Raw genomic sequence first — 144179 nt, 5'->3', positions numbered from 1 at the left:
AACCCTAGAAGAAAATCTAGGCAATACCATTCAGGACATAGGCGTGGGCAAGGACTTCATGTCTAAAACACCAAAAGCATTGGCAACAAAAGCCAAAATTGACAAATGGGATCTAATTAAACTAAAGAGCTTCTGCACAGCAAAAGAAACTACCATCAGAGTGAACAGGCAACCTACAAAATGGGAGAAAATTTTTGCAACCTACTCATCTGACAAAGGGCTAATATCCAGAATCTACAATGAACTCAAACAAATTTACAAGAAAAAAACAAACAACCCCATCAAAAAGTGGGCAAAGGACATGAACAGACACTTTTCAAAAGAAGACATTTACGCAGCCAAGAAACACATGAAAAAATGCTCATCATCACTGGCCATCAGAGAAATGCAAATCGAAACCACAATGAGATACCATCTCACACTAGTTAGAATGGCCATCATTAAAAAGTCAGGAAACAACAGGTGCTGGAGAGGATGTGGAGAAATAGGAACACTTTTACACTGTTGGTGGGACTGTAAACTAGTTCAACCATTGTGGAAGTCAGTGTGGCGATTCCTCAGGGATCTAGAACTAGAAATACCATTTGACCCAGCCATCCCATTACTGGGTATATACCCAAAGGATTATAAATCATGCTGCTATAAAGACACATGCACACATATGTTTATTGCGGCACTATTCGCAATAGCAAAGAGTTGGAACCAACCCAAATGTCCAACAATGGTAGACTGGATTAAGAAAATGTGGCACATATACACCATGGAATACTACACAGCCATAAAAAATGATGAGTTCATGTCCTTTGTAGGGACATGGATGAAACTGGAAAACATCATTCTCAGTAAACTATCACAAGTACAAAAAACCAAACACCGCATGTTCTCACTCATAGATGGGAAGTGAACAATGAGAACTCATGGACACAGCAAGGGAAACATCACACTCCAGGGACTGTTGTGGGGTGGGGGGAGGGGGGAGGGACAGCATTAGGAGATATACCTAATGCTAAATGACGAGTTAATGGGTGCAGCAAAACAACATGGCACATGGGTACATATGTAACAAACCTGCACATTGTGCACATGTACCCTAAAACTTAAAGTATAATAATAAAATAAAATAAAATAAAAAAGAAAGGTGTCCACACACACCAAGAGTCACACAGAATAACGTTCATAGCACTATTAATTATTATAATCCAAGACTAGAAAAATATGTCTTTTAATCAACATTTAAAAAATAAATTGTTGGTACAGTCACACAACAGAATACAATATAGCAAGAACAATGAATGAAATGTAACTAAATGCAGCATCAGAGTGGACATCATAAATATAATGATGAGTTAAAAAACGTGGAACATATAACGGCATTCTAGTAATATAAAATTTTAAAACAAGCAAAAGTTAGTTACAAAACTTAGAGATAAATGTTTTGGTAGTAAAAAATAAAAATGTAGCAAGAAAATGGTAGAAACAAGACAGTGTTTTACCTTTGAAGAGGATGAAGGATGGAGGATATATGGATTATGCAGGGCCATCAGAGGGCTTTGAAAATGTCACATATGACACCATTTCTTAACTTTGGTATTATTTGCATAAGTATTCTTAAATAATAAATAATGAAGCTCTTTATTCACTTCTATAAAGCTACTATATTTCAATGAAAAATATAATAGGCCAATGTCCCTCTTGGAAGCATCCAACTGAACAAAACCATGTCCTAGGTTCATACTCTAAACTGAACAAACCAAAATAAGGGATGAGAACTTTCTAGCCCTTTCCTGATACAATGACAGATGCCTCATAATTACAAAGGATCTGGAGATGCTAGATTATAGGCAATGAAATCAATGTAGTGGTCCACAAATATTATTTTAAAAAATAGATATAAGATGCAGTACATACAATAAAAGTAATTTTATGAAACAAGTTTTAATTTTTATTTGTACATGTGTACATATAGACGTGCTGAGTAACAAGGGACTATATATTTCTCAGCATAGCATAGGGGAAAATATTGATAAATACTACTATACTGGGTGAGAAGAGCACTATCAATTAAGCTCACATTCCCTTTGCATAGTAACTTTTAATTAACTTTTTTTTTTTTTTTTTTTTTTTTTTTGAGATGGAGTCTCGCTCTGTCACCCAGGCTGGAGTGCAGTGGCGCAATCTCGGCTCACTGCAAGCTCCGCCTCCCGGGTTCACGCCATTCTCCTGCCTCAGCCTCTCTGAGGAGCTGGGGCTACAGGCGCCCGCCACCACACCCGGATAATTTTTTGTATTTTTAGTAGAGACGGGGTTTCACCGTGGTCTCGATCTCCTGACCTCGTGATCCGCCCACCTCGGCCTTCCAAAGTGCTGGGCTTACAAGCGTGAGCCACCGCGCCCGGCAATTAATTTTTTTAGACAAAGAGAATATAAAGTATTCCGTAAAAGATAATATATATCTAAAAATAGTAGAGCATGGTGGTGTGTGCCTGTAGTCCTAGCTACTGGGAGGATTATTTGAGTCCAGGAAGTTGAGGCTGCAGTGAGCTGTGATCATTCCACTGCACTCTGGCCTGGATGACAGAGTGAGACCTTGTCTAAAAAAAAAATAAAAATAAAGGATATGTACATATTATTTCTTGTATTTATTTATACATGTAAACATGTTTTATTTATATGTATGTATACATATAATGGATATTTGAGGGGAGAAAACATGAAACTTGCAGGATGGAAGCTTATTAATAATTACCATTTATAACTGTCTAAGCTTGAAAATGTTCAAAAGCCATATGAGGGGGGAGTTGACAATTTTGAAACACATGATAATGAGCAAGAATCTTAAGGATGATATAGAAATAACACTATTTCTGGCAATTAATTACAACACAGCAAAGGCATACATGCTTGAAAATAATGAGTTCACAGGTTATCAGAAATTATCACTTCCAACATAAATTCTGGGTTAAGAATCTGTAATTTCACAAGCCATTATATAACACTAAAAAATCCTCACTACTAGTGAAATAAGTTGCTTAACTCACTTTTAAAATATAACCCAAATCCAGAATCTAATTTCATGTAGAATGTTTCAAAACTCACTGAATTCTTAACCCAGAATTTATGTTGGAAGTGATAATTTCTGATAACCTGTGAACTCATTATTTTCAAGCATGTATGCCTTTGCTGTGTTGTAATTAATTGCCAGAAATAATGTTATTTCTATATCATCCTTAAGATTCTTGCTCATTATCATGTGTTTCAAAATTGTCAACTGCCCCCCATATGGCTTTTGAACATTTTCAAGCTTAGACAGTTATAAATGGTAATTATTAATAAGCTTCCATCCTGCAAGTTTCATGTTTTCTCCCCTCAAATATCCATTATATGTATACATACATATAAATAAAACATGTTTACATGTATAAATAAATATAATAAATAATATGTACATATCCTTTTTTTTTCTTTACCTACTCAAGTGAAAGAGTGACTGATTTAAAGAGTGAATTATTTTTCTTAGAGACTAAGCTATCTTTTAAATAGAGAGGAATTTTTAAATAGACAGAAACTCCCCAATTCTCAAATTTCTAGGGAGAGGTATCTTTGTCAGGTCTATTTGAAAATATTGCCAAAAATTATTTAATCACATTCATGAGAACATTAAGAAGCAGAAAGGAGTGGAGCCTTCCCAGAATCTCCATTAAAGCAGTCCATCATTTATTAATGAATACCTGAAGTGATTCTGTCAATTGACATGGATTAAAGGACAGGCTATACTATTCATTACCTGTGTGAGGTTGCACAAGACACCATCCAAACTAAATTAGCCCGAGCCTAAAAAATTTGATACATAGCAATGAAAGACAAAGTACATGACAATGAATGTTATACTATACAAAACTCATAAATGTATCATGTTTTTAATTTGTTTATTTTTCTCTTCCTCTTCTAAAATTTGTGCTTAATGGAAACATTATATCCAAATATTTGACTCAATTGTCTACAAATACCAAATACTTTCCAGTATGTATACATACTGGAAGACACGATGTATACATCGTGTGTTTAGATTTATTCTCAAACAATGCTGCAAGAAAGACGTGTTTTATTCACATCGTGTAGAAGAGAAAGCAAAGAAGTTTTAAAATGCAAAATATATCGTAAAAAAAATCCTCAGGCAACTATACCAGAGAGAAGATTGAGAATATATGTTTTACTTCTATCCCTGCTAAATCCTCATAAAATGAAAATGAAGAGACATAAAATACAATAAATTAATAAATCTATAGCAATATTAAGAATGAGAAAGGAAACTTCAATAGACCAAAGATTCTAAAATTTCCCTAGAATACATAGAGAACATGGAGGAATTTTAGCCTACAACAAAAGAAAGCTTTTTATTGAACTTGGGAGCCATTCATTTTAGTGATAAAAAAATGGGAGTCTCTAAACTCAAAGCTATCAAGATTACAGAATAGGAATGGTGGTTGTGTAGAAATCAAGAGGAAGAATTGATTTTTTTTCTAACAGGATAGCTGCTTAAATTACCCTCCTATCTCTTCTCAATTTTGAGTCAGCAGAGTGTTTTTCCTCAGGCCAAAACATAAGTACTGTTCCCTAAAGAAACGGGGGGAAAAAAAAAGGAAGAAAGAAAGAAAAAAATCTGCTTTGGAAAAACTAGAGCTGCTGATGTGAATCTTGTTGCAGAAAAATGCTCTTTTTAGTTATAGTGTGAATGTCATTTAAAAGTAGTCTTATTTCCAAATTTCTGCTTATATAACATCAGGGAAGTGCAGCCATCATACTTAAAAAGTCCACTGAAGAAATAGGTCTGAACGAGCAATAAGCTCTAATAGCCACTTATATTAAGTATGCTATTGTTTTTAAAGACAAATCAGAGTTTTGAAAAACAAAACAAAAAAAGTTAAGGATTTAAAAAAAGAATGACTGTGCATTAAAAAACATCTATAAATGTGGAGATAATAAGGAAACAATAATTCAAGAAAGAAATTTTAAAAGATTAGTCATATTTTATGAAAATATGTGGCTTATACAGTTCTACTTCTGGAAACAAATAACTGATAGAGAGTTGCCCTCTTGCCATAAATAATGAGATGCTGAATAAAATAAATTAAATGACATGCTTTATACTTTTGGACATCAAGCAGAACAGAACTATGACCTTTGCAAGAAGAAAAATAAATGGCAATTTAAGTTTATTAGAGCTTTTTGCCTAGAGACAATTTATTGACCAAGGCATGGAGAGGTTGTCCAAACACAGTATGGTGGGCTCATTGAGTTGAGACACTGAACGAAGTTCAGGATGGACAAGATATCTAGAGCTTAAAGAAAGGAGTAGGAGATAAAAATGGATACATAGAGAAAGAACTCCATAAATCTGCAAAGGAATGTTATTGAATGTTTATCTGAATTGTCACCTATGTTTCATGGGGTGAAACTCTGCAGGACAAGGCCAAGAACAGCCAGGAGCTGTAATATGGACAAATCCCACACTGATCTAAAAGACATCTGAAATCTGACAAAAAGTGTGCTCAGAATTAAGACCTAAACACTAAGATGGATTGTAGACACTCCAAAAGTGTGAAGCACTTGCAGTATGGTTAAATTTGTCCTAAAGTAAAAATGACACTGGACCTATCCTAACAAGCTTAAAAAAAAAAAAAAAAAGACTTGACATCCAAATAGGAAGAGAGGAAGTCAAACTATCTTTCCTTGTAGATGAGAAAATTCTCTACCTAGAAAAACCCATAGTCTCTGCACAAAGGCTCCTAGATCTGATAAATCAATTCAGCAAAGTTTTAGGATACAAAATCAATGTACAAAAATCAGTAGCATCTCTATACACCAATAACATTCAGGCTGAGAATCAAATCAATAACACAATCACATTCACAGTAGACACAAAACTAATAAGATATCTAAGAATACAGCTAATGCAGGAAGTGAAAGATCTCTACAAGGAGAATTTAAAAACACTGCTGAAAGAAATCAGGGACAATACAAACAAAATAGAAAAAATATTCTATGCTCATGGGTAGGAAGAACCAATGCTGTTTAAAATGAACATACTGCCCAAAGCAATCTACAGATTCAACGCTATTACTATCAAACTCCCAATGACATTTTTCACAAAATTAGAAAAAACTATTCTAAAATTCATTTGCAACCAAAAAGAGTTCAAATAATGAAAGCAATCCTAAGCAAAAAGAATAAAGCCAGAGGCATCACCCTACCTCATTTCAAACAATACTACAAGGCTATAGATAGACACATAGACCAATAGAACGGGTCAGAAAACCCAGAAGTAAAGCCGCAAACCTGCAACCATCTAATCTTCTAAAAAGCTAACAATAAGAAGCAAGAAAAGGATTCCCTATTCAATAAATGGTGCTAGGATAACTGGCTACCCATATGCAGAAGATTGAAACTGGACTGCTTTCTTTCACCATATACAAAAATCAACTCAGGACAAATTAAGCACTTAAAAGCAAAACCTAAAACTACAAAAGCCTAGATTCAGCCAGATGTAAGAGATTATAGGGGGAAATAGTAAAAACTCTAGAAGTAAAACTAGGAAATAGCATTCTGGACATCGACTCCAGCAAAGATTTCATAATGAAGACTCCAAAAGCCTTTGTAACAAAAACAAAACTTGACAAGTGGGTTCTAATTAAACTAGAACTTCTGCACAGCAACAGAAACAACAGAGTAAACAGACAAACTACATAATGGGATGAAATTTTTGCAAACTATGCATCTGACAAAGTTCTAATATCCAGAATCTATAACAAATGTAAAAAAAAAAAGGAAAAGACAAAAAACTTCAATTTAATATCCAGAATCTATAAGAAACTTAAAAAAAGGAAAAAAACAACTCTATTAAAAAAATAAATGTGCAATGGACATGAACAGACACTTCTCAAGATAAGACATACATTGGCCAAGAAGCATATGAAACATTGCTCAACATCACTAATCATTAGTGAAATGCAAATCAAAACCACCATGAGATGCCATCCCACACCAATCAGAATGGCTGTTATTAAAAAAAAAAAAATAGGCCAGGCATGGTGGCTCACGCCTGTAGTCCCAGCATGTTGGGAAGCCAAGACAGGCGAATAACTTGAGGTCAGGAGTTCAAGACCAGCCTGGCTACCATGGTGAAACCCTATCTCTAATAAAAATACAAAAATTAGCCAGGTGTGGTATGCATGCCTGTAATCCCAGCTACCTGGGAGGCTGAGGCACAAGAATCGCTTGAACCTGGGAGGTGGAGGTTGCAGTGAACAGAGATCCTGCCACTGCACTCCAGGCTGGGTGACAGAGTGAGACTCTGTCTCAAAAATAATAATAGTAATAAAAGTAAAAAAATAACACATGCTGGCAAGGTTGTGGAGAAAAGGACACATTTATACACTGCTGGTGGGAATGTAAATTAGTTCAGCCTCTGTGGAAAGCACTTTCTTCGAGATTTCTCAAAGAACTTAAAATACAACTACCATTCAAATCTGCAATCCCATTACTGAGTATAAGCCCAAAGAAATATAAATTGTTCTACTACAAAGACATATACATGTTTATGTTCATCACTGCACCGTTCCTAATAGGAAAGACATGAAATCAACCTAGATGCCTATCAATGGTGGACTGGATAAAGAAAATGTGGTACACACAACATGGAATTCACAGCCATTAAAAAAAAAATTATGTCCTTTGCAGCAACATGGATAGAGTGGAGGCCATTATCTTAAGCGAATTAATACAAGAACAGAAAACCACATACCACATGTTCTCACTTGTAAGTGGGACCCAAACACTGAGTACACGTGGATACAAAGAAGGCAACAATAGACAGCAGGGCCTACTGAGGGTGGAGGATGGGAGGAAGATGAGGATAGAAAAACGACCTACCCAGAACTATACTCATTATCTGGGTGACAAAATAATCTATACACCAGATCTCTGCAACATGTAATTTACCCATGTAGCAAACCTGAACTTGTAACCCCTGAACCTAAAATAAAAGTTGGAAAGAAAAAAACAAGCCTTGAAAGAATCAACATGATCAACTAGTGTCACTAAATTCTAGCTGTCAAAACTTCTTTTAAAAGAAGAAAAAGGAGTCCAAACATTTAAAAATGTAACATTAAAACATGCTGTATAGAATGAAAATTTACCAGATTTGTGAAAAAGTGATACAAAAGGATACATAATTAGAAAGAAAAAAATAGTTAATAGAAAATTAAAGAACCATAAATGAGAGACAAGATGGAAATAGTAGACAATCACTTCATAAAGCTCTTATACATATGCCCAAGGATTTAAATAAATACATAAAGAAAATAGCATAGACATGGAAGGTACAAATGAGGCAAAAAAACGAAAATGTATAGCTGAAAAATACAATATCTGTAGTAAAAAATTCAATGAATATAATCAAAAGTAGATTAGACATCAGCAAAAAAGTATCAGTGAGCTCTTAAATGGCATTAGAACTTATCAAAAATAAAGCCCAAAGAGAAAAAAATGATAAATATTAACAAAATCAGTAAATTGTAAGACAATATCTTGTCATCTAACATAAGGTGACAGAAAAAGTTTGGAAGAAATGATAGCCTAGCTTGTTCCAAATATGAATTTAAAAACCTATAAAGCAAAATAAATATAAAGAAAACCAAGAAACCCATAGAAGAATACATATAAATAAAAACCACCTCCACAAAAAACACAGAATTGTTGAAAAATAGCAATATAAAAATTATCAAAGCTAATAGAAAAAAAGAAAGATATAGCAGATTCAAAGGAATAAAGGTAACACTGAAAACAGACTTATCATAAAACAAATATAAGATAGAGGCATTAAAACAAAACATTTACCCAGTGAAAATAGTCTTCAAAAAGAAATTGAGATAAAGAAGCCTCTAGAAAAACAAAAGTTGAGAGAGTGTATCACCAGCAGACCTATACTTTCGTAAATATTAAGACAAATTTTCAGGCATAAGAAAACTATACTGAGTAGAAAAGAATAAATAAGGTCAGAAATAGTAAATATGTAGATAAATATTAAAGATCTTTTTACTTTTATAAATTTATTTAAAAGTTAATTGTTCAAAGTGAAAGCAGGCCAGGAACAGTGGCTCATGCCTGTAATGTCAGCCCTTTGGAAGGCTGACGTGGGAAAATTGTTTGAGCTCAGGCATCTGAGAGCAGCCTGGGCAACATGGCGAGGTCCCATCCATACAAAAAAATTTAAAAATCAGCCAAGTGTGGTGGTGTTGTGCACCTGTTGAACTAGCTACTTTGGAGGCTGAAGTGGGAGGATTGCTTGAGCCCAGGTAGTAGAGGCCACAGTAAGCCAAATCTTGCCAGTGCACTCTAACCTCAGTGACGGAGAGAGAGAGAAAGAGAGAGAGAGCCTGTCTCAAAGAAAAAAAAAGAAAAAAAGACAAAGAAAAACAGTGAAAGCAGTAACAATGTAATTAGGTGTTTAATACACCCATAGAAATAACATTTATGACATAAAAAGACAAAAGGTGAAAGGAAGAAGATAAAATAACTGTTTCAAAGTGCTATCATTATATACAAAATGGTAGAATATTAACTGAAATTAGATTGTGATAAGTTAAAGATGCATAGAGTAAATCATAGAACTCTGAGTTATAAAGTAATGCACTTTCAGAAAGATGGAATAGACATACTTTTTCTTATTCTTTCCACTAAGTAAAGCTAGAAACCCTTATCATTATTAATTAAAAAAAAACATAAGAAAACTGGCAAAAGTGAAGAGAAGTCAGGGCAGCTCATAACTTGGGGGATAACATGGTAGTGAGCTCTTTGGCTCCCTGGGTTTTCTTTTTTCCTTCTATATCCTAGACTGAAAATCAAAGAAGCTGGCCACCCAGAAACACCAATGGGCACAGACAAATTAAAAAGATGGAGAAGGCAAGAAAAGTCGGCTTTTCTTAGCCAAGGGATCAGAAAAGAGGCAGGCTAGACTGTCACAAATCTTTAGATGAAAACCACTCTTATCCACAGAATGAAATAAAATGTGGCTGTAACCCAAAACCCACCAATAAAGGCCAAGTGGAGAGCACAGATTCCACCCTTCCCAGGCATTAGTGAAGCATTCCAAAGCCGCCACCAGTGTGATGTTGGAGAAGAATGAGTGAGAAGCTAAAATGCTCAACGCTGTTGGGTAGTGACAAAGCTCCCACACCCCATGATATCTGTGGAGACCACAAGAGGAGCCTGACTTCAACTCCCACTCAGTGGTACTTAGGCACTCCTCCGCTTCTTTGCTGGGGTGGTTTCAGCAGAGTTTTAGTGGAGAGCCTAAAATTCCACCTTCGCCAGTAGTAAAAGAGGCTCCCTCTCTCGTCCTAGTTAGGGTATTAATCATGGACGCCAACCGGAGAACCTGGATCTCCAGCCCTACCTGGCAGTAGCAAGGAAATGACCCCATTTATCCATCAGAGAAGCGTCAGAGTTGGCCATCTATGAAGTGTGCAAGTAGTACACAAGGCTACGCCCTCAGTTCTGACAACAAATGCAAGTTTAGAGATGGTCTTGAAGACCATCCTCTTATAAGACCAGTTGAAAGTTCAAATGTTCACACGACCACCCTCAGGTTCTATAATTCATTTGAAAAGCTAAAAAATTCACTGAAAGCTATCACACTCTTTAGTAAAGTGTATTACTGACAGATAATAAACTATATAGATAGATATTATGGATTATATTATTGAAATCAACCATGGGAAGAGATGCATGAGCCTGAGCCCAGAAAAATGCCAAGTGTGATGCTTCCAATTATGTTCTCCCAGTGTAGTTATGAATAGAACTCACTTTTCCCAGCAATGATGTGTGACTATATACACAAAGTATTGCCAGCCAAGGAAGTTCACCTGCACTTTGGTGTCCAGAGTTTTTATTGGCACTCAGTCATGTAGACATTATTGGCCACTGGCACAACTGACTTTAGTTTCCAGCTCCTCTGGAGACCGAGCTGATATTGCCTAACCCAAAGCCCCCACCAGAAATGTGAAAAATTCCAAATATTTAAAAACAATATACTTCCAGATGACTCATAGATAAAAAAGAAATTAAAAGAGAAATTAGAAATTATTTTATCTGAATTAAAAGGAAAACAAAGCATATCAAGAATTGTGAAATGCAGCTAAGGTGGAATAAAGCTAAATACACACAAACACACATATATATACATATATATGCATATCTATGAAATATCTACATATATATGAAGTATTTAGGTATTCTTGGAATTAATAAGCATATCTATACGTGTATGTTTATGCTTTTCCAAATTTTTCTATGTTTGTCATCATGTTGCATACATTTAATCAAATCAGATTATATTGCTTCCTGTATGAATCCAATTATCCTACAGCATTATGTCTTAAATAATATTGCATAATAAAATGTATACTAGAAACTAAATTTTAATTTTTAAAATAAAATTGTAGACAAGTCATAAACTATTCTTTTTTATATTTTATTTTACAATGTTAATGCTCTAAACTTTGACACATTATAAAAGCTGAAGTTTGGATGATGGAGTATGGTGAGAGAGAGATGGAAGAAAGTGAGTAAGCAAGAATAAATGTTTCTCTGTTAAAATTATTAAAGTGTTTGATAAAAAAATTAAAAGAAAGAGAGAAAATTATGTGGTTATTTGGCATAGACTAAAACAGAAAAGACAGATGGAGCAGTTTAAGCTAAATTCTCATTCTCTTAAATAAGTCAATACATAATAAATAAAGATATAAATGAATAAAACTATAAATATATTATCTACAGTTATGGAAGTACCTACAGAACAAAAAAAATGCTTAAAATAATTGCCTCTGGAAAGTGGAATTGGATTTTAGGTAAAGGAAGGTAAACTTTTTTCCTTTTTTATGTTTCTATACCATATGGGGAAAAAATCTGTATCTATCTATATATCTACCTCTTAAAGACAACATCCTGGTAGTTTAGTGGTAGCTATTCCTTAGAATAAGATAAGGGTTTTCATGTATGTAAACTATGAGGTCATACTACCTGTATCTAATCATATTAAAACAACAAAAAGAAAGAGAAAAGAAAAGAAAAACTTGTCATTGGATATGCATCTCAAGTATTTTTGTTGTTGTTCTTATTTTATCTTACTGTTGATTTTATCCTTATCTGTTTGACCAGCCATGTGACTGAATTTTTTATGGAAAATCAATATTAACTACCTACTTCCAAATGACAGGCAAATACACCAAAAGTCCTATAAAAGCCATATTCCTGTGTCAAGAGAAGCAGCCTGTATATTGCAACATATTTCTACATACAGAAATAGGTGTGTGTGTGTGTGTGTGTGGACATATGTGTTTATACAGTTCTTTAAGCAGTCCTGTTATACATTTAAAAATTCCAGGTATAAATTTACTTTTCAGAACTTGATCCAATTATCAGTGATGTAAATTTAGCTTAATCAAAAGTATAAAGATGTAATAGATGCTATCAGATAACCAAAGACTCAACTGTTGCAAATGGAAAACAGATCTTTCTATGGTATGTGGCATATTTCACCTTTCTTCCAGCTAGTTTTAGACTGTGTAATAAGACTGTTGTATATAGGTTTAGAAACCAGTAAAACACAGATAAATTCTATTGGGGCATGTTTTGTATGAGTACTTTTAATTTTCTTTTTTCTTTCTATTTTATAGTTGTGTATTTTTCCTTGAGTCTTATCGCCATTATCAATAGTGTCAATAGGCTCTTAATATTACAGTGTTATAAGAAAGAAAAATCAAGCAGAAGAGTGGGAAGCAGGAACACATAAGCTGTTATATAACTCCTCCATTGTTCAATTTAAAGAGCATTTTTTGAGTAAATAGCACGTTGTCTTTTGCTTCCGTAACTGTACATTTGAGAATGACTGATGACTTCACAAATTTCTTTGTGTTCAGCAGCCCACAGAGTGAAATGCACTGTGTGCTGCTATGACTGGCCTGGAGGTGTACAATTCGTCTCACTTGATAAGAGTTTGTGATCAGTTTTCCAGTCAGTTTTCTTCTTGGTGCTTCTTATCTAATTTCTCATCTCTTAATTGCTTTATATCTTGTTTGCAGCATGCATTATCAGCCATGCTTGTTCCTAAAAGTGTTGTAACACAGTTTCACTATCTAGGAGAGCTTAAAATGACAGAAATGTATTCTCTCACCGCCCTGGAGTCTAGAAATCCAAAAACAAGGTGTTGGCAGCATCGTGCTGTCTCTGAAAAGTCTAGGGGAGAATCTGTTCCATGTCTTTCCCTTAGATTTTGGTGTTGTCAGCACTCCCTGAAAATCTTAGTTTGAAGAGGCTTCACTCCAATGTCTATGTCTCATTAATGGCCACCTTCTCCTTCAGTCTCTGTTTCTATGTCTCTTTTACTCTTCTTAAAAGGGTACCACTCATATTGGATTCCTTAATCCAGTATGAAATAGGACCCACCCGACTGTTATATGGTCTAATTTTAACTAATTACCTGTGTAGTGACCTTATTTTCAAATAAAATTATATTTTGAACTACTAGGTATTAGTAATTTAGCATAATTTTTAGGGGACAAAATTCAGCATGCAACACATTCCCAGGAGGAACATGTCTGAGAATATCCTACTAATATGGTTTGGCTGTGTCCCCACCCAAATCTCATCTTGAATTGTAGCTCAGGGACCCAGTGGGAGGTAACTGAATCAAGATTTTTCTTGCTATTCTCCTGAGAGTGAGTAAGTCTCATGTGATATGATTGTTTTATAAAGGGGAGTATCCCTGAACAAGCTCTATTTTCTTGTTGATTCCATGTGAGATGTGGCTTTCACCTTCTACCATGATTGTGAGGCCTCCCCACTCATGTGAAACTGTGAGTTCATTAAACATCATTGTTTTGTATGTCGTCTTTATCAGCAGTGTGAAAATGGACTAATACAGTAAATTAGTAACAGTAGAGTGGGGCACTGCTGAAAAGATATCCAAGAATGTGGAAGCAACTTTGGAACTGGGTAACAGGCAGAGGTTGGAGGGCTCGCAAGAGTTTGGAGGGCTCACAAGAAGACAGAAAAATGTGGGAAAGTTTGGAACTCCCTAGAGACTTGTTGAACAGCTTTGACCAAAATGCTGATAATGAAATTGACAACAAAATCCAAGCTGAGGTGGTCTCAGATGAAGATGAGGAAGTTATCGGGAACTGAAGCAAAGTTGACTCTTGTTATGTTTCAGCAAAGAAACTGGAAGCATTTTGCCCTTGCCCTAGAGATCTGTGGAACTTTGAACTTGAGAGAGATGATTTAGGGTATCTGGTGGAAGAAATGTCTAAGCAGCAAAGCATTTAAAAGGTGACTTAGTTGCTGTTCAAGGCATTCAGTTTTAAAAGGGAAACAGTATAAACGTTTGGAAAATTTGCAGCCTGACAATATGATAGAAAAGAAAATCCCATTTTCTGATGAGAATTTCAAGCTGGCTGCAGAAATTTGCATAAGTAAGGTGTACATGAATGTTAATCACCAAGACAATGGGAAAAATGTCTCCAGGATATGTCAGAGACCTTTGCAGCAGCTCCTCTCATCAGAGTCCTGGAGGCTTCGGAGGAACAAATGGTTTCCTAGACCAGGTCCAGGGTCCCTCTGCTGTGTTCAGTCTAGGGACTTGGTGTACTGCTTCCCAGCCATTCCAGCCTTGACTAAAAGGGGCCAAGGTACAGCTCAGGCCATGGCTTCAGAGGGTGCAATCCCCAGGCCATGGGAGCTTTCATGTAGTGTCAAGCCTGTGGGTCCACAGAAGTCAAGAAGTAAGGGTTAGAAACCTCCATCTAGATTTCAGGGGATATACTGAAAATGTCTAGGCAGAGGTTTGCTTCAGGGGCAGGGCACTCATGGAAAACCTCTGTTATGGCAGTACAGAAGGGAAATGTGGGGCAGGCACCCCCTTACCAAGTCCCCACTGGGGTGCTGCCTAGTAGAGCTGTGAGAAGAGGGTCACCGTCCTACATACCCTGGAATAGTAGATCCACTGACAACTGGCACCATGCACCTGGAAAAGCTGAAGACACTCAATGCTAGCCTGTGAAAGCAGCTGGGAGGGAGGCTGTACCCTCCAAAGCCACAGGGCTAGAGCTGCCCAAGACCATAGGAACCCACCTCTTGCATCAGTATGGCCTGTATGTGAGACACGGAGTCAAAGGAGATCATTTTGGAGGTTTAAGATGTGACTGCCCTGCTTGATTTCGGACTTGCATGGGGCCTTTATCCCCTTTGTTTTGGACAATTTCCCTTGTTTAGAATGGGTGTATTTATCCCATGCCTGTACCCCCATTGTATTTAGGAAGTAACTAATTTGCTTTTGATTTTACTGGCTCATAGGCAGAAGGGACTTCCTTGTCTCAGATGAGACTTTGGACTGTGGGCTTTGGGGTTAATGCTGAAATGAGTTAAGATTTGGGGGGACTGTTGGGAAGGCATGATTGGCTTCAAAATGTGAGGATGAGATTTGGAAGGGACCAAGGGTGAGATGATATGGTTTGGCTGTGTCCCTACCCAAGTGTCAACTCGAATTGTAGCTCCCACAATTCCCACATGTGGGAGGCACTGGGTGGGAGGTAATTGAACCATGGGGGAGGGCCTTTCCTGTGCTATCATCCTGATAGCAAATAAGTCCCAGGAGATCTGATGGGTTTATAAAGGGAATTTTCCCTGCACAAAGGTGCCTTCCCCTTCCACCATGATTGTGAGGCCTCCCCAGCCACATGGAACTGTGAGTCCATTAAACTTATTTCTTTTGTAAATTGTCCAGCCTCAGGTATGTCTTTATAAGTGGCATGAAAATGTACTAATACACCTACCAAAAGCCCTATATCAGAATTCCTACTTGGTGGCTGGGCACAGTGGCTCATGCCTGTAATCCAGCACTTTGGGAGGCCAAAGTGGGAGGATTGCTTGAGCTCAGTAGTTTGAGACCAGCTTGGCAATATGGCAAAATCCTGTCTCTACTAAAAATGCAAAAGTTAGCCAGGTGTAGTGGCATGCACCTGGAGTCTTAGCTACTTAGGAGGCTGAGGTGGGAGGATCACTTGAGCCCGAGAGGTGGAGGTTGCAGTGAGCAGTAATTATGCCACTGCATTCCAGCCTGGGCAACAGAGTCAGATGCTGTTACAAAAATAAAAAAAAAAAAAGGCTTGTCTATATCTTTTTTGACCTCATCGAGATAACCAATACTTTTCATGACCACTGACTGATTAAAAACAGGCAAGTATATTTCATTAGTGTTTGAGGATATCACTAATCCTTCTTTTTCAGATTTATTACTTGTTCTATATTTGATGTGATTCCCATCTTATTCTTGGCTCCATGTCTCATTTATACAAACTAGGTCATATTATTTTTTATACTATGGCTAGGGATACCATTGCCTAGGCTGTGTTTGCTATTTCTCTCATCTTTCCTATTTTATGTCACCTCTATTCAAGCCTCTCCAGTTACAAGTAGCAGATCCTCAAGAGGGTTCACACATATTTAGCTGTCTCTTCAAGGTCAGCTATATGCAAGCCACTGGGGAGATGTCTTTTTACTGTCATCATTGCCAGTTCCTTCTATGAGTAGTTTGCTCTTCTCTGTACTGCATCATTCCTCCAGCACTGAGTGGCACAGCAATTCCACATGGGAAGTTATGTAACCAAACTCAGGTGTGGCTGCTCACTGCCTGTCAAGCTGAATACACTAGAGGCAAAGTCTAGTGAAAGGAAAGGAATTTTTATTTCCAATGCCAAAAGTTGGAACAATGGCCAGACTCAAGTCACAAAGAAACCGTCTCAAATTCTGGGGCTGATTGTGGGATTTAACAAAGAAAAATTTATATGGGAAACATGTGAAGTTTATGCAGGATGCAGGTCTGCATGTCTTGTTTTAATAGCTAATTTGAGTATCCAGAGGTCTGGTTGGCATTATCCTGACTCTGGCCCAGTGGTAGTAGACTGATTGTTCATCACTCCCCCTAAGTGGGAGGAGTCCATAATGGGGGCTCTGTGCCTGAATTGTTTCTAATTTAGCCCCTGGAATTTCTGAGCAAGCATATAGTTAGATAAGTGTGCAGGGTGCCAGACAGTGGCTGGTGGGAAAGGCAGAGAAACAAAGAGTTTCAAAGTACATTCTAAGGCCTGTTACGGGAAGTCAGGGACCCCGAATGGAGGGACTGGCTGGAGCCATGGCAGAGGAAAATAAATTGCGAAGATTTTATCTTAATGTGGACATTTGTCAGTTCTCAAATAATACTTTTATAATTTCTTATGCCTGTCTTTACTTTAATTTCTTAATCCTGTTATCTTTGTAAGCTGAGGATATACGTCACCTCAGGCCCACTGTGATAATTGTATTAACTGCACAAATTGATTGTAAAACATGTGTGTTTGGACAATATGAAATCAGTGCACCTTGAAAAAGAACAGAATAATAGCGATTTTTATGGAACAAGGGAAGACAACCATAAGGTCTGACTGCCTGCAGGGTTGGGCAAAAACAGCCATATTTTTCTTCTTGCAGAAAGCCTATAAATGGATGTGTAAGTAGGAAACATATTGCTAAATTCTTTTCCTAGCAAGGAATATTAATATTAATACCTGGGAAAAGAATGCATTCCTGGGGGGAAGTCTATAAATGGCCACTCTGGGAATGTGTGTCTTGTGCATTTGAGATAAGGACTGAGATAAGCCCTGGTCTCCTGCAGAACCCTCAGGCTTACTAGGGTTGGGAAAACTCAACCCTGGTAAATTTGTGTTCAGACTGTTTCTCTGCTCTTGAACCCTGTTTTCTGTTGTTTAAGATGTTTATCAAGACAATATATGCACTGCTGAACATAGACCCTTATCAGTGGTTCTGCTTTGTTGGACCCTTATCAGTGGTTCTGCTTTTGCCCTTTGTCCTGTTCCCTCAGAAGCATGTGATCTTTGTTAGACCCTTATTAGTGGTTCTGCTTTTTGCCCTTTGAAGCATGTGATCTTTGTACCTACTCCCTGTTCTCACACCCCCTCCCTTTTGAAACCCTCAATAAAAACTTGCTGGTCTGAGACTCAGGCAGGCATCATGGTTCTACCAATATGTGATGTCACCCCTGGCGGCCCAGCTGTAAAATTCCTCTCTTTCTACTGTCTCTTTATTTCTCAGCTGGCTGACACTTATGAAAAATAGAAAGAACCTACACTGAAATATTGGGGGTGGGTTCCCCCAATAAAGGCCACATTTTGTGATTAGAGAAAAACGTTTTAAAATGTTTTAAAGCTAAGATACATGTTACAGTTATAATGAGTCTTCTGGGCAAAACCTCCACAATTGTCTATGGGAGAGTAAGAAGTTTGTACTCTTTATGCAATCATAATTATTATATCACTAGTGACCCAATAGTGGATATTTTTTGATGTTTCTACTCAATCCACAATGATTCCCCTTCTTTTGAAATATCTTCATATTATGTAGGCCTATGCCACCAGAAACCATGTTTGTTTAACATGTCATAACCCTAGCTATGACATCATTCTTGGGTTCTATGTAAGATTCTATAATCATGTAATAAAACCTCTGTTTGCTTAAACTTACTGAATTTTTTTCTATTACTTACAGCTTGCAGTAATATATCCATTAAATGATACTGCTTATATCTCAAACCTCACAAACATTTCTTAAAACTTCTTTTATCATCTAGATCTGGCACCCCTCCTCACAGAGGACTAAACCAGTCCAGGGAACCAGGATGACATATACCATGTCATCAGTTGCATTTTCCCATAATTTTATTTTATTTTCTACCTGCCTTGTATCCAAATGTATTTTCCTCATTTGCCCAAAAGCAGAGCCCACAAGCATATTAAGTCAAATAAATAAATATCCCATAGGGGAGCAGTGCAGTGGTGGGAGGTCTGTCAGGGAGACACCAGAAGAGGAAACCTCAAAACAAATTAAAACCTCAATAACAAGTTAAGCCAAGAGGTAGCAGAAGAGTGAACATAATACAGATTACAGTTGAAATAAATAGAACAGATAATAGAAAAATGATAGAAATAAATAAAACTAGGAGTTATTCATTGAAAATATCAACAAAATGGACAAAATAGAACTGGACTAAGAGAAAATTCAAATAAATAAAAACAGAAGTGAAAAATAGACATATTTGCTGATTCCACAGAAATATAAATGATTATAAGAGACTACTATAAACAATTATATACCAACAAATTGGATACCTTAGAAGAAATGGAAATACTCCTAGCAACACACAACTTACCAAGATTAAATGATAATGAAATAAAAAGAAAAAACAAAACTTATAACTAGTAATAAGATTGAGACAAAATCAGAAAAACCCAGGGCCAGATGGCTTCAATAGTGAATTCTACCAGACATTTAAAGAATTAACACAATCATTCTCAAACTAAACCAAAAAACTGAAGCAGAGAGAATACTTCCAAACTGGGGTTCTGTGTCAGCATTCCTCTGACACCAAAGCCAAAGGCACTATAAGAAAAGAAAAATATATGACAATATCTATGATGAATATAGATGGAAAAATTCTTAATGAAGTATTAGCAAACAAAACATTAAAATAATTACACACCATGATCAAGTAAAATTTATCCCTGGATGCAAAGAAAATCCATCACACAAATAACCATCTATGTGACACTCCACATTTGATGGTGAATTTTATGTGTCAACTTGGCTGGGCTAAAAGGATGCCCAAGTAGCTGATAAAACATTACATCTAGGCTGGGCACAATGTCTCACGCCTGTAATCCCAGCACTTTGGGAGGCCGAGGTGGGTGGATCACTTGAAGTCAGGAGTTTGAGACCAGCCTCGCCAACATGGCAAAACCCCATCTCTACTAAAAATATAAAAATTAGCCAGGCATGGTGGAGCATGCCTGTAGTCCCATCTATGGGGGAGACTGAGGCAAAATAATGGCTTGAACCTGAGAGGCAGAGGTTGCAGTGAGCCAAGATCGCACCATTGCATTCTAGGAGCCTGGGCAACAGAGCAAGACTCCGTCAAAAAAAAAAAAAAATTCTATCTGTGTGTGTCTGTGACTTTTTTTCTGGAAGAGATTAGCATTTGAATCAGTAGACCGAGTTATGTGCAGGAGGGCATCATTCAATCCCTCAAATGCCTGAATAGAACAAAATGTCATAGGAAGAGGAAATTTGCTTCTGTTTGAGCTAGGACATCTGCCTTCTCCTGATCTGGAACATCAGCACTCCTGGTTCTTAGGCTTTCAGACTCAGACTGAAACTTACATCATTCTAACCCCTGCTCCTCACCACTGCAATTAATTTTATGCAGTTATGATTTAATACTGCATGTTTACATTTGTTTACATTTCTCTTGAGTACATATGATGCCATGCGTGGTCTATAAGTGTCTGTATGTGTAAGTTTTGATAACTTTTAACTCATGACTTCAGTCTCAAACTGAATTACACCACTGGCTTTCTACGTTCTCTGGCTTGGAGACGCAGACTGTGTGACTTCTCAGCTTTCATAATTGCATCAGCCAATCCCTATTACATGGGTTTGTATGTGTATATACACACAGTCATGTATTGCTTAACAATGGGGATATGGCCTGAGAAATCTGTTATTAGGCAATTTCATTGTTTTGTTGATATCATAGAGTGTATTTACACAATCCTAAATGGTATAGCCTGTTATATACATAGGCTATGTGGTAATACCTATTCTTCCTAGGCTATACATCTGTACTGCATGTTACTGTATTGAATACTGTAGAAAACTGCAACACAATGGTAAGTGTTTATATATCTAAAAACAATATATAGAGTTGGTCGTTGAGTGAAATGTCATTATTCAGCACACGACTGTGTGTGTGTATGTGTGTGTGTGTGTGTGGTGTGTATATATACACACATATACTGTTGACTCGAATAACATGAGTTTAAACTGCACAGTTCTAAGTATACATGGATTTTTAAAATAAATATATTGGCAAATCGGCAAATTTCTTGGAGGTTTGCAACAATTTGAAAGAAAACCCACTGATGGACAATGTAGTCTAGAAATAGCAAATAATAGTGAAGTTAGATATGCAATAACTACATAAAATACATGTGAATACTAGTCTATTTTATCATTTATAACTATAAAATAAATACAAGTCTATGATAAAAAGTTAAAAGTTATCAAAACTTATGCATACAAACACTTATAGACCATGCATGGCATCATATGCACTCAAGAGAAATGTAAACAAATGTAAATATGCAGTATTAAATCATAACTGCATAAAATTAGTTGCAGTGCATATTGTATTACTGTAGTAATTTTGTAGCCACCTCCTGCTGCTATTGCAGTGAGCTTAAGTGTCGTGAGTATCTACGTAAAACCCCACATGACTTTAGTCAACTCCTCATGAGCAGTTTGTCTCTCCAGAAAATTGTGTATCACAGTGAAAAGTGACCTCTTATAGTCCTTGTGTATTTTTCATCATGTTTAGTCCAATATGGTAAACCTCAAATAACACCATGGTACACATATGAAGCACCTCTAGTGATGCTGGAAGTGCTACAAGAAGCAGAGAAAAGTCATGACAGTACCCCCAAAAAGTTAAATTTCTTGGTATGTACCTTAGATTGAGGTCTGCAGCTGCAGTTGCCTATAATTTCAGACATATGATTTATTTTGTAAACCAATGATGTAAACTTATAGTATCAATCATTACAGCTCTGTACATGTATTTTCTCTTCTTTATAATTTTCTTAGTATTTTCTTTTCTCTAGCTTATTTTATTTTAAGAATACAGTATATAATACATATAACATACAAAATATGTGTTAATTGACTGTTTATGTTATTGGTAAAGCTTCCAGTCAACAGTAGCATATTAGTAGTTAAGTTTTGGAGGATTCAAAAGTAGTATGTGGATTTTTGACTCTGTAAGAGGGCCAGCACCCCACATTGTTCAAGGGCTGACTGTATAAATTATTGGTCTATTTTTCTGGAGAACCCTGAGCAATATAGCACATTAACAGAAAAAAAAATCTATAAATATCTCATGATTAACTCAAGAGATGCAAAAAATTTTCATCTGACAAAATTTAACAGCCTTTCATGATAAAAATGCTTAAAAAACTAGGAAGAGAGAAACTGTCTCAACATAATGAAGGTTATATAAATAAAAGTCTACAGTTAACATCATACTCAACAGTGAAAATCTGAAAGCTTTTCCTATAAGATCAGAAATAAGGCAATAATGCCCACTCTCACCACTTCCATTCAATATAGTGCTGGAAGTCCTAGCTGGAGCAGCTAGATAAAAAAAGAAAGAAAAGACACCTAAATCAGAAAAAAGTAAAATTTTCCCTATTCACAGCGACTTAAACTTATACAGAAAAATCTAAAGATTCAACACAAAACTGTGAAAATAATTGAAATGAACAAAGTTGTAGGATCCAAAATCAATGAAATTAGTTGCATTTCTGTACAGTAACAATGAACAATACAAAAAGAAAATTAAAAAAAATCCCATTTATAACAGCAGTAAAAAAAATATAAAAAATAAACTCATCAAGAAGGCAAAAGTCTTCTACACTGAAAACTACAAAACACTGCTAAAAGAGATTAAATAATACATAAATAAATAGAAAGATATCTGGTGTTCTTGGACTGGAAGACAATATTGTTAAAATGTCAGTACTACCTATCTTAGTTGATTAAGGATGTTATGACAAAATAACACAACTAGGTGGTTTATAAACAACAGAAATTTATTTCTTACAGTTCTTGAGGATGGGAAGTCTAAGTTCAATGTGCCAGCAGATTCGATGATTGATGAGAGCTCACTTCCTAGTTCACAAAGGCACAGGTTACCAAAGGAAAAATAGATAAGTGAGACTACATCAAACTAGAAAGCTTCTATGCAATAAAAGAGGCAATCAAAAAAGTGAAAAGGCATCCTACATATTGGGAGAAGATTTGAAAACCATGTGTATTAGTCTGTTCTCAAGCTGCTAATAAAGACATACCTGAGACTGGGTAATTCATAAAGGAAAGAGGTTCAATTGACTCACAGTTCAGCAGGGCTGGGTAGGCCTCAGGAAATTTACAATCATGGCAGAAGTGGAGCAAACACATCCTTCACATGGTGGCAGCAAGGAGAAGTGACAAGCAAAAGGGGGAAAAGCCCCTTATAAAATCATCAGATCTTGTGAGAACTCACTAACACAAAAATAGTAGCATGGGTGTATCCAATTACCTCTCACCCAGTCCGTTGCACACATGCGGATTATGGAGACTACAATTCAAGATGAGATTTGGGTGGGGACGCAGCCAAACCATATCACCATGCATCTGATAAGGACTTAGTATTCAAAATATATAAAGAACTCCTAAAAATTAATAGCAAAAAACTAACATAATTTAAAAATGGACAAAGAACTTGAATCAATGTTTCTCCAAAGAAGACCTACATATGACCAAAAGGTATATGAAAAGATACTCAACATTGCTATTGATCAGGGAAATGCAAACCAAACTACAATGAGGTATCTTCTGACACCTGTTAGGGTGGCCATTATCAATAAAACTGAAAATAACAAGAGTTGGTGAGGTTGCAAAGAAATTTGAATCCTTATACACTGTTGAAGGGACTGTAAAATGGGTCAGACACTATGAAAATTCATCTGGTGGTATCTCAAAATATTTAAAATAGTACTGCCATGTGATCCAGCAATTCCACTTTTGGATATTTATCCAAAAGAATCTAAAGCAGTATCTTGAAGAAATATTTGCACTTCCATGTTCCTTGTAGCCAATGAGGTACAATAAACACTACACCCAAAATACGGCACTTTGAAAATTGAAAAAACAACAGAAACTCAATGGTTTCTCTGACCTCTTCCCCCTTTCTCCCATGAAGCAAGCCATAAAACCTAGGAAGGTGATCTCTAACCTTCTCTCTTTCTTCTTCCATGAAGATCCTCATGTGACTCATGTCTTCCTCTATCCTCAGAGGGAAGGAATGTCACACAGGGGCCCTAAGAAGAAACCAAACTTGCCTACTATTCACCCTCTCCCCTCCTGACCCTCTAATAATTACCATCAGATCCCACCTTTTTGTCCCCTAATCATACTTCTGCATGACTGTCCATAAAAATACGCAGATTTGTTAGGGAAATGCACATCAAAACAATGAGATACCATCTCACTCCAGTCAAATGGTGATTGTCAAAAAGTCAAGAAACAACAGATGCTGTTGTGGTTGCAGAGAAAAAGGAATGCCTTTACACTGTTGGTGGGAATGTAAATTAGTTCAACCATCATGAAAGATAGTGTGGCAATTCTTCAAAGATCTAGAAGCAGAAATATCATTTGACCCAGCAATCTCATTATTGGGTATACATCCAAAGGAATAGAAATCATTCTATTATAAAGATATATGTACACATATGTTCATTGAAGCACTATTCACAATAGAAAAGACATGGAATTAACCCAAATGCCCATCAATGATAGACTGGATAAAGAAAATGTGGTACATATATTCCATGGAATGCTATGCAGCCATAAAAAGGAATGAGATCATGTCCTTTGAAGGGACATGGACAGAGCTGGAAGTCATTATCCTCAGCAAACTAACACAGGAACAGAAAAACAAACACTGCATGTTCTCACTCATAAGTAGGAGCTCAACAATAAGAACAAATAGTGGGGAACAACACACACTAGGGCATGCTGGGGGTGGGGAAGGAGAGCATCCGGAAGAATAGCTAATGGATGCTGGGCTTCATATCTAGGTGATATGTTGATCTGTGCAGCAAACCACCATGGAACATGTTTACTAATGTAACAAACCTGCACATCCTGCACGTATGCCCCAGAACTTAAAATAGAAGTTGAAGAAAAAAAAATTCAGTTCTCCCTGTTTCTTTGGGCCTTCGTTTATTAAGGCTCCTGTGTCACGTAAAACGTTAAATAAACTTGCTATGCTTTCCTCATGTTAATCTGTCTTTTGTCATAAGATCTCAGCCACAAATTTTGCCATGGCTACAGAAAATATATTTCTTTTTCACCCCTACACAACATTAATCATAATAGTAAGAATAAGTAAGAGGTGGAAACAACCTAAACGTCCATCAACAGAACAAATAAAGAAAATTTGGCCTATACACACAACAAAATATTAGCCTTTTGAAAGAAAAAAATCATATCATATGCTGCAACATGGTAAACCTGGAAGACATTATGCTAAGTTAAATAAGCAATCACAGAAAGACAAATACTGCATTATTCCATGTATATGACGTACTTAAAATCATAGAAAGTAAGAAGGTGGTCATCAGGGGATGGGGCAGGGGAAAATGTGCAGTTGCATTTCAATGGGTGTAGAGTGTCCGTCATCCAAAATGAAAAAGTTCTAGAGATCTGTTGTATAACAATGTGCACACAGTTAATAATACTATAATGTGTTGTTCTGGCTTCTTGGGCTGTAAAGTGCAAGGTGATAACACTCCAAAGTAGAGTGTTGTTCACAGACTAGAAAGGAAACTGACATAGTGTATACTAAAATGTATGTCTCAGTCATGGTTGTAAAGCTTCAATGTTTTCTATCTGTTTGCATTGCTTGTCATTTATTTATTCACTCAAGCATTAGCTTGAGCACCTCTTTCATGAACATCACTAAACTCGGTGCTTTGAGGGATAAATATACTGAAAAATTTATCATTTAGTGAAAACACACACACTTATTAAGCAAACCTAAATGGTAGTTTTAAAGTGCTCTTGACATATAAACATGAAAAAATGCTGGAGTGGAAGGGAGACACAAGGAAAATAATAGTATTTGAACTGGGTTTGTGGAAGTAAATAAGGACTTTCTTAAGCACAGAAAGAGACTGGCAGAAAGGACATTCTAAGCAAAGTATGAATAATGCTGCAAAAGCATGGATAAGGATGGAGGTTTAGGTAACTTCTAGTAATGTTCTCTTATGACTGCACTTTGGGTGTAGGTCTTGAAGGCCAATGACACTGAAGAAACAGGTGGGAGCCAAAGCCAAAGAATCTAAATTTTACACCAGGGGAAGGTCAGCGGGAATGAGCATAAAGTATGCACCAAAGAACATGCAATTTTTGAGGAGTCTACAAAATTAAACTGGTAATACATTTCATGTGAGGGTGAGGGGAAAAAAATCAAATCTGAGTTTGAATGCTTGAAGGAATCTTAAACTGGAAGGACACTCCAACTTAGCTTCTTCATTTTGTAGATAAATATTTTGATGTCCCAAAATAATGAGATCTTATCAAATTCCCCACAAGTAGTTAATAATAGGTCTGAATTAAATCAGGAAACTAAATTCTCTAATTCCAAGCTTCATAAAAAGTTAAGACCAAATGTCTAAACTACAAAGTAAAGTCATTTATCATTCCACCTTTAGCTCTCTTGCAGACTTTCTCCAAAATTCTTCTTCATGTACTCTGAGGTCCAGCCAAAGTGAACTTATATAATCCTATAAGTGTACAATGATTTTTTGCCTCCATGATTTTCTTTATAATACTCTCATCAGTTGCTCTGTGCCTTTTCCATTAATGCTTGTCTACACTATTTATCCCTCAAAACTTAGCTCTAATGATGCCTTTTCTAAGATCATATAAATTTTACTCACCACTCTACCCCAGTCAGAAGTAATCTCTCTTTCTGAATTCCCACAGGACTGTGTGACTTTCTTGATGTTTACTATATTACATATTATATTGAAGTTATAGAAAGATATTGTTTCAGGCAATAACCTAAGAGGCTGTCAAATGTAGCAAATATAGAATATTCACATTCAATATCTCCCATAGCATCAGCCCCAAACTTATCAAATAGGTAGAGGCTAAATAAGTATCTCTCAGATACACAAATAAATACTTTGGCTTAAAGTGTGGGGGTGGTGGGGGCAGAAGAGAACGATCTTTGTTTTTTTGCTATGTTAATACTTGTTTAGTTTGGACATAATTAATATTGAATTCAATTTTCTCTATTACACAATTTTAATCAGAATGGTAGTTTTCATTTCTAGCATAGCCATCCCTTTTGGGACACAACTCCTCATTTCAAAAAGACATTGCAAAGGTAGATTTATCATAAAAGCTTTACTACATCAGTCCTCACCCTTTTCAAACTTTTATTGCTAAGCAATTTCTTTTCTTGACATGCCGATGGAGGAAGCCATAATACATCTCCCAGGCAACCAGACATGTACACAGCTGAGATTATTAAAATAAACCTAGAGTTTATCCTAAGTATTAAATAAAGGTTTAAATTGTCCTGCAGATTGATATAATCACGTGGATGGTGGATAGGTCTTTATTTCTATAATTATTTTATCCACCTGCATGTTCCAGTTTGGAATTCTTGGGGTTGAGGGTCTATTCATTGGGCAACTGAAAATGAGGCTAAACATGCTATTCATCTCTCTGAAATTAATCAGGATGGACCCAGAGTTGATCCTCTATGTTAAACAAAGGTTTAAATAGTCATTCAATAATTATAACACCCTATGTAACAGATGGGCTTCTATCCCTGTAGTGATCTCACCTATCTACTTACTCTTGCTTGAAATCTTTCTGGGTAGAAACAGGGGTAGAGAATTGTATTATGTAGTCAGAAATGAGGCTAATAATGTTTCATTGACTTAAATTCACAGTATGGTGTAAGTTTTTTTTTTAGATGTATTCTTTTTTTTATTATTATACTTTAGCTTTTACGGTACATGTGCACAATGTGCAGGTTTGTTACATATGTATCCATGTGCCGTGTTGGTTTGCTGCACCCATTAACTCGTCATTTAGCATTAGGTATATCTCCTAATGCTGTCCCTGCCCCCTGAAGGAAATAAAGGGTATTCAATTAGGAAAAGAGGAAGTCAAATTGTCCCTGTTTGCAGATGACATGATTGTATATCTAGAAAACCCCATTGTCTCAGCCCCAAATCTCCTTAAGCTGATAAGCAACTTCAGCAAAGTCTCAGGATACAAAATCAATGTACAAAAATCACAAGCATTCTTGTACACCAATCACAGACAAACAGAGAGCAAAATCATGAATGAACTCCCATTCACAATTGCTTCAAAGAGAATAAAATACCTAGGAATCCAACTTACAAGGGATGTGAAGGACCTCTTCAAGGAGAACTACAAACTACTGCTCAATGAAATAAAAGAGGATACAAACAAATGGAAGAACATTCCATGCTCATGGGTTGGAAGAATCAATATCGTGAAAATGGCTATACTGCCCAAGGTAATTTATAAATTCAATGCCATCCCCATCAAGCTACCAATGATTTTCTTCACAGAATTGGAAAAACTACTTTAAAGTTCATATGGAGCCAAAAAAGAGCCCGCATCGCCAAGTCAATCCTAAGCCAAAATAACAAAGCGGGAAGCATCACGCTACCTGACTTCAAACTATGCTACAAGGCTAAAGTAACCAAAACAGCATGGTATTGGTACCACAACAGAGACATAGATCAGTGGAACAGAACAGAGCCCTCAGAAATGATGCCGCATATCTACAACTATCTGATCTTTGACAAACCTGACAAAAACAAGCCATGGGGAAAGGATTCCCTATTTAATAAATGGTGCTGGGAAAACTGGCTAGATGTATTCTTAAAGCTGACTTTGAGAGAGGAAAGAGTCTTGGGTGTGTTAGAAGAAGAAAAACAGATTCTGTAATCAAGAGTAAGAAGGATGCCTCTAGTAGTTCTTTCTAATTTTGCCAAGAACTCTAGAAACCAACAACAAAAATAGCTTCCTCATTATCAGTGTTTTGAAATTAATCTAGGGGTGTGAAGTATTTAGGTAATCGTTCCCTATGTGTAGAGGTTGAGTCTGGATACACAAAGTTAAAATTAAACATGTAAAACTGAAATGATGACTGTTCCTTTAAAATGTGTTTCCCTTTCATTCCTTTTTTTAAGAAAAATACATAATTATTAATCTAGCTGCAGAAGCCAGAAATCTAGGTGGCATCCTTAACATTGCACTCTTCCTTGCCACTTACATTCAACTGACCACCAAATGTTTGCCCATGATGTTATAAATACCTCTTGAAAACATATACCTCCTTCCTTCCACCACCTAGTTCAAGCAAACATCATGCATCACTAACTTCTTATTTCAAGATGCACCCATTCTGTAATCCCTCCAAATTAATGCATCCTTCATACCGCACTCATTCACTCATATATTTATTCATTCAAGTACATACAGCTATACTTCATTTAATTCCAGTTTGCTTTATTGTGATCTGCAGACAACGTGTTTTTTAAAAATTGAAGGTTTGTGTCAACCCTGCATTGCGCAAGTCTATCAGCACCATTTTTCTGATAATGTGCTCACTTTAATTATCTGTGTTACATTTTTTGTAATTTTTGCAATATTCGAAACATTTTCATTTTCATTATTATTATATCTGTTATGGTGATCTGTAATCAGTGATCTTGAATGTTACTATTGTAATTGCTTTGAGGTGCCACAGACTGCACCCATATAAGATGGCAAAATTAATCAATAAACGGGTGTGTTCTGACTGCTCCACCAACTGGTCATTCCCCCAACTCTCTCTCTTTCTTTGTGCCTCCCCATTTCCTAAGATAAAACAATATAGAAATCAGGCTAATTTATTACCTGATAAATGTCCTCTAAGTGTTCAAGTGAAAGGAAGAAGTACACATCTCTCCATTTAAATTCAAATTAATAAGCTTGGTGAGGAAGGCATATCAAAAACTGAGACAGGCTGAAGGCTAGGCCTCTTGTGCCAAACAGTTAGCCAAGTTGTGAATGCAAAGGAATAGTTCTTCAAGAAAATTAAACGTGCTACTCTAGTGAACACACAAATGATGAGCAAGAAAAATAGTCTTATTGCTGATATGGAGAATGTTGTAGATCAACCCAGCCATAACATCCCCTTAAGGCAAAGCCTAATCCAGAGCAAATCCTTAACTCTCTTCAATTTTATGAAGGCTAAGAGAGGTGGGGAAGCTGCAGAAGAAAAGTTGGAGGTAAACAAAGGTTGGTTTGTGAGGTTTAAGGAAAGAAACCCACCTCTATAACATCAAAGTGCAAGGTGAACAGCAAGTGCTGACGTAGAAGCTGCAACAAGTTATTCAGTCCTTGCTAAGATAATTGATGAAAGGGGATACACTAAACCACAAATTTTCAGTGTTGATGAAACAGCCTTCTCTTGGGAGAAGATGCCATCTAGGACTTCTATAGCTAGCAAAAGTCCATGCTTGGCTTCAAAGACTCAAAAAACAGGCTGAGCTCTCTCATTAGAAGCCTATTCATGTAGTGACTTTGAGTTGAAGCTAATGCTCATTTACTTTTCTGAAAATCCTAGGGCCCTTAAGAATTATGCTAAATCTTCTCTCCCTGTGCTCTATAAACAGGAAAACAAAGAGCCTGGATAACAGTATATATGTTTATAGCATAGATTACTGGCTATTTTAAGCCCACTGTTGAGAAAGAAAAAGAAGATTCCTTTCAAAATATCACTGTTCATTGACAATGCATCTGGTGACTGACCCAAGAGAGCTCTGATGGAGATATACTAGGAGGTCAATGTTATTTTCATGCCTGCTAAGACAATATCCATTCTGCAGCCCATGGATTAAGGAGACGTTTCGACTTTCGAGACTTCTTATTTAAAAAATGCATTTTGTAAGGCTATATAGCTGCCATCGATAGCAGTTTTCCTGATGGATCTGGGCAAAATAAGTTGAAAATATTCTGAAAAAGATTCACAATTCTAGATTCCATTAAGAACATTTGTGATTCATGGCGGGGATATCAGAACAGGAGCTTGGAAAATGCTGATTTCAACCCTCATGGATGACTTTGAGAAATTCAAGACTTCAGTGGAAGAAGTATTCACACATGTGGTGGAAATAGCAAGAGATCTAGAATTAGAAGTGGACCCTGAAGATGTGACTGAATTGCTGGAATCTCATGATAAAACTTTAATAGATGAGAAATTGCTTCTTATGTATGAGTAAAGAAAGTGGCTTCTTGAGAAGGAATCTAATCTTGATAAAGATGCTATGGACATTTTTCATATAACAACAAAAACTTGAAAATGTTGGCTGGGCATAGTGGCTCATGCCTATAATCCCAGCACTTTGGGAGGCTGATGTGGACAGATCACTTGAGGTCAGGAGTTCAAGACCAGCCTGGCCAACATGGTGAAACCCCATGTCTACTAAGAATACGAAAAAAAAAAAATTGTTGAATGTGGTGGTGCTCACTTGTAATCCCAGCTACTCAGGAGGCTGAGGCAGGACAATCACTTGAACTTGGGGGGCAGAGGTTGCAGTGAGCCAAGATTGTGCCACTGCACTCCAGCTTGGGTGACAGAGCAAGACTGCATCTCAAAAAAAAATGAGAATATTCTATAAACTTAGTTGATAAAGCAGTGGCAAGATTCGACAAGATTGAATCTAATTTCTAAAATGTTCTACTTTGGGTAAAATGCTATCAAACAGCATCACATGCTGCACAGAGATCTTTCTTGAAAGAGTCAATCGATGCAGCAAACTTCAATGTTCTATGATTTTAAGAAACTCCCACAGTCACCTCAACCTTCAGCACCCACCTCCATGATCAGTCGCAGCCATCAACATAGAGGGAAGACCCTCTACCAACAAAAAAGGATTAAGCACAACTCACTGAAGGCTCTGATGATCATTAGCATTTTTTAGCAAGAAAGTATTTGTAATTAAGGTGTGTGCATTGTTGTTTTAGATGTAATCCTATTGCACTTGTAATAGACTACAGTGTAGTATAAACATAACTTTTATAAACACTGGGAAACCAAAAAATTTGTGACTTGCTTTATTGCGATGGTCTGGAACCAAACCCACAATATCCTCAAGGTGTGCTTGCATTGAGCACCTACTCAGGGCCAGGCATTATTCTAGACAGTGGAAAATATTAATAAATAAACCAAATTTCTACACTTACATAGCTAGCACTCTGGTTTGGGGATATGAACAATAAACAAAGAATTATGCAGAGTTATATAAACAGAGATACATAAACAAAAGTCAAGAGGGGTAATTGCTGTGAACAAAGGGGAAGAAAACAGAGCATATAGGGAAAGCCTTTTTTAATACAATAGTCAAGAAAAGCTTCTTTAATAAGGTGATATTTGAGCTGAAACCTAAAGAAATAATGGAACAAGACTTATAAAGAACAGGGGAAAGAACATTCCAGGGACAAAGAAGAGCAATTGCAAGAGCCCTAAATATTATGTTGAGGAACAGCAAGAAAGTAGCGTGACTGGAATATCATCAGTGATTAAGATAGCAGTAAAACGTTAAATCAGAGAAGTAATGGTGGCAGGGGAGCAGAAGACAGAGGACTTTATAGGCCATGTTAAGGTCTTAGAAATTTATTTTGAGTGAGATAGGAATCCATTAAAGGAACTTGAGCAGAAAAGTCACTGAACCACTTCAAATTTTGAGAAGGACTCTCTGGCCGTTGCATAGAGCAGAACTTGTAGGTACTATTAAGAGTGAAAAAAGAGAAACTCAGTATGAGTCTTTTGAAACAGCCCCGACAAAAGGTGTGTGCAGCTTGAACTATAGGGTCATTGTGGAGTGTTGAAAGAGGATAGACCTCCATGACTTTAGCTCTATCTTGAAGGTGGAGCAGACAGGGTGTGTTGACATATGACATGTACATTGCACACTGTGAGGAAAATAGAGGGATCAGAAATGACCACAAGGTATTCAGCCTCAGCAGCTGGGAGGATAACACTACTAGCCTTTTTGACTCCATAAAACTGGAGGAGGATCAGAGTCGTTTGCTCTGTGTTTTTGTTGTTACTGGTGCTTGTAATCAGGGTGGTTTGTGGAGGAAAGGAAAGTCAAGAGATCTGTTTTGTTATATGTCAGGTTTTAAGTACTAATTAGTCTGCCATTAGGGTGTTCAAGTAGCTGATAGGATGTAGAAGTGTGCAGTTTTGCAGGAGTGCTTGGAACTAAAGATCTAAACATTTAAATTTACAAATCATATTTATCACCAGGAGACTGGAGAAGATACCCTCAAGTACAGGTGTAGAAAGAATGTAGTTCTGAAGTCTGAGTGCTAGGGAACTACCATATTTGAAAGTCAGAATAAAGATAAGGAACCAGCCAAGAGAACCAAGGAGGAACAGTTAATGAGGTATGAGAAAAATCAAAAGAGTAATGATTTCCACCAAAATGTGACGTGATCACAATACCTTTTTGTCCAGTAGTTCTCACTGGCTTAAGTTTTACATTCTCCTTCCTATGCGTTTTTGTACCACCAGAGTTGAAGGCCTGCAAAGTACATACCAGACCCCCAAGGCCATCTGAGTATTTGTCGGCTTCTCCCAGTGAGAAACACTGAAAGGATAATTGTAGATGATAGAAAAGGAGTAACCATTTAATTTTGATTCTGTAAGCAATTAAAGCAGTGGGGAAATTGACAATGGCACATGATGGTAGCTCCAACTGAGTCAGTGGAAGTTTCAGAAAATTTAGCAATAGGACAGGCATTGTATCCTAGTGTCTGGGACATAATAAGTAGTAAATACTTCTTAAATAAATGAGTGGATGCACCAGAAAAAAAAACAAAAAAAAAAAAACTGTTTTCTCTCCCCTGTCTCTTACCTCCAATTAAGGATTGTCAAGCCCTGTATGAGATATCATTTCTCTCACATCTGTCTTCTCTCTGTTACCACTGTCATCACTGGGTTCTTATAGCCCACATCATTATAGTGACCTAAATGTTCTCTGCTTTATACAACTCATTGTGCATCTACAGCCATATTACCATCAAGGGTGCTACTCAAAGACCTGAAAGGGTGATTAAAAATTAGCTAAAGATAATGTCTTATTTTCTAAAACTACCTCCATTTTGTGTATTTTAACTTGCCAGCCAAAAATAAAAAAAAAATGCCGCTATTTTGATGTCAGGAACACCCAGGAGCTACCCTTCACTAGAACAGATGATCTTAAGCATATGGAATCAGAATCTCAAATAAAAATTCTCTGCACCACCAGGCCTTACCTGACATTCATAAAACATGCACATTTTCATTCCTCTGCTCAGAATGTAGTTGTCTTTTTCATGCATTGGGAATGAAGAACTATTCAATATTTCCCTGTGGTGGATTAACCTAAACCAATCTAGAACAAACTTTTTCTTCTTGAAGGCTTACATTACTTCTTAATCACTTTATTCCACCAAGGGGTTACTGGTTTTTCTATCCCAAATAAATAGCTCTCTTTAGTTACCCTCGGTGGTATGGATAGGGGGCTTGACTGCCAAAGACAAAACAAGCTGAAAGAGTCAGTCTGAAAGCAGGGAGATCACCTCCCCAGCATTCCCTAATGCAATGAAATGATTGCATTGCTTTGTTGGTTATGCTAGCAGAGTGCATTTCTAATGCCTCTTCATTCATGAGTGTTTAAACATTTTAATGAATATGTTATTTACCGTAATAAAGTCAGAGTTTGCTATTAAATTAATAGAGCAGTGTAACCAAGAATCCCATAACAGCAATTTATTCCTGCTCAGTGTTACTGAGTTCTCAACACAGGATTCCTGGCCATTTGCATTCTCTGCTAGTCATAGATGTTGCATAAATAGTCTTTAGCTGCAAATAGTTACCAAATTCAGGTTAATATATATATTTGTGTGTGCATGTTTGTGTACATCATGCTTTAGCATGGTGAATAAAATCAATGAGTCTAAAAACAAAAAGCCTGGCTTCAAATTTGGTTCTAGTAGCTGGGTATGCTTAAGCAAATTACATTCTCTCTGAGGTACAGTTTTCTCATCTGTCAAATGGGGATAACAGTATCTCCCTTTTTAGATTGTTCAGATAAAATAAATGAGATATTATACACAAAACATAATTCCCGACACATGTTAAAACCCTATAAATACTAGATATGAATACTATCAAATGTAAGGGCTGAACAGGGTCATCATTAACCCATAGGAGCTTTTTGAAAATTAGAAAAAGTCACCCCTTTTGGCAGGGGAAACAATGCTGTATAGAGCTTCATGAGTGAAACATGAACTGTATTTTAGCCCACAATCACCCTCTTAGCTGAGCATGCTTGAACAGAGTTCTGTTGGTCCTAGAGCTGACCTTGCTTTCTTCTTCTCTACTTCAATCACGCTGATTCCTTTCCTTTTCCCTTCCTTCATCATTTTAAGGATTTCAGAAGGAGTTGGGCTTCCCAAGATCAATTAAAAATGCTCTCAAAACAAGGAGGTGGTCTCCCAAAGTAAAGATTTTGTCTTTTTAAATGTTTGATTCCTGAGCACTAGCCATGGACTTATTCTGTAATGGAAACTTAATAAATGAATGAATAAGTGAATTAATGACAAAAAAGGCATGCATTTTATTGACTTAAAATTCAAGTCAGGCTTCAACTGATAAACTCTGTCAGCTGGAATTCATTTTAAATATTCATAATACCATAACAAAACAAATATTTAAAATACATCCATAGAATCATGTTGTATCACAAAAATAACCATCTGATAAGTGTATGTAATTGGTGAAGAAAAGCCAAATGATATGGACAATGAAATTCTTAACCAAACATTGCCCTCACTATAGGAATTGATCTTAATTTAGGAAAGTAGTTTAAAATTTTCTGCAGAACAGTCTTGCTGTTTCTTAATCAGACCTGAATTCATGATTACACAACCAATATTCAGTAATAAAACATACTAAAATGTTTAAGCAATTGACTCTCTTCTGCTGTTATTTACTGAATTAGCCAATTTTTTGAGATCTGATTGGTGACTTGGGTAATCCATTGAGTATAATAACAAAACTATTTTTTCTACCATATAATCAAAAGCATATATTTCTAAACTATCTTACATTCAGACAGTGTGGCAAGAACCAAATGCAAGCACAAAACAATAGCGCTCACTCAGTCAATTAATCACAGCCAGGCAAAACCCAACAGGACGCTTAATGTCGATGAAACAATGGTCACAGTTACAAAAAATCACACTTATATGCAATCTTGATATAAACACAGAGTTTGTTTTATATTAAAGGAGAGAAAAAAGCATTTTCATTGTCTCAGTTTCACAGTCTAAAGAAAACCCAAATATCTAAAACAGAGTTCTTTATGATCCATAATTTAATAAATAAGGCTACTCTGACTGCTTTACTTAAAATTGCAGGTTATCTTCACATCCCATTCCTGACATTCCTGACTTTTCTTCTCTAGTTCTGTGTTTTGTTTCATCTAGAGGTTCATCACTTCCTGATACTATAAAGTTTAATTATTCACAATTCCTACTGTCTGTTGTCTGACTCCATCCCCTGTACACAAGTAGGATACAAACTCACGTCCAAAACAGGCTAGAATGTGTTTGTGTGTTATCTCACTAATATATACCAAAAACCGAAAAACAGTTCCAGGCACACCTTAAGGATCTCAATAAATATTTTTGAATGAAAAGAATTTATGTCACTCTTTTGTTTAAAATAATTTTATTGGTTTTTGTTACAATAGAGTATAAAACTTATACTCTTAACCAGGGCCTAAAATAGCTATGTGTCCCAACTCTCCCTCTCCCTCCTTTTCATTTTATCCCTCTCCTCTTTTGTTACAGTAGACTATAAAACTTATACTCTTAACCAGGCACTACAATACTCTTAAAACTTATACTCTTAACCAGGGCCTACAATAGCTATGTGTCCTAACTCTTCCTCTCCCTCCTTTTCATTTTATCCCTCTCTCCTATTGCCTATGTTACTGCAAACCTAATGGACTCCTTTTAAAGGGTAAATATGCTAAGTTCTATTCTGTATCAGGGCATTCTCACATGGTATTCCTTCTGCCTGGAATATTCTCCTCCCTACCTCCTTTTCTGCCTTGGATTTTCATTGGCCAACTTCTTAATGTTTAAGCATTTATTGAAGGGTTATTTTTCTAGAGGTGTTTTCCCTCATCACCCTAAATAAGCATCCCCCACCACCACACATGTACCTTATGTACTTCATTATTTCCTCCAGCCTAGTACTAAATACAGTTTACAACTGCACATTTGTGTACTTGGTTTATTCTCTGTTCCTCCATTATCCTCTGTGTTTCATGAGGATAAGAACTTCAAATTTCACAAGTGCTTTGCTAGGTCTAGCACATAACAGACACTCAATAAATGGTTGATGAGTAAATGAGTACACAACATAATTATCTTAGAACAAAGCTCTTAATTCCTATTTGCAGAAGATTTTTCTTAAAGAGAACAAAATAAATACCATCAGTGGGCTTGACCCCATATTTCCAGGAGTTAGACTTCTAATTCTAATTCAAAGTCAAAATGAATTAAATCATATGTTCATTCTTCATTAAGTTTCACCATGGCCATGTGATGCTACACCTGCAGCTGTTCAGGAGTGTCCAGATGGCTACTGTCATAACTGAAACTGACAAGATGTTTAGGCAGCTTTTGAATATATTCTTTGTGAGTATGTGTTTTGAGAGAGAACACTCAACATCTGATTAATATGCAATGCAGATTGACCCTAAATCCTACCCACTTTTATTTTATATAAGTTTATTACTCTTCACTCAGTGCTATAAAGTTTAAAGTCAGTGGCTGCATCTTGATTACTCTAATTACTTGACATGTAGCTCATGAGCACTTATAATCCTAAATACTAAGCAGGCATCAGTTTCTCTATTTTATTCTATGAGACAATTTTTTTCTTACCATCAATTATAGAAAAGACATTTTGCTGGATATTGGAAAGAGGGTGACCTACTGTCACTGCTTTCAGTTAGGGATATAATGGGACATGATCTAATCCTTATTTAGTAGTTGTGTTTGTTTTTGTTATTTTTATTTATCTGTTTGTCTCAGGGAACTTCAAATATCCTCACCAATATATACTGATTATTAAATTTGCACAATAAAACTCTGCGTGTTTATTTAAAAGTAACTACGTTGGCAGAGCACGGTGGCTCACGCCTGTAATCCCAGCACTTTGGGAAGCCGAGATGAGCAGATCACAAGGTCAGGAGATCGAGACCATCCTGGCTAACATGGTGAAACCCCGTCACTACTAGAAATACAAAAAAATTAGCTGGGCGCAGTGGCGGGCGCCTGTAGTCCCAGCTACTCAGGAGGCTGAGACAGGAGAATGGCGTGAACCCGGGAGGCGGAGCTTGCTGTGAGCCGAGATCGTGCCACTGCACTCCAGCCTGGGTGACAGAGCAAGACCCCATCTCAAAAAAAAAAGTAACTACATCACCAACCCATTTTACCCCCATCTAGGTACCATACTCATGTAACCTGCTAATCTGGACTGTCTGCCCATGTCAATTTCTCTTAAAAACATGTCTTAAATCTCACTCCTACTGAAAGTGTAGGGGTGAGATTCCTTCTATCTCAAATTACCACAAATTCCTTCCATCTCAGCTCCATGGTGTTTATAAAAATCACGTTACTATATCTTTTTTGTTCTTTTATATATTACCTAACATTATTTTAGAACTTTTAAGTATACATATCTTGTTTTCATGAACTCTTTATTACATATTCATGACAAAGACTAAATTATATAATGGTATTCCCCACAATGATTATTGTGGTACTAGAAAAAATGATTTCATTTATATTTGTAAAATAATGGAAATAGCAAATAACATTAAATCTACTATAAATTTCCTCAAGATTTATTTAATATAAAGTATTAAGGTTACTTATAATTTTATCCCCATTCCTGCTATCTCACCTATTACAGCTATTACAAAGTGTTTGATGCCATGATTTCCTTACTTTTTTTCTCCACTTTTGAAGTTGGTAAGCCCCTTCAGCAAAGAGTAAACATTATATACAATCCTCCTCAGTCAAAGGGAAGAACAAAGACATGTATCAGGAAGTTCACTCGTTGTGATTCCGTCAGTATTTTCAGAGGGGTTCCTTTTCCTGAACTTAAGGTCAATCATAGCAGCCATTTCTCTAAAAATCATATTTATCAATCACAAAGGATATCAGGTATAGACTTTTGTATTTGTTTCCAATTAAGGTATATATGTATATCTAGCTATCTGTCATTGGCGTATGTAGGTCTGTATCTAATCAATCATCTATTCATGTGTATGTGCGTGTGTGTCCATGTAGTCATAGAAATATGTGGGTACAAAAGGGGAGAGGTGAAGATACAGAAGACAGAAGGAATCTCGAGGTTTCTGGATCACTGTAAGGGCCTTCTTGAAAATGGAAAAGAGGCCCTTAACTTTATTTTCTTCATGAGTTTCTCTGTCTAGTCCTGAACTCTAAAGAAAGGTTAAAAAATTAAAATGACGATAAAATCCTCACCTAAAGTTCATGCTTATAAAGTTTACCCATCTGGTATATTAAATATTTTAAGTTCTATTTTTATGTCTATAATTTTCCATTTCCCCAGTAAGAACTCTTTTATGTGAAGTTGTTAATAGCTGCTTCCTTAAAAAACTTCTTAAGAGGGTTTCTATTAATATATTTCACCAAGAGAACAGGGTGTGTTGGGCTATTTCATAAATCTCTTGCAGACACAAGGGAACAGCCTGCAGAGAGAACTGTGAACAACTGTTCTATTTTCACTGCGGACAGACTAGAAAGATTCTTCCCATGGGTCTCAAGGAATAAGAGTTAAAACGGCAGACTGAGTATACCCATTTAACTTGCTTCCTCCTGAATCTTTATTAAACACACACCGAAGAGGTTTTGTTGTTGTTGTTGTTTTTGTGATGGAGTCTCACTCTGTCGCCCAGGCTCGAGTACAGTGGCACAATCTGGGCTCACTGCAACATCTGCCTCCCGGGTTCAAGTGATTCTCCTGTCTTGTCCTCCTGAGTAGCTGGGATTACAGGTGTGCATCACCACACCCAGCTAATTTTTTGTCTTTTTAGTGGAGACGGATTTTACCATGTTGGTCAGGCTGGTCTTGAACTCCTGACCTCAGATGATCCGCCCGCCTCGGCCTCTCAAAGTGCTGGGATTACAGGCGTGAGCCACCATGCCCAGCCTGTTATTGTGTTTTAAAAGGCACATGGCTGGAAGAAAAAGAAAGGATAATACAGTAAAACCTGCCAGCCAGAAGGTGGATGGATGTGTCCTAACTTATCTTTCAGCCTGAAAGCCAAACCCTGGATTTTTGGTGAGAAAAGTCAATAAGCAAATCAATTTTTATCAAATTCTCCAAAGCCACAATCACTATCAGCACCAGGTATGATGGAAATGGGAGGGAGAGCAGCTGGGACACTAACACAGACAGCACTGAATGAATGCTGTTTGGGAGGCAATTTGTTGCCAGATTATTTCTATCACCCCACACATTTGGAAGGCTGCCCCTCCCCCAGTTTTCCGATCTGGTAAGTCGGGAGCTTAGAAGTCACCATCTCCTCCCAACAAGTAAAAAGCTGAACAAACTGAGAAATCAACTCTTCTCAGATCTGTCAGAGAAATGAGATCGCAAGTCAAACCACTACCCTAAAAGCTGGAGAGTCAGACAGGCAAGTACAAATAGTCGCAACTTAACGGAGCAGAAACCCAGCTCTGCAGGAACCATTACTGGGGTAGGAAACCCTTAATTGTAATTGATGGATTCCTAGAGATTGAGTGTGGCCAAGTCTGAGAGTTAAAAACTCCCAAGGGACCAAATAATAGGGGAGTTCCCATACTTTTGTGAGTTTTACCTCCAGGAGCTCAACCAGGTTCTCACAGTGAATACTTAAGAAAAATCCCTCATGCTTCTAGCAAGGGGAGAAGAAAAGTAGGCTTTTGAAATAGACCAGAGCATTCGGTTTTTCTTCATAAGTCCTGCCCTCAAAAGAAATTATTTTACTAGAGCCTAAACTATTAGAAAGTTTCAGTGCTTAACTGACCTGGGGGAAGGAAAATACCACATTCTAGCTCACTTTAGCCATTTTGTCCCATCCAAGTGGGGTGAAGGGTAATTGACAAGCACTTGTGAGGTTGAGAGTTCCGACGCACAGGCTCACTGAAAGACTCAGAGTTAATCTCAGCAGCACAGAATGCTTTCTCTATCCCACACCTCACCACATTTTACTGAAGACTTACATACAGCAGTTCCTTCTACCTGGTACATCACGTCTGGCTACCAAGAAAAAATTACAAGGCACAGTAAAGGCAAAATACACCGTTTAGAGAGACAAAGCAAGCATCAAAACTAAACTTAGATATGGAACGGATATAGGAGTTATCCAACTTGAAGTTGAAAACAACTGTGATTACTATGCTAACAGCTTTAATGGATAAAGTAAGCAGCATTAAATATCATATGGCCATGTAAGTAGACAGACAAAAATCCTAAGAAAGAATCAAAAAGAAATATCGAGATCAAAAACAGTGTAACATAAATGACAAATGGCTGTGGTGGGCTCAGCCACGGACATGGCTGAGAAAAGAATCTCTGAGCTTGAGTAGGGTATCTAAATAAAAATGTCCAAAACTGAAAAAAAAGAGAAAAGTGACTGAGAAAATAGACCAGAATATCCAAAAACTTTGGAACAAACAAAAAAACGTGTAACATACATATTAGGTTGGTGCAAAAGGAATTACGATTTTTGTCATTGAAGGTAATGATAAAAACCACAATTACTTTTGCTCCAACCTAGTATAATAGGGATATAAGAAGGAGAAGAAAGAAAGAGAGAAAGAGAGGAAGGAAGGAAGGAAGGAAGGAAGGAAGGAAGGAAGGAAGGAAGAAGGTTTGAAGCAATAATTACCGATAATTTTTCCCAAATTAAGGCAAGACACAAAACCACAGATTCAGGAAGCTCAGAGAAAAACAAGCAGGATAAATGTAAAATACATGTGCACACACACACACACACACACACACATCCTATTCAAACTGTAGAAAATCAAATCCTGAAAAAACGCAGGGGATAAAAAAACAAACAAAAAAAATGCCTTATCTATAGAGAAGCAAAGATAAGAATTATATCCAAGTTATCCTCAGAAATCAAGCAAGCAAGAACAAAGTGGAGTGAATAAAAGTGTTGAGAGAAAAACAAAAAGCAAAACACTAACTAGAATACTATACCCTAATTCTTCACAAATTGAAGGAGAAATAGTTTCTCAGACAAATAAATGGCGTTTATTGCCAGTAAACCTGCCTTGTCAGAAATTTTAAAATAAGTTATTTAAAGAGAAGGCAAATAACCTATGTGAGAAACTCAAATCTACATAAAGAAAGAAAAAATATCAGAGATGCAATAAGTAAATAAAAACTTTTAAAAAATTCTTAATTGATGTAACAGATAACAATTTATTTTAAAAAAGCAGCAATGTATTTAACTATGTATGTGTGTGTATGTACATATAAATACACACATAGGTATATAGCATATAGGGGTGTCTGTGTGTGTGAATGTATATATGTATGCATGCTTATACATGCTGTAAACAAAAAAAAAGTATCTGAGAAAAGTCTCAGTCAATTTAAATGTTTATTTTGCCAAAGTTGAGGATGCAACTGGGAAAAAGAGACAGGAGCCAAAGTAGGATCAGTGGCTTATGCATTTTTGGAAGAGGATTTTTAAACTTTCAACATTTAAAGGGAAAAATAAGGAAGAAGGGGAAACGAGAAAGTGAAAAAAGAGGAAAGGTATGGTTACCTCTCATGAATCCACATCTTGCATGTGAAAAGGAGGGGTGATGGAAATATAGTCAATTATGTATTCATCTTGCACTCAGCAAATCTGCAGTTTACATACAATAAATCTCCCTTGTCTCATGCCATGAAGATAAGCCATTAATTTACATTGTCAAGGTGAGGAGGGCCCCCTGTGAAGACATGTGGCCTTCTACCTGTAGCTATCAGTTTAGGAACAAAAGGCAAGACAGATGTGTGTGTGTGTGTGTGTGTACGTGTGTGTGTGTGTGTGTGTGTGTGAGAGAGAGAGAGAGAGACAGACTTGGCTTCCAAGTTTAACTTTTCCCTTTTGGCACAGGAAACTTGGGGTCTCAAGATTTTATCTTTCTTTCACAGTCCTTATGAATAAGTGAAATAAAGGACAGCAACAATTCAAAGGATAGAATGAATAAATTAGAATTATTTTGTTATTATAAGACAGTTGCATCACCCATGAAGTGGTACAGTGTTATTTGAAAATAGACTAATTATTTGTAAATGTATATTGCAAATTTTAGGGTAACCATGAAAAAGAAGAAGTATTAGAGTTATGCTGAGAAATCAGAGAAAATGAAATCATATAAAATGTTCAACTGAAATCACGAAAGGCAGAAAAAAGTGTAAAACAAAATAGGAACAAAGAACAAAGGCAACAAATAGAATAACAAGTATGGTAGTCTGAAGAGATTGGAAAAATTAACCTATTTTTCCCACTCTTGCACAGTCAACACAGAATACTTCACCTCTAATCACCAAAAGGTATAGGGATTTCTCCTCAACAGCAACCACTTAATTCTCCAGTGAACACTAATAGGATATCCTTTAATTCAATTCAATTCTAAGACTACCTGGAGGTAGTGTCAGATCCAATAGGCAAAAGGCTCAGTCCCAGAAGACTTACCCCCCACTTCGGATGGCAGTCACAAGCCCCAAGTTGTGACCTGTGCTTCTGATTGACTTAACTATCAATTAGAGTCCACGCAACACCCTCTTCAGTTTTAATTAATTTGCTAGAGTGATTCAGAGAACTCAGAGAAATACTGTACTTACATTTATGCATTTATTATAAAAGATATTACAAAGGATATAGATAAACACCAGATTGAAGAAATACATAGGGCAAGCTTTGGGAGGAAAAGTAAGTGGAGTTTCTATGCCCTCACTAGGTATATTAGTCTGTTCTCACATTACTATAAGGAAATACCAGAGACTCGGTAGTTTATAAAAGGAAGAGGTTTGACTGACTTCCAGTTCCACATGGCTGTAAAGGCCTCAGGAAACTTATAATCACAGTGGAAGGCAAAGGGAAAGAAGGCACCTTCTTCACAGAGTGGTAGGAAGGAGAACTGCTGAGCAAAGAGAGAAGAGCCCCTTATAAAACCATCAGATCTCATGAGAACACACTCACAATCAAGAGAACAGCATGGGGGAAACCGCGCCCCATGATTCAATTACCTCCACCTGGTCTCTCCAGTGACAGGTGGGGATTATGGGGATTATAATTCAAGATGTGATTAGAGTGGGAACACAGAGCCTAACCATCTCACCACACATGCCACCTTCTAGGCACCTTCACATAGTCAATTATTCAGAAGCTCTCTAAACTGTTCTTGTTGGGTTTGTGGCAGTTTCATTACATAGGTATGATTAATTAAATCACTAGCCATTGATGATCACCTCAACTTTTACTCTTTCTCTCCATTCTGGAGGTTGAGGGTTAGGATAGGAAGCTTTAACCTTCTAATCACATGTTTGCTTCCCCAGGCAACCAGTCCCCCATCCTGAGGCTATGCAAGAGCCCCTGGCCATCAGTCATCTCATTACTATACAAAAAGCCACTTATCACTTAAGAGATTCCAACAGTTTTAACTGTGTTCCATAAAACAGGGACAAAGTCCAAATATGTATTTTACAATATTGGAGGTAGCTATTAATCTAACGATATCATTAATCACTTTAAATATTAACGATCTCAATACACCAGTTAAAAGACACAGACTGTTACATAGATAAAAAAAAAAAAGAAGGATTCAATTATACGTTGTTTATGAGAAACCTACTTTACATTGTAAAAGTGCATATAGGTTAAAAGTAAAGAAATGAAGACAGATATACCATTTCAACACTAATGAAAAGAAAGTGGAAGTAGCTATATTAATTTCAGGCAGAGCAAGGAAAGTTATCGCAATAAAGAGGGGCATTACATAATGATAAAGGGGTCAATTCTATAAGAAGATATAACAGTCCTTCCTGTTGTATATACCTGACAACAAAGTGTCAAAATAAATGAGGCAAAACATGATAGAACAACAAGTAGAAATATATGAACTCACTATTATGGTTGGGGATGTTAACACATTTCTATCAGAAAAAAATCAAATCCATCAGGTAGAAAATAAGTAAGGACCTAGTTTAAACCAATAGCACCATCAATCAACGGAATATAATCGACATCTACCAACTACTTCATCCAACAACAATAGAATACACATTATTCTCAAACTGCCTAATACGTTTTCCAAAGTAGACCGTTTTCCAGGCTATAAAATACACCTTAAAAACTCAAAATAATTAAAATCATACAATGTCTCTTCTCAGACCACCATAGAATTAAACTAAAAATCAATAACACAAAGATAGCTGCAAAAACGCAAAAAATCAGAGATTAAACAGCACACTTCTAAATAAAATATGGGTCAAAGAAGAAATCTCAAGAAAAATTAAAAGTATTTCAAACTAAATGAAAATGAAAACACAACTTGTCAAAATTTGTGAAATGCAATGGAAGCAGTGCTTATGGGGACATTTATACCATTGAACAAATGTATTAGAAAAGTAGAAAGACCTAAAAATTAATAATCTAAGATTTAATATTTAGAAAATAGAAAAAGAAGAGAAAATTAAATTCAAAGTAAAAAAAAGAAAAAATATAACAAATACTAGAATGTAAGTCAATGAAATTAATATAGAAAATCAATAAAACCAAAGGCTAGTTTTTTGGAAAGATTAATAAAATTGATAATCCTCTAGATAGGTTAACAGAAAAAATAGAGATGACACAAATCCTAATATAAGAAATGAAAAAGTGAGCATCACTACAGATTCCAAGGACATTTAAAAAAATATTATTAACAAACCTACACCCACAAATTTGAAAACCTAGAATGGACTGAATCTGTGAAAAACAAAATCTGCTAAGCTCACAAAAGAAGACACAAACGATCTGAATAAACCTATATCTTTTAAGGAAATTATCAATAATTAATACATTTCAAAAACAGAAAGCACCAGTTTGGTTCACTGGTGAATTATATCAAACAGTTAAGAAAGAAATTATGCCAATTCTCTACAACTTTTTCAGATGATAAAAGCAAAGAGAATATTTCTGAACTCATTCTACGAGACTAGCATTACTCTAATACAAAAACATAAACAAAAAAAGACAGAGACTCTACAAGAAAAGAAAACTACAGATTACTATGTCTCATGAACACAGATGTAAAAATTCTCCACAAAATATTAGAAAATCAAATCCAACAGTTTATAAAAAGAATTATACTCCACAACCAAGTATAATTTAATCCAGATATGCAAGGTTGCTTTAAAATTTGTAAACTAATTAATGTCACTGATCATATCAACAAGCTAAAAAAGAAAAATGACATAATCATATCAATAGATGCAGAAAAATCATTAGAAAAAAATACAACATCTATTCATGATTAACTCTTTTCCCATTTAGAAAAAAAAAGTGCAGGTCCCTGATATTGCTCATTTAATTTTACATAAACAGGCTCTTTGAGGCTAAAGCAAATCTGATTTTCAATGTGAAAATAAAATATTAAAACTGTTCTTGGAATTATTTCTAAAAAGGACTAACATCAGAATTATCTGAATCATCAGAATTGTCTCTTTTGGAAAAATGGGATTCATCAAATGAATCCTTAGCTAATAAATGTTTGAGAATGATGTAAACATCACACATAGGAATGCTACATTTTCTAGGATTTGACATTTTCAGTGATTGAGAATTAGCACATTTTGTAAATGGAAACACTACTATTTATAAATGCCACTACTAAAACCAGAATGCTATAAATAGAATGATGTCTTTTATTTTCAAAGTCGATATAAGTATTTATATCATATATTCTTATTGCCCCAAGGGTTAAAAAAGAAAAAAACTTCAGCAAACTAAGAATAAAGGGGAACTCCCTCAACTTGATAAAAACCCATCTACAGAAAGCCTATAGTTAACATTACACTTAATGGTGAGAAATGAGAAGATTTCCCACTAAGACTGGGAACAAGGCAAGGATGTCTCCTCTCACCACTCCTTTTCAACATCATTTTGGAAGTCTTCGCAAATGCAATAAGACAAGAAAAGTAAATAAAGATACACATATTGGGAAGTAAAACTGTCTCTGTTTGCAGATGATTTGTTGTTTATATAGTAAATCTGAAAAAATGAACAAAAAACTAATAATCAATTACAGTCATCCCGATAGTCATGGGTGATTTTTTCCAAAATTCCCTGCAAATACCAAAATCAAAGGGTGACAATTTCTTCAGAAAGAGAATATATGAGAGAGAGCAAGCTAGAGAGTCTGATACCAAGACAGAAGTTACAATCTTGTGTAATGTAATCACAGAAGTAAAATCTTATCAGTCTCTATAGTGTATGGGTTAGAAGCAAGTCACAGGCCCTACCCACATTCAAGAGGATGGGATTACACAGGTCATGAATACCAGTCTGTGGAAGTAATTGGGGGTCCATTGTAAAGTGTGTTCACAATTGCTGAACATAAATTTTCATCATGAGGAAAATGTTTTACATCTAAATTTAGGTGGATAAAATTATAAAGTCTATCTTTTGAATAAATCTAACTCAGGTGTTTTATTTTGCCACACCTATCCCCCTCCCACACATATCTGTGTCAGTTTTCTTATATTAAAATCTCTCTATACAACCCTTACTGGGCAAGTATTTATTGTCAAGGTCAGGAATGCTTTTCTTAAAGAGAAAAAAACCTAACTGTTGAACTAGATCACATTGGTACAAATCAATGAAGAAGATAGACAAGCCTCTTCACTGGAGTTCTTAGGGTCACACTGCTGCCTACTGACATGAGTTGATTCCCACCTCTTGAATAGATGGAGATTAATAGGCCACTGGCAAACCTAGGGTTTTTACTCAGCTGAAACTCCAGCACTGAGGTTTCATTGAATTGGTTATGCTAGTTTAGAACTGTCCTTTTAGAAAAATACTGTAATTTATTCTTTTGAAAAAGGTCTGTTTATGTCCTTTGGCCACTTTTTAATGAGCTTACTTTTTTTTTTTCTTGTTAGATGTTTGAGTTCCTTGTAGAGAATGAATATTAGCCCTTTGTAGGATGCATAGCTTACAATTATTTCCTCACATTTTGTAGGCTGTCTGTTCACTGTGTTATTTCTTTAGTGATAAAGAACCTTTTCAGTTTAACTAAGTCCCATTTGTCTATTTTGTTTCGTTGCATTTTGTTTTGTTGAGGCCTGAATCATGAATTCTTTGCCTAGACCAATGTCCAGAAGAATTTCTTTCTAGGTTTTCTTTTAGAATTTCAACAATTTTAAATCTTACATTTAAGTCTTTAATCCATCTTTGGTTAATTTCTGAATACGGTAAGAGATAGAGGTCTAGTTTCATTCTTCTACACATGGCTCTACAACTTTCCCAGAACCCTTTACAGAATAAACTATCTCTCTTCATTGTTTATTTTTGTCAACTCTGTCAAAGATCAGTTTGCTGTAAGTATGTGGCTTTATTTCTGGGTTCTCTATTTTGTTCCATTGATATATATGTCTATCTTTCTACCAGTACCACACTGTTTTGGTTACTATAGCCTTGTAGTATAATTTAAAGTCAGGTAATATGATGCCTCCAGCTTTGTTCTTTTTGTTTCGATTGCTTTTGCTATTTGGGCTCTGTTTCGGTTTCATATGTGTTTTGCAGCAACATGAATGAAACTGGACGTTATTATCTTAAGTGAAATAACTCAGAAACAGTCATATACTCTATGGTCTCATTTATAAGCAAGAGCTAAATAATGTGTACATATAAACATGTAAGGTGGGATGACAGACATTAAAGACTTAGAAGATAGAAGGGCGAGATGGCTTGAGGGATGAGAAATTACCTAATGGTTACAATGTATACTTTTGTGTTATTATTACACTAAAATCTCAAACTTCACCAATACATAATATATGGACTTTGTACCACCAAATCTATAACAATACCAAAATAAAGAAAATGACTGTGATTTTTACAAGGCTCTTACCATACAGCTAAAACAGTCAAAAAATAAATGATTATTCTCTTTTCTTTACAGATGAGGTTAAGTGGTGAATGGTTACAACATTACTATACAGTTGATAAATTTGTGGTTGGACCACTATAATGAATGCTATGATGCTCTACCTAATTTCTCCCTTCACAAATGGGAAGGATTTACTTTCAAATAAACAAAGCTATCTCATCCAAGTTTTCATTCCCTCCCCTTACAGGCAGTCCATACCTAATAACTGGTCAATGTGAGAACATAAATACAAGCTTCCCTTCTCTCAGTTGGAGTCAACTTTGAAGGTCAATCACAGCTTCAGAACTCGCCAGAAGTCCAACTGAAGTCAGAAGTTGGAGGCACCTGTGTCTCTATTCAAATTCTTCTTCCAGCCACTCACTTCCTCACAGGTGTTGTTGCTCATAGCACTCATCAATAAACTTCCTCCATACAAATTTTCATTTCAGAGTCTATGTGGGAAAACAGATCTATGGCAACATCTTAGCTGTACTCTTCTAAACCTGAATGTTGGAAGAATTTATCAATTTAGGAATCCTCAGCAGGTTGTTTATAATAGGGATGATGAAAATGATCATAGCAATGATAGTTGATATAGTTTTGCTGTCCCCCCACCCAAATCTCATCTTGAATTCCCATATATTGTGGGAGGGACCTGGTGGAAGGTAACTGAATCATGGGGACGGTCTTTCCTGTGCTGTTATCATTATAGTGAGTAAGTCTCATGAGACCTGATGGTTTTATAAAGAGGAGTTTCCCTGCACAAGCTTTCTCTTTGCCTGTCGCCATCCATGGTGACTTGCTGCTCCTTGCCTTCCACCATGATTATGAGACCTCCCCAGCCATGTGGAATTGTAAGTCCATTAAACCTCTTTCTTTTGTAAATTGACCAGTCTTGGGTATGTCTTTATCAACACCATGAAAACAGACAGGAAGCAACAATAAAATGAAGCAGGAAGCATAGGCAAGTTTTTAGGGTAGATGAGTTATAGTTATGTAGCAAATAGTGTTTCTACCACAATGAGTATATCTATGCTAATTGTAATTATAAGGCCAATCACTGAATCACAAGATTAACAATATTGATCAACATATGCAACAAATCCATTCTATCATTGCCTATAGTGCTCAGTTTCAAGTTTTATTTCTGCTATATCCACGATAGTGAAAGCCATTAGTTACCAGGATGACCAAAAAAAAAAAAGAAAAAGAAAAAAGAAAAAAAGCCTTGTTTGGCTGTTTTAATTCTTCACATTTGCATTCTGGAAGGAACTGTTTTAAGAGTGAGGAAATCTGCCAAAATTTTTTCTGTAGCCTAAATTTTTACAATGAAATCAACAAAAAGGTCTTTCAAACATATTTGAATCACAACAGAACTATATCTTGAAAGGAAGGTAAAGAATAGGTAAAGGGGACCTCTTCCTGACATTCTAACTCAGAGAACTACACGTTTTGCAGTCTACGACTGTCTATTTTTGTGACTACCAGGCCATTTGAAAATCACTGTACTTTTGATTTTGAGAATACAGTCAAATAAAAAAATATGAATAATCTTTAAAGATCTTTGAGTTTGATTTTAGATCTCAAAATAATAATTATTTGTCTATCTAGTGGGTAAAGAGAGAGTAAAGAAAGGCTAATTAGTCCTCATGCAAATAAAATTACAACATTTTAGAGCTGGAAATATTTTTATAAACCCTTTAAAAGAAACACAGACATAACTGTGACCATATTGAAAGGTAAGCATAAAATATTTTGTTTATCTATTACAACTGCAAGTCTTTTCTTCAGTCATTGTCATTGTCGTATGTCTGAAGAAAAGAAGGTTCATGCTGTGATAAAAGCATAAGTAGAATATTAATAATGCAGAAAACCCTGGCTTCTCATTCAGGAAACAAACTGATCACATCAGAAATTTATAAGAAGAAAGAGAAAGGCACTATCTCCTAATGGCCCCCTGCCTGGCTAATTACTGTTTGGTTATAGTGTCTGAAAATTAGCATAGATATAGGTCATACCTCAAAGCATAAATATTACACTCCATCAAATATTCTTCATACAAATATAAATATTAAATCACCATGCTGGGTTCTTGTTCAGCTCTGAAAGTTATATAAAGGCTCTAATTTAAATTTTATGTATGCCTGAAAGCCTAGTTTATTTCAAAAATTGATTATTTTTATTTCTTTGACATGGGTCAAAGATATTTGTCTCCATTCATTAATAAAACACGTACTGAACACTATGTGCAAATCACTGTGCTAAGTATCATGGAGAATGCAAAAATGAATACAATTTCATTCTGCACTTAATAAACTTATAGTTAACTGATTTATCAAAATGTATTATGAGAACTCAAGTTTTTATAGATAACAAATAGGTAATAATTGATAAACAAAATATTTAGATAATAGATAAAATGTTTAGATAATAATAGATAAACAAGAACTCAAGTTTTTATAGATAACAAATAATAATAATAGATAAACAAAATATTTTATGCTTACCTTTCAATATGGTCACGATTATGTCTGTGTTTCTTTTAAAGGGTTTATAAAAATATTTCCAGCTCTAAAATATTGTAATTTTATTTGCATGGGGACTAACTAGCCTTTCTTTACTCTCTCTTTACCCATTAGATAGACAAATAATTACTATTTTGAGCTCTAAAATCAAACTCAAAGATCTTTAAGAACTCAAGTTTTTATAAAATGGAAACTTCTGAGTTGTCACAGGAGCTGATGTTTTCCCAAAATTATCTTCACTTTATTCATACCCATATTTCTTTAATTTCACCTGTTTTAATGCTTCTGAGGAAGTCTTTATTAAATCAAATGGAATTTTTTGTTTTAGAAGTTTGAAAATCAGTGAATGAATTGGAAAAGAGCTAGGTCAATTTCTATGGTTTAGTAATTTATTCAATGTCAACATATTTTTACTGCATGCCTCTTGATCCTACAGACATTAAAAGAATATGAAAGAACACTATGAACAACTTTAGGCCAACAAATTTGACAATTTGCATGGAAATGTACAGATTTCTTAAAAAATCCAAGTTACCAAAACTGACACAAGAAGAAATAAAAATTCAAAATGCCCTAAAACTTACTTGAAAAATTAAATTCATAGTTAAAATTTTTCACATAAAAAAATGCTTAGGCCTTAACATCTTTAACAGTGAGTTCTGTTGAATATTGGAAAAGGAAATAATGTCCATCATATAAAAGAACTCTCAGAAAACAGGGGCTGGGCCTCTGAATCTCTAATACCAAAATATGACAAATACATAAATACATTACAAGAAAAGAAAATCACTGACCAACAACTCATGAACATAAACACAAAATCCTTAATAAAATACACCAAACTAATTTAGCAATTTGTACATAGAATAATACATCATGATGATGTAGAGCTTATTTCAGCAATACAAAGTTTATCTATCAAATGAAAATCTATTAATGTGATTTCTATATTAATAGAGTAAGGCAGAAAAGCCATATAATCACCTCAATAGATACAGTAAAGTAAGTGAAATAATTCAACATCTATTCATGAAAACAATTACCAGCAAACTAGTAATAGAAGGAAATGTCCTGAAACTGATGAAGGACATCTACAAAAATACTAAAGCTAACATTATTCTTAAGCAAGAAGCATTAAAATTTCAATCAAAGACTGAAAACAAGGCAAATATTTACACTCTCTTCACTATTCAACATTGTACTAGGTACTGGGAAAACAATAAAAAACACAGAGCAAAATGAGCAAACATCCTTCTATCAAAATTTTATATGCTTTGATATAATGAGAAATAAAATATGACCTTCAATAAAGTATGAGAATATATCTAGTTGTTTTAGTGTAGGGGTCTAAATGTGTCTCAAAATTCATATGTTAAAATCTGAACCCCAAAGATTATGATATTAGGAGGTAGAGCCTTTTAGAGGTGAGTGGTCCATAAGGGCAGTGCCCTCATGAATGGGATTAGCGTCCTTACAAAAGAGGCTCAAGGGAGACCTCTCACCCCTTCTACCATGTGGGGACACAACAAAAGGCACCACCTATGAACCAGAAAGTTGGTTCTTACCAGACATCAAATCTACCAGTGCCTTTGAGAGGTGACAGTGTGCTGGCAGCCCTTGCAGCCCTCGTTCACTCTTGGTGCCTCCTCCGCCTCAACGCCTCCTTGGCCTCGGTGCCCACTCTGGCCATGCTTAAGGAGCCCTTCAGCCTGCCGCTGCACTGTGGGAGCCCCTTCCTGGGATGGCCGAGGCGGGAGCTGGCTCCCTCAGCCTGCCGGGAGGTGTGGAGGGAGAAGCACGGGTGGGAACCGGGGCTGCACATAGTGCTTGCGGGCCAGCTAGAGTTCTGGGTGGGCGTGGGCTTGGCGGCCCCACACTCGGAGCGGCCGGCTGGCTGGCCCTGCTGCCCTGGCAGTGAGGGGCTTAGCACCCAGGCCAGCAGCTGTGGAGGGTGCGCCGGGTCCCCCAGCAGTGCTGGCCCACCAGCGCTGCACTCAATTTCTCGCTGGGCCTTAGCTGCCTTCCCATGGGGCAGGGCTCAGGACCTGCAGCCCCCCATGCCTGAGTCTCCACCCCCCTCCTTCCCCTCTCCCCACCATGGGCTCCTGCGGGGCCTGAGCCTCCCTGACGGGTGCCGCCCCCTGCTCCATGGCTCTGTCCCATCCACCGCCCAAGGGCTGAGGAGTGTGGGCACATGGCGTGGGACTGGAGGGCAGCTCCACCTGTGGACCCCTGTGAGATCCACTGGGTGAGGCCAGCTGGGCTTCTGAGTCTAGTGGGGACTTGGAGAAACTTTGTGTCTAGCTAAGGGATTGTGAGTGCACCAATCAGCACTCTGTGTCTAGCTCAAGGTTTGTGAACACACCAATCAGCACCCGGTGTCTAGTTCAGGGTTTTTGGATGCACAAATCGGCACTCTGTATCTAGCTAATCTGGGAGGGACTCGGAGAATCTTTATGTCTAGCTTGTGAATACACCAATCAGCACTGTGTATCTAGCTCAAAGTTTGTCAACACACCAATCAGCACCCTGTGTCTAGCTAAGGGATTGTGAATGCACCAATTGGCACTCTGTATCTAGCTCAAGGTTTGTAAATGCACCAATCGGCACTCTGTGTCTAGCTCAGGGTTTGTAAATACACCAATCAACACTCTGTATCTAGCTAATCTAGTGGGGAGGTGGAGAACTTTTGTGTCTAGCTCAGGGATTGTAAAGGCACCAATCAGCACCCTGTCAAAATGGACCAATTGGCTCTCTGTAAAACAGACCAATCAGCTCTTTGTAAAATGGACCAATCAGCAGGATGTGGGTGGGACCAGATAAGAGAATAAAAGCAGGCTGCCTGAGCCAGCAGTGGCAACCTGCTGGGGACCTGTTCCACACTGTGGAAGCTTTGTTCTTTCGCTCTTTGCAATAAATCGTGCTGCTGCTCACTCTTTGGGTCCACACTGCCTTTATGAGCTGTAACAGTCACCGCGAAGGTTTGCAGCTTCACTCCTGAAGCAATCAAGACCATGAACCCACCGGGAGGAATGAACAACTCCAGACGCACCACCTTAAGAGCTGTAATACTCACCGCGAAGGTCTGCAGCTTCACTCCTGAGACGGTGAGACCATGAACATACTGGAAGGAAGAAACTCTGAACATATCTGAACATCAGACGGAACAAACTCCGGACACGCCACCTTTAAGAACTGTAACACTCACCGCAAGGATCTGCAGCTTCATTCTTGAAGTCAGTGAGACCAAGAACCCACCAATTCCGGACACACCTTGATCTTGGAGTTCCCAGCCTCCAGAACTGTGAGAAATAAATTGTTGTTGTTTATAAGCCACCCAGTGTAATACATTTTGTTACAGCAGCAGCCTAAACAAACTAAGACAGACACCCCCTGGATAGATTACTTATTACCATTTGACTTATATAAAGACACATGCTCCAAACTAATATAACATAGCTAGTCTCCTGGCTGCATCATTACAAATGGAAACTGAAAAATATTCAACAGCTCAGATGCATGCCATAATCATAAGCCTTCTAGATTATCCATTTGTTATCTATGTACTATTGAATTAAAAACAAAACAAAAACAACATGCACACACACACACCATTTCTGAACTTACTGCTCTTTGAAAGCACATATTTTATATCTGAGAATAATCAAGTGCATGTCGATACCAACTCCAAAAAAATAGGTCTGTTCAATATGCAAGCTTTCAGAAAATATGCAAGCCCATGATGAGGCCTGTGCGAGGTGCAAAGCTCCAATTACCATAGTACAATCAAACCTGCATTTAATTCCTTTATACCTCTCCCAGATCGCACATGAAGCACTTTTGGAATCTAATTGGCATGAAAGGCAGGATAAACTATGCACAACAAATTGGGTATGAAACAATGTCCATTAAGATTATCCTCATTTCACAAAAGTGTTGTTTGGAAGTTTTTAAAAAACTCTGAGGGGTTTGAAGTCTTCCTTAATTGACTTGAGTGCAGTCTCTTGGCTGAGTTTTCTGGGAGTTGTTTGGTTATGACTTGATGCTTTTCCTAAAAATGCTACACTTTGGAATAGGCCTTTTTTATATTAAAAAGAACATGGCATTACAATCAAGACTACTCAAGAAGATCAATTAGTCTTTTGAAAATGGAGGTTATTAAAATCAGATCATTTTATTAAGCTCGGATACAAATTACAACGGAAGAACAACAGATGCTTTGAAACAAAACCTATATTAGCTATGTTCCATCTATCCAAAAACACTACTGAAAGAAATCTGATTTCATAGATGATCAATAGTAATTCCCATCAATGTTAAACATTATTGTTTAAAAAGTAATGTCCTCCAGGAAGAAATTCCATAGTGCTTATATTCTGAATGGAGTTGTCATCCTCTGGCTGTTGGGGTACTAGTCACTTATTTCAATTACTTATTTCAATTATTTGTTTGTTTGGTTCTTATTCTTAAATAACTTCAAGCTCCTGAAACAACTGTCATAGTGGTCCTTTCATGTACTAATCCTTAGTACAGGTCCTACTTCATAGTATGCATTCATATATTATTATGGTAAGAAGGAGGGATAAGAGGAATGGGAGAAAGAAAGGCAGGATGAAAAAGTGAAAAAAAAATAAGCTTTCACTAGCCTGATCTAATTTTTAAAAGTTTAGTTCATAACGGAGTCCAATTTTTTTTTCTAAAATTGTCTCCTCAAGGGACTTTCTGAGGGTATTTATTAAAATAATCAACAGTTTTCATCTCTATGAGATACTTTCCATCAACATATAAACAAATTATTATATTTACCATATTAAAAAAAATAAAACTATATTTATTTGTCTTCTTTTCTCTACTTCCTATCTTCTTAGTTATATGATCAAAGAGGTTGCATAGCTTCCCCAAAGGCTCCACATGCAAGGATTAAGGTGAAGGCCAAACACTAGAACTGGGTCTCCAGTCCTTATGCTCTTTTATTACTCCAAACACACATGAAGCAAGATAACGGGATATGATCACACAATGAGATCATCTCCTGCACTCCCCCTCACTCCTTCCTGCAAGGCTTGACTCTGAGCTCCTTTCCTGGCCAGACTACAATGGCAAAGCCATCTGTTTTGTAATTTTATTCTTTCACTTGGCTTCCGTGTAGTGGACTTTTGTGATTCAACTACCAGACTAACCTGAAGGGAGAGACCAACCTATTTCTCAGCCAGGATGCATTCAGTGTGCAGATTTAGGGGTAAAGTGTCTTGGCTCTCCACGACTATGGAAGAAAGCACCTATTCTTAAGCTTGGCATTAGAGATTCATCTTGACCAGGTTCCAAGCTATAACTCCGATATTACTTTCTCTGCCTCTAATTCTGCTCTACCTATGCCTCTAGCAGCCTGGATTGTCTAAGAATGAATATGACCTAAAAGCAAGCCTCATCTAATTATTGTTATGAGGTGGTCCATGAATAGCCAAGCTTTCTCATTCTTCTTGTTGGATACTCTAAAATACACATTTACAGTGGCTCCCAGAGCCTCTTTATAGCATCAAGTTTTAGTTGCCCACAATGTTAATTTGCCTAATAACTCTCCTTTACTGGCCATCTTCCCATCCCACTCTCACTTCCCCACTTCCTTTCCACTATTTCCGTGTTTAATCCCAAAACAAATTAATTGCACTTTAATCCTTGCCTAAGAGCTTGATTCTGAGATGAAAATTAAAGAACAAAAACCACTTTCAACTGCAAACTTATATTCCAGCTGGGGATTACACATCTCTATTTGGATGTTTAATAGTCACTTCAAATTTTACATGCCCAAAACTGAATGCTTGATTTTCCATTTCCTGGAAACGTTTATTATGTCTGTTTTCTCTTCTCAGTTGATGGCAGCCCTATCTTTACAGTAGCACAGTCTCCAGCCTCTAAATCACTGTTGACTCATCTCTATTTCTCACAGTCTGAGTTCCCTACCCCATTTAACTTGCTCCAACTTTTTTTTCCTACAGTACTTATCATCTTATATAATATTATGTAATCTACTTATATCTTATGTGATGTTGTTACTGTCTATGTTACTCTGCTAGAATCTAAACTCCCTGAATGACTAAATTTCTATCATGTTCATTGGACATGACTTTGCTTTTTATACATTCATAGTCTAGCTTATGTCCCGTGATTTTTTTTTATACTTAAGAAATTTTATATTTATTTATTTTTATGGAAACACGTGTTTATGTGAGTATTTCTACATAGATAATTGTGAAATTAGAGTGAAAGTGGAGACAAATAAAACTAATAATCTTGGTAGCCAGGATCTACAGTCACATGAAAGAAAACACTGGCCGGGAATGGTGGCGCACGCCTGTAATCCCAGCACTTTTGGAGGCCGAGGCAGGTGCCTCACGAGGTCAGGAGCTCGAGACCAGCCTGGCCAACATGTTGACCCCTGTCTCTACTAAAAATATAAAAATTAGCAGGGCATGGTGGTGGGCACCTGTAATCCCAGCTACTCAGGAGGCTGAGGTGGGAGAATCGCTTGAAGCCTGGAAGCAGAGGTTGCAGTGAGCTGAGATTGCACCACTGCACTCCAGCCTGGGTGACAGAGTGAGACTCCATCTCAAAAAAAGAAAAATAAATAAAATAAAATAAAATAATAAAAAATAAATTTAAAAAAGAAAACATTATATGGTAGTTGATTTCAAAGATACACACACATACATACACACACGGTTAGATGCTCTTACATAATATATTTTTCTTTTATTAAGTTAGAATGATGAATAGTTAGGTAATTGTAAAATATCTCAAATTCCCATATGAAATGATACATCATCAAGGAGATCATGTTCTAAATTTTCAAGAGAAAATTTCTGGAAAGCCATCACAACTATTGAAAAAAAAAAACACTAAAAGAAGAGCTCCCTTTTACCTTTTATTTTAAACACAAAAGCCCAAAGTTACCATTTTAAACACAAAAGGCCAAAGTTACCTTTTTGTTATATCTTTGTTATAAATTTTTGAAATTTTGATTATTTCTCAAAGGCATGCAGTACTACTTCTCCATTTAAATAATGGAAATATATTAAATGCTGAATCGGTGTCTAGTGTTTGCTTTCCTTGCTTGTTTGTTTTGCGTGTTGGTGATGTTTTGGTTTTATGAAACAGTATTGCTTGATTTACTCTTAGGAAAACAGATTTTATAATGAATTTGCATGTTGGCTTAGCAAAAGCTTAAAATACAGAGGTTGATTAAAGTATTGCAATTCTGTTATGGAAACAAAAACAGTATGATGTAATCAAATAATACCCAGTTAAGATAAATAAGCTGGCAAATTAGGTAGCCACTTATGTTTTGTGTTTCCAGTGGCAATCAATGTCCCATCTACCCTCATACAACCCTCTGCTTGACTTTATTTTAATCAAATCTTCATCTGTAGAATTAACCTGAAATCATGTTTTCTAAATTCTCATCCGATCTATGATTCTTCTTTACAGGATTCCTAACAATTTAAACCCAAGCCCTTTAACAGAACATCTAGTGACTCAAAGATGTACTCTTCTTAAAAAGCAGTAAGAGTTAGCATGTGATTAAAGAAATGTGGACTTTCACCATACCTGTGTTCAATTACTCCTATAGAGCATTGTGGACTTTGTATGACAGTGGGAAAAAAACAAAAACAAACCTCACTAGCTGTAAATTTGACTTCTTGAACTTCACTTTCCTCAACCAAAAAGTGAAGGCAAAATGCTTTGTGTGGGATGTTAGGAAGAATGCAATATATGTAATGTGTGCCTGACCCACAGAAGGTATTCAATAAATGGTAAATATCATTATTATTCATTTCTGCATCTGTTTCATATCTCCACTTGTTTTACAACTGAGAATATTTTCCTTTTTATTACTTAATAAGCCCTAGACAACAGTGCTGCTTATTGGAAGTCTATTTCCTATTTCAGAAAACCATTTGTCTTTCCTAAACAACTGTTAAATTTCTGCTTCCCATTTACTAATACATAACTCATCAGTTTCTGAATCTCCCTGAATTACCAAAAGCTCTAAAGGTTTTAAGTTCCATCAGTAGCAATTATATGGCTCCTACAGTTACTATATTTATATTTTTATACTTAAACTGCAATGCTAGCTGGCAACAAGCTTTTTTGTTGCCATTTTTGGTCAATCATTTCAACCTTTTATTAGAAGTGTCGGGATGTAATAAACGACATTAAAATTGTACATGGTTCCCTAAAAAGTGAAGAACCATTATTTTAGACTTAAAAGGATAATTTAGCCCCCGTCTATGTTTATTTTTGCATTCTCCTTAACAAAGGTTTTTACTGAGCAAAATAAAGGGTAAATATGATTATGAAACGAGTTGTCCCACTAGTTTTCATGTCCTTTATAAACATTTCATATCCAAGCTACAAATGCTTCACTTGATTAAAGCAGGATCTCTAAAAGTCATATACCTGATACTATGTTGTTAGTCTAATTTGAGTTATAGCAGTGCTATAGATACTAAAAGACTATTTGCTTAAAGTCTCATAGCAATTTCATTTTCACAAATTTATTGCATATTTGGTGTGAATTAATGAGATATTAAGTCAGACATAATCATTGAATTAAGAGGATTTTTTTTTTCTGTAAGCTTCTAGGGACACGTTGGCTCTGAAATATATACCAGGTATTATTTTCACAGTTCTGTATAACTTCAGTTTAGTTTGTGTAACACTTCCTAACAGCCTGAAGACTTGCTTCTCTTGTCAGGTAAAAACTAAATTCCCCTCATCCATTATTAAAGATTGTTTATCAAGATGCTGCAGATGAATTAGTGTAAGCCTTATCATCCAGTGTAGCCCAGCTGGATACCTTAGCTGGAAGTTCTTGAAATTAAGAAGCTTAGTAATGATAAGGAAAAAATCATTCATTCTTGTTTTCCCCAGATTCCAGAAAATAAATCAGCAAAAAAAGAGCTTTGAGAGGCAAATATCTGAGAAGGAAATAATTGTACTGCAATTGGTGCACCATGGCTGCACCTGTCATTTATAACCCTGAATAATATATCTTACTTTACTTATATTTTGGCACATACTGAAATTGAATATATTCATTTTTGTCTTCTTTAATTATTTTGAAATGGTTGATATTTGGGTAGCTTTGAGTGTTCCTAGGCCTTCTGAAGACAGCATTAAGAAGAAATCTCTTAACGTAGCTGTTGCTTCAATATTAGACGAGTATAAGATATTCAAAGTAACTACAAGGTAGAAAACATTTTTCCACAGGTCTCAAACTACATATTCTTTTGGAATAACATTCCATGATGCTTATTTGACTTCAAAAGGCATTGATGATAGACTTGTCTAAAGATCCATTTCCCATCAAGTATGTGCCATAAAGCAATGCCTAACTTTATCAAAATAAGGTTGCAAAATTCAGAATGAAAAAGAAAGAATTTCAGGGTAAAAATTAAAGTCTATGAGTCATTATTTTTTGAGTATACATAAGGAATTAATAATCAGATAACATTTTAAATCCTAATGAAGAGATGAACTTTAAAAAGTACACATTTGCTTTTTATTCTTCTCTTTTCCTGAACAAGTTTTTAATACCTTCTGATGTTCTGCTTTTTTCCTTTGATACTAAAAAATACACCTGCCAGCTGAGATGTTATAGAAACCTACTTACATAATCAATTCTAACTCCCTGCTATTTTCAAAAGAAAAAAACAAATTTCCAGAATATAATACAGAAAGGTGTGGAACTCTGCAATGTTTGATTATAATTATTTGTTTATAATTATATCCCACTCTGAACTGAATTAAAGAAGGAAAAAGTACATTTTAAAAATATTGTTTTAAAGCTTATTTTAAAGGGTCCATAATTAATATACTTTCTCTGGAATAAGCTAGTTGCTGATTCATTCATCATCATATTTAGTTCAGAACTTCTTGACAAATTAGGGAAACTGAGAAGTTTATTAGGTAATCTAGTTCTCAATGTCCAATAAAATTACTTATTTATATTCTTCTGTTGCCTAGAGGGGATCCTAGGCCAACCAGCCTCCCATCAATCTTCCAGCTGACTGCAGCCACATGAATAAGGATGGCAGAAAAGATTAGGAAAATAATTGGCCTAATCAAATTGCTGACTCAGAAAATCCTGAATAAATAAATAGTTGTTGTTGAAGTCCTACATTTTAGCATAGTTTGTTTATACAGCAAAAGTTAACTGATACATGGCATTTAAACCAGTCTCTTTTGTTTTTACCAATATCATTGCCATTATCATACAACCTCCCCCTGAAATAAATGAAAATGATTAAATAATGTACCTAAACATCTCTCTTAATCCAGGCTTCAAATCACCTTTGTATTGTAAGGGTTTTGCTATTTGCTATGAAACAACCAGTTTGAGTTTGCAGTTACTCATTGAAAGAACCTACTAAAAACAGAACATACACAATAGGTTAATTTGTAAACTACTCTTCTCATTACAGAGTAAACAAGAAAAGCATTCACTTCATCTTTCTTTCAGGAACAAAGAATGCAAATCCTACCTTGGGTTTGAAAACCAACCAAGACCTTCCTATCCAGCTGAGGCAGGTGTTAAAGTCACTTTGTATATAATTTCAACTATATTAATCAAAGTAAGCATTCATGTCTATTTCCTTACAAAATTGCTTTCCCCTTCCAAACATTAACATCAAGTGTTAGGCCCATTTGAATCTCTAAAATAATAAAACATTTCAAACTAGCAAAGAGGAAGAAATCATGGTTCTCATATAGTTGTGTTACTTTACCAAATCAATCATAGTGGGATCATGCTTTATCATCTTTTTTTTTTTTTGAGTTAACTTTAAGTATTCTACACTAAAATTCCACAAAAAGATAATTCCACCTTGAAACAATATTTCTCAGTTTCAGGTATTTCTGAATTTCTCTCGGTAGCCTATGTGTTTTTACTGGTGACAGATTTATTGTAATTTTTAATCTATTTTTCTAAATAGGCATATAATTTTTACATTTAGTAATATTAAAATATAAAATTATAATGAAAAATTATGGTGAAAATTGCAAAACAACCAAGAAAAATATTTTTTTAAGTGGGAATTAATCATAGGTGGGATTTGGAACCATTCTGAATATTACCATATCTGTTTCCATTGCCAAAGCTTCCCCACTGAGCTTCTGGATATTTGCATATCAGAAGTACCTCCAGTTAAACTTTTTCAAAATAGAGTTCACCTTGTTTTCTGAGCACTTAGAGGTTTACACATCTCCAAACCCATAAACTTAGGCTCAGCTATATAAGTATCTTTAGCCAATGGCTTGTAAGCAAATATAATATGTCACTAAAAGATTAGTTAATTTTAGTGAGAGTTTTTTTTGTTTGTTTGTTTTTTGTTTTCCTGATGCATCATGGAGTTCCCACAATCTTAATAGTACATACTACATGATGGAAGAAATGATTGTTTGTCTGTATTACTGAGTGGTGTCATGGAGGACATTTGCCTGTAACTACAAAGGTTCTGATAACAAATAAGTCTTTTGTTGTTTTAAGCCTCTGAGATTTGGAGGTCTTTGTTATCACAGAGTAACCTAAACTAGGACTATCACAGCTTAAATTTGCAATTACCAGAGGTACTCAAATTGTCCAAATGCGATAGTAAACTTAACAAGGAAGAGAAAGTTTCCAGAAATCTGAAAGTACTTTCGTTTCACCTTTCTGAGACTGCAATGCCTGAAGATTTTTAGTCTAAAAAGAGTCTCTTTTTGAGCATAAAGTGACTGAATGTCTATATAAGCCTTTAATTACCTTGATATTTAACAGATGAAGTAGAGAAGTTAATATAGACAATGAATGTAGTCTTAAGTAGCTACCCCAGGGAGGTACAAAAATTGATTGCTAGTAGTGGTGACCTTTAACTAACAGAAGAATGGTACAGCACTGGTCACCTTAGGGATTTAATGTGGTTGTTTAAGAAAAGAGATTGCCTGTTGAAGGTGGCCTTTGGCAGCTATTGCTGTATTTATGCTATCAGCAATTCAGCCAACACTGCGACTTTATGTTCCAAAAATGTAGACCAAAATAAAATGAACTACTGTATATTTTACTAAAGAAAATTAGGAAATTCTATTGCCGGTAGTTTAGAACTTCAGACTAAAATAAACCTTAAATATCAATTATGTTTTCCCAGATTAGAAAGCTTTGATCCAAAGAGTACCTTGTCCAAGGTCAGAGGCAGATCCAAGACAAGAACACAGATCTCCAAATTCCCAAGCCAGTGTAGGCCAATCAATATTTAAGGAACAATGACTGAGACATACTTAAAATTTTTATTTTAAGTTCTGAATCATAAAATTCTAGCCTTAATTTTTGCTTTTTGATTCATATATGTGATGAAACTTGACCTAACAGGATAACTATCCATCTTTCACAAACAGCCAAAGCAAGCTAGAAAAAGCTGAATCATCCATTGGTATTAACACATCAGGCTCATAGCTCTGGACAGTACATTATCCCCAAAGGGAAATGACCAATGAAAATGCAAGTCTGAAATGTTCAACCTAACCCCCCTTCATCCTTTAGGTCTCAGGTGAAATGAACACTTCCACATGAAAGCTGTCCCTGGTCCTCTATAGTATGCAGAACTGGCTTCCTGGACATACAACCTTTACATTTCCAAGTCCTGTACTTGTTCCATTGTCATCATCTTCAAATTCTTAGTAATTTTTGAATAAGAGGCTGAAATTTTATTTTGCATGGAGCCCTTGAAATTATATGGCCAATCCTAATGTTGTGTTTGTTTGCTCTGGTGTTTGCACTGAGAACACCTTGCATTTATCCTTCATAGCATGACTATGTTTAATTTGTAAGACCTTGTTTGCTATTTCGTTCCACTTTTATAGCGTCAGCTCCAGGAAAACAAAAAGTAAGTTTTATCTATCACCTTTTTATTCATCCTGCTTAGTGGAGTTGCTGGATTAAAACAGCTTTGATAAAAATCTGTTGATAAATATACAGATGAATAAATCAATAAACTGATTCACTTTTAGTAAATGGATAAATAAAAGAAAATTGGAGGACATTTTTGACTTGAATAGAATGATAGGCAGCCTGGAGTTTTTTGGGGAAGTTAAAAAAATGACGGCAGATATATAGAGAGGGAGTAAAGTACAGCAAGTTATAAAAGTCAAGCAAAAAAGTTGGTACTTGACATATGTGGAAATACAGTTCTCATGAGCTTTTAAGGTACAGAATTTCACAGTTGGTGCCTATGTTTCCAGGTTGAATTTTATATCCTTTAACATGGTATTCCTCTGCTTCTGTAATAGGAATAAAATGTCATGGCATATTTTACTATTTAGTAACAAATTCCATTCACCATCAATTATGTCACACGTTTTACCTGACAGTCCTCACAAAAACCCTTTAATGCTGGTTCCAAATTTTCCAAAAAAAGGAAATTGAAACTTTAAAAGATTAAATAATTTTCCCAATGTAACATCAGAAGAGGAAGTTATGGAATTTGGGAACAGGTTTCTTTGAGAAAATTATCAAAATTTTCCTACCATTTAAAGATGTGTTCTTAGCTTAACCCTTTACTTTTTAAGTGAATATTTAACTACTTTGTATAAACTAGCTCTATGTGACTATTAGAAGAGAATCACACAGGTAAAATATGCTTAGGACCAGCTACATATTCTATTGATAACATTTTCTATACGAATTAAATCTCAAAGAATTTAAAGGATGTCTCTGGAAAGTGTCACTTTTTGTCAAAGTCCTGGAGGAAGATAAGAAATTTTGAGATGATTTTTCACCAAAGATACTCCAATCACAAACGTATTAACTTTTTTTAGAGAGAATTAGAGGAGAGGGAATAGAAAAGATTTAGGGCCAGAGCAATACTGCATAATATCTTTGTAAACACTGCAATATTTAAATAAAATGGAGCTCCAATTAAATTTAAAAAGACATAAAACAGTTCAATTTGATTATAATTTTACCTAGTTAAGTCATAAAATAATTAAAATAAAATATTCAAATCCAGTCACTTTGAGACAGCTCTTGGCATAGGCCTCTGAGTAAATGTTCATGCTCATCTTTACCCAGAAGTTTACTGTTATTATTGATAGTTTTAGATCATTACTACTACTATAATTAACCATTAATTGAATGTGTATTATGCTGTCTTCTGTCACTTTAGATACTAGCTGTGGTTCTGCTACATAGATGTCAAAGAAAGAAAGATATCACTTAAAGCCCTCAGCAGGTTGGAAATAAATGTGATATGAAATTTGGCTGAATAATCTGGTTGCCCTACGTAAAGAATACAAAGTCTTCACTTCTATATACCAAAATAAATTCAATTTCATTAAAGGGCTGCCTTTCTTTAAAAAAAAAAAAGCAAGCATAAAATTACTAGGTTATTAGTATAGGTTTGAGGATCAGAACAGCTAAGATTTCATTTTGGCTCCACTTCTTATTAGATGTGTGACGTTAAACAACATAATCTATCTCTCACCCTCGTCTTTTAATCTCTAAAATAGAGATCATAATTTATTTTATAAAGTTGTTGTAAGGGATTAAATTAGATAACACATGTAAAGTTGTTAGTATTTTCCATAGGTATATAAGTATACAGTTATGTTAGTATCACTGTTATGTTCAATCAATATGAATCTGTCCTCCTAGATTACTTTGTCATTTTAATGTAACAAATTTAAATAGAAATACGAGATAAGAGGCTGGGCGCAGTGGCTCACACCTGTAATCCCAGCACTTTGGGAGGCCAAGGTGGGTGGATCACGAGGTCAGGAGATCGAGACCACGGTGAAACCCCATCTCTACTAAAAAATACAAAAATTAGCTGGGCTTGGTGATGGGCACCTGTAGTCCTAGCTACTAGGCAGGGTGAGGCAGGAAAATGGAGTGAACCCGGGAGGCGGAGCTTGCAGTGAGCCAAGATTGCGCCACTGCAACTCTAGCCTGGGCAACAGAGCGAGACTCCGTCTCAAAAAAAAAAAAAAAAAAAAAAATAAGAGAAATACTGTTACTGATTTTAATGTTGAAACATTATCTAAATAAGGCTCAAGAAAAAAGTCAATTTTCTACTTGCTATTATATGTACATACATGCATTAATTTTTTAACTTTATTGTGACAAAATTTATATACATTTGGAAATCACAGATATTAAGTGCACAATTTGATGGGTCTTGATACATGTATAAACCTGTGAAGCCAACACTTCAGTGAAGATATAGAATAGTACCATCATCCCAGAGAGTTTTCTCACAGCCCTTTCCTGTCAGTCTTCACACTCCAAAAGAAATCGCTGTTTTAATGCCCATCTTAATGGCTTTGTTTGTGGATTTTATATAAAAGGACTCACATATTTAGTACTCTTTTTTTGAATGGCTTATTTCCTTAATATGTTCTTGAGATTTAGTCATGGTGTTATATCTATTGCTGGTAACAATATTTCATTATATGAATACATTACACAATAGTTTATTTATTCCTATACTGATGGACATTTTTTCCCCATTTTCTTTTCCTTGAATTTCTTAAAAATGTTCACAATGGGGTTTTAAATTTCCAGTCTTCTAATTTTATCAGGTGGAGCATCTCAGGATCTATTTATATTGACTACTGCTTTTCTTATGTTGTATTTTGTGTTATATATTTCTGCTTTGTCATATACTTATGAATTTATTATTGTATACTTCGATAATATAGATACTACATTTAGAGCATCTGTTATACTGTCTTTATTTAAAAAGTATTATGTTTTAGTCTGGCCAGCAGAACTAGTTCTAGCAAGTCTTTTCCATACTTTCACACTTTTTTTTTGTTTTTCCCTGGCAATATTTTAAGAAAATTGTTATAGACAGAAATAATGAAAGAATTATACAATGATGGTAGTATATGAGTGAAAACTCAAATCTGATCATTTTGAGATAGTTCTTGGCAACAATCTCTCATATACCTCTCATGGGAGTGAAAATTCATATACCACCATCTTTTACAATTGTCAAAACTTTGCTACATTGATTTGGTTTTACATCTGTTTATCCATCCATATGTCATTTGTTCATACATTTCAAGGTGAGTTGCAAGCATCAGTCAACTTCACATCTAAAAAGTTCAGCATTTCAGGCTTATTAATATGGAGCTACATTGATTTTTGTCCTTAGTCTTAAGAGCGTATCCCTTCCTCCAGGGTGTTGTCATTACTGTCAAGGTGGGGATTTTCTACAGCCTCAATAGAATGTTTGAGGTTCTCACCAAGATTACTCTGACTACAATATAACTCTAATGTCTCCCAGCACGGTATGACCGCTAGTGTCTGTTGAGATCTCAGTCACACAGTAGCCACTATCTTTGTGGAGTCTTACTGTGTGTGTATACTCAGTGCAGGCTAGTGTTCAGGAAGTTCTTTCTTATGCAGACATATCTTATAATCTCTCTACATAGCTCTCTTCTCTTTATACAATGCCCCATTAACACTAGCTGCTTCACCACCCTGGAACTCATCACCCTTGAAGTTTAACTCAAACAAAATCTTGTGCACTGCTTGGACTTCAAACCCTTGCTTTAACAGCTAAACGAGCATTGTTCAAAAGAACCTCCTGTGATGATAAAAAATGTCCAATTCTACACTGCCCAATATGGAAGCCATTAGCAACACACTGAGCACTAGAAATGTGTATTGTTTGCGGCATTGGATTTATAATTTTAGCAAATTGCTGCATAATCATTTGGCTTTAAGAAAGAGGACCAAAGCAGCAGTCCAGGTGGAAGCTGATTCCCTGACCTTCCTTTGTGCTGTCTTTGATCTTGTGTTTCCCTTTATCATAACATTTGCAACCTAGACTTTAGTTACTGTTACTAGACTGTGAGCAACTGCAGGGCAAGTCTTTCATGTCTGTGTTGTTAGTCCCCAGCATAGTACCTACTACATAGCACTCATCAATAATAAACTGATGTTAAGTGAACAAGTAAAGGAAATACTCATTCCATCTGCACCTTTTAGTAAACTGATTAAGAAGAGCAAGAAGTTTTAACTTAAAGCCTTATTTTCTCAAGTTTGTGGGAAATTGGAGAAACTTCCAAAACACCTACCTCTAAAGGTAGATCACAGGAATCACAGAAAAGAGGGATTGCTCTCTTAACTGGTTGTTCAAACTTAGGCCTGCAGAGTCCCAGCCTTGACCTTCAACAGATTTATAGAATGCCACAGAGCAAATCTAACATCACATACATAGAATAATAAAGATGTTATGTTGCTTTCACTTGGAGATCCAGCCTTCCCCCAAATTTTTACTTTTTAGCCCAAAGGCATGGAGGTCTACTGGAGAAGACTGTGTTAAATAAAGCAGCCAATTATTTTCCCATACTTGTGTGATGCTACTCATTAAGTTTGCCATTTATACAATGATCTAAATTCAGAGTGCATGCACAGCATTAATAAAATGTTTTATCCATTTTCTGCTTAATTCCTCTACTAAATTTTCTTGCCATTGCACATTTTGCCTAATTCAATAGGATGCATGGATTCTTCTTTAGGTCTACACAAAATGACTGAGAGTTCCTCTGCAATTATAAGTAATCCTACAAAGAAGGGAATAAAGACTCAATTATGGAGTGCATTAAATATAAGCTGCACTGTGGATAGGAATACATCTCTGTCTACAAGTTAAGTGCAACATGAAGAAAGATGGGGATGCAACACAATAAGATTTCAACAGGCTTACATGGGGGAGCATTTTCCACATTTATACAGTTTGAAATGCAGCAAGCTATCTTAAACATAAAATATTTTTATAAAAAGATGACTTTGATGCTGAAATTGTTTCTTTGCACAAAAAAGTCACTGTTGTATCTGGCAGACAATTACTCATAGTCTAATTTTTGTTCATGTTTTAAATTTACTATTAATATTCAAAGCAATGAATATACACATAATTTTGTGCAATTTTCCATTTTTCTTCCTACCAACAACGTTTGGAATTAGTTCAATTCTGTATACATTGAAATGTCAGTTTTAAAATAAATACATAGAAAGCTCCCTCTAGGATAAAGAGAAAGCTGATTCTATGACCATCATACATTATTTAATTTTTAGGTTTAAATTTTCAACCTTCCACATGTTTCTTTTCCTTCACTTCTTGTTTATTTTTTGGTACTCATAACTTCTTCTTATGTTAACGTTTACCGATGGAGATGGCTGTCTAAATTTGACTAGAGCTAGAAGTTAGATTTTTCAAGCATATCTGATAAACAGAGATTAGTGTTTGAGTTGCTATGATTCAGCCAATACTGTTAGGTATTTCTATCTCTGTGAATGTACTAAATTCTGTAATACTTAGATATTTGGTAAGAGCTATTTATAAGAAAATTTAGAAAAATAATGGCCAATAGATCACACTGCCAATTAATCATTTAGTTCTTAGGGAAGGGAAAAGCAAAGCAATCACATCAAATCAGCAGCACTGATTGTGCAAGAGGGAATAGCCTACAGAAGAGCACTGACTTTTGATTATAGAAAAGTGAAAAAATTGCATTCGACATCTAAATATGTCGTTAACTTTATGGAGAGGGGTTCCAGTGGTTTGTGAATAGTTATTACTAATCCAAACATACTTGTTCTTTTGACATCCTACTCCCTCAAGAATACAAGTACATAATTAATATGATAGCAACACACTTTGTTTAGACGAGGGTGAAAAAGCATGGTTTTACATCTGGTCTTATTATCTAGCAGCCACACTAACGATAAATACTTAGCAAAAGAATGTTCATCCTTTCCTAGCTTGATTGCTCCTATGCCTGTTCCTGTTATTGCCTTCATGAATGGATTTCCAACTTGGAAAGAAACAAATAGAATTAGTCTTTGAAGGAAGTAGGCCAACTGCTCATTAGAAAAAATAGTAAAATTAAGAAAAATAAAAAGTTTAGCTACGTGGAATCTAATAAGGGCTTTTTTTGGTCTTTTTTTTTCTTTGCATTTTCTCCAGCTCATATTTTTGGTTAAATTTTAGAAAATTTCTTAACTTTCCTTTGGCAACCCTTGGTTCCCATTCTGTCACTTTCCACTTTTTCAATTGTATAACTACCTAAATGCTTCTTCACATGTTGACAGAGATGCCCTCCTTAACCAAGCTTTAGGCAGGCGCACTGGACATGTCCTTAAGAGCCAAGTGTTAGCAGGAATTGTCAAGTCAGTTGAGCCAGAATTCCTCCTTCTCTTCATGTTTCCTTTTAGTCATTTTCTTCTCACCGACATACCCTCTCTGCTCCATAGCTATAAATCCCCAGTTTCCTTGCTGTTCTGGAGTTGAGTCCAATCTCTCTTGCCTGCTGCAAAATCCCCTGGCAGGAGTCCCTATACATACCTCAATAGTCCTGAATAGTTTGCCTTACCATTTAACAAGAGTCAGAATAATTTCTTTCTCAACAATATCATAAAATGGATCTTCTTCCCTAGCTGTGGTAATGGCAGACTATTTGAGGAATTGTTTCAGGTTACTATTCTTTGCCTTGCCTGAGAGTCTTCTCCCTACCTCATGCCCCATCAAGCTCATTTGTTTCTTGTTCCGTGTCTATTATGGCATTTAAAATGAGGATAATTTAGCACAAAGTTTTCATTTAGTATTTTATTATAAAATGAACATATATTTGAACATTATGCATATTTTTTAATATAGAAAATAAAACACAAAAGGAAACAGACACACCGAAGGACCAAAAGCCTGAGAAAAACCTCCAGCTGTCCATTGGCATGCCTAGCTCAGAGATCTTTCAAAAGGCAAATTTGGTGAAAACCTTTATCTGTTGAGACCTTTGCCATAGATTTTTACAGCCCACAGGACAAAGTCCACATTGCTTACCGTGGCAAACTAAGCTCTGCATTATCTGGCTCCCTCCAAAGCATTCTAATAATCTCAAAAATCTAATGCAGTGATTCTCAAATCTGAGAATATATATAAACCACTCTCACCTGAATCTCCTGAGGTTTTGTTTATTTGTTTATTTTTATACCAAACCCTGGTTGGTGCATTCTAAAACTGTGACTGAATAGGTCTAAAATGCGGCCCTCAAAATTACATTTTTAAATCCCACAGTTTACCCTGTGGGATTCTGGTGCAGGTGGCTGTCAGGCAAGTCTGAAAAATATTTCTCTAGGCACCAAGTTTACACAATTGTCTCTATTTTACCACCCTGTGATTCATATGTGCTATTTTCGCTATGCAAAATGCATTACTCATCTTTTCAAACAGCATATTCTTAATAATCCTTCAAAAGTTAAGCATAAATAAAAATTATTTGATGGTAGGGAGAACAAACAGCAACAAAAGGTTTCTTATCATATCAACCCACTGTTTTAAACTCCAGTGTTTATTATTCTTTCTGTATTCCAGCTTTCAATTAAAAACCTAGAATAAAAACAAAGGTAATATTTCTACTAAGAATAGCGATTTTTTAAAACAATCTATCTTCTTGAATTTACACATCTCTACAACCCCTAGGCTATGGACTGGTACTGGTTTGAGGCCTATTGGGAACTGGGCCACACAGCAGGAGGTGAGCGGCATGTAAGGGGAGGATTATCACCTGAGCTCCGCCTCCTGTCAGGTGGTATTAGATTCTCACAGGAGTGCGAATTGTGAACTGTGCATGGGAGGGATCTAGGTTGCACATTCGTTAGGAAAATCTAATGCCTGATGCTGTGAGGTGGAACAGTTTCATCCCAAAATCATCCCCCTGCCCTCCCACCCCCACATCCATGGAAAAATTGTCTTCAACAAAATTGACCCCTTGTGCCAAAGGTTGGGGACCACTGCTGTGTCAGGCATTATGGAGGACAAAATCGTGAAAAAAATTCAGAGCCTGAGGATGCTCATTACCAAAGGCTAAGACAAAATACACATTAGAGAACAATAATAATATATATATATATATATAAAATTAAGGGCCAAGATTTAGATTATACATCTGTATTAGTCAGGGTTCTCCAAATAAACAGAACCAATAGGATATGTGTATGTGTATGCAAATAGAGATAGATAGTAGGTAGGTAGGTAGGTAGATAGATAGAGATAGAGAGATACAGAGAGAGGGAGATTTTAAGGAATTGGCTCATACGATTATGGAAGTTGGCAAGTCCAAAATTCACAGGGTAGACGAGCAGGTTAAAAATCCAGGGAAGAGATGCAGTTTGAATCAAAAGACCATTTTCTGGTAGAATTCCTTCTTGTTCAAGGAAGATCAGTCTTTGTTCTATTAAGGCCTTCAACTACTTAGATATGGGTATTCAAATTATGAAGGATAACCTGCTTTACTCAAAGTTTACTCATCTAAACGTTAATCGTATCTAAAAAAGGCCTTCACGAATACATTTAGAGTAGTGTTTGACTATCTGGATCATGTGACCTAATCAAATTAACAACAAACTAACCACTACAGCATCAGAATTGAAATTTAGGATTTTCTGTGGATTGACAGATTGATTAATTCATAAAAATTCACATCTATTAAAAGTGAGGCATAGTATGAAATGCTATCCTTTATTTTAGACCAAAATCTTTAGAGCTAACCCCTCCAAAGAACTTTACTGGTAGTTCCTGGAATTCTTATTGAGCAAACGATATGATTCAGAGTTTAGCAAAGGAAGAAACCAATATATTAGGTAGACTTACCAAAAATTTCAAAATGTATAAAAGTGGAAGGGTGAATCAAAAATATAGAATCTCTCCTTCCAACACTTAAGAAGAGAAAAAGTCAAAGGCGAACAGAGCAAAAATAAATTATCCAGCAATAGCTGAACAAAGAAAAATTTGAAAATCTGTATCCAGCTAGAGAGTTGGAATATTATCTGAAGTAAGGTTCGATGGACCTTTTAACTATTTCCCTACCATAGCCCCTAACTGCCAAAAGTAGAAATTAAAAGAGAATTAAATAAAATTCTGAAAACTTTCACTAATAAATTCTATATTGGGAAAGGTGGACCAAGGCATCAGTAGATAACCTTACACATAGTCAAGAAAATACATTCACACCAAGACCTCAATACGACAAGAAAAGCAACCAGAGTTTGTCATCTTCCAGGGACGTATGCTGAGTTAAAATAACACTGCAAGATAAAATGCAGAAGACCTAGTTAAATTTTAATTGCAGATTAACAACAAATATATAAATATACAAAAACAGACACATACATACATATATGTATGTCTGCATGTGTGTGTATGTATGTATACAAACACTTAACCAGAGAAAAAGTCAAAGACAAATAGGGCAAAACATAAATGATTCAGCAATAGCTGAAAAGACATTAGTATATGTTCTCAACATTACAAGGGGCATATTTATACTAAAATATATATTTAATGTTTATATGAAGTTAAAATTTAACTATTCACCATATGTTTTTATTTGCTAAATCTGGCAACTGTTGGTTGGAGCCACCAGCTGATGGCCACTGGGGTGAAAAGCATCTCTGGATGAGTAAAGAATCCTTGAACAGGATTTGTGACAGAATCTATCCTAGTTGAGTTGCTCCATTCTCCCATTTTCATACCTATAAGCCAGAGAGAAATGTTTGAAAAGCAATACGAATAACTCAAACTGTAGCTCAAACCACCAAACAGAAATTGATACTTTAAAAATTAATTCAAGATGAATTAAAGATTTACATGTTAGACCTAAAACCATAAAAACCCTAGAAGAAAACCTAGGCAATACCATTCAGGACATAGGCATGGGCAAGGACTTCATGTCTAAAACATCAAAAGCAATGGCAACAAAAGCCAAAATTGACAAATGGGATCTAATTAAACCAAAGAGCTTCTGCACAGCAAAAGAAACTACCATCAGAGTGAAAAGGCAACCTACAGAATGGGAGAAAATTTTTGCAACCTACTCATCTGACAAAGGGCTAATATCCAGAATCTACAATGAACTCAAACAAATTTACAAAAAAACAAACAACCCCATCAAAAAGTGGGCGAAGGACATGAACAGACACTTCTCAAAAGAAGACATTTATGCAGCCAAAAAACACATGAAAAAATGCTCATCATCACTGGCCATCAGAGAAATGCAAATCAAAACCACAATGAGATACCATCTCACACCAGTTAGAATGGCTATCATTAAAAAGTCAGGAAACAACAGGTGCTGGAGAGCATGTGGAGAAATAGGAACACTTTTACACTGTTGGTGGGACTGTAAACTAGTTCAACCATTGTGGAAGTCAGTGTGGCGATTCCTCAGGGATATACAACTAGAAATACCCTTTGACCCAGCCATCCCATTACTGGGTATATACCCAAAGGATTATAAATCATGCTGCTATAAAGACACATGCACACGTATGTTTACTGCGGCACTATTCACAATAGCAAAGAGTTGGAACCAACCCAAATGTCCAACAACGATAGACTGGATTAAGAAAATGTGGCACATATACCATGGAATACTATGCAGCCATAAAAAATGATGAGTTCATGTCCTTTGTAGGGACATGGATGAAACTGGAAACCATCATTCTCAGTAAACTATCACAAGGACAAAAAACCAAACACCGCATGTTCTCACTCATAGGTGGGAATTGAACAATGAGAACTCATGGACACAGTAAGGGGAACATCACACCCCGGGGACTGTTGTGGGGTGGGGGGAGGGGGGAGGACAGCATTAGGAGATATACCTAATGCTAAATGACGAGTTAATGGGTGCAGCAAACCAATATGGCACATGGATACATATGTAACAAACCTGCACATTGTGCACATGTACCCTAAAACCTAAAGTATAATCATAAAAAAAAAGGAAAAAAAAAAGGAAGGTAAAGTACAATAAGAAAAGGTATCTGAGATTATATCAGGGCAAACTGAAGATCTGGAGATGTCCATAGTAAAGTCCGGTGGGAAGAAAAGATAGGACATGACAACCAAACAAATATACCAGACATGGATGGTGAGATGAGTAATAAGGTCTAGTGGGGATTTGTGAGGAAAGGAGGAAAGGGAAAAAAGAAGGGAGGAAAGAATGAGAAGGAGAACTAGAAGAGGGGAGAAGAAGAGGAGATGGAAGGGAGGAAGGAAAGGAAGAGAAAGGGAAATATAAATGAAGGACTTATTAGGCGTGGGGTGGTGCCTAGCCCAAGGAAGGGAAGCACACTCACTACAAAAGCTAAGATTCTAGAAGAACTTTAGAAGAATGAGATTCAATAAAAGACTTAAAGTTCAAAAAGACATCAAAGATGACTTAATTATAAGAACATAATTCATTAAAGTTGAGATTGCAAAAGTAAGAAAATATTCAAAGTAATGCAATTACAGAAGTAATAAATAAATTAGAAAAGCTCAAACTGGCATGTCTGAAAATGCAATAACTGTTATAGATAAAAGGCTTGATATGAACATAGTGTTTGCAGAGAAACAAGACAAAGATTAAAGCAATTACAAAAGACATTATACATATGCAGGGCAAAGACCTCTGTGTACGTGTGTGTTTGTGCGCATGTGTCTTTATTGCAGAAAATCTTTCCTTAAATGAGGAATTCAGTGTGTTACATAAAAGAGCAGGCAGGCCAGGTGCAGAGGCTCATGCCTGTAATCCCAGTATTTTGAGAGCCCAAGGCTGGAGAATCACTTTAGGCCAGGGGTTTGAGACCAGCCTAGTCAACATAGCAAGACCCAATCTCTACCAAAAAAAAAAAAAAGATTGCCAGGTGTGGCATTGCATGCTGGTAGTTCCAGCTACTTGGGTGGCTGAGGGAGGACTGTTTAAGCGTAGGAGGTCAAGGCTGCATTGAGTCCTATGATCACACCACTGCACCCCAGCCATGGCAATAGAATGAGACCCTATTTCCAAAAATAAAGAACATGCAATATAATTGAAAGATAATTAGTAATTAACAATCATAAAATATATACCAGGTGCATTATCAAACTTCATAAATAAAGGACATGATTCTTCAAGAACATAGGCAAGGAAAGCAAATTACTGGCAAGAAGAGAAAGCAGACTGGCTTCAGGCTTCTCTACAACCATATTCAGTGATACAAAAAAAAGGAGTTATGAACACAAGCTTCTGGGAGGAGAAAAAAACCTCTCACCCAAAAACATTCTACCCCTACAACTTATCATTCAACTATAAAGGTATCAGACAATGCATCTCAAATCTGATAGAACTCTAGAACTATAGCACCCATGAACTGTTTTTTTAGAAAAAAAATTGATGCAATTCAGCTAACCAACGGATCAATAAAAATAAAATGTAAGGAATAAAAATTATAATAAAATGTCTGGTGGTTAACATTAAATCCAGTAAATGTTTTCTTGTGACTGAACATCTGGGGAATTGTAGTTGTAGGACAGATGGTAAATTTTATAAACTCTAACAGCTTAAAACATAACTAATAAATACTCGAAGGTTTGGGGTGGAGAAGTAGGAGAAAGTATGAGAATGCTAATTCTCCTTCCCCCAAAGTAAAGAATTCATTGATGCTATCTCAAGCTGAAAGTTGTAGTTAGAAATCACAATGATTAAAACCACTTAGTAAAATTAATCTTTTTGGAAAGAAAAATGAGCCCAGCTTCATTAATCTCAATGCTATTTCTTTTTTTTCTGCCAAACTCAAGTAAACTTAAACTTAACATTTTAATTATAAAAATATTATTATCAACATTTTAATATGTATTTCTATATGCATGTATATAAAGAGACATATCTGGAAGGATATAAAACAAATATTAAAACCGGTAAGATTTTAGACAATTTTTAGTTTTATAATTTTGTGTATAGCTTGAATTTTCTCTTATGACGATCCTATGTAATTTTGATAGGAAAAAACAAAATTGTAGTGACATGTTTTAGAGGCTGGTAGAAATATTTCTTGTGTTTGGGATTTTTTGTTTGTTTGTTTTCTGCCTTTTACTTTTATCAGTTCAAATACTATAGAAATGTCTTGAGAGGAAATTATTGCACTTGTTTCACTATGGGAAATATTTTGTCTTCATTGTAGCGTCCTTACTAGAGCAAATGAATGAAAGGATATGGAATGGCAGAAAATAGAGTTGAGTAACATTTTGTAAAGAAATCTCTGATCTAGATTGTTTTATAATAAACTATACGGCCACTCTTACTGTTCCCATTCACATGTTGACCCTGGAGATCAAGGTTCTGGACACAGCTGTTGCTTAATAAGTACCTTTTGGGTTTTTCTGTGCAATAACTTCAAAGGCTTTTGCCTTACGGACAGGTTATTGAGTACCGGTCAACTAAGGTCAGTAAATTTTTATTAAGAGCTGTACTCTCCCCTAGATGTTGGTTTTTTTTTACCTCATGAAAATGTACACAAACCAAATGTGCAACTACTCAATAAACAATCCGTAAGATTACACTCAGGTAGGAAGAGCTCCGTGCCAAATGGCCTGAAGATCAGTATGCAACCCCCATCAGTTTTTGGCAAGATCTTTTTATATATTTCCAATATTTCAAATGGTTCTTTCTATTTTATGTTTTTTTTTCACATAAAGATTTCACATAAGATTAAATCTAACATCCACCACATTCAACACGCCCAATGTTTTCCTTCTTTATTTCAATCATAGTACTGTTAATATTAGCTGTTTGATTTTCTTTTCCATTTTCCCTTCACTTTAATAAAACAAAGCAAGATGCAATAAACATTAACGTAATGTAACCAACACAGCCGAAATTGAACAATAGATCTATTTTGCATGAGTCAATACATAAAAGTCAAAAAGTTTCAATATAGAATATGAAAATGCCAGGCATGATGGCCTGTAATACCAGCACTTTGGGAGGTTTAGGTAGGAGGATCACTTGAGGGGCAGGAGTTCAAGACCAGCCCATGCAACAAATCAAGACTCAATCTGTATGAGATATAAAATAAAATTAGCTGGGTCTGGTGGCATGTGCCTATAGTCTCAGCTACTCAGGAGACTGAGGCAGGAGGATCACTTGAATCCAGGAGTTTGAGGTTACAGTAAGCTGATCGCGCCACTTCCCGTAAGCCTGATGACAGAGGATGACAGAGTGAGACACAGCCCCCTCCCCACAAAAGAAAAAAAAGTGCTAAGTGTACAAGTCAAATAAATGTTCACCATTCAAGGACCAACTCTAACCTGAAGAGCATCAGAATACTTTAAGACTCCTTCAAATTTGTTGAGATAGGGATTTTGGAAATTTGATCACAGAAAGGCAAACAGGAGTAAAATTGTCTATAAATCATTACAGCTGTAGAAAGGGAGCGTGTTGGCCAGAGACCCAAACATAACCAACAAGCCGAATGTAGTGGAATAGTTTCAAAAAGTGCTTACTCTAAACTGAATATGAAACACAGGGAATGACAGAGCTGTGACTGAAACCTAGGCAAATTTAAATACATGCTTCAGCCCCTGCCCTGGAAAATATGCCTATGGCAGTTACAATAGCACTTTAGCTAGAGAATGTGATAAACATCTCCTCCTCCACTCCACACGGCTATCCTTCTTTAAATACGAGGATGAACATTTGCAGAGAAACGTTATCATAAATATTTCTGGTATTGTTACCAACTAGAAAAAAGTAATCCTCTATTTGGATCCTCACAGCTGTAGAAATCATTACGTCTTCAGAAGAGGAAGGTAAAAAATAAACCTTCAGCTCAAATGAAATCTTATTTTCATGCAAATATCCCTAGTAATATAACAGAAGGAAGAGAAAGTGGGGATATGGTAAATACATATAGTCAATTGTCTGGAAAGAAAATGTCTGTCAAAAGCCAATAAGTATTTTGAAAATTCTTGTTTCATGGCAAGAAAGATAAGGTAAATGAGGCACTTATACACAGATGTGGTCATTATTTGGCACATTTAGAGAAAATCTTGATATTAATTTTTTATTTTATTATATTTGAAATATTTAACTTCCTAATACTTATCAGAGCACATTTTATTTTCATTTCAGTTTATGGCTTTAATTATGTGCTTTGAATTCAGATCACCTGAGATTGTATCTTTGTGAAATACTTAGAAGTCTTAGGCCTAGGGCTTGCAGTGAGCCGAGATCGCGCCACTGCACTCCAGCCTGGGCAACAGAGTGAGACTTCATCTCAAAAAAAAAAAAAAAAAAAAAGTCTTAGGCCTTAGGAAAAATTCCATGAAGTTCAGTGCTTCAGTTTCCTTGTTTGTAAAATGAGAATAATAACAGTGTCATTCTCATCAGATTGTAATAAAGTTAAATAAAACAATAAAAAGCACTGAGAATGATGCTCAGCTCATAGGATATGTTCAATGAAGGTTGGCTACTATTACAATGGATTTATCTACCAAACAACAACAGTTGTCTACACTTATGTGCTAGACAAAGATCTAAGTGTTACAGTAGATAGGCAGATGTGAGCAGGGCAGGAGAGGACCCACCCACCAGGAATTTCAGGCGACCATCAGGTGCTGGTTAGGTGGTTGTTAGCTGTCTCTCTAAAATAATAATGGTCACGGCCAACATCAGAGAAAGACAATTTTCCAATAGACAGAAACACCTACCTGAAACTGGTGATCAGCAGCCTCCCAATAAGATCTCAGGAGTAGGGCAAGTGGGCTCAAGCACGTGCATTGAGAGGTAAAATGGCAGAGTTTAACTGGTATATGACTTTTCAAAGACATCCCACCAGTAAAAGGAAGAATGCATCAGGTGAGCATGCATAAAACTCCAGTAAACACACTGCGCATGCTCACCTCCCAAGTGCTAGCAGGCCACTGTGCATGTAGGCAGCCCATTGAAAGGGAAAAATCAAGGGAAAAGGGATGCAAGATTCCAGATGTATGCCAACATATAAAACCACAAGTCAAAAGGGGAAACCCTACATTTGTCCTCCAAGGTGCCCACTTGGCCCTCTTCCAAGTGTACTTTACTTTCTCTTCATTCCTGCTCTAAAGCTTTTTAATTAACTTTCACTCTTACTCTAAACCTTGCCTTGATCTCTCCTTCTGCCTTTTGTCCCTCAGTTGAATTCTTTCTTCTAAGGACGCAAGAATTGAGCTTGCTGCAGACCTGTACAGATTTGTTGCCAGTAACTCAAATACCCACCATCAAAAATATAAGTGCTTTACATGTACTAACTCACTAAATCCTCCCATAGCCTATAAATTAGTTTTTATAATTATTTTCCCCATTTAACAGCAGAGGAAACTGGGTAGCTGAAAGGTTAAATAGATTTTCCAGAGCCTGTGTTCTTAACCATCCAGTTGAAACCGCCTTTGCAAAAATTATATCATTGAGAAAATTATGACAATGAAAGAGATGTGAACTAATCCACCTACCGTCTTGCCTTTCCCTTAATTATTCCTGGACTATTGGGCTAAGTTCGAGAGACAAAATAGGCCTCCCCCAAAACTCAACTGCCTTTATAAAGCTAATGGGAGGCCACCCGTCTTGGAGAAGAGAAGCCTATGTCCTGCTAAGGCGCAGACGTAAGTGATTGTCAGCCATTATCCCAGAGGTCATAAGATATGCAACTTCCCCAATTACTCCTTCAAACAACACCACTCTTGCAGATTGGCCTTTTGAGATAGCTTTTCAGGTTTTTCGAATGTCTGACATCCATAGTTCTACCTGGACCTGCCAACCACACTCCTGCAGCCCCACTCAGAACTAATTCAGCCCACAGAAGGACAGCTTCAACCTGCTATGCCTTTGAATAATCCCTAACCTACTAGCTTCAAAGGAGATAATTTGAGTACTAACTCCAACTCCCACATGGTGTGACCAGCCTTGTGTCTATTAAACTCTTTCTTTACTGCAATGCTGTGGTCTTTCTTTATGCAGTGAGAAGGAAGAACCCCCCGGGCAGTTACAAATCGATTCTCAACTTCAGCTGTACCACTAGAATCACTTGGGGAACTTTCAATAGTTCTGATTGTTGGTTGTACCCTAATTCAATTAAATTGGAATCTCTACAGACGGCCTCAGTAGTTTTTAAAACTCCTGAATCGTGGCAGTGGGCTACTCTATAACACATGGCTTTCAGAATGAAAAATCAGAAAGACACTTAAAGTGAAAGAAGAAAACCTGATAAAGCAGACTCTTCTCACAGCTATTCCAGGTTCTTGTTACAACAGCCAGACCCAAAAGTTCGATGTGTCTACAAATGAAATGAAGTAAATAAGACCCAGCAGCAATTGCTTACTAAAGCAATGGTAGACGATATACTTACCTTTGTTATGATTAACGGCCTCAGTAGGAAGGAACCATTAGCAATTCCATTAGTCAGTGTTCTGTTCACTCTTGCTCTGTGGACCATAATCATGGGGTAGCTTAAGAAATAATAAACTATTCTTGTCAGCATGTAATCCTGATTTCTTGTTATGTGGGGCAAAATCATTTGAAATGAGAAGCTATGTTTATTCACAGCTACATGTAGTGTAATCAAGACAGAACACATTTAAATGAATCAATAGCACTGTAAGAGACAAAATGACTCCTGATTAATACGCTTATTTTCTCTCTTCACTTCTATTACTATTTATTTCTGTATTTATTCATTATTCAACAAATATTCATTGAGCATGTTACATGCTACACGCTCAGTTATAGGCTCACATTGATAAAGATGATCAACATGTTCCCAGTCCTCCTAGATTGTACAGTCGGTCATGTTAAAAAATAATAGTAATATTCATTGACACTTGCTAAAGCGTGACAAGGTAGACTTTATCCAGGACCATTGCAATAGATATACAGACAATGGGAATGAGATTTTGCAGTCAGGAAGAGGGATTGGGCTTAACTCAAATTCAGCTAGGCCAGTGGGAATTTATAGCCTTGGAGAAGTGGATGGAAAAATACTAAGAGGTAATATTAGGAGTAAGTAGGGTTCTGTCTAAACTGACCTAATAAGAATCTTGGTAAAGATAGGCCAGGGTGATCAAACATCATCTTGGAAATGGTAAAGGGTCAGGAACCCAATAAGATACTGAGGGTGAGAAATCAAGGGTGGAGGATTCCTTCTAAACTGACTTATGAAGGTTTTTGCTAAAGCTAGATTTTAAAAGGAAGCACACTGATGCACCAAAGAGAAAGTTCAGTAGCCTGACTAAAGATGGGCCAAGCAAGGAATCTTTGTCAACCATTAAGCAAAAACATGAAAAATTTTTAAAGCTAATGACTATCATCTAGAATTCTAATTTCTTTTATCATCTCCAATCAACGTAATAACTGTTTATCAAAGGTTCTAGGCCAAGTATCAAATAGTAAACTTTCCAAAAGTGCTTTTAAGCTTGAAGACAGAATTTAAAAATATCCTACATAAGCATCTACCCTACAAGTGGTATTACTCTGGAAAAGAAAATAAATAAATAAACTTTGTCTCAGTAAAATGCCAAGGGAATATTTGATAATATTCAGGGTACGGAGTGGGTTAGTAAGAATGAATTAATTTCTCATGTAAAACTCACAACAGGCATGATTATGTTATTCATCAAAGATCATACTCAAAGCAGATAATAAATGATGCGTGTGTGTGTGTGTACACTCTATATACACTATTGTCTCAGGATCCTTAGGGTGTTGCTTTTCCAGATGGAACACTTGTGGCAGGTGGCACCTTTGCCTGAATTTTTGCTAGGGTCTGCTGGGTTTGTCATTCCCCACTGCAGCCAGAGTCTCTGCAGTGGCCACTTCAGACAGCACACCACTGCCATCGCTATAATACATATATATATATATATGTCTATTATATAAGTTCTTGTTTTAAGACCTTTAGGAAAGAACTTGTCATTCTACCTTCTCAGGAGAAAACATCTTAATACATGATCCAAAACACTATCAGTAATTTGATAGTTTTCAATGATGTACAATTCAAATTTTAACCTTTTTAACAAAATATTTTTTAGCTAAATATTTCTCTAAAAATATTTTGCCAAAAATAAAAAATTTTAGCAAAATATTTCTCAACTAGTCCATTTATCCCATTTGTATTTGACTTTTATAAAATAAGTTCAAAATGGCCTAAGATAACATAATCAGGTAAAAGGGAAAATTGATTTTATATTCCCATCACTCCTGCCAAGGTGGATAAAGTCATAGTCAATACCTATAATTCCAGTAATGGGATTGACAATGCTACCTGAAAATATGGCACCTTGGCATATTGAATATTTTAAGCTGAAAGAAATTTGAGAAAACAACAGATGGAGGAAGCTCTCTTTGATCTTTCTTTGACTCTTCTTACCTGAAGCAAGTCATAAAAACCTCATGTGGGAAGGGTCCTCTCTAAACCTAGAGAAAAGGAGCGTCCTTTTCTTCATCCTGAAGATTAACAGAACACAGAGAGGAATCTGAACAAACAGATGTTGCTAAGTTTCCCCATTTTATTTCATTTAACTCAAACGCTTTTTGCTGTGATTTCTCCATGACTCTCCACTCTTCAGAAAACCTAGCATAAAAACACTAAGGTTCAAGTGCTTCTTCAGGTCTTTATTTCCTGATGAAGGCTCCTGTATTGAGCTTTTCTCATATTGCTATAAAGAAATACCTGAGACTGGGTAATTTAAAAGAAAACAGGCTTAATTGACTCACTGTTCTGCAAGCTCTACAGGAAGCATAGCAGCTTCTGCTTCTGGGGATTTCCTTAGGACACTTACAATCAAGGTGGAAGGTGAAGGAGAAGCAAGCATGTCTTACATGGCTGGACAAGAGGAAGAGAGGGAAGGGAGAGGTGCCACACACTTTTAAACAACCAAATCTTGTGAGAACTCCCTCACTATACAACACCAAGGGAGGATGGTACTAAATCATTCATGAGAACTCTGCCCCCATTATCCAGTCTCCTCCCACCAGGCCCCTCCTCCAACACTGGGGTTTACGATTCAACATGACATTTAAGTAGGGAAAAAGAACCAAACCATATCAGCTCCCATGTCAGGTAAAACTTGAATTACATAAACGTGCACGCTTTTTCTTATTAATTTTTCTTTTGTTATAAAGACCCCAGTCAACAAACCTAAAATTGGTAGAAGAACAAGATACCTTTCCTCCCCTATGCTTCCAAGACATCCTTGCTCATTTATGCTCCTCCCATATCATCTACATGCTACAAGAAATATGCTAAAACATTATTTGTATGCTATTAGGGAAGAGTGAGCATTTACAAACAAAGAATCTTTTTTATGATAACACAGTGATATTGGGAATAATATGTATTGCTTCATAATTGTTGCCAAAGCTTCTCCTAGGAGTTTGGTGCAAGGCAATGAAGAATAAATAAACTATATTTTAAAAGAAAAAAATGTTTTAAGTTAAATTTTATACCCAAGTCTTTTTCTACTCCTTCTTGCCTCTGATATTCCTTAATACCTGAGGATCCTCATAATTAGAAGGAATCTCCACTCAAATTTAATTATAGATGAAATAACTATGTGTTAATCTACTTAACTTCACAAATTCTAAGTGCTGAAAACCATGGAATGTTAGTGATAGAAATAAAATAGCATACAGCTGTAAGTGTCTATTTAGTACCATCCGGGTTTTCATTCAAAATATGTCCATTATCTAGTCCCTCGCACCTGCTATGCTCCCTTAAAGCCTCATGAATTCACACTGAAAGTGAAGAGAGAAAACATTTTCTTCCAACCTTTTCTTTGTCCTGTACTTCTTCCGTAAAGTTATGTTCCACACGGTGTCTTTGATACTACATAATGACAAACTTCTGGAATTCTTTCTTTACTTACTAAGATTCAATGCCTAAATTTTTTTTATCATCATCCTATAACCTTTATGAGTTGCTCATAGTTGAAGATCACTGAAGGGATTAAAAGACAAATCTTATCTCAACTGCTTCCCTTATTTGACCAAGGCAGATTCTCCTTAAAATACAGCTACCATTAACCCCACTCCTATAAGGAAGTTTCCAGTTTGGAAGAAGATTGATCCCTAGCATGTTGTAATTCACCTGTCCAGCTCTAGGGGAGCATCTAGCTAGGGAGACTGCCCTTAACATCAGGGTGAAAAGGCCCAAGAGAACTTTAGTAATTTCCAGTTGAAGTCCCAACTCTATCTCCTTTTGTGAAACTAATATATAAACTCTTACCTTAGGCTATTCTTCCAGTTACTTGCTGACAAATACTCCAACATAGGTAATGCATTTTTCTCCTGTGAATCTGCCTATTATCAGTTAGTTCACATCCCCCCAAACACTTAGACCTAGGTGGGTAAATGAAAAGTTATTCCTGCAAGTGTCAAAATTCCACACATACTCTTGAAACTCATAAATGTTTCTGAGGGGAAAAAAATCATAGACAAGTAGATAATTTTTTAAAGATTTCTCTAAACACTACAAGGAGCTTATGAATTTCCCCCAAATACTTGGATTCTCCTATGGTGGAAATTTAAGTCATAGCCCAGAGTATATATAGATATAGCTAATCCTGGGAGGATTTGATATATATCACTGCTTCAACTGACAATTTGTTTCAACCACAAATTAAGTCCCAAGGAACTGGAGGACAAGTAAAAGAGGAAATTGTTAAACTCATTTGTGTGCCTTGAGAGGACACAAACGTGCTCCTTGAAAGTTAAGGATTCACGTGACAGCCAATTGAAGTTTCCATGTTTCAAGCAGCCCACTTTCTAGGCTTAGATGAAGATGATTTAGATTTTGAGTTGGACCAAATGAGTTTAAGCTAATTAATGCAATCCAGTTATTGTTACCACCAAACAAATGATATAATATGTCCCAAATATTGAATGGGACATCGTAATACATCCCATCATTGCTTATCTAAAATTCAAACTTAGGAGGACATCCTGTATTTTATTTAGAAGTCTTATTTTTAATTTCTCTAGAGCACAAAACAGGATTGAGAGCTACTACAACACAGTGTCTACACTCTCCATTTATAATATCCTTTTTATTCTTTGTTGTTTGGATTGTTTCTCTTTGGGGAAAAGAGTAAACAACAAAATATGAACAAACCTTTAGTAACAGTGCTTTACTGGGCAAAAATAAAAGTACCTATATCTAACTATACATATATCACTGCCAAATAAAAATACAGAAAATCTCAATAACTCAAAGCATTAATTAAGCTCCACCTCTAATGCCTAAAATAATAATTACTCATTCACTAAGACTTTGAGGGAGTGGTAAGAGGAACTATTAGAACTAAATGAAAAAAAAGAAGGGTAAGGGAATGCTAGCTCCTTGCTGCTCAAAGTATAATACATGGACCAGCATCACCAGCAATATCTGGGAGCTTGTTAGAAATGCAGACTCTGGGGACACATCAAGACCTATTGAATTAGAATTCGTTTCAGCAAAATCATCAAGGGATTAATATACACACCAAAGTTTGTAAAGATCTGCTCTTGATCATGCAATTCAAAAAAGGGTAAATATGAGCATTAAGGTCACAAAAAGGAGTCAAGAAGACACAAGATAAAGATGTAAAGCATTTTGAATATAGATTTCTTTTCCACTGGTCAATTTCTATAAGCAGCAAGTAGCCTAGTTCCTGTGAACAGGAGTTGCCTAGGTGAAAGGACATCCCTTGACCCTCTACACTCAACAAACCTAACCAGGTGAATTACTTAAGGCTAGTTCACTGCCCTTTATCTACTACTTCTCTGAAAGAACTCAGGATATAACCCTGCAAGTTTGAAAGGGGAACATTAGGCACTTTCTAATCAAATTTAAAATTGAATAAACAAATAGATATAATTATTCCAGGTACATCAGCAAAATCTGCAGCCAGAATACCAATACCAGGTCAATCTTGTTTTAAGTGCATACATATTGATAAAAATCTGATCTTAACTACATTTACTGGAGAAATATTCCTACTATAATATATGACAGCCATAAGAATGCCAAGGACAGGCTATATTTAATAGGGTTTGTAATCTCATCCCCTTAAAATTACCTTGGGGGAACATAGCCATTTTCCAACCAAGGATAAGAAACATCAATAGGTATAATAAAATTGAATCATATTTTATTTAGACAAATTCTCATTCAGTATTTTTAAAGTGTTAGCACAATGTTTTCTAAGCTTCAACAAGCTTCTGAGAAATATCTAATTTGTGAGTGCTGCCTAGCAAAGGAGGCACAATGATTCAAACACAAGTTAATTATATTTATATACTCAAATAACTGCCCCATTCATCAGGAGAGAGAAGAAAATATGCAGGAATTGGTTGGGCCAGGTAATTGGCCAGTTGCAAAATGGAATTTGCTATTTGCTAATCAATTGATTTATCATGATTTCTCAGGCTAAGCCTCTATCACCATTTCTGTCAATCCATCCAAAAGAAGCTAAGTGAGAGTATGGTTGCATTAAAGCCACAAATACTCTGGCAGGATTGTACTTTTGTGTTTCCCAGGACAGTACAGGTGTGTACCAAAACTATCCCAAGAAGGTCACTTCTTTTCTGTTTCAGAGGCAAGTGATAGGCATTTACCAAAGGAAATTAGACTGAGGCTGTTCCCACAGAATTGGAGAGAAATTAGGTTCAAATTGTCTCTACCAAGTAGGCCAAAATCCCCAATACAAACACACAAATCTATTATCTCTATCTCTCCATGTTCCCTGCAGGCAGAATTCTAATTCTATAAAATCAGTTCCTTTCCATTCAGCCACTAATAAGGGAAGAAGCTTCTTCTCAGCCTTCTCCTTCTCAGAAGTGGAGAGTGAATGTGTGTTCATGCCAATCAAGATAATTTACTTTTTCTCTCCAGTGATTGGTTTAGAAACAAGTATGCGATGTCATTTTGCACAATGTGATTCTACTGAGAGGTTAGAGTTTTCTCCACTTTTAAAAAGAGATGCATAAAGAGAAACTTCCACTCCTGTCTCTGGGTGAAATCGTCTGCACAAGATACTTGGAATTGCCACAAGCCATACTGGGGCCATGAGAGAAACAAACCTAAGAAAAGCCAACACTCTGAAGTTGGCAGAAAGAAAAAATAAGACGACTTGGGTCACTTATCATATAATTGAGCCAGTGAATAAATCAAACCTGGAAACACCTAATCTGTTATATAACATAATAAATCTATTTTGAATTTGATTTCTTTTACTTGCAGCCAAAATTTCTTAACTAACAAAGACAACTAGCCAGAGATTCTATCATTCCTGTCACATCTGTTTTAGAGAGAAAAATCATGTGGAAACACACAAATCATTACACAGGTGTATGATGACTCACAAAATGTGTATACTTACATAAAGGGAAGGGTGTCTTGCAAACTTAAGACAAAATACTATTTCATTCAATGCCAGGGTAGACCACTAGTGTTTCCTTCTATAATATTAAGGCATCTATATACAATACTACATGTAATCTAATTAAAATGATATATTTCTGAGTTAATAATCAGAATTTAAAATATCAGGCTGCTTTTCACCTAATATGTGATCTTCACTTAGGTTCCTATTAACTAGTTTTCTATTAATTGTATATGACATTCATTCAGATTGCCCATAGCTGTCATCCTGAAATCTATGTTTCAAGTAAAAGCCTGAACTAAAATTGGCTTAAAAAATAAAGATAATTTATTGGCTCAAAAAATCAATTGCTGTAATTATGGTATCCACAGACAAAGTTCCATTTTCTCTGAAGTCTAAACAAACATCTCACAACTCATGGGCTGTGATTTGTACATAACCCCAGGCTAGGGTGAAGAAACAGAATACAATTGTGCAGGCTAATCATTGCCTACCCCTGGAACACGATTGGAGTTAATTCTACCTAAGCCAATTGGCGGATAAAGAAAGTGGAACATCCAAAAGAGAAACCATGGTCCTCTTGGTGAGATAAGTAAGGAAGAATGAATACGATGGAAGCAACAAATAAATATTCATTATACCATGGAGAAACTAGCATTAATTATTTAGACCATGTGTGCAAATGAGTACAATTTTGTTTCCACTTATTATGCTTAAATCCTGCCATTTTTAAGTTCTCATTTCTATTTAATCAGTTTAGGGATAAAGGTTACAAATTTGGCCCACAAGAAATAGACAAATAACATTATAGAAAAATGACAGATACTACAGGACAACTCTTGAGTAACAAGGCTTATATTTGGCAGGTTGATTATACATTGCAAAGTTTTTATGTTCTAACATTAAATTCCAAATGTGTCCACAACCCTCACAATGTCTGTCACTTGTTTTCTCTTGTAAGCACCAAGAAAATTACCCACAAAGGAAATTTCAGAAAAAGTCTAAATGCACTTTTGTCTATGATTAAATTCTGTGCACAAACTTGGCTCACCTTTTTTTTTTTTTCTCTCCAACACCTCTACTTGGCAGATTACTAGGTGGCAGAGGGATAGAAAACGGAATTTTAAGTAGAAATATTAGTTTTTAATGTCCACAACCTTCACATAATAATTTTTTCTCTCACATTAAATACTTGCACAGTGTATTCAGCTATGCCCCATTTAGCACCACGTTATACAATTTTTAGCTAATTGTGTGTTGTTTCCTGTATAAGATTACTGCTATGTTATGTCATTCATCTTATTGTAAGCTTTCTGCTCTCTTGAACAATGCAGCATATGACTTTCACTATTATGATACTTTGGTAGTTTTAATGAGGTAGGGCTTGGTGATTCATAATAAATATTATGCAATTTTCAACTTTGCAATTTTAAAAGTGGTTTAGTATCTGCTCAATTTACCCAAAGTTATTTCACATATATATCACATTACAAAGTTCAGGTAAAAATTCTAGCCAATTAAGCCAAAATAATGATATAATCATCATCTGATGCATTTATTAAGAATAAATGCAGAATAAGATCCAGGCGACACATTGTATTGTAATTGAATTATATTTCATTTGTTTATCCATTCATTCATTTATGCATGCAAGTATTCAGGCACATTCTAAGTTAGGTATTACGTATACAAAATGTAGTAAGACACACACCTTGTCTCCATAGTTTACTGTTGTCCATTCACTCGGACAATTTATTAACTTATGTGAGTCTCTCAGCTTCTTTGTGGCTCAAAGCTCTCATCTGCCTGGTGAAGATAATAACAGTACCTTCTTATTGTCTATTTTTTCTTTTTCTTTTTTTAAGACAGGTTCTTACTCTGCCCATGCTGGAGTGCAGTGGTGGAATCATGGCTCACTGAAGCCTTGACCTTGCCAAGCTCAGGTGATCCTCCCAGGTGTGTGCCATCACAACCAGCTAATGTTTTGTACTTTTTGTAGAGATGGGGTTTCACCATGTTGCCCAGGCTGGTCTCGAACTCCTGAGCTCCAGAGATCCTTCCACCTCAGCCTCCCAAAGTGCTTAGATTATAGCTGTGAAGCACCTTGCCCAGTCTACTCTCTGTTTTTTTTTTAAGTCTGTTGTGACCTTGAAATAAGAAAATACACATGAAGTGTTCAGAATTTATCTAACAACCTAATATATGCTTATTAATCGTTAGCTATTATTGTTAAAATTATAGAAGGAGAGAAAGAGCAAATGAAGTTCTATTAATTTGTTTAATGTGTTCTAAGTACTGATGGCAGTGGTGGTCCATCTAGAGTGGCACTGCCATGACATTGGCTGCAGTGGGGGAGGCACAACCAGGACTGTATGCTCCATGGAGACAGTGGGTGCTAGGAACAGGAGAAAACCTTGGCCCCCTTCTGAGTTGACAGGGTTGGAGCTTTGTGCTCCCCGGGTGCAGCTGTGGCCACCCAGCAGCAGCAGCTGCAGACCTGGGCATCTCTGTGCACTTTTGGAGACCAGAAGCAGGCAGGAGCTCTGCCCTGCCGGGTACAGGTGCATCCACCCAAGCTGTGGCTGCAGAATCAGAGATCTCTGCACTCTCAGGGGTCCAGGAAGACCCCACCTGCCACCACAGGCCTGGAAGTGTCTGCTCCCACTGTCTGGCCTGTTCCTACTCCCAGTGCCCACTCTAATCTTGGAGCAAAGTTGAGGCCAAGCCTGGATGCTGTCACAACCTGGCCAGGTATGTGCACGCTTGAGGCAGCACTGACATGACAGCCCCTTGCCATCTTGGCCCCCTCTGGAATTTGGGCACCAATGAGCATGGGAGGGAAACCAAGGGGTTGCTGAAGGCAGCTCAGCACTGGCTTCCAGGCAACCCTCAGCAGGAAAAGCCTGGGTTCCATAAACAGTAGGAAAAGGCAGACAGCCTCCTGGGAAAGGGGTGGGTACTGGGTGAAGCCCCACCTTCAAGCCAGGGAAGACTTGAAGCCTGGAGGCCAAGCTGCCAGTCCTGCAGACTGGAGTGGAAACTTATTATGTTTTTTCTGGGCCTGCCCATGGCCAACCACAACCAATCAGCATACCTTTCCTCTCCTCTGAAGCTCATAAAAACCCCCGACTCAGCCAGACTCAGATAGATGTCAGAACAATCAGCTGCAAAGAGGAGCTACCCACTCCAGGGTCTCCTCTCTGCTGAGAGCTGAGCAGACATCAGGACAACCAGCTGCAGAAAGGAGCTACCCATCCAGGATCTCCTCTCTGCTGAAAGCTGAACACTTATTGGGACACCCTAGATGCAGAGAGGAGCTATCCACTGCAAGTCTCCTCTGAGCTGTTCTGTCACCCAATAAAGCTCCTCTTCACCTTGCTCACCCTCCACTTGTTCAGGTACCTCATTCTTCCTGGACAAGGGACAAGAACTCAGGACCTGCCAAATGGTGGGGCTGAAAGAGCTGTAACACAAACTGGACTGAAATACGCCCCTCGCTTGCTACATTGCAGGCACCAAGAAGGAGAGAAGAGCTGTGGCCCTTCAGGGAACCCAGATGTAGGAGCTCCTGAAGCCAGGGCTGTGACACCCTCCTTGGGGCTCTGTGGTTCCTAGCATCTCCAGGCTTCTGGGTGCCACCGCATTCCCCGGTGCCAGCCGTGGAAGCTGCTTCTGGGGTGCCTGGTCCAGCCGTAGTCTCACAGGGAGCCAGCACTGATGCCGGCACCTGGAGCTCCCTGCCCTGTCACAATGAGTGTGCCTGGCTGTGCTCAGTGGCTGGACCCCACACTCACTCACACACCCCTCACAGCTCTGCTACCCCTTGGCAAGCATGGGATACAGTCTGTTAGCATGAGCTGAGTGCAGCCTGCCAGGCCTAGTGGGCCCAGTGGGTCTGAGCAAAACTTAGGCAAAGGTGCCACTGGCCACAGAGGTGTCTGGCTAGTGAAGAGACACCCCAAAGATCCTGTAACAGTAGTCACTATATTCCGTCTTATGCAAATCCCTCAGAATATAGCAAAGAGTATGACAGACATGTTATCTGCCCTCATAGGATATTTAACCTAACACATATATGAAGAAAAACACAACAATATTAAAAGGGAAGGGTAAAACATGGAGAATACAATTAAAATATGTTGATTATTTAGTATGTTTCATATCTTGTGCCAGAAACTTTAGAGAAATTGCTCATTTCATTATTACATGAGGAATCAAAGCTCAAAGAGTGATCCAAAGTCACATATTTTCTAAGAGTAGAACCAAGATCCAAATACTGATTTATTTTCTTAACTCTATACTGTAAGAAATCCTAACTTCCAGAGAGCAGTTAGAATCATTGTGGATGTCTTCACCAAGAAAGTTAAAAGCTATGAAAAATACCACTTTGAAAAATACATTTGAAGTAACTACCTAACACTGATATTTCGTAATGTGTATTCTGTGGGACCATATTTGCATAAGATATTATTAAGATCAACTGATATGGGGAAGATAGTAGTAGTGCCATAGTTTATAATCTCCTTAAGTCCTATCATAAAATCAAAGCCACCAGGAAATAAAGCCAAAACCCACAGAAAAATGGCAAGTAGTAAAATGGCAAAGTAGCCTCATGACTCAATATGAGAGGTAGAAAGCCAGCAACCACTATAATATATGCATAGTATCAGCGTCTATATGGAAAGAAACAAAGGGAACCAAATGAGTGTCTGCTAAATCAAAGAACAGGAAAATCTGAAAATTGTTAATAGATTTTCAAGAGTGGTCCAAGATTTTGAACTAGATAGTGGTGTTACCCATTTATAGGTGATTTGAAGGAGTCAGTTGTAAGGTCTAAAAGGTTGAAGCAATTTGGGCCTTATGCAATTTCTAAACCAATTAGCCAAATACCCTAAGACAAACATCAACCAAGGAGAAACTTCTGGAAATTGACTTGTAATTGGACAAGACAACAGCAATAGAGAGAAAAAAAAAAAGAAAAAAAAAAGAATATCCAGGTAAAAACAGGAGTGAGGAACGGAGTAAGAATATCTCTGAAAGTATAAGAACATATTTTTAAGACTTCAGAAAATGACAGAAGAAGTGTTTATATACCAAGGATTTTAAAAACAACTAAACAACTATTATGACCTATTTTTCCCTTCTAAAAATATCAGGAAAATAAATTTTATTTTAACAAAGTCAACAGAAAAAAATACACTAAAATTCCATTAAAAGGTATTATAATAAAAAAGATAATAAGGATTAGAATTACATTACTACCTTCTTAAAAACTGATAGGCCAGGTGCAGTGGCTCATGCTTGTAATCCCAGCACTTTAGGAGGCTGGGGAGGGCAGATCACGAGGTCAAGAGATCGAGACCATCCTGGCCAACGTGGTGAAACCCCGTCTCTACTAAAAGTACAAAAATTAATTGGGCATGGTGGCGTGTGCCTGTAGTAAATAATCCAAAATATATAAATAAAAACTAGGCAAAACATGAAAGAACATGAGGAACAATGAGGAAAACTCAGAAATAGGTTCTAGAATTTAGGAAAAAAACAGACATTTGAAAACATAAAAACTCAGTTTACAAATGAAGGCTAACCCAGGAGGAATTCATGGACAAATCAACACAAACACACACAGAATGCTTGAAGAGAAATAGAAGTGAAAAAGAAGTTTAAAAAGTAAAAATATTAAATAATTTGAGTAAATATTAAATACAACAGGTAGAAAAATATTCAATAATATTTTATATCATAATATAAAAATAATATATATTATACATATTATTGATGTTCTCAAAGAGGAAAACTCGAACAGTGCATAAGAACAAATATTCTAACACTATAATTTTAGAAAACTTACTTGAAATATACATATGAAACTAAATATTGGAAAACATATTTATGAAACTTCATATTAAAATGTGTATTTTATATATTTTTTGAAAATACTATTTATATATATATAATTCTATTGATATTTACCATTATAAATTAATTCTATAAAAATACATATTTTCACAAAAATACGAAATGGCATAGTAAATGTAATGAGTTATGGTATTAGTTTCCCTTACTTTCTGATTCTTAATTTGATAAATTCACTAAAACTTTTCAGTAATCATACAGATGAAAAGTTACTACATCAAGGAATTTTGAAACAGCCTTTTCTTTTAATCTATTTATTGTTTTCAGAAAAATTATTATTCTTAAATATGTGACTGTTCTTATAACTCTTTTAAACTGTAAAGAAAAATACTACTTTTTCTTTTGTTTAAAAAGTCAGATATTCTCATTCATTTGAACTAGAGAATTTATGAAAACTACAGTATCCCTCTGGACTATGTTGATGAAAACTACACAACTAACTAAAGTTTCATAATTTTAAGTATAAATTAAACAAAGATTAGGCTCCCACTGTGTTTGATCTGTCTTACACATTTAACTCCTGCAACCCACCCAAAACATTTGCAATCAAAACCAATCACACTCGCACTTAAAACACTTGAGCTCTAGAATGCTTTCAAATCAATCTATGCAATGCCTTCTAGCCTGCCTTGTCTGCAGTTTCGCTTTCTGCAGTTACAGTTACTTGCAGTAAATAAGGTTCAAAAATACTAAATGAAAATTCCAGAAATAAACAACTGATAAGTTTTAAACTGTGTGGTGTTCTGAGTAGTGTGATGAAATCTCACACCATCCTGCTCCATTCCCCTGGGATAGGAATCATCTCTTTGTCTAGCCCATGCTGGATATGTTACCCATATACTAAGTGACTACTAAGTTAATCACTTAGTAGCCCTCTAGGTTATCAGATTGACTGTTGCTGTATCACAGTACTTGTGTTTAAGTAACATTTATTTGACTTAATACGGCCCCAAATTGCAAGAGTAGTGATGCTGGCAATTCAGATACGCCAAGATGAAGCTGTAAAGTACTTCTTTTAAGTAAAAAGGTGAAAGTTCATGACTTAATGAAAAAAATATTGTATGCTGAGGTTGCCCACCCCCATAAAAGAACACTAAATCAAACAACTATCCACACACAAAAAAAGAACCTTCACAAGAACCAAAAATCAGGTGAGTGATCACAGTGCCAGATTTTAATATCACATCAAGGAAAGAGACACTGAAGAAGGTAGAAAAGACAGTCTTGAATTGTTGACACCACTTCCCACATTCCCTGGCAGCAGCCATGTGGCATGGAGGGAGAATCTTTGTGCCTAGGGGAGAGAGAATGCAGTGATCATGGGACTTTGCATTGGAGCTTGGTGCTGCCTTGACACAGCAGAAAGCAACACTGGGCAGAATTCAGCCTATACCCATGGAGGGAGCATTTAGACCAGCCTTAGATAGGCAGAAATCATCCATCCCAGTGGTCAGAACCTGAGTTATGACTAGCCCGACCTTTGCAGGCAAAAGCACTCTGAGGTTCTAAATAAACTCAAAAGGCAATCTAGGTCACAAAGAATGCAGTTCATGGGAAATCTTAGTGCTGGGCTGAGCTCAGTGACAATGGACTTGGGGTGCACATCACTTAGCGAGAAACCAGCTGGGGTGGCTAAGGGAGTGCTGTGTTCCGCTGCCCCAAACCCAGACGACACAGCTCATAGCTCTTGGAGAGACTCCTTCCTTCTGCTTAAGGATAGTAGAGGGGAGAGTAAGGGGGACTTTGTTTTGCAACATGGATATCAGTGCAGCCATAGTAGAAGAGGGCACAGTATAGAATCCTGAGGCCCCCATTCCAGGCCTTAACTCCCAGATGAAATTTCTGGACACATCCTAGGCCAAAATGGAACCTGCTGCCTTGAAGGAAAGACCCAGTCCTGACAGGATTGATCACTTACTGACTAAAGAGCCCTTGGGCCTGAATAAACATCAGCAGCACATAGGCAGTATTCTCTGTGGGCCATGGGTGAGATCCAGAGCCACACTGGTTTCAGGAGTGACCCAGCACATTCCCAACTGCAGTGGCCATGGGGAGACTCCTTCTGCTTGAGGAAAGGAGGAGAGGAAACAGTAGAGAGAACTTTGCCCTGTAGCTTGGGCACCAGTTTGGCACAGAGGGGTAGAGCAACAAGTGGGCTCCTGGGGTTCACAATTTCAGGCCTTGGATGTTGGATGGCATATCTGGATCCACCCTGAGCCAGAGGGGAACCTGTTGCCCTGAAGAAAGAGATGCAAGCCTGGCAGCATTCATCATGAGCTGGCTGAAGAGCCATTGGGCCTTGAGTGAATATCGGTGGTAGCCAGAGAATACTCGCCATGGGCCTGTGGCAGTGGTGGCCATGAGGAGGGACTCCTTTGGCATGAGAAGAGGGGAAGAAAGAGTGGGAAGGATGTTGTCCTGTGGCTTGGGTGCCAGCTCAGCCACAGTAGAATAAAGCATCAGGTAGATTCCTAAGATTCTCAACTCCAACTCCTGTCTCCCAGATGAAATTATTGGACCCAACCTGGGCCATGTAAGCAGCTTGCTACTCCAAAGGAAAGGAGACAAACTTAGCTGGATTCACCAAATGCTGACTGAAGAGTCCTGGAACTTTGAGTGAATATTGGTGATAACTAGGCATGTCAGCCGGGGCCTTGGGCCAGACCCAGTGTGGTGCTGGCTTCAGGTCTGACCCAGTGCAGTCACAATTGTGGTAGCTACAGGGGTGCTTGTGTTACCTCTCCCCCAGCTCTGGCAGCTCAGCAGAGAGAGAGAGAGAGAGAGGGAGGGAGAGAGGGAGAGACTCCATTTGAATGGGGAAAATTAAGGGAAGAGAACAGGAGTTTCTACCTAATAATCCAGGGAATTGTCCTGGATATTACCCAAGACCAGCAAAGCAGTGCCTCTACAAGCCTGCAAGAGTCTCAGTATTACTGGGCTTTGGTTGCCCCTTAATGCATATATGGCTGCAGTGACCAAAGATTTAGAACATTTAATCTGCTATCAATACTTTGGCTGTGGCCCCACCCCAATTTCATCTGGAATTGCATCTTCCATAATTTTCATTTGTCGGGGGGGACCCAGTGGGAGGTATTTTAATCATGGGGGTGTGTCTTTACCATGCTGTTCTCATGATAGTGAATAAGTCTCACGAGATCTGATGGTTTTATAAAGGGGGGAATCCCCTACACAAGGGAACAATGTTACTGCATAATGAAAAAGAAGTCAATTCAGCAAGAGGATATAATAATGGTAAATACATAGGCACTAAACACTGGAGTGCCCAGATATATAAGGAAAATATTATTAGAGCTAAAGAGAGAAAGATGCCAATCTAATAATAGCCAAAGAATTCAACACCCTGGTTTTATCATTTCACAGATCATCAGACAGAAAATTAACAGAAATATTGGACTTAATTCATAAAATAGGCCAAATAAACCTAAGATTTACAAAACATTTCATCCAACAGCTGCAGAATACACACTATTCTTCTCAGCACATAGACAGTTTTCAAGGATATACATGTTAGGCCATAAAATAAGCTTTTATAAGTTAAAAAAATTGAAATCATATCAAATGTCTTATCTGAACACAAGGGAATAAAACTAAAAATCAATAGCAAGAGGAACTTTGATATCTATATGAGCACATGGAAATTAAACAATATGCCCCAGAATGACCAGTGGGTCAATGAGGAAATTGAAAAACTTTCTGAAACAAATGAAAATAGAAAACAACATACCAAAACTTATGGGATACAGCAAAAGCAGTACTTAGAGGAAAATTTATAGCAATCAGCACCTATATCATAAAGTAGAAAAACTTCAAATAACCTAATGATGCATCTTAAAGAACCAAAAAAGCAAGAGGAAACAAACCCAAATTATTAGAAGAAAAAAATAATAAATATCAGAGCAGAAATAAATGCAATTTAAACTAAAAAAAATCCAAAAATCATAAAATGAAAATTTTTTTTGAAAAGATAAAATTGACAAATCTTTAGCCAGACTAAGAAAAAAAAGAGAAGGCTCAAATAAATAAAATGAGTGATGAAAAAGGAGACATTTGATATCACAGAAATTCCAAAGATTATTAGAGATGAGTATGACCAAGTATATGCCAAAAAAAAAATGGAAAACATAGAAGTGGATACATTCCTAGACACATGCATCCTACCAAGTTTGAACCATGAAGAAATGTAAAACCTGAATAGACCAATAACAAATAATGAGATTTAAGCCAGAATCAGTAGTCTCCCAGGGGGACAAATAAAAAGCCTAGGACCCTGTGGCTTCACTGTTGTATTTTTCCAAACTTTTAAAGAAGAACTAATACCAATTAAATTCGAACTATTTTGAAAAAGAGAAGAGGAAGGAGTACTTTCAAACTCAAACTCATTTTATGAGACAACTATTACCCTGCTACTAAAAGCAGACAAAGACACATTAAAATATATATATATGCAAATATTCCTGATAAACATTGATTAAAACTCCTCTATAAAATATTAGAAAACTGAATTGAACAATTCATTTAAAAAATCATGCGTCAAGACCAAGTGGGCTTTTCCCAGGGATGCAAGGATGATTCAACATAAGCAAATCAATCACAATGTGATACATCATATCAACAGAATGAAGGACAAAAACCATGTGATCATTTCAATTGATGCTGAAAAGGCATTTTATAAAATTTAACATCCCTTTATTTAAAAAAAAACATTAAAATACTAGGTAGAGAAGAAACATACATCAATATGTTAAAAGTCATATATGACAGACCCACAGCTAGTACCATACTGAATGGAGAAAAACTGAACGCCTTTCTTCTAAGAAGAAAGGAAGACAAGGATGCCCACTTTCACCACTGTTATTCAACAGAGTACAGGAAGTCCTAGCTAGAGGACAACAGATTACAGAGCAATCAGACAACAGAAAGACATAAAGGACATCCAAACTGCAAAGGAAGAAGTCAAATTATCTCTGTTTGCATATGAAATGATCTTATATTTGGAAAAGCCTATAAAGACTCTGTCAAAAAACTGTTAGAACAATAAACAAATTCAGTGTTGTTGCTGGATACAAAATTAACATACAAAAATGAGTAGCATTTCTATATGCCAACAGCAAACAATCTGAAAAAGAAATCAAGAAAGTAATTTACAAGGGCAACAAATAAAATTAGATACATAGGAATAAACTTAACCATAAAGTAAAAGATCTCTACAACGAAAACTATAAAACATTGATGCAAGAAATTCAAGAGGACACACAAAAAAGGAAAGATATTCCATGTCCATGGATTGGAAGAATCAATATTTTTAAATGTTCATACTACCCCAAAGCAATATACAGATTCAATGCAATTCCTACCAAAATATAAATGATATTCTTCACAGGAATAGAAAAAAATATTCTCAAATTTACATGGAAAAAAAGACTCAAAATAGACAAAGCTATCCTAAGCAAAAAAACAAAACTAGAGGAATTATATTACCTGACTTCAAATTATAGTACACAGCTATAGTAACTAAAACAGCAAGGTACAGGCATAAAAACATGGTTCTCTATTCTATTCCATTTTTTCACATAGACGAATAGAATAGAACTTAAAATCGAGGAATAAATCCATACATCTACAGTGAATTCATTTTCAACAAACGTGCCAAGAACGTACATTAGGGAAAGGACAGTCGCTTCAATAAATAGTGGTAGGAAAATTAAATATTCACAAACTGAAGAATAAAACCAGACCCTTATCTCTTGCCACATACATAAATCAAATAAAAATAGACTAAAGACTTAAATATAAAACTGCAAACTATGAAACTACTACAAGAAAACATTGGAGAAACTCTCCAGGACATTGGACTGGGGAAAGATTTATTGAGCAATACCCCACAAGCCCAGGCAAACAAAGCAAAAATGGGATCACACCAAGTAAAAAATAAAATAAAATAAAATAAAAATAAATAAATAAATAAAAACCTTCTCCATGAAAAAGGAAACAATCAACAAAGTGCAGAGACAACTCCTGGAATGGGAGAAAATATTTGCAAACTATCCATCTGACAAGGGATTAATAACCAGAATATTTAAGGAGCTTAAACAATGCTATAGTATTCCTGGGCAAGATGACCGAATAGGAACAGCTCTGGTCTTCAGCTCCCAGCGAGACCAATGCAGAATGCGGGTGATTTCTGCATTTCCAACTAAGGTACCCGGTTCATCTCATTGAGACTGGTGAGACAGTGGATGCAGCCCATGGAGGGCGAGCAGAAGCAGGGTGGGGTATTGCATCACTTGGGAAGGGCACAGGGTCAGGGAACTCCTTCCCCTAGCCAAGGGAAGCAAAGGACCATGCTGTGAGGGACAGTGCTATTCAGCCCAGATACTATGCTTTTGCCATGGTCTTCACAACCCATAGACCAAGAGATTCACTTGGGTGCCTATACCACAAGGGCCCTGGGTTTCAAGCACAAAACTGGGCGGCCACTTGGCCAGACACTGAGCTAGCAGCAGGAGTCTTTTTTTCATACCGCAGTGGTGCCTGGAACCCTACAAAGACAGAACCATTCACTCCCCTGGAAAGCGAGCTGAAGCCAGGGAGCCAAGTGGTCTTTCCCACTGGATCCCATCCCCACAAAGCCGAGCAAGTTAAGATCCACTGGATCTTGAAATTCTTGCTGCCAGCACAGCAGTCCAAAGTTGACCTGGGAAGCTCCAGCTTGGGGTGGGGGAAAGGGGTTCACCATTAATGAGGCTTAAGTAGGCGGTTTTCCCCTCACAGTGTGTAAAAAGCAGCCGGGAAATTCAGATTGGGTGGAGCCCACCACAGTGCCACAAAGCCACTGTAGCCAGACTGCCTTTCTAGATTCCTCCTCTCTGGGCAGGGTATCTCTGAAAGAAAGGCAGCAGCCCCAGTCAAAGGCTTATAAGATAAAACTCCCATCTCCCTGGGACAGCGCACCTGGGGGAAAGGGCAGCTGTGGGCAGAGCTTCAGCAGACTTAAACATTACTGCCTGCCAGCTCTGGAGAGTAGCAGATCTCCAGCACAGTGCTCAAACTCTGCTAAGCGACAGACTGCCTTCTCAAGTGGGTACCTGACACCTGTGCCTCCTGACTGGGAGACACCTCCTAGCAGGGGTCGACAGATATGTCATACAGGAGAGCTCTGGCTGGCATCTGGTGGGTGCCCCTCTGGGAGGAAGCTTCCAGAGGTAGGAGCAGGCAGCAATCTTTGCTGTTCTGTTTTACAGCCTCTGCCGGTGATATCCAGGCAAACAGAGTCTGGAGTAGACCCCCAGCAAACTCCAGCAGACCTGCAGAAGAGGGGCCTGTTAGAAGGAAAACTAACAAAAAGAAAGCAATAGCATCAACATCAACAAAAAGGACAAACATGCAAAAACTCCATTTGACGGTCACTAACAGCAAAAATCAAAGGCAGATAAATCCACGAAGATCAAGAAAAACCAGCTCAAAAAGGCTGAAAATTCCGAAAACCAGAATGCCTTTTCTCCTCCAAAGGATCACAATGCCTCACTAGCAAGGGAACAAAACTGGATGGTGAATGACTTTGACTAATTGACAGAAGTAGGCTTTAGGAGGTGGGTAATAACAAACTCCTCTGAGCTAAAGGAGTATGTTCTAACTCAATGCAAGGAAGCTAAGAACCTTGAAAATAGGTTAGACAAATTGCTAATTAGAGTAACCAGTTTGGAGAACATAAATGACCTGACGGAGCTGAAAAACACAGCATAAGAACTCTGTGAAGCATACACAAGTATCAATAGCCAAATCAATCAAGCAGAAGAAAAAATATCAGAGACTGAAGATCAACTTAATGAAATAAAGCATGAAGACAAGATTAGAGAAAAAAGAATGAAAAGGAACAAACAAAGCCTCAAAGAAATATGAGCCTATGTGAAAAGACCAAACCTACCTTTGATTGGTGTACCTGAAAGTGACGGGGAGAATGGAACCAAGTTGGAAAACATACTTCAGAACATTATCCAGGAGAACTTTCCCAACATGGCAAGACAGACCAACATTCAAATTCAGGAAATACAGAGAACACCACAAAGATTCTCCTCGAGAAGAGCAAACCCAAGACACATAATAATCAGTTCACCAAGGTTGAAATGAAGGAAAAAATGTTAAGGGCAACCAGGGAGAAAGGTTGGGTTACCCACAAAGGGAAGCCCATCAGACTAACAGTGTATCTCTCTGCAGAAACCCTACAAGCTAGAAGAGAGTGGGGGCCAATATTCAACATTCTTAAAGAAAATAATTTTCAATCCAGAATTTCATATCCAGTCAAACTAAGCTTCATAAGTAAAGGAGAAATAAAATCCGTTACAGACAAGCAAATGCTGAGGGATTTTGTCACCACCAGGCCTGCCTTAAAAGAGCTCCTGAAGAAAGTACTAAATATGGAAAGGAAAAACCAGTACTAGCCACTGCAAAAACAAACAAAAATATAAAGACCATTGACATTATAAAGAAACTACATCAAGTAATGGGCAAAATAACCAGCAAGTATCATAATGACAGGATCAAATTCACACACAAAAATATCAACCTTAAATGTAAACAGGCTAAATGCCACAATTAAAAGACACAGACTGACAAATTGGGTAAAGAGTCAAGACCCATCGGTGTGCTGTATTCAGGAGACCCATCTCATGTGCAAAGACACATATAGGCTCAAAATAAAGGGATGGAAGATATTTATCAAGCAAATGGAAAGCAAGAAAAAGCAGGGGTTGCAATCCTAGTCTCTGATAAAACAGACTTTAAACCAACAAAAATCAAAAGAGACAAAGAAAGGTAAAGGGATCAATGCAACAAGAAGAGCTAATTATGTTAAATACATATGCACCTAATACAGGAGCACCCAGATTCATAAAGCAAGCTCTTAGAAACCTACAAAGAGGCTTAGACTCCCACACAATAATACTGGGAGACTTTAACACCCCACCGTCAATATTAGACAGATCAATGAGACAGAAAATTAACAAGGATATTCAGGACTTGAACTCAGCTGTGGACCAAATGGATGTAAAAGACATCTACAGAACTCTCCACCGCAAATCAACAGAATATATATTCTTCTCAGCACCACACTGCACTTATTCTAAAATCGACCACTTATGTGGAAGTGTTTTACTTCCACATAATTGGAAGTAAAGCACTCCTTGGCAAATGCAAAAGAATGGAAATCATAACAAACAGTCTCTCAGACCACAGTGCAATCAAATTAGACTCAGGATTAAGCACCTCAGTCAAAACCACACAACTACATGAAAACTGAACAACGTGCTCCTGAATGACTACTGGGTAAATAACAAAATTAAGGCAGAAGTAAATAAGTTCTTTGAAACCAATGAAAACAAAGACACAATGTACCAGACTCTTTGGGACACAGCTAAGGCAGTGTTTACACGGACATTTATAGCACTAAATGCCCACAAGAGGAATCAGGAAAGATCTAAAATCAACATCCTAACATCACAATTAAAAGAAACAGAGAAGCAAGAGCAAACAAATTGAAAACCTAGCAGAAGACAAGAAATAACTAAGATTAGAGCAGGACTGAAGTAGATAGAGACACAAAAAACCCTTCAAAAAATCAGTGAATCCAGGAGCTGGTTTTTTGAAAAGATTAACGAAATAGATAGACCACTAGCCAGACTAGTAAAGAAGAAAAGAAAGAAAAATCAAATAGACACAACATAAAATGATAAAGAGGATATCAACACTGATCCCACAGAAATACAAACTACCATCAGAGAATACTATACACACTTCTAAGCAACTAAATTAGAAAATATAGGAGAAATGGATACATTCCTGGACACATACACCCTCCCAAGACTAAACCAGGAAGAAATTGAATCCCTGAATAGACCAGTAACAATTTCTGAAATTGAGGCAGTAATTAAAAGCCTACCAACCAAAAAAACCCCAGGGCCAGAGGGATTCACAGCTGAATTCTACCAGAGATACAAAGAGGAGCTGGTACCATTCCTTCTGAAACTATTCCAAAAAATAGAAAAAGAGGGACTCCTCCCTAACTCATTTTATGAGTCCAGCATCATTCTGACATCAAAACCTGGCAGAGACACAAACAAAAAAAGAATTTCAGGCCAATATCACTGATGAAGATCGATGTGAAAATCCTCAATACAATACTGGCAAACTGAATCCATCAGCACATTGAAAAGCTTATCCACCATGATCAAGTCAGCTTCATCCTTGTAATGCAAGGTTGCTTCAACATACACAAATCAATAAACGTAATCCATCACATAAATAGAACCAATGACAAAAACCGCATGATTATCTCAATAGATGCAGAAAAGGCCTTAGATAAAATTCAACACACCTTCATGCTAAAACACTCAATAAACTAGGTATTAATGAAACGTATCTCAAAAGAATAAGAGCTATTTATGACAAACCCACAGCCAATATCATACTGAATAGGCAAAAGCTGGAAGCATTCCCTTTGAAAACTGGCACAAGGCAAGGATGCCCTCTCTCACCACTCCTATTCAACATAGTATTGGAAGTTCTGGCCAGGGCAATCAGGCAAGAGAAAGAAATAAAGCATATGCAAATAGGAAGCGAGGAAGTCAAATTATCACTGTTTGCAGATGAAATGATTGTATGTTTAGAAAACCCCATCGTCTCAGCCCCAAAACTCCTTAAGCTGATAGGCAACTTCAGCAAAGTCTCAGGATACAAAATCAATGTTCACAACTCACAAGCATTCCTATACACTAATAATAGACAAACAGCCAAATCATGAGCAAACTCCCATTCACAACTGCTACAAATAAAATAAAATACCTAGGAACACAACTTACAATGGATGTGAAGGACCTCTTCAAGGAGAACTACAAACCACTTCTCAAGGAAATAAGAGAGTACACAAACAAATGGAAAAAGATTCCATGATCATGGATAGGAGGAATCAATATCATGAAAATGGCCATAATGTCCAAAGTAATTCATACATTCAGTGCTATTCCCATCAAGCTACCATGACTTTCTTCACAGAATTAGAAAAAAATGCTTTAAATTTCATATGGAACCAAAAAAGAGCCCATATAGCCAAGACAATCCTCAGCAAAAGAACAAAGCTGGAGGCATCAGACTACTTGACTTCGAACTATACTACAAGGCTACAGTAACCAAAACAGCCTGATAGTGGTACAAAAACAGATATATAGATGAATGGAACAGAACAGAGGCCTAAGAAATAACACCACACATCTACAACCATGTGATCTTTGGAAAACCTGACAAAAACAAGCAATGGGGAAAAGATTCCCTATTTAATAAATGGTGTTGGGAAAACTGGTTAGCCATATGCAGAAAACTGAAACTGAACCCCTTCCTTACATCATACACAAAAATTAACTCAAGATGGATTAAAGATTTAAACATGAGACCTAAAACCCTAGAAGAACACCTAGGCAATACCCTTTAGGACACAGATATGAGCAAAGCCTTCATGAATAAAACACCAAAAGTAATGACAACAAAAGCCAAAATTGACAAATGGGATCTAATTTAACTAAAGAGCTTCTGCACAGCAAAAGAAACTATCAGCAGAGTGAACAGGTAACTACAGAATGGGAGAAAATTTTTGCAATCTATCTGACAAAGGGCTCACATCCAGAATCTACAAGGAACTTAAACAAATTTACAAGAAAAAAACAACCCCATCAAAAAGTGGGCAAAGGATATGAACAGACACTTTTCAAAAGAAGACATTTATACCGCCAGGAAACATATGAAAAAAAGCTCATCATCGCTGGTCATTAGAGAAATGCAAATCAAAACCACAATGAGATACCATCTCACACCAGTTAGAATGGCAATCATTAAAAAGTCAGGAAACAACAGATGCTGGAGAGGATGTGGAGAAACAGGAACGCTTTTACACTGTTGGTGGAAGGGTCAATTAATTCAACCATTGTGGGAGAGAGTGTGGTGATTCCTCAAGGATCTAGAATTAGAAATACCACTTGACCCAGCAATGCCATGACTGAGTATATACCCACAGTATTATAAATCATTCTACTATAAAGACACATGCACACCTATGTTTCTTGCAGCACTATTCACAATAGCAAAGACTTGGAACCAACCCAAATGCCCATCAATGTTAGACTAGATAAAGAAAATGTGGCACATATACACGATGGAATACTATGCAGCCATAAAAAAGAATGAGTTCATGTAATTTGCAGAGACATGGATGAAGCTGGAAACATCATTCTCAGCAAACTAACACAAGGGCAGAAAACCAAACACTGCATGTTCTCACTCATCAGTGAGAGTTAAACAATGAGAACATATGGGCACAGGGAGGGGAACATCACACACCAGGGCCTGTCAGGGGGCCGGGGGCAGTGGGGGTATACATTAGGAGAAATACCTAATGTAGATGACAAATTGATGGGTGCAGCAAACCACCATGGCACATGTATACCTATGTAACAAACCTGCACATTCTGCATATGTATCCCAGAACTTAAAGTATAAAAAAAAGCTATAGAAAAAAATTTAATAATCCAATTTTTTTAAAATGAGCAGAAGATCTGAGCAGTCATTTCTCAAAAGAAGACACACAAATGAAAAACAATAATACGAAAAGGTTCTCAACACCATTGATCATCTGAGAAATGCAAATCAAGATTACCGTGAGATGTCATCTCACCCCAGTTAAAATGGCTTTTATCCAAAAGACAGGCAATAACAAATGCTGGCAAAGATGTGGAGAAAGGGAACCCATGTACATTGTTGGTGGGAATCTAAATTAGTATAGCCACTATGGAGAAGAGTATGGAGGTTTCTCAGAAAACTAAAGATAGAACTACCATATGATCCAACGATCCCACTACTGGGTATTCATCGAAAGGAAATGAATTTGGTATGTCAAAGCAATATCTGCACCCCCATGTTTATTGCAGTGTATTCAGAATAGCCAAGATTTGCAAGCAACCTAAGTGTCCATCAACAGCTGAATGGATATTGAAAATGTGGTACATATACACAATGGAGAACTATTCAACTATTCATCCAAAAAAAAAAAATAATGAGATCCTGTCATCTGTAACATGGATGGAACTAGAGGTCATTATACTAGTTAAGTGAGATAACCCAGGTACATAAATACAAACTTCTCATTTTCTCACTCATTTGTGAGAGCTAAAAATTAAAACAATTGAACTCATGGAGATTAACTAAAGGGATGGTTATCAGAGGCTAGGAAGGGTAGTGGGGATAAGGAAGAAGTAGGGATGGTTTATGGTACAAAATATAGTTAAATAGAATGAATAAGGTCTAGTATTTGACAGCACAACAGGGTGACTCAGTCAACAATTATTTATTGTACATTTAAAAATGACTAAAAGTATAATTGGTATGTTTGTAACACACAAAAAAGGGATACATGCTTTAGGAATTGACAGCCTCCCACACACAAAAAAAAGAATGATTCTTTATCCATAAAATTGTGAAGAAAAAAAGGAATCTGCAAAACAAATTAAAAAGTAAGTTACAGTCACAGTTCATAATAAGTACTTAGTTAAGATAGAAAAAACAGTAAATTTGTGAGTGAAAGACATGAATATAAACATGTCCTAATGGAAAGCAATCAGGTTTAGTATTATCCAGAGTTTCAGGCATTCACTAGGGGCCTTTTAATATATCCCTTGAAGATAAAGGGGGCTGCTGTACCTACAATAATAATGGCTAATGTTTTATGAATATTATTTATGAGTCAGGCACATTGTGAAGTAGTTTTTGACGTGTATATAATTATTAATTTTATGTGTCAATTTAGCTGAGTCACATTATTCAGATATTTCTCCTAATAAGAAAGTCCTGTCTTCTTGGATCTGGAGAGAAATTCTAGGTCATACTCATTTCAACAACAAACAACAAAAAATTGTAGAGGACATGCACAGGATACATGTCAAGTTATTTTGGTTTATGTCCCACAGAGTAGGACTTATTATCTAATTCCTATATCATGCTGACATGGAGCTGATCTAATATCTACCAATTTTTCTAATTATCTGCTTAAAATTCTTCCTGTATACACATGTTTATGTAACAGGGACACAATTTGATTTGGATATCTACCAGACTTATGTGGCACATAATGATTCATGTACTTGTTATGAAGAACTGGATTTCTTTCCCCTGTCCACTTATTTCCACAAAGCAAATCTGGTCTCAATCCAGAGGTATAAAGAAGCTAAAATACCTCCCAAAGTGCCCAACTCATGATTAACACATTCAGGTCACAATGGCACCACTTAGCAGTTCTGGAAGAAGGTCTAAATTACTGCCAGGCACTGGTTCAGATGCCCCAGGAATTTGGCTCAACATATTTTTCTGTAGCTCTGGGAAGCATGCTAAATCATACTCATCATGATTCCTGCCAACAGTGATGCTGAATGGGTGCCACAGTTTTCCTAAAACCTTTTGAGAGATACTTCCTGTGGTAACACATTCCTATGCTTTAGAATAAAATTCTGGAAGGTCAGAGCAGTAAAAAAACGTAAGAATCATAAATCGGCACCCTAATTTTACAGATATAGAAACGAAGTCTCAAAAAGATGGGGGGGACAACTTAAGTGTACCAAGAAGCTAGCTGCATGCTCTATTTTTTTGTAAATGTTTGGTTTTGTTTTATCTCCACCATCCCAAATGCTCCTCCTAATAAGGTATGCTTGTCAGCAAAATCAGGCCAAAATAATTCCGTCAAAAACTGTACATTTTTATCTTCTGTCTATTCTTTTATTCCTTTCATGGTAACTTACCCCGAAAAGTCATTTTTCTTTAATTTACGAATGCTGGGGGCAGCCTTCTCTGAGTAATTTTGAGTTTATCGTGATTTTTATTAACTATAGTGAAAACACTTTCTTTTGTCTAATGTCTAAGACAGCAAGTCTGCATCAGGTAGCCCCAGTAGTGAAGCCCTGAACTTGGTTACTTTTCCCTTTTTTCCCGTTTTTTTTTTTTTTTTTTTTTTTTTTTGATACGGAGTCTCGCTCTGTCGCCCAGGCTGGAGTGCAGTGGCGCAATCTCGGCTCACTGCAAGCTCCGCCTCCCGGGTTCACGCCATTCTCCTGCCTCAGCCTCTCGAGTAGCTGGGACTACAGGCGCCCGCCACCACGCCCGGATAATTTTTTGTATTTTTAGTAGAGACGGGGTTTCACCATGGTCTCGATCTCCTGACCTCGTGATCCGCCTGCCTCGGCCTTCCAAAGTGCTGGGATTACAGGTCTGAGCCACCGTGCCCGGCCTCACTTTTCCCTTTCAATGCCCTAGCTATAAACCCTGCTGCTCATATTTTCCAAACATCAGGGATTTCTGCAATGTTTCTGCCACCAACAGCAAAACCCAAAGCGGGTGAGAAGAGTGAAACTCAGAAGGCTGGAGCAAATGCAGACAGCCCAGGGGGTGCAGAGGAAGCCCAGAGAGACATAGTCCTTGGTGGGATCAAAATGGACACCTTTCCTGAGTGTCAATATATTTTACCCCATATGTAGGGTGCAACAGGAAAGCCATCTAGCATTTATTGTTTCTTCTCTACCACAAACAGTTCTCAGTGCCTTATGTATGTTACATCCTCTATGGCTCTGTCAGTAGGTATTACTTAAGATTTACAGGACAGGCATGGTGGCTCACGCCTGTAATCCCAGCACTTTGGGAGGCCGAGGCGGGCAGCTCACGAGGTCAAGAGATCGAGACCATCCTGGCTAACACGGTGAAACCCCGTCTCTACTAAAAGTACAAAAAATTAGCCGGGCGTGGTGGCAGGCGCCTGTAGTCCCAGCTACTTGGGAGGCTGAGGCAGGAGAATGGCATGAACCCAGGAGGCGGAGCTTGCAGTGAGCCAAGATCGCGCCACTGCACTCCAGCCTGGGCAACAGTGCAAGACTCTGTCTCAAAAAAACAAAAAAAGATTTACAAAGAAACTGAAACTGAATACACAGGTAGTAAATGACAGAAACAGGAGCTTGACCCCCGAGTCCTTGCTCAACATCATGTGCTTAAAAGGCAGGGACATTTCAGGGGGCGTAAAAATGTGTAGGACACCAGAAAATGCCATCCCAACATATGCCTCTTTGGTGTAAGGATTATTTTGGAAAAAAAAAAAGCAGAAACAGGAGGAGCTATGAAAACAGAGTAGAAGTTACCCTTTTGCAAAGAAAATTTACATCTATAAAGGAAATCTTTATTAGTAAGGGTGCCTTCCTCTCTACTAGCAAAAGAAAAAAATTACTAAATCTTAAGAAATTTGTATTAATGAAGAAGGCAAAGATTGAAATCTGCATAACAAACCTTACTCTTGTTTGCTGGACTTTTCCTGGTCAGCTTCCCATAACTGTCCTCTCCAATCCCCTCCCTCTTTTGTCTTTAGTGGAAGATGGTATTTAAGCCTCCATTCTAAGCCACCTCTCAGAGATTTACTTATTTTTCCCTGAGTATCTTCTGTGCATTCGTGAGGTATACAAGTTAATAAACTTCGGTTTTTCTCTTGTTAATCTGACTTTTGCTGCAGGGCATCCCAGCTAAGAACAAAGAATGGGAGAAAATATATATACATTTCTTCTCCTAGAAATGCTAATTAGAGAAAGCAATCAATTGCTAAACGGTTAAGAAAGCCCAACTAGCTTCTCATAACAGTTGCAACCTAGACTTTCTGATGATTATTGATTAAAAGGCAAATCCAAGACTTTTCAATTCTAAACCCAAACCAGAATGTTCAATCAACCCAGTCAAAGGAGTTAATTTAATTAACTTTAAAAAATAAGCAAAATTTATTTATTTTACTAAAAGGAATGGAAATTTACCTTGAATAATTAATCAGTTCCATCAAAATAATTTGGTGACAGATTGTGAACGCAAGCACCCTCTTGGGAAAAACAGCAGAGTAGTTGAAACACACAGCATGGACTTCTATAGCTACCATGGTAAAAAACGTGAGACCACAAGGATGCTAAAACATCAAAGCAAAAATTGCTAAGTCAATAAGATAGCAAATGAGCAGCTGAGGCAATGAATGAAAGCAAAAAAAAAAAAAAAAAAAAAAAATCAGAGAACCAAAACTGGAACGGACAAAGGTCTTGAAAACATTTCTGCAAACTCACAGGAATTTTGCAGTTTGAGCTTGAAGGACCCACAGATAAAATGAACAGAAGTTGAATTTGGAAGGTCACCAGTGTATAAGAGAGATCTCTAGTCATAGCAGCAACTGAAATGACAGCCAGCAGGATTGCCATTAGTTATGTAAATATAGATGGCTACACTGACAGCCTGATTGATGTAGGTTCAGAAGAGTAAACAAGAACCAATTCAAACAGTGCTAGCTCAGAAACAATAGCAGGTCTCAGTGCAGGTAGCAAGGAGCATGGGAAAAAGATGAATTATCTTGTTATAAATTTAACTCAAAAAATCTTTATTTTGCATGTAAGGTAACTTGTTAGAAAATTAAGTTCCAGTAAAGAGTAGTCAAAACATGGTGTTATAATAGTTATTTTGAGAACAAGTGAACATCACCTACAACCTTCTGACCTGGAATAAGAAATAATCTTAACATCAAGCTTAGTCCTCTAGTTTAAAATGTCTAGTTACCCCTGATGCAGGCTTTCTTAACTTTTTAGCAAAGAATTAGTGAAAGCATAAAAAAATTACAACACAAGAGCACTAGGCTTCTCAAGGAAATAATATTGTGAAAAAATTTAGGTTTAGCTTTGATTGTTGAGCAGTTAGTGTGTTAAGCAGTCAGGCTGGGAACAGAAAGAACGGCAATTTTAAATATTTTTTTATATGCCCAATAGGCTTCCCTAGATGTCACCTAGTTTGAAAATAAACATAGAGAAATACACAACAGCATAGAACCTATTCAAAATGTACATTGCTACTTGAAAAACAGAACATAGCCTGTGACACAATGCAAAAATAAATAAATAAATAAAATAAAAAATGACCACAATCCTTGATTTCTGTCTGTATCTATGTTCTTTGCTATGTGACTTTTTATTCCTGCCGTGAAAAAATGGAGTCTCCTTCCCCTCCCCTTTAACCTATGCTGAACTCCTGATTTGCTGATTCGTGAGATGTGGTGGAGGCAGAGTCAATGTTATGCCCGTTCCAAGCCTAAAGCTCAAGAGTCCTTGCACACTTCTTTCTCCTGGAAACTTGCTCATCTGCCATGTAAACAAGCCTAGTCTAACCTGAGGTTAATGAGAGACCCTGTGGAGCAGAGATGAGCTGTCCTGGGTAAGGCTGTCCTAGACCAGCCACCCCTAGCTGACCTGACACTGATAGCAATGTCCAGAATGAGCTCAGTTAAGGAAGACAATCACCACAGTGAGCCCACCTCTGATTTCTGACCTCCAGGATAGCAACTTAATAAATGGTCCTGTTTTAAGCCCTTAAGTTTTAAGGTGGTTTGTTTCACAGCTTAATTGATATATCACCCAAAACACTTATCATTAGCAGTACAGACTCCCTAAATAAGAATTTACTAGTGCAAGCAAAATATACTATGAGCATATGTTTGGCAAAGCATCCTAAATAGAATACTACTACTTGTTTATTTATTTGGAAGGAATGATGTTTTTATTTTCTTTGTGTTAAAATCACTCTTTATTTTTCTTAGTATAGATTTTTGTTCCTATGGTGAGGTCAGGTGACAAGGTCAGATTTTTAAAAATTTTAAGAAAATGAAAATGTCAATAGCAGAATTAAAGACTGCATTGGATGCTAAATAAAGCAGAACTAATCTTTAGAAAATAGATTCAGTGGAATGGAAGATAAAATTGAGACATTCTATCAGGATGCAGAGGAAAAAAACAAACAAATACTAAAATACCAAGAATTCATATAAAAATTCCAAAGCTGTAATAACTGAAACTGTGATGTTGGCACAGGGAAAGAAAAATTGACCATGGCATACTTTTGGTCAATGGTCAACCTCCCCCTTTCCCACCTCTCAATAACATGAATAAAAATTTTTGACAGAACTGATTTTCCTAATAAGAGGATAAAAACTAAATTTTTTTGTATATTTAAGGACACACATGTAATAAAATTTATAACAAAAGGCAATAAAACATAAATACAAGATTTGGGGATTTATTAATGGTATAAAGTGAATGGTAAAGTTTCATTTCCTAAATGGGATGATAGGTACAAAGGTGTTAATGGAATTCGCCTGTTATCTTACACACATATTTGATTATTCTATTTATTCAAGCAATGTTTAATGAGCCATCTTTTATAAAGGATATTTTAGAATGAAAAATAAAATGAAAAGCCAAGTGTATATAAAGATTTTTAACTTGGAGTTCTGCATTTAACATCTAACTCAAAAAGAGATACATAAGCCAATATATAAAATCAGAAATATTGATAAATGTGTTAGCTGTTATCACTGGAATCTAAAATTAAATACTTATTGAATTTTTTAGTAACTTTATAATGAATTCTAATTTTAGAATCAGGTTTTAGAAGGCTATAGTACTTTTAATAATACTACAAAATGTTTATCATTGCACCCAAACTGTGGTCCAACAGACATGAACCGGGTAAGAATGATGAAAATTTATTTTAGGTGACAAAATCTAGGTTTAAGAGAAAGAGACTCAGTCATTGAAATAAGTACAACTACCAGAACTAATTTAATTTATTGAACACTTTTTTTATGTGTTTGGCATTGTGCCCTGTGTGAATTGCTCAAGTAATCAACACCTTTTACAAAGTGACAGTTGAGCAAAGCTTTTGCCTTCTTTAGAGGGATATTAGCATCTCTGATAAGTTTAGACAGAAAGATAAAATGATGTGTTTACTTGTCAACCGGTTGCACAGTCAAGTGCTCTGGAAAGAATAGAAAATCTTTTGAGGACGTATTATCAAGAATCTCTGGAAAACAGTTGCCTTATATAAAGACAGCTGTCATTAAAGTCCCTCAAATCAGAAAAGAGGCATTTAATGAGCAAGGTACAGGGAAGACCTCCATGACTTGGTTTTATCTACTTTTGTGGGATAGTAGAGAGGATTCCATAAATAACATACTTCTTATCAGTCTAAATTCTGAATCAAGGTATATTTAATACAAAGGAATCGCTATTTGTGGAGAAAAACATCTTATTATTGGTAAACATTAGGCTGGAGCATATGTTTTTTATAGAGAAGAAGAATTTCTTATAGAAAATCCCAGAATTAGTCAGACTTATTGGCAACCCTGAATCAGAACAGAACTATCCCTGACCAGGTGCAGTGCCTCACACCTGTAATCCCAGCATTTCGGGAGGCCAAGGTAGGTGGATCACCTGAGGTTGGGAGTTCGAGACCAGCATGACGAACATGGAGAAATCCCGTCTCTACTAAAAATAAAAAATTTGCCAGGCATGGTGGCACATACCTGTAATCCCAGCTACTCGGGAGGCTGAGGCAGGAGAATCACTTGAACCCGGGAGGCAGAGTTTGCGGTGAGCCAAGATTGCACCACTGTACTCCAGCCTGGGCAACAAGAGTGAAACTCCATCTAAAAAAAAAAAAGAAAAAGGAAAAAAGAACTATCCCATAGTACTACACCATCTTCACCACAAAGTAGAATACATGACTGCTCCCAACAAAAGAGAGTGAAGTACACATTTGCCTATTATCTCTTTCCAAATAAACCAATTACATAACCCATTCCAACTCCTCAGGAATATAATAAATGAAAGAAATGTAACTTTCCACATTTTACCTGCTTAACTAATTGGACTCAATCATTTAGCGTATCTAGGACATGATACATCTTCTCTATAGAGAAGATCAAGTATCCTATTAAGATAGACTTTGCTATAGTTTAGTTGTTTGCCCTCCCAAACTTTATGTTGAAATTTGATCCCAGTGTTGGAGGCAGGCTATAATAGAAGATGTTTGAGTTAGGGAGCAAATCTGTCATGAATAGATTAATACTCACCCTGTGTGGAGGCAGTGAGGGGGTTCTTGATCTTTTAGTTCCCATGAGAGCTGATTGGTAAAAAGAGGCTGGCACATGCCCCACTTCCTTTTTGCTTCCTCTGTTGCCTCTGCACATGCCAGCTCCCCTTCACCTTCCATTATGAGAGGAAGCAGCCTGAAGCTCCCACCAGATGCCTGATCTTGTAGCCAACAGAATTGTGAGTGAAATAAACCTTTCTTATTTATAAGTTACTCAGCCTCAGGTATTCCTTTAAAGCAACACAAATGGACTATGACAGAAAATTGGTACTGAGGAGTGGGGTGTTGCTATAAAGATACCTGAAAATGTGGAAATGGCTTTGAAACTGGGTAGTGGGCAGATATTTTAAGTGTTTGTACAGCTGACAAGAATGCAAAAAAGAAAAATTTGGAACTTCTTACATATTGGTTAAGTAATTATAACCAAGATGCTGATAGAAATATAGACAGTAAGGCCATGCTGAGGAGGTCTCAGATAGAAATGAGGAATTTATTGGAAACCAGAGGAAAGCTTAGCCTTATTATACAGTAGCAAAGAATTTAGCTGCATTGTCCCATGCCCTAGGGCTTTGTGGAAGACCAAACATAAGTGTGATGACCCAGGGTATCTGGTAGTAGAAATTTCTAAGCAGCAAGGCCCCAAAGAAGTAATGCAGCTACTTTTCTTATAGCTTACAAACAGATATGACAGCAAAGGGATATTCTAAATGTGGAATTTACAATTAAGAGGGAATCACAGTGTGAAAATTTGAGAAATTCACAACCTGGCCATGTAGCAGAGAAGGAAAGAGCATTTGCAAGAGACAGATCCAAGGGTGCTCTAGAGCAACCACTTGATACAGAGATTAGCTTGACTAAAATGGAGCCAGGTGCTAATACTCAGGACAATGGGAAAAAGACCCTGAAGGCATTTCAGAAATCTCTGAGGCAAAAATTCCCATCACAGGCCCGGAGGCCTAAGAGGACAGAAGGGCCTGCAGTGCTGCTGCCCTGCACTGTCTCAGCATGCTGCTCACCACATCCCAGCTGCTTCAGTTCCAACTACAGCTAATGGGGCCCAAATACTGCTTGGGCCACTGCTCCAGAGAGCACATGCAGTAAGCCTTAGTAGCATCCATGTAATGCTAAGTCTGAAAGTGTCCAGAATACAAGACAGGTAGAGGCCTGGTGACTTCCACATGGATTCCAGAGGCTGTATTAGAAAGCTTGGGAGTGTAGACCTGCCTCAGGGGTAGAGCCACAGCAGTGGACAGTGGAGCTGTGGAAACAGGAATGTTGCAGATACGCTAGAATTATGGCGCCACCAGCAGCATGCAACTTCAGCCCATAAAAGCCACAGGCGCCAGACCCAAACCTATGAAAGCAGCCACTTCTGATATGCCTTGCAAAGCCATGGGGCCAGGGCTGCCTCAGGCTTTGGGAGCCTACCCCTAGCACCAGTGTACCCAGGATCTGGGACACTGAGCCAAAGGAGATTATTCTGGAGCTTCAAGACTTAATGTCTGCCCTGATGGATTTTGGACTTTCATAGGGCCTTTTATTTCTGTCTTTTAACCTATTTCTTCCATTCCTCCCTTTTGCAATAGGAATGTTTACCAATTACATTTACCACCATTCTATCTTGGAAGTAAATAACTTATTTGATTTTACAGGCTCATAGGTAGAAGGAATTTGCCTTGAGTCTCAGATGAGACTTTGGACTTTGGACTTTTGAGCTGATACTGGAATAAGCTAGTAATACTTTGGGAGACTATTGGGAAGGGATGATTGTATTCTACAATATGAGAGGAATATGAGTTTTGAGGGACCAGGGGCAAAATGCTATATTAGGCATTGTTCCCCCAAATTTCATATTGAAATTTGATCACAATGTTGGAGATAGGGCTCTAACATGAGGTGTTTAGGCCATGGAGGCAAATCCCTCATGAATAGATTAATGCTCTCCCTGTAGTGGGGTGGTAAGTGAGTTCTACTCTATTATATCCTGTGAGAGCTGGTTATTTAAAAAAAAAAAAAAGAGCTTGGTATCTTTCCCCTCTTTCTTTTCTTTCTACTTACAGTGTGATCTCTGCACATGCTGGCTCCTCTTTGCCTTCCACCAGAAGTGGAAGCAGCCTGAGACTTTCAACAGGTGCTCAACCTTCCAGCCAGTCTTTATAAATTACCATCTTTATAAATTACCCAGTCTCAGGAATTCCTTTATGGCAACATAAATGGATTAAGACAGACTTGTCTGCCCCTTCATGAGGCTGCTTCTCACAATAGCAACCACTGATCCTATAGGTATCCTCACGGACAATGCAGATTTTTGTCCAGAGGGTTTCATTCTGCTGAGTTAAATGGCCAGCATATGTTTAATGTTTCAAAGGCTTATGTGTTTCCTGAGCCTTGAGTGGCCCTAAATATTTCCTGAGGCCCAAGATGTCTCACACCTTCACTGAGACATGAGTTACTTCTCAACATTGCTGAAGTGTGCCTTCCATTTGCCTAATTCTCATGGGGCACATGTAGTACCGCCTCTACAGAAAGAGCTATTTGCCTGTGGACAAAGCTTCCATTAAGTTGCAGTGAGGTCATAATAACTCAGGGCAAAAATCAAAGTTCCTTTCCCAGTTTGCAAGAAGTAACAGTCAACTACATAACTATAAAAACAAGTCTTATGGGCTAGCATAAACTTCTAAGGCCCCAAATCAACAAACAACAAATGAAGTCTAAGGCCTAAATCTAGGTGAGATGTTCCCCACTTAGAACCATTTGACAACCATTTCTCCCGCAGAATTCTTCTTCCCAATTATTTCTCAAGGTTTGTGCCCCAATATACATTCTAACAATCCTAAATTAAATTACTCCCCTCAAAACAGCATTTAACTTCCCCATCACCCATCCTCATCTTTGACTTAGGGGCAAAACCTGTCTCTGTAAATGGAGAAAAACCAAATGAGAACAACTACACCATGCAGGTAAGCTGGCTCCCAATGGAGAGAAGAGAAAAAGGGTAGGAATACACATTTCTAGTTTCACCTTCCAAACCCAGGTACATCAACGCCACCCACCGTAGGAGAGATATAAGTCGATGGCAGGAGGACAAGTGTGTTACACTAATGGATATTCCTCCACCTGGAAGAAAGCACAGAAATAAGAGCTGTTTTCTTTCATTCCTACTTTTCTCTCCTTAATATTTTGTACTCTAGTGCTTCTAGATTGATTATAATTCTAATTTTATACCCAGTGGTGTTTCATGCCATCGTGCCTTTGTCCATGACATTTCCTCCTCCTGGTACTTCTTTTGGTCACCCTCCCATCCACCATCTCAGTACTCACAGACACATTCTCTCCCTTCTTCCATGAGTAACTTCTACTCATTATTCAAGCTGAGGTTTAATGCCCTCTTTCCAAGACGTCTCACATTCCCTCTGAAGATCCTTGCACTCTCAAATCATTCACATAGTTCTCTAGGCTGTTCTATTTCCAGGCAATGACCATATATATTGGAAATGTCTATATATATATACACCTGTTTCTATGTTAAAGTAAAATGCTAGTGAATAAAATAATGCAGAAGTAATAACGTAAAATATGAATTCCTATAACACAAATTACACTCACGAAGTAATTTTCAATTGTAATAAAATGCTTTTAAAAATGTAACTTAAATAAAATAAAGCAATAATAGTAATTGTACAGTGGAAATGTCATGTTTGTGGTATCTTTGATGTAGAAGCCATAACATCAGTGAGTGTTTTATGTCCTAACATCATCTGATTCATTAGCTTATTTAGAAAAAAAAAAACCTTATGGACATGCTTGAATGAAACAAATTCTATACTCAGAAACAAGGAAGTCTGGGCGAGGGTGAGGAGTGAAGACTTTAAATCATCCTTAAAATTAGAAAGCAGCTATTATTTTTGAAATGCCCTTGTTGGGCTAGTTATTCTTACTTTACTATTTAGTTTATTAACAGACTTGTTTTTTTTCCTACAAATCACTGATATTGGTTAGCTGTTTATAATTAGGAAAGACAAAACCTTTCTCAATGCAGAGATGAGTTGTTTGTCAAACAACAACAAGAACAAAATGCGCCCAGTTAGTACCTAGTTATAATATCCTAGTTAGTACCCAGTTTATATCCTAGAAGTAACTTTAGTCTGTTCAGGCACAGATAGTGAGTCCTCAGAGGGTCTTTGCTTTCTAAATACCATGATACCTTATAATATTTTGTAATTTATAAACACCTTTACTCACATATTATTTGGGTATCACAGCAATTCTAGGTAGTAAATATTATTACTTTGCCATTTTTCAGATGAGGTAATTAAGGCACTTAGCAAATCTTCAAATGAAGAGCAACTTATTCTAGTTCCAGTAATATTTCTATTATGCTACAACTACACCTGGCCCAACCCTAATATGATATACAATAAACTCATTTCTGGTACACATATAATGCAATATTCAAAGTATCCACTAATATGTAATTCATGATTTGTAACTGTTATTCATTCATATAAAATAGTTACATTCATCCACTCAACAAACATGTACAAATTCCTTGTAAAGAATGAAACAAATCCAGGACTGAGGAAGATTGAAAAAACTTAGCAAAGACAATAGTATACATCGTTTTGACTTAAAAAGTTATTTTTTAGCTTGATTAATCTCAATGACCTAGTGGTTGTACTATTATTTACCTATCTATTACATTTCAATTCTTTAAACTTATTGGCCCAATTCAGTTTCCTTGAGTTTCTTTACTAATGAATTCATTTAATAGGTTAAACCATATGAAAAGGCCAACCTTAAGAAAGTTCTTGACCTACAAAAACAGTAATTTTATACGGTTTAATTTAATGTTTCTGTAAATTGGGACAGAACAGGAATATTTTGTCTCTCCAAGTCAGCAAACAGATAACACCAAATTTGAGGAGATGCCATCCAGCCTAAGACAGACTAGCAATTTCCTAAAACAGTCAGCATTTTATAAATAAATCTCATATTTAACATTATTTAATGCACTTTGAAGGAAGCTTTCTGAGCCTTTTGGGGATGAATTTACCTATATTTACATCACAGGAACATGAATACCATAACAGAGAGGCACAAGTGTGTCAATGTGTTACACAAGAGGCAATATTTTAAGAGTATTTCAAATTACATCAGTCAATGGCAATGACTCATTATGTGATTTTTTTCCAAGATTTTTGTGTATTTTATAATCTCTGTGGAGGAATTTAAAAATAAACATTTTAAGAAGATTCTGACCAGGTATACAAGGTTGAAATCCTGGCATGTGCTCTTACAAACTTTTTATTCTAATACATGCCATAGGTAAGAGGCCAGCATAATAAACACTGACTAAGAGACAAATGTTAAAGGTGATTGATTCATTCATATAGCCACATCAAGCCTGCCATTATCTGCAACTGTAACTTACAAGGAAAGCTTGTTTAGAACCGAAAAGCAACTTATAGGCACATATTAAAGGCTCCACATAAGAGTGTAATACAAAGATAAAATCAGAAAAGGTCAGTTTATCACAAAGCTATTTCTACATATTCAGATTTATCATCTTCTAAGCCAGGAACTGCAGATAGACAATAAAGAAATTACCACCACTCATTTCTATTCAGAATGGACAATCTCAAGTCTTTCCTGGTCCACATCCCTGCTAAGGTCAGTAAGACTTTACTATTCTTGAATTATTTACCTGTATTCCTGTGTGATGATTAATAACAGGTGTTCACTTGACTGCATTGAAGGATACCCAGGTGGCTAGTAAGGTACTGTTTCTTGGAGTGTCTATGAGGGTATTGCCCGAAAAGATTGCCATTTAAGCCTGTAGACTAGGAGAGAAAGACCCACCCTCACTGTGGCACCATCCAATCAGCTGCTCACACAGCTAGTACAAAGCAGGCAGAAGAAAGTAAAAGTAGTTTGTTGAGTCCTCTTGCGTGCTGTCTCTCTCTCTGTCTCTCTCTTCCCGAGCAGAATGCTTTCCTTCTTCTACTCCTGCCCTTGGACATCAGACTGCAGGTTCTTCGGCCTTTGGATGTGGAACTTGCACCAGCAGTCTCCCAGGGGACCTCAGGTCTTCAGCCTCAGACTGGGGGCCTCACTGTTGGCTTCCCTCGTTTTGAGGCTTTTGGACTTGGACTGAGCCACACTACTGGCTTCTCTCTTTCCCCAGCTTGCAGACGGCCTATCTTGGGACTTCTTGTAATCGTGTGAGTCAATTCTCCTTAATAAACTCTCTTTCATATGTACATACATCCTATTAGCGCTGTTCCTCTACAAAACCCTAATACATGCTATAACAAATTATCACAAATTTAATGGCTTAAAATAATACAAATTTATTCTCTTATAGTTCTGGCTGGATATCAAAAATCAAGGTGTTGGCAGGACTGTGTTTTTTCTAGAGGTTTCAGAAGAGAATCCCTTTCTTTACCTTTTTGAGCTTCTAGAGCTGCATTTTTTGCATTCCTTAACTTATGCCCCTTCTTCCATCTTCAAAGCCAGCAACATGGACGCATGTTCTTCTCCTCTTCTGTGGTAAAATCTGCCTCTCTCTCATAAGGATCCTTGTAATTACATTTAGCAGCCACCCAGATAATTCAGGATAAATTCCTCATTTGAAGATTCTTAAATTAATCACATATGCAATGTCCATATTGCTCTATAAGATGACATTCACAGGTCCTGGAGATTAGGTCTTGGATATCTTCGGGGGCCATTACTCAGCCTACCACACTTTTCAACACAACAGTGCTGGGCTGTGAAACCCATTTTTCTGAGATGATGTCTCTTTGAATTATGAATATAAAATATTAGAAATCTAAATTATCTTATTTGAACTTCACATTTTACAGATTGTAAAACTGAAGTCTCCTAAGGGCTTCAATAAACTATCTTGAGTAGTATGGGTTATTAGGAGCAAAGCTGTGACTAGAGCCTAAGCCTCCTAATAACTATACCAATGTTTATTCCATCACCATCCAATGGTAGTGAAAATGGATACTTGGAAATAAAACCTTGGAGGCAGTCATGTGTGGAAAGCTCAATACCCTAAGGTAATATTGCTATATCTCAAGCACTGAGACAGGGAAAGACCCTAGGTTATATAGGGCTTATATAGGCTTTTAGAACAGTCAATCAATCAGTTAGTCTCCTTTGTTGTAGTGGTATGTTACTCTGTTTGATTCAGAAATGATTCTAAAATCACAAAAGGTGGGTATTAGTGGCTTTCTCATAAACTTTTATAGACTTTTTTCCTACCTACCCTTAAGGAATGATTTGCTATAGCAGAAAAGAGAGAGGGAGGAGGAGAAGAACAAGGTAAAAGGGAGAGGAAGAGGGAAAGGGAGGGAGAGAGAGAGAGAGGAAGGAGGAGAGAGAGAGATTTTCTTAGTTGGGCAGTAGAAGTCCTGTCTAGACAACTCTAGCTTTCTTGAAAAACACAGAGGTAGCACTTTCTTGTTACTATAGGACTTTATGTGAAAATTTTCTGTAGAATTTTCCCCTGAGTGGCATATGACCATAACATGGGACATTGACAGCCTGATGTTGAATTTGTGCCTCCTGTATTGATTAGGATGCATTCAGGTGAAAGTAACAGACTACCTCCCTGATGATGGCTTAACTCATAAAACTCAACTTGCTCATTTAACAAGAAATCTGAATGTAAGAATCTCAGGGATGGTCCTACAACTTAGCAATGCCATTAAGGAGCCAAACGTTCCATGCTTCCACACCACCATCCACAGTATTCTGATTCCTGTCCTCAGTCTTACTGCCTCATGGATGACACCAAATTGCGGTCACAGTTTCAGCCATTATGTCTTAATGCAATAGCCCAAAGCAGAAATTTCATTTGGAAAGGGATGCAGAGGCAAAAACAATACATCTTCTTGTACCTCTCTCAGGAAAGAAAAGCTTTGCTAGGAGTTATCAATAGACTTCTCCTTACATCCCAGTGGGCATAAGTGGGTGAAAAACTTTCCAAAGATTATTCATGAACAAAGGGGAATTAAGTTATTATGATTGCCTTAGAACATTATATTTATCCTATGTGGCTATGTACATTGCTATATATGAAGCAAAGAAACATTTTGTGATGAGAAAGAAGCAAGGAAGTATTGTTGGCCAGGCCAAAGCAAATGCATGCCACCACGATCACATATATACCACCTTTAGCTGCTTACTTGTCTCTTCTTCACTCTCGATCCCCTCTCTCGACAGATGATATTTGTTTATTACTCTAGGTAATTTATCTGTAAATGAGTCTCTCCTCCAACTTATAACTCATTTAAAGGAGATGATAGATTAGATAGATAGATAGATGATAGCTAGCTAGATAGATAATAGAAAGCTATTATAGAAGCCTAGATAGATAGATAGATGATAGATAGATAGATGATAGATAGATAGATAGATGATAGATAGATAGATAGATGATAGATAAGATAGATAGATAAAAAAAAAAAAAAAAAAAAAAAAAAAAAGATAGATAGATAGATAGATAGATGATAGATAGATAGATAGATAGATAGATAGATAGATGATAGATAGATAGATAGATGATAGATAGATAGATAGATAGATAGATAGATAGATAGATAGATAGATAGATAGATGATAGATAGATAGATAGATGATAGATAGATAGATAGATAGATAGATAGATAGATAGATAGATAGATAGATAGATGATAGATAGATAGATGATAGATAGATAGATGATAGATAGATAGATGATAGATAGATAGATAGATAGATAGATGATAGATAGATAGATAGATAGATGATAGATAGATGATAGATAGATAGATAGATGATAGATAGATAGATGATAGATAGATAGATAGATAGATAGATAGATGATAGATAGATAGATGATAGATAGATAGATGATAGATAGATAGATAGATAGATAGATGATAGATAGATAGATGATAGATAGATAGATGATAGATAGATAGATAGATAGATAGATAGATAGATAGATAGATAGATAGATGATAGATAGATAGATGATAGATAGATGATAGAATAGATAGATGATAGATAGATAGATAGATAGATAGATAGATAGATAGATAGATAGATGATAGATAGATAGATGATAGATAGATAGATAGATAGATGATAGATAGATAGATAGATAGATAGATGATAGATAGATGATAGATAGATAGATAGATGATAGATAGATAGATAGATGATAGATAGGATAGATAGATAGATAGATGATAGATAGATAGATGATAGATAGATGGTAGATAGATAGATAGATGATAGATAGATAGATGATAGATAGATAGATAGATAGATAGATGATAGATAGATAGATAGATAGATAGATGATAGATAGATGATAGATAGATAGATAGATGATAGATAGATAGATAGATAGATGATAGATAGATAGATAGATAGATGATAGATAGATAGATGATAGATAGATAGATAGATGATAGATAGATGATAGATAGATAGATAGATAGATAGATAGATAGATAGATAGATGATAGATAGATAGAGAGATAGATAGATAGATAGAGAGATAGATAGATAGATAGATAGATAATAGATAGATAGATAGATACAAGGTAGAGGGCTAAGGCCTTGACACAATTTTCAGTGGCTGTTATTTTTACAAGCTGTTTTCTTACACACAAAGTATATGTTAAAACAACCATGGACATGGAAGAAGCTATTGAGAGGTTTAGAAAGTATACAGTATGGTATAGTACAACACCAGTTACTGAGGTTACCATATGTTCTAGTTGGGCTGCGACAGTTCCAGGTTGCACTGTGTAAATTTGAATAGTGTCTGTTTTAACTTGCATAAATGTTGTGACTTGGACTATGAATTATGCAGTCACGTTACCTAGAGCTTCTTTTGCCACAGTGTATGAGCACATATAGAGATAAGAATGTTTTCATTTGTTTATCAGACAGGATCTCACTCTCGTGGAGGCTAGAGTGCAGTGGCATGATCATGGCTCACTGCAGCCTCAACCTCCTGGGCTGAAGATATCCTCCTGATTCAGTCTCCTGAGTAGCTGGGACTACAGGCAGGCACCCCCACACCACATAAATTTTTAATTTTTTGTAAAGATGGGGTCTCACTGTGTTGCCCAGACTAGCCTCAAACTCCTGGGCTCAAACAATTCTCCCTCTTTGACCTTCCAAAGGGCAGGGATAATGGGCATGAGCCACTGTGCTCAGCCCAAATTTAAGCTTTTGATCAAAAGTAATAGAAACTCAATTCAATCCAGACTAGTTTAGGAAGAAAAGAAGAATTCATTGTCTTATGTAACCGAAACTTCCAAGAATAACTGGATTCAAGCATTATATTTTAGAGCCATGTGTCTTTTTCTGTGTCTCAGTGAATTTACCTTCAGGGAATAAAAGCAATCACCTGTGACAGCCCTGTAGACACACCCTAGTCACCTAGCAACCACAATGAAAGATGCCATCATTTTAAAGCCTCTGGCAGAAGATTCCTGGGTAGGAGACTCGGTGGCCCGAATTGAGCCATGTGCCCATCTCTAAACCTACTGTTAGGTTCAGGAGGATAAAGTATTTTCATAGTCCAAGCCCAGGCTTCATGACCATCTCTGTGTCTGGGACAAATTTTGTGAAGTTAAACAACTTAGCTCTGTTGAAACTTATGGAATAGCTTACTTAGAGGAAAATCACTTCTGCTATAAGAGAATTGGAAAAAGAAAGCTAAATGAAACAGATGTTCACTACCCTCAGGGATAATTCTTTGAAAAAATCTTTCAGGAGATGCATGAGATGTTCCGCCTTTACTATTGCAACATGGCATTTGTTTTCTAGCTCAGCAGTAGACCCTCTATTTTCCTAGAATCCATTATATTCATAACATTAGAACAGAGAAGGAGGAAACAGGCCTCAAATCATAGTGCTTTATTGTAAAAAAGTTTACTTTGATTCACATTATCCATATGACTTCAGTTTCTAATTGTAAAACCAAAAGTACATGGAAAATTCAAACATACGATCAGTGCAAATTGTGTTTAAATGTCTCTTTCGAATGAGCTTTTCTCCCCCTGCTTTTTCTGCTTGGGTTCTGTTTATGGCATGGAAAGACTCACATGGCTAATGGCACATAGAGAGTTTTGGCTACTGAAGTATCTCGAAATGGTGATATGTGTTTAGAGAGGCCCTGCTTTCCCTTATTACTTTGCATTGCCTTTGTTTTTTAGTTACACTGCCTACAGAGGGAAGGATCAACCCCCCACCAACATCAAGATAATAGCATCATATATCACCTAGAGGATATAAAAGGTTTATTAAACACATGATGGGACTTTTTTAATAGAGCAGGGTAGGCACCCAAGCTGGTGGGGGGCAGCTTGAGAAAAGAAAGAGGCAAGTGTCTCTGGTCTTCACTGTGGTTAGGGAATGGGACCAGGATGAGGAGGATGAGGGTTCTTATAGGCAGAGGTTTGTAGGATTTGGTTCCACTTTTCTACAGACTTATTTAGATGTGAGACAAAAGTGAAAGGTAGAAAAAGTGGTGCCTCAAGCTGTTAGCAATCAAACATTTTTTTAAAATGGAGGAATCTGACTGTTCGCCACCTTGTTTTAGAATCTCAGCTGCACCACTGACTAGCTGTGTGCTCTTGTTAAGTGATGTCAAGTTCCTGGGTTGACTTATATTTTTGAAGAGGACCACCGTACTTTCTTTGTAGCGTTATTGTGTAGATTAAATACAAAACAGTAGAAGGCTTAATGCTTTACATGATTCAAGATAAAAGTATAACAAATACTATTTCCCCTTTCGCCTGTGCCACTTTAACCTTCTTTATGCTCTAGGTGCTGAAGTCTAGAAGGCCATTTTGATTTAAATATCTATTCAAATATGTTACATATATGTATGTATATATTAACATACAACTGGCCATCTATATCCTTGTGTTCTACGTCTGTGAATTCAACCAAATGTGGATCCAATTTTTTTTTTTTTTTTGAGATAGAGTTTCACTCTTGTCACCCAGGCCGGAGTGCAGTGGTGCAATCCCAGCTCACTGCAAACTCTGCCTCCTGGGTTCAAGTGATTTACCCACCTCAGCCTCCCGAGTAGCTGGGATTACAGGCACCCACAACCATGCCCAGCTAATTTTTGTATTTTCAGTAGAGACAGGGTTTCGCCGTGTTAGCCAGGCTGGTCTGGAACTCCTGACCTCAGATGATCCACACACCTCAGCCTCCAAAAGTGCAGGGATTATAGGCATGAGCCACCATGCCTGGCCCAGAATATTTTTTTAAAAAAGAATGACTGCATCTGTACTGAACCTGTATAGACTTTTGTCTTGTCATTATTCCCTAAACAATACAGTATGACAACTATTTACATAGCATTTACATTTTATTAGGTATTATGAGTAATCTAGAGATGATCTATGTATACAGAAGAATGCTCATAGATTATATCCAAATTACTGTGTTATTTTATGTAAGAGACTTGAGCATTCCTAAATTTTGGTGTTGAAGTTGTGTTCTGGAACGAATCCCCCAAGATACCAATGACATCTGTATATTTATTCAAATAAATACAAAAATACATAAACATATCCAAATATGTCTATGTTTGTCCAAATATGTTTATAAGAAAGGAACCACAAGGTAAAAGTAATAGTTAACCCAAAAGAATGAATGGCTTAAAGGGGGGAAAATATTGGTGCAATAGCTATCCCAGTAACTTCAACTCAGCCTCCATAGACAGCAGCCTATCTCATATGTATGTGAATTATGCCATGCCATATCCAAAATCATATTAAGGCAGATATCCTTTCTTCTGAAGAAGCTTCCAGATGGATATAGGAAGTGCCCTCCATGACATGTGTCATTAACATTTTCCTCAGCTTTACAAAATTTAGACAAGCATCTCCCTCTCTCTAGGACCCTGAAGTCCCTTTCCTTAAACCATTTACTTTAAGAAAACTTGTCATTGTAAATTCTTTCTCTGCCCCTTTTAAGTATATGCAAACCTTCCCCAGTCTTGTGCCAGTTTTACAACCCTGGAAATGCCTTTCTCAAGGAACTGAGAACCCTCTCTTTGAAATGTCATCTATCTTCAAGGAAAATAGCACTCCTATCTCCCAGTCTTCATCAGAAGGTGAGTGTCTTGCTCCAAGTTGTAAAACTACTTCCTGCCTTGAAAATAAGAGCAAGTTTTTTCCTATGGGGAAGGCCAATTAGCAAACACAGATAGCCTATGTTTCCCCGCCATCTCTCCAACTCTTAAAAGCTCTGTGGCATTTTGCTTCAGCAGAGTTGAGCTCATGTGCTGGTTTCTGACCTCTCTTTCCTATTGCAATAGTTTAAATAAAGTCTTCCTCACCTGTTAAACTTTGTCAAGATGCAAGTTTGCTTCACAAGTGCTCACCTAACGTCTGATTTTGTCATTGTTTTGCTTGCAGAAAGCAGTTTTATGCAGGGCTGGTGAGAGGTGACAGCATGCTGGCAGTCCTCACAGCCCTCGCTCGCTCTCCGCACCTCCTCTGCCTGGGCTCCCACTTTGGTGGCACTTGAGGAACCCTTCAACACACCGCTGCACTGTGGGAGCCCCTTTTTGGTCTGGCCAAGGCGGGAGCCGGCTTCCTCTGCTTGCAGGGAGTGTGGAGGGAGAGGCGCGAGCGGGAACCGCGGCTGCGCGCGGCGCTTGCGGGCCAGCTGGAGTTCCGGGTGGGCGTGGGCTTGGCGGGCCCCTCCCTCAGAGCAGCCGGCCGGCCCTGCTGGCCCCGGGCAATGAGGGGCTTGGCACCCAGGCCGGCGGCTGCGGAGGGTGTACTGGGTCCCCCAGCAGTGCCAGCCCACCGGCGCTGCGCTCGATTTCTCACTGGGCTTTAGCTGCCTTCCCACGGGGCAGGGCTCGGACCCGCAGCCCGCCATGCCTGAGCCTCCCACCCCCTCCATGGGCTCCTGTGTGGCCCGAGCCTCCCTGAGGAGCGCCACCCCCTGCTCCACGGCGCCCAGTCCCATCGACCACCCAAGGGCTGAGGACTGAGAGCACACGGCACGGAACTGGCAGGCAGCTCCACCTGCAGCCCTGGTGCAGGATCCACTGGGTGAAGCCAGCTGGGCTCCTGAGTCTGGTGGAGATGTGGAGAACCTTTATGTCTAGCTCAGGGATTGTAAATACACCAATCAGCACCCTGTGTCTAGCTCAGGGTCTGTGAATGCAACAGTCGACACTCTGTATCTAGCTGCTCTGGTGGGGCCTTGGAGAACCTTTATGTCTAGCTCAAGGATTGTAAATACACCAATCAGCACTCTGTATCTAGCTCAAGGTCTGTAAACACACCAATCAGCACCCTGTGTCTACCTCGAGGTTTGTGAATGCACCAGTTGACATTCTGTATCTAGTTGCTCTGGTGGGGCCTTGGAGAACCTTTATGTCTAGCTCAAGGATTGTAAATAACCAATCAGCACTGTGTCTAGCTCAGGGTCTGCAAATGCACCAATCGACACTCTGTATCTAGCTGCTCTGGTGGGGCCTTGGGGAACCTTTTTGTTGATACTCTGTATCTAACTGATCCGATGGGGACGTGAAGAACCTTTATGTCTAGCTCAGGGATTGTAAACACACCAATCAGCGCCCTGTCAAAACAGACCACTCGGCTCTACCAATCAGCAGGATGTGGGTGGGGCCAGATAAGAGAATAAAAGCAGGCTGCCGGAGCCAGCAGTAGCAACCCGGTAGGGTCTCCTTCCACACTGTGGAAGCCTTGTTCTTTTGGTCTTTGTAATAAATATTGCTACTGCTCACTCTTTGGGTCCACACTGCTTTTATGAGCTGTAACACTCACCATGAAGGTCTGTAGCTTCACTCCTGAAGCCAGTGAGACCACGAGCCCACCGGGAGGAACGAACAACTCCAGATGCTGCCTTAAGAGCTGTAACACTCACCGCGAGGGTCCGCGGCTTCATTCTTGAAGTCAGACCAAGAACCCACCAATTCCAGACACACTGGTAGGTTTTTCTTTCTCTATTCTTTTCTCTCTCTCACTCTGCGTGCGTGTGTGTGTGTGTGTGTCACTGGGGAGCTCATGTGAATTCTGGTGCATTTTGCCCAGGGAAGAAGAAATTTCATTTGAGCAGTAAGTATACTCTAAATGACACTTGAGGAGTCTACACTGCTCAAATATTCCTCTGTGACTTCTAGATGAGATATTTACATACTGCTGATTTTTTTCCCTTTTATGGGTCACAAGTTGCCATGTTGTTTACTTCAGTGTGAAGAGAACAGTATTGCCTTCTGAGTGTGGATAACGCTCTGGGAGGTGGGATGGTAGCACTTTTTATTTCAGGCTGGGCAAGGTGAAGCACACCTGTAGTTCCAGCTACTTGGGAGGCTGAGGCAAGAGGATTGCTTGAGCCCAGGAGTTTGAAGCTGCATTCAGCTATGATTGCACCAATGCATTCCAGCCTGGGAGACAGAGTGAGAAAATTATACATACATATATATACATATATATAATTTTGAGACAGGCTCTCACTCTGTTTCCCAGGCTGGAAGACATATATATATATATATATATATATATATATATATATATATATATATAATGCATCTGTTACAACTGAAATTTCATGTCAGTGACAAATTGTCCTACCCACAGAAGGAAGCACCCTATTTCTCGATAATTCTGACCTGTTGCTGTCATGGCAATGTGGTGATGCTAACACGTTAGTGCCTGAATAGGAGGACCTGGAGCCTGAGAAATGCGTGACAGAGGAAAAAAAAAAAAAAAAAATATATATATATATATATATATATATATGTATATATGTGTATATATGTGTATAGATGTATATATGTATATATGTATATAGATGTATATATGTATACATCTATATACACACACATATATACACATATATATACACATATATATATATGACAGAAGGACAACAGGTGGCTCCCGTAACAGAAAAGCCAGTCAAAACATTGTTAGAAGCAATTTATTTGCACCAAAGCTACCTCTATTTACATTATAAGTTTATGTATTTTACCTAAGTTACATATCCAGATTTTCTTAAAACCTACAGGGCAATTTACATGTATAAAGCATCTATGATCTACTCATCAATATACTCCTACTCTCAGAGTTTCAAAATATAGCATATCTATAAAGAAATTCATAAGCAGAATCAAAAATAGTTGCAATCCTAAGCTTTTGGACCCTTTAAAATAATTCTGGTCACCTAAATCAAGGTGTATCATAGGCTAGTGGTTGGAGTAAAAATAAATAATAGGGAAGAGGAAAGGTAGGCTCATACCTTCAACCCCAAAGAGCAGAGGACTGTCAGAAAAAAAAAATCAAAAATGAGAAAGAAGAGTTTATTCAATAATACCAAGGAATAGAGCTCCAGGATAGAAGCTGCTGCAGAAAGATAAGAGCAGCAAGCAGAGAGGCCTTCTCAAAACAAGGAGGAAAATCTAAGTGAGTTCAGAACATTTCTTTCCACTAATAAAGAGAATATGAATGTTAATGCTATCCTGAATATTAAAATAATCTTTGTTTAAAATGGCTGAGTAAATAATAATAGAAAACATTTATTTACTGAAGCTTTAAAGATTTTTTATCCTTAAAAGTTTCTTTTAATTTTTTTATCTTTATCTTATTTTATTTACATTTTAACATCTGTTAGGTAAGTTAGTAAAATTACATTTTATTATCTTAAATGAATGTTTACCATTTTAGGTAATTTAAAAATCATTTTTATATCACCATACTAGTTTGTCATTTTTCCTAGGACAAAGCATGTTAAGAACTAAAACCATTTATTTCCACATATAGGTTGGACACTGAAGAACAAAATTACTTCCCCTCACAGAGTTTATTGTCTACATAAATATTACTATTATTCCACTGTCTTCATTAGCACAAGTTTACTATCATATAAGTCTCTTGCACAGGCAAATAACTAGATTGCTCATTACAAAAACTTCGTGAAATATCTACCAACTCTTCACTAGAAAGCATGAAGTTATGCCCTAAGACTCTTCTGAACCCCTTGCCTCAAAATCCTTGTCTTGCAGTTTCTGCCAATCCTAAACTGTAATATCATGATTCTTATGCAATCCTATTTGTCCTCTACCTGGCAATGCTGACATTAAAAGGTATATCTTATCTTGCAACTGTCTAGTAAGTTTTCTAGTAAGTTCTAATCCTGTATTTTCCTCTCTGAAACATTATCAAAGCTTTAGATATAATGTTTTCTTTTAACAAGATAATCAATAAACTCAGTTTTGCCTTATCAATAGATTGTGTTATTAGAGATGGAAACATCCAACAATGTTCATGTTTAAATGGCTAGACTTCCCATGTTATTCCTGAAGGCTTGAACTCCAAAGTCAAACTACAACTCTGTCTGGGCACCGGATTTCCTGACCGAAGGGGACATGAATAATGTTCTCACATAGCTACTGTTGTTGTCTTCCCAACTTATCTTCCTCTCTCCCTTCCTCTGGTAACGGTATCCTTTTTTTCATGGGAGATCCACTCCATATGGTTTGGCTGAGACTTTCCCCTCTCACATTCCAAAAGTGTAGCACATGATACTGTTGCAGAACTTTCTCCTTACTTCAGCTAAAACCCAGCTCTTGTCACACGACCAGGAAAGATTAGGCTCGCAGACACATAGAAGGGTGAAGAAAATGGAATTTATTGGGCAAAAAGGAAAAATAACTCTCAGAAAAGCAAGAGAGAGTCCTGCTAGCAGGTTTCCCGCCTCACAGATTGAACCTCAGGTAACCACAAAGGAACAGGAGAAGCCAGACTCCTCACCACTGCCAATGGCAGAAACTTCCCAAAGCTCCACGGCATTGTACCAGTGGGCAGGTGGGCATTATTCAGAAAGAATCAGTTGGGAAAGAGCAGGCTTCATCCCGGACCAGCAGTCTGGTTTTTCAGCCTTCAGGCTGTTTCAGGCTTGAAGGCAGGGTTCCACTGGAGTGCGGGTGCCTAAGCTGCCTCTATCAATACCAACCTGGACAACAAGAGCAAGAGCTACGCATCCTCAAGGCACAGTTCTTAGCACATTGTTCTCAGTGGAAGAGACCTGAGTTACCCCAAGTCACTGTTGGCCTATCTGTATGGGTCTGTAGCAACTTCAGTCCTTGCCCCCTCAGTAGAAAGAATTCAAATGAGGGGCATAAAGCAGAAAAAGAGATCAAGGCAAGTTCCAGAGAAGGAATGGAAGTTTATTTTAAAAGGCCTTAGAACAGGAAAGAAAGGAAAATTTGCTTGAGAGGGACCTAAGTGGGCATGCGAAGGTTGAAGAGAGAAGGTTGAGTGCCCCATTTAACTGGGATCCTAGGACTTTTATAGACTTGACTCTTTCCTATGATTCTTCCTTTGGGTGGGCTTCCTGCATGTGTAGTGCTATCCTTACCCCTTTCCCTTTCCGGTTGTAAAAGTAAAGTAGAGGTTCTTCTTCAAAAACTTTCCTCTCCATCTAATTAAGAATAAATAATAACTTCTCTTAGAAGCAAAATGTATTCAAAGACCTGTGCTAACATTCTTAAACATCTGCTAGCTGTAATAAAGAAATCAATGTACTTTATGTTCTTAGCTCCCACAATTTAGCCTAAATATTTGTCCTGGCATGTTCATACTAGTCCTAGCAAGCAATAGGTCATAGCCTGTTCCTCTTCCTTATCTGAAGGTGTTTTTACCTTTCTCAGCATTCCATAAGTTACTTCCTCCTTCCTTTGTTCTCCTCTGCCTTTGCCTCTTTTAAATAAAAGTTCTAAGTTGCTAGCCAGTCGGGACAAATATAGAATGTGAGGTCCCGTTCCAGCCAGTGGAAACTGGACACAGCAGTAGGGTGGACACGTCAGGTTATAAATAACCCTGTCTCCTTTGTTCGGTGTACTGTCACGGCAGAACTGCTGGTGAGTGTATCCTTTCTGCAGAAAGTACAAAAATGTCCTTGCTGAGAAAATTAAATTTATGTTCAAGTGCTATTTCCTTATGGCACCAGGGAACAAGCATTTCAAACACAGTGGAGTGTTCCCCCACCCTGGAAGATCATACTTCACTATTTTCGTCTATTAACATGCATACGCAGGATGCTGCTTCTCCCTGGGGCCTGCATTCAGTTAATAATTTGTTGTTAGCAAGTGTGGACCATCAGGAAATGGCCTCTTCTGGGAGCTGCTGAATTACTATTTTAGAGAGGGAAGGTGATAATCGCTGAACCATCACCCAACATCCTTAGTGGGTGAGGGGGGAGAGCCCTCTCCTGCCCCACTCATGCCTAACTACCTGTAACAACATGACCCAAGATGACATAATCAGAGGGTCTGCAGTGACTTTGCCTATTTTGGCAAAGGGATATTGTCTTCTCTGGAATCTCAAATTCTATAGCTGATTTAAGTTTGGAGTTTAGTGGACATCTGTCCCAACCCCGGTAAGAACTTATTTCAGAAGGAAACCAGAACAAAGATAAAAAGGCTAGAGGGAAAAGACAGACATGACTCACCAGTTACTTGTATCTCCTGAATCTAGCCATTGCCAAAATCTTACCCTTGCAAGTTTCTGTGAAATAACTGCACCATTTAAAATTAAATGATTTTTAATGCTAAATGATCAATAAATTCTCCTTTTAGTTCAACTTAGAGATTGGATTTCTGACACTTATAATCAAAGTTTCTTCTGTGACACAGAGAAGAATCACCCTAATGAACTAGTCTCCCTGAGATGAAGTTAGTCACCCCAGGGCAGGGCTATAAATGCTGCCCTTTAGTTATTATAAAGCTAACATAAGTTTCTCAGGAAGTGTCTCCAGGTATTTCCACCAACCTTGGCTCAGCTTCAATCTCATTTGAAACTTTTGGGCTTGGGCTCCGGTTGAGAGTCTAATGACTTTGTTCCTATTATTATGAGCAGCAAAATCTCTTCTCACACGTTGCCATTGAGAGTTTTATTCACAGTTCACTGATATTTATGCTGGGTGGTTGCCTCTTTTATGTGTCTTGTAAATATTTTTTTATATTCATCTAGGAATCTTGATACGAAGCCTCCACACTATGTCTAAGAAGAATAAACACACTCTGCTGAGGAAATACATTTTGCTTTTCTTCCTTCCACCCTTACTCAAATAAATATAACTATTCTAATCAAAGATACTCACAGGCCTTAGCATAGAATAAAAATAAATAACTGGAAAACCATAAGGGAAATAGTCATTTTGCTTCAGGGAAAAAAGAACTATCTTTGGCTGAATTTAGAAACCTGAAGAAGGGAAAATATTTATTCTGGATCTGACTTTATTCCAATTTCAATTATGCCTATTAAGTAGTCCCTCTACTGATAATTTATTGAATTGGCATACACAAATTGCCTGGCATATAGTAGTCATTGTTAAATAATAATTTACCTTTACTTCTCCTAATTCTCCATAAGAGACAATGTATCCGTGTTAACAGAGAAACCAAACTCTGCAAAATGTTTTGCAGAAGTTTATTCTGAGCCAATATGAATGACCATGGCCTGGGGAACAGTTGCAAGAGGTCCTGAGAAGTATGGCTGGGTTACAGTTTGGTTTTATACATTATAGGGAGACAGAATTACAGGCAAAGACATAAATCAATACATGGAAGGTATACATTGGTTTGCCCAAAAAGAGGTCATAAAAGTCATAGTTGGGTTCCAGGGATTCTTTGGTTGACAAATTCTTTAAGGAAGTTAAGCTATTGTCTAAAGACTTAAAGTCAGTAGAAAGGAATACTGGAGTTAGATAAACAGGTTGGCCAGGTGTGGTGCTCACACCTGTAATCCCAGCACTTTGTGAGGCTGACGTGAGAGGATCCCTTGAGCCCAGAAGTTTAAAAATAGCCTGGACAACAAGCAAGACCTCATCTCTGCAAATTAGAAAAAAGAAAATTAGTCAGGCATTGTCCATGTGCCTGTAGTCCCAGCTACTTGGGAGGCTGAGGCAGAATTGCTTGAGTGTGGGTAGTTGAGGCTGTAGTGAGGTGTGATCTTGCTACCGCCCTCCAGCGTCGGCAACATAGTGACGGCCTGCCTCAAAAATAAATAAATAAATAAGCAGGTTGTGGAGGCCACAGTTCTTTTTACCTTCATAGGTAGCAACCCTCAGAGAGATTGGATGGTAAATGTCTCTTTTCAGACTTTATTTTTATGTATTACTTTTTCTTTTTTCTTTTTCTTTTTTTTTTTTTTTTTTTTTTTTTTTAGATATGGAGTCTCACTGTGTTGCCCAGGGTAGTCTTGAACTCCTGGGCTCAAGCAATCCTCCCACATCAGCCTTGCAAAGTGCTAAGATTATAGGCATGAGCCACACCACACCTGGCCTTTCTTCAGAACTTTAAAGGTGTTCAGACTCTCAGTTAATCTCTCCCAGATCCAGGAAAGGCCTAGAAAGGGAAAGCCTGGCTGCATGAATGAAGATTCTCTAAAGATGCAAATTCCCCCCACAAAAGACAGCTTTACAAATCCATTTCAAAACATGTCAAAGAAATACATTTTGGGGTAAAATATTTTTATTTCCTCCAGGATCTGCTATCTGTCATGTGATGCTATACCAGCGTCAGGTTAGAAAGTAAGCCACATTAGACTGGGTGAAGTTTAAAAGCCCATTTAATGAGATTTTATGGTTTGTACATTGTGACAACACTTACCTGTCATGGCCTTGGGTCTTATTTATAATTTGATATCACCACAAAGACTCTTTTGTCAGCCTTATCTCTATTTTAACCTTAATACTAGTCAGTTGTGCTTGAACTCCAAAAGGGAGGGATTAAAGTGAAGCATGTCTGATCATTCTTCCTGTCATGGTCATGGCTGAAAATTTAGTTTTTCAGGTTTCTCTGGGGTACCCTTGGCCAAGAGGCAATCCATTCAGTCTGCTGGGGAGACTTAGGGTTTTATTTTTGGTTTACATCAGCAGAAGCTAGGTTATGCCGTGGTAACAAATCTCCTTAAATCTCAATAACTTACAACAAAATAAAATTCCATATGGAAACTTTATGTCCATCTGAGATCTGATGCTGATAGACCAGCCTCTAACTGGGACATTCCTGGTATTGTGGCAGAACTTGTCAACCCATACCCTGGTGATAAAAACTGCCACTCCCATTTTGTTAACCAATGAGGAGGGGAACTTAATCCTTCCCCAGGAAAAGCAGCAAATATTTTGGAATAATAATATAGTCTACTCCGTGTGAGGAGATATTTGCCCATGCCCTAGCATTAATCAACAGGAGTCAAGAAGAAAAATAGGGTACAACACTACAAGTTCAATGATCCTGTTATCTAATGGAGAGGATCTTGCCTGTAGGCAAGTAAGACATTCTGAAGATTTCAGTGGACCCTTCTTTTGTTTGAGCCCATCTTTCTTTGGCAAAGAACACAGCAGCAACCATTTATTGGTTAAAATGATACCATGAAGAAGGCATACAGAAAACTGTGCTGAATTATAGACATCCTCAATGACAATCCATTTAATGGTCTTACCAGGACTTTTCTAAAGCTGATAAATTGGAGACTGCAGATGATTAAAAAGGTTATTCTCTTTTCAGTGCATTTTCCACATACAAGTTCATCATCTTCCTTACTAAGATCCTATAATTATTTTAATGTCCAAGAGAAAAATAGAAGAGAGGAAATACTTCTTTTATTTGTTGGTAGTTTTTTTTTTTTCCAATAAGAAAAAATATCTAGGCCAGGCAGTGAGTGGCTCACGCCTGTAATCCCAGAACTTTGGGAGACCCAGGCTGGTGAATCACTTGAAACAAGGAGTTTGAGACCAGCCTGGGCAACATATCAGACCCTGTCTATTCAAACAAACAAATAAATAAAAATAGAAACAAAATATCTGTGTTCACTTAGTTTTAGTTTTTTTCTTTTATCAGTACAAGTAATAATTTATTAGTATTCTCTTGCTTTTGTAATATGAAGCATGCTTATTAAATAAGAATCAGCTTCCTTCAGAAAGCAAATTATTTCAATAGTGGAGAGCAATATGAGTTTCATTTACAAAACCCAAAGGAAGAAAATAGAAAAGCACTTGATCCAGCATTTCAATACTCTTAATGATTGCATTGACAACATTTTCAAACTAAACCACTGGACAGAACGATTCATTAGGATGCCAAAAGTCATTGATTCAGGGACATTGATATGGAGCGTTACTGGGTACTTGGTATATATTGTAGCCAATCTGTTCATGCACAGATTTCTATATAGCCTTACTCCATAAAACTCACATCAGAATTCTACTTGGCATTTAGTCAATTCCTTTTCCCAAACATGCCAGCTTAATCTTAGGAAAGTTTGAATAAAATGCTATAGTAAGGGGAAAAGTAAAATAACTTGCAATAAGATCCTAATATGTTATAAGAGGAAAAGATATGGGCCCGGCATCTCTAAGGCATATTGGGGACAATTGGTTTTATTTAGTGCAGAAGTGTCTTTTAGTTGTCCCTTTTGAAGTAACTATAATACAATAATTTATTGGGATGGGTCAAATAAACTAACAGGATAAACAAAATTGGTATGATAAATACTCTTACATGGCTCATCATGCCAACAAACATCCTAGCATGATGAATTACAAGCATTATATCACAAGGAGGCTGGCTAGATTAGCTTCACAAGCTTATTTAAAACGTGTTACTTTAACAAAGTGAAAAGGAACAAGTGAATAAAAATTCTCCTCAGAAGCCATTATAAATAATACATGCATATTTTTTAAATTGATACAAAATTCACTTTAAAGCGGGTGCAATTTTTTCCTACTATACCTCCTATTCCCAAAATTAGCCTGTATTCTGGGACCACACCAAGTATACAGATATCTGAAAGAAGGTAATATAGTGCTATTTCCATTTATGAAGGGCATGTATCCCTTTTGGCTTCAAAAACTTTATCATCAATAGGGGCAAGGATCTTATTTTATACTGTAGGGGCAAAAAGGTAGTATCTTTTCCTCACCCATTGCAAGGTACATAGCTGACACCCTTACAACAAAAGTTAGGTCAGCAAGAGAAAACCATAACAAATTCATTTAACTAAAGTTTTATGGGGCACAGGAGTAGACCATATATTTTTATGCTTAGGTTCCACGTAGTGTGGAATGATGTGTAGAAGTGTAATGAGACAAAAGGGGTATGATCTAATGGTAATAAACTGAGAGGGGAACCCAGAAAAACCTGTTTGTTCAAATTCTTCTTGGCCTCTCTGTGTCACATTCCTTCCTCAAGGTATGGGGCAGGATACCTGTCACATGAGGGTCTTCAAGACAAAAGGGAGAGGGTCAGAGAGTGACATTTCTAGGTTTTATGGCTTGCTTGGAGAAGAGGAGTTCTAGTATCTATGGTTCCCCTGGGGAAGAAGAATTCTAGCTTTGATAACTTGTTTCAGAGGAGAAAGGGAGGAAGGAGAAAAGAGGGTGGATGAAGGTCAGAGAGCACTTATTGCTTCTGAGGCTCTCCCAACATCCTTCAGTTCAAGGTACTCAGCATGCGGAAGCACCATACTTTGAGTATCATTTTCTGAACCCCAACAATGCCTTCACTGTAAAAATGGAAATGGTGCTCTACTGAGGAAGTTGGCTGTCCTCAGCACACTCACAATTCCCTTAATCTAAATCTGATCTAGTTGCTGGATTGAATCACTAGTTATGCTTGTCTGAGTTAGAAGAATTCAATTTTTATTCCAGCTCTTCTAATTCAGTCATTCAACATTGAGACCATCACTTAAAACTGTCAGAGTTTTACTTCCTCTTTGGTATAAAGAGAGGAATGATTTCTTTCAACTCTGGCAATCTGTAATTAATATAGTAAATAAAATTGAGATATCTTTGCATACATAGCAAAGGTAATACATTGTATGGCCGAATTACAATTGATTTACCCTTCCTATTGTTGCACTAATAAAGCCAAAGCATATAGACAATGCTGTTAAGTGAAAAAAGTTTTCTTCCTACTCGGGTCTGGTGGTTGGGGTCTGCAAAGTAACTGACAATAAACAAAGTAACAAAAGAAAAAACAAGATTTATGTATATGTTCATGTACAATAAGTAAGTAAAGGTTTATACCTATATATCAACTCAAAGGGGGGACTTTTACGGTTTCAATGGGAGAGTATGAAAGGTTCTATTGGGCTTTTTAATGCTAATAGAAATGGGCATTCTGTCTCCAAGGCCGCTGAATTTGTAGGAAATTCCCTATATTAGTCCATTTTCACAGTGCTTTAAAAAAACTACTTGAGACTGGGTAATTTATAAAGAAAAGAGTTTTAATTGACTCACAGTTCCACACAGCTGGGGAAGCCTCAGGAAACTTATAATCATGGTGGAAGGCAAAGGGGAAGCAAGGCACATCTTACATAGGGGCAGGAGAGAGAGAGCAAAGGGGAAGTGCCACGCTTTCAAACCATCAGATCTTGTGAGAATTCACTGTCATGAAAACAGCCTGGGAGCAATCTGCCCCCATCATTCAATCACCTCCCACCAGGTTCCTACCCTGACTTGTGGGGATTACAATTGTAGATGAGATCTGGATGGAGACACAGAGGCAAACCATATCACTTCCTTAGAAAGGTGTGGTTGCCATCTGGTATTTTCAGGAGAAGAGGCTTCAGCCAGATAAGGGAAAGTTCAGGTAACTTTTTTTTCCAGCATCTTTTGTAGCTCAGACATTTTCACTTAAATAACCTTTCTGCCAACTCTGGGGACCTAAGTCTCTCCCCACAACTTTACTTCTGCAGATTTATAGAACTCACACCTGTCTTTACTTTCTCTTCCAGAAGGAGTGACCATAAACATAGTCTACTGCTGGAGGGAAGATTTTTATTTTTTTATAGAGCCTTTTGCTTGGACTTTCATTTGCATTTAAAAGAGAGACCTGCTAGTCTGTGTTTGTGATTTAAAGATAATTACATAGCATGTGGCCACATTAAGTTTGGAGAATTTTTCTCTTAAAGTCACTTTCAGAAAATAAGCAAAAGCCTAAGATTTTAAAAAATTATTATTATAATAAGATTTATAGTCCTTACATATTTGTCTTGGACAAATTTACAAATACATATGACTGTGTGTGTGTGTGTGTGTGTGTGTGTGTGTATGACTATTCTTTAAGTTGCCCAAGGTTGGTCTTCTCAGTACAATTTCAATACTTTAGATTCCATCTTTGTGCCTTCAAGGTTGGTGATTTTGCCAATTTAGATTTATTCCTAGGTCACTGTAAACTTGAAACTTAAAGAACATCAAAGCTTTTATTTTCCATTTCATTTTTCTTTCCTCTAGGCCATAGATGAAGATCTTACAACCTTTAATGAATAGCTCATTTGTCCTTATACTGACTGAGTTTTACTATCTTTTTAATCCAGTAGTTGATATGTGAAGCTGAAGCCATCTCCAATCTTGTAGAATGATGCAGGAATCCTAGCTGACAGTTAAAATTTAGGTCTCCCTGCAAGATGCAACACAAAAGCAAACTAAATTGATAAAGTGCTTCACTTTTAGGAATTCAGAACTTAAACCTGAGAAATAAAAATGAAATTCTAAGCCCCCCAAACAAGTGAGTGGACCATATCTTGGTCACAGAGACCCCAGAGAAACCTTGGAAGTTGAGTTCCCAGCCATGACAGGACAAGAGGTTAGACAAGCCTCTTTGTAACCCCTCCCTTAATAACCATCATTAGGCTTTCTTCCCTAAGGGCTAAGCAGAAACCAGCCTTTCCAAAAGACTCCACCACCGACATCAACCAACCACCTGACACTGCTCCACCTTTTTGTGTTTTGACAAAACAACCATTCAGCATTCTTTCCTGATAGAGACCGCCTACCACTGATTGGTTCTGGCTAGTCTACTGAGGATGCAGAGTGAAGGTTTTCATGTCCTCTGCTTCACCTTTTGACATCAGAGGACCAAAACCTCCACCCTCAGATCATGCTAACACTGCTATTTTTTTTACATGGGACCCATGGAGGGGCCTGAAACTCAATTGCACATGTGCATGTTTTCTTTTCACAAATATTCATGTCTTCTCCAATAGCTTACTGAATATGTATATATGACTATCTCATTCAACATAAATTCCTTCTTATTCTTCCTATCCTCAAAGTATCTTTTTCTGGCTCCCTTCCACAGACTATGCTTCCAGCCTGTCAGAATGGCCACGCTGCAGGCTTCTGCTTAGCTGATTTTCTTTTTCTTTTTTTTTTTTCTGAGACAGGGTTTTGCCCTGTCACCAACTAGAGTGCAGTGATGTAATCACTGCTCACTGCAGCCTCAATTTTTCTACTCACTGCAGCCTCAATTTTTTAGGCTCAAGCAATTCTCCTATCTCAGCCTCCCAAGTAGCTGGGACTACAGGTGTGTATCACTGTGCCTGGTTAATTTTTTTTTTTAATTTATTTCCTTTGAAGAGGCAGGGTCTCACTATTCTCAGGCTGGTCTTGAACTCCTGGGTTAAGCAATCCTCCTGCCTCAACCTCCTGAAGTGCTGGGATTACAGGCATGAGCCACCATGTCTGGCCGGCTTAGCTAATTTTTTATGCAAAATTATTGCTGTGTTTTGATCCTAAAGATTCAAGGAAACATGGAATATATTATTCCAAACAAGGAAACATTTTTCATATGGTCAGTGGTTCTTAACCAGGGGCAATTTTTTACTTGCAAGGACAACTGACAATATCTGGAGGCTTATTTGTGTACCCCAACTGGGCAGTTGCTACTGGGATCTGGGTAGAGGCCAGCAATGCTACTTATTAAACATTGTAGGAGACCGGAATATGCTACCCCAGAATATGAAGAATGGTTGAGCTAAGGGCAATTGAGAAACAGATGAAGGACATCTTTCTCCTCCCTTGCTCTATTTGTCTAACCAGGACATACATTTACAAAGACAAAAGGTATTCTCCCCCCACCTCTTTCTGCCAGGAAGAACAAGATTAACCACTGAAGCAAACTTTGGACCCTTATCATCTGAATATGATACCAGAGGAATCTATATTAACAAGCCTCACTACGTAGTCCTTATCTGTCATTTATTTGCCTTCCCACAAGTTGCTGCCCTGAGATACCAAAAATACTTTTACTTTTTGTTGTCACTTCTCCAAAAATTTACTGTACTTTGTTGAAGATGTTATAAAGCTGGTGTTCAAAGTCATCTCTTTGAGAATGACTCATTCCCTGGGTATCTCCCATGTACATATGAAATATACATGTTAATAAGCTTCTGTTTTGTTGTTGTTGTTAATCTGTCTTTAGTCACAGGGGTCCATTCCAACTAAGAACCTATCAGAATTGAAAAAAAATATATTTTTCCCCCTACAATATTCTACAATGCAAAACAGAGTCCCCCCTCTCTCAACCACA

This window comes from Nomascus leucogenys, chromosome 15, assembly GCF_006542625.1.
Source record: "Nomascus leucogenys isolate Asia chromosome 15, Asia_NLE_v1, whole genome shotgun sequence".
In the NCBI taxonomy this organism is placed as follows: Eukaryota; Metazoa; Chordata; class Mammalia; order Primates; family Hylobatidae; genus Nomascus; species Nomascus leucogenys.
Note: the sequence above shows the minus strand (reverse complement) of the source record.